The sequence below is a fragment of the Chanodichthys erythropterus genome, chromosome 3, assembly GCF_024489055.1.
Source record: "Chanodichthys erythropterus isolate Z2021 chromosome 3, ASM2448905v1, whole genome shotgun sequence".
In the NCBI taxonomy this organism is placed as follows: domain Eukaryota; kingdom Metazoa; phylum Chordata; class Actinopteri; order Cypriniformes; family Xenocyprididae; genus Chanodichthys; species Chanodichthys erythropterus.
Window position 1 is genome coordinate 45,880,653 of NC_090223.1, and position 144,179 is coordinate 46,024,831.

Sequence of the window (144,179 nt, forward strand, 5' to 3'; positions counted from 1 at the left end):
ACAAAATAGTGGATTACTCAGTAAATATACATCTGTCACATTTAATATTTTGCTTTCATCACTATTTATGTTAGTCTTTCTACAGAAAAAAAAATATTAACAAAATCAAAAATTTGAGCTGAGGACCTGGTTGAGTTGACGGAATGACCCAATAAACATGTGCAATACACAACTTATTTATACATTTATTATAATACATTTATTTAACGCACCACACTTCTTATTTACATTTCCTTGCGTTTGTACATAACATACCTGTACACATGTACCATCTACTGTTTTGTATATTGCATTTTTTTTTTTTTTTGTATAATGTTATTTCCTATTTACTTATTCTATTTTTATTCTTTATATTATCTGTGTCTTGTCACTGTCAGTCTTTGCCTGTGGAAGCTTCTTTCACTAAAACAAATTCCTCGTTCATGTAAAAATACCTGGCAATAAAGCTCTTTCTGATTCTGAATTCATAATGCAGATTCAATGATAAATCATACAAAATTCATTCACTCTTTACATATTGCGATTCGTTGATATGCAAAAAGTAAAAACAGGTGGCTATTTACAATTTCTTGAATTAGACTGGATTCCTGTGTGAATAGCTAAATAACATCTGCTATTCTTCTAGGTGAAAATATTTTCAATTTGAGTGTGGCTTTAACAAGCTTTTCCACATGAAATACACACTATTTTAATTTTCTTCTCAGTAAAAATAGAAATATAATGATGTTACTTGATGAAAAACAGAATCTGGAGAATCAGTTCACTGCACACAAACTGTCAGCATTAATGGCTACTTTAACACCGTGTAGCCTAGACAACTTGTTTCAATGAAGAATAGGATTCCTTGTTAACATTATTCGCATTTTGTTGTAAATTATATACAATCATACATCAAAATGTGAATAAATGATATATGTCAGTTCATAATGTCCACATGTCTACTGCAGATATCTTACATTTAATCACTAAAAGGTGTTTTCGTCCAGCTCTATATCTCTGGTGAAGGTGGGGACAGGGCCTGTGGGAGTGTTGGTGAGAGTGCAGTAGTCTTGTTTGAAACACACAGGCACTGGGTTAATGATAACTGGTGCTTCAGATTCCTCACAGTCCTCAAGACTCTCAAGACTAAGAGCAGAGTCCTTTAGAGACAGAACATCCCCACTCAGACACGCCACAGTGAGAGACTGCATGATGTCGTCCACTTTAACTGGCAACTCTTCACAGAACAAAGAAAATTCCTCACACGGGATACTCGTCTCACTGCACGTATCGGGCATTTGGCGTGGGGCCCAGACCTCAGCTGTGGGGCCCACATAGGGTTGATGGTATTGTGCTGCGGGATACATGCCCGTTTTCTCTACCTCATCCTGTAGTGTTGTCATCATGACCTCGGAAATCTTGTCGATTGTTGAAAAGTCTTCCATGATATGAACGTTTTGTAAAGGACTTTTTGCCAAAACCCAACACTTAAGAAAAAAAAGAGGACATATATTAATCTGATATGAATATGAGGATATATCTTACATAATTATATGTATATTAATGTTTGTGTGTGTGTGTGTTAAAAATACAGTATAAATTTATACAGTATTATACTGTAAATAGAAGTATACTGTTAATTAATATTAATATTATATATATATATATATATATATATATATATATATATATATATATATATATATATATATATATATATATAACAATCATTAATGTATATTATATTTCAGAAGTTTTTTTCCCATTTTTTATTTTACACATTGTTTATGTTAATTTACATTTTTTGACTACAGATGACAACATTGTCCAAACGATTCTCCTCCACATGGATCAACGAAAATGACTAAAAACACTGTATTATTCTGCCAGTAGTTGGCGTAAAGAAACACTATGCACCAATAGACTAAACACAAATGCATGAGCATTACGTCACTGTTTTCACAAGTTCACATTTCTGTAGTTTACACAGCGACGATAACAGTATCTTTTCAAAAACTTGCACTTTGAAACCCGTTTTCAAAAACTTTTCAGGCCCCCAAAATGCTGTTGTTGTGTTAATGAACAACACACATTAAAAGTTTTCACCGAAATGGTGTTGTGTAAACAAATACATATTAAGATATAATATTACATTATATTATGTTATAAGTATCATATTATAAGTATACACTCACCGGACACTTTAGTAGGTACACCTGTTCAACTGCTCGTTAATGCAAATATCTAATCAGCCAATCACATGGCAGCAATTCAATGCATTTAGGCATGTAGAGACATGGTCAAGACGATCCGCTGTTCAAACTGAGCATCAGAATGGGGAAGAAAGGTGATTTAAGGGTGCTTTCACACCTGCCTCATTTAGTTCAGTTGAATCGCACTGGAGTTCTTTGTCCACCTTGGTGCAGTTCGTTTGGGCAGGTGTGAATGCAGTAATTGCACTTGGGTGCGGACCAGAAGTGGACCAATCAAGCCTCTTCAAGGAGGTCTCGGTACGCTTTCAAACGAACGAGGAGGGAGGGTCTAGCTAGCCTCTGTTTTGTTTGACAACACTTCGAACGTCAACAGGAAGTTACTCCACCCAGGATCACTTAGAGCACCTTTAATTACCATAGTTGAAAACCAAAGAGCACATCTTAAAATGTTGTGTAATTGTGCAATACCTAAGTATTGTTGCTGACCATGTCCAGCTCTTTATGACCACAGTGTACTCATCTTCTCATGGCTTCCAGCAGGATAATGCACCATGTCACAAAGCCCAAATCATCTCAAACTGGTTTCTTGATCAGGATAATAAGTTTACTATACTTAAATGTCCTCCACAATCACCAGATCTCAGTCCAGTAGAGCACCTTTGGGATGTGGTGGAACGGGATGAGCAGCTTGACAAATCTGCAGCAGCTGCGTGTCAATATGGACCAAAATCTCTGAGGAATTTTTCCAGCACTTTGTTGAATCAATGCCAAAAAGAATTAAGGTAGTTCTGAAGGCAAAAGGGCGTCCAACGCGGTACTAGCAAGGTGTACCTAATAAAGTGGCTGGTGAGTTTAAATTAGTGTTGTCAGAAGTACCTACTGCGATATCAAGTTGGTACTGACATTTTTAAAATGTGACGCTTTGAGCGGATTCATAAACACCTCTGGCAATTGTGTTCCTACCCTCATCAGATATGTCTGTGATTGGATACAATGATAAACACATGGAAGGGTTTGAACTTGAAAGCATTTTGAAAGTATCTTTGCAGTTTTGCTCACAAGACCCTTGTAAGTCATTTCATGAACCACAAAAGGGTTCAAAACTCTCTCCTTGTCTATTTGAAGTCTGAAATCGTACCTGAAAATTGCCCTGGTAATTTTGATAAAGGGGCTGGAAATATGTTGCTGGTGTCGGCACCCATGAAATGTCTTTCATCTTAAATCTGTAATGCATAAATATTACAATTTATATAAATATAACAGATAACTTTGTCACCTGTTGGTGTTGGTGCATCATTTTGCAGTAAATATATGGCAATAGCACGTGTATGATAAACAATTACCTTGCAGCAGGAACAAATATGAGCAGAATTAAAAGTCCAACCGTTAAAAACGTTCCAATGACAATTTTGCCAACTTGATTGGAGTCATCTTCTAAATAAATGAATAAAAACAGAAAAAAGAATCAAAGCAAACATGGAATGGATTGACTTTAAGTTGCAGTAAGTGATTTCTGAGAAACACTGTCCATATTTGAAATCAACCCAAACAAACACAGTCCTCCCTTCATTGCTCCACCCCCAAAATGCACTAACATGCAATGCAAGAGTAGATGTCTCTTTATCATTGCTGAAGCTAAATAATGTTTCAACGACACTCAAAACTGTCCTGTTACTAAAGCTAATTTTACAACAACAACATCATATCTTAGCTCTGTGACACAGCAAAGCAAATGTTGCTCACGTATGGAAAAACGATGCAACCTCAGCACCTTTTTCAGGACTTCCTGCTTAGTCTCCCCAGTGCTGGAACGCTTTTATATTATTAACGTGGGTCTTAAAGCTCCTGCCTGATCATAACTATTCTTTTCCCAAGGAAATTCCTATGATGTTTTATCTCAGCCAACTCTCTTTCTACAGTCTTTCTTCAAATCTCATTCTTGCTCACTCTGTCTCCTCCCCCATCATGAATGGACACTCCACCTACTGCTGATTGGCTCACTATGTCTCCTCCCCCATCATGAGTGGACACGCCCCCTACTTCTGATTGGCTCACTCTGTCTCCTCCCTCATCATGAGTGGACACTCCCCCTACTGCTGATTGGCTCACTCTGTATCCTCCCCCATCATGAATGGGCACGCCCCCTACTACTGATTGGCTCACTCTGTCTCCTCCCCCATCATGAGTGGACACTCCCCCTACTGCTGATTGGGTGTGTTGAGTTTGTTGTGCTGCTCGGTCTGACCAACTTTGAACAACACTTCTCAGAAAAAGCTTACTGCACCTTTAATCTCACATCAGCAACAGATAGATTAGAAATCAAGTGCATGAGAGTGTAAATGTAAATCAGTACCACGGTATTCACCTCTGTATGTTGTTTTCCATTTTACTGCGCTGCTCCACTCGCTCCACGTTCCTCTGTATTCTTTTTCTTCACGTATCCCAGACCTCACCATAGCAGTGTATGTAGTGACCGGATCAAGATTCATTTCATCAATCTGAATCCATTTATTTTCTGGATGAACAATGACCTCCTTTAAAAAGTAACAATGTGAAACCATTATAGAAAACATACATTTTTTCAAAGCTAGAACACACATATAGATGGCGTTTTGATGTGGGTTTCAGAGGATGTGCTCTGAGAACATGCACTATGAATGGTGGACATTTACAGATGAATCATCACTGTAATTACTCTTACGCTGTCATTATCTCCATCTTTGTAGTACAGGAAGTTGTACTCAATGGGTAGATCACGTCCATAACGTTCATCTTCATATCCATTAGTCCAAGAGAAATTATACGTCCCATTTGTATATTGTAATGTTAGATTAAATGGAGCTTTTGGCTTAACTGGGAAAAGAGAGAAGCTTCATGTAAATATAATACTAATAATAAAAAATATTTCTTTGATTACATAAAGATCTACTCACTGTTTTCTGCTGGCACCCAACAATCGTTCAACTGAGACGAATTCTTATTGCCGTTTTCCAAATAATGAAGAATCACAGCAACTTTATCAAAATCAGCCATTGTTCCATTCACAGTGAAGGTGCAGGTGTGATCTTCGCTCGCTCTCTGGAGTGGGCATCTATACGGCCCGTGTTTGAAGCCATATTCATCTGAACTATTAATGCACACTTAAATTGGCATACAAATTCAACTGAAAAATAGTATATGAATTTCTAAACAGACAATGGTAACGAATAACGGCTTACATGTGATTGTTCCATTGAAATTCCAGCCAGTGCGAAATGTTTCTAGTGGAGGTGACTGGTAGCTTTAAAGAGCAGCTGACAGTTTTGCAGTAATCTGTCTCACAGATGAGCCCTTCTTTCAGAGCTGAAACATAAAACAGGAAAATGGTCACATATTTTTGGAAGTACTGTACATGTAAAATCCATTGTGACTGAAAGTGCAGATTTGAGAAGCACGTTTTACCCTGTGAACTGGCGTTAAGTTCCACTGAAAAAGCCAAGAAAATGCAGATCATTCCAGTGCGGATCATCATTCTTGTACAGGACTGTATGTACACACTTCCAGATTTCAATGCATAATTCAGCAACTTAAAAGACCCTGAAAAGTTAGCCATAAATGGAACAATTATTAAACTGATATAGAAATAGGCCAACTTTAAATAAAAGTCCCTCAGATTTCACTGACTTAAATTCTAGGCAGAGATTTACAAATTAGGTGTTTATTCTGAACATGTATTTAATAAAAAATAAACATTAAAAGTCAAAACATGATGCTTAAAAATCACCAAATACACATGTATCACACATTAGGCTCAAAGACATTAGAACAGACACAATTATCTCAACTCACCAAATTCATTCTGAAGCATTAGAGAAATATTAGTTTAGTCTGTAGCAGTGAAGGGCATCAAGATGGTTTTATATACAGAGAAGTTCCTGTTTATGTAGGAGGTCTTAACCTCAAAGTTATCTGAAATCTCTGATTAGTCGTTTCAGATGGCATCACACGCTTCTCATTTCACATGCCAAACTTCACATATGAAATCACATCAGTTAAATTCTCACATTAAATTTAATTGTTCAGGTGAACATGCCATCTTAAGAGTATATATAACAATATAAACAACATAACATAACAATGTAGTGAAGAAAAAGTTTCCTCATTATGAAATACAGTAAGTACATAGAAAGTTTACAAGCGTTAAACCAAAGGGAGGATCTGAATGCATTTTGAATAGCCCTAAAATAATTATTTTGTGTCTTAGAATTAATAATAGGCCTATACATTTCCAGGCAGAAAAATGTTGATGTGACTTTCCCATGACTGATTCTATAAATGACGGCAGCTGACATTTAGCGCAGTCACTTTAAAGATAAAAAGGTACAAATGGCTTCCTACTGTATGTCACTGTGCCTTTTCATCTTCCAGTTTCAGATGTTGCAGAGAACTTTTAAAGTGCTCCTGCGTGTACAAATCGAGAAAAATAAGGCCACAAATGTTGCTATACAAGTTTCTATGTCTTACACAATGTGTAGACTACTTGTTAATACTTGTCTATATCGCTTTTAAACCAAGTTAATGGTAAAATAATAAGGCTAAAGGCCTGTTCACACCAAGAACGATAACTATAAAGATAACTAATCCACACGCCAAGTAGTATCGCAAGATTCGTCGTTAACATAGTTCAACGATTTGGTGTTTCCCGAAAAAACATTTTCAAACAAACATTCGCAGATTGCATCGCAAACTTAGTGGATGGAAGGACAGCTCTCGAGGTTTGGTTAGAATAAGAGTTTCTTGTTTTTATGACATGTGGACTTAATAAATCGTTATCTTTATCTAAAATAAGCAAAATGAAAGTTAAGTACAATTTATATATTTTATTTCGAATATATACAAATGTCATTTAAATATTTTAGTTTGTCAAAATCATTTTAAGCACCGTTTTTTAAGAGTGCGTAGTGTTCTGGTAACGAGCCTGAATCTGGAAATAAAGCAAATAACTGAGAAAAATTAGAGCTCACATGCCATGTAGGCCTACATAATTTATAGCAAAAATATAGCATTAATTCGATCTCAAACGGATTCATTTAAAGTTATTACTCCACTAGCCTACCTGCGTGACATCATTCACCAAGGTGTTTGAACGACAGGTTTGCGCCAATAAGGTAAATAGTCGTGACCATAGACATCACAAATACATAGACGCCCATTTGGACTGTAGCCACTGCGATACGTCAACCAGTCCGCCATTGTGCGGGGCAAGACTCCTCTTTAAACAAATGCAAGTAAACGTGGAGCTGCGGCTTTTCTGGACAAAAAGTGCAATAACATTTACATTTCTCAACCGTTTTCAATGGTTTATGATCTGCGTGAAGTACGAAAAAGGTTTTGTCTCCCAATTACTCAGAATCTCGCAGGTTTGAACTTGAAAGATATTAATTGTCATAAGGAATTGTGAAAACTCACGCTTCTCAAGCATCGATTTGGTTTATTTTTCAAGGTTAATAATTGAGGAGTCGTTCCTAATGTAAATTCATTTAAAGTAGGCTACATGAAATGTGCACATGGAAATGTTTCTTTTTTTTTTTTTTTTTTCTGCCTTCAACAACCGCATTTTATCTTTTTTCTGTTGAATCACATCACAGGACGTCACAGGACAATTTCAAATCTATAAAGATAATTCGAATCTCAAAACCTTATTAATCTGAAGCATTCTTAAGGCGCTTTTAATTTGTATAATTTATTTCTATATGTGTTCCCTACGAACGTTATGCTTGCAGTTTAACACACAAATGTTTGCTTTATTATTCATAAACAAACAATAAACATCTTTAGACATTTTATAGCCTATAGTAAAAAAAAATACAAAATTGTCTCCATTTTAAATTGGTCTGGCAACTTTATTAGTAGTAATAATAACTGAATAAAATAGCAGATAGTATAGGCCTATCATAAATTGTAAAATAATATAGTCAATAAAATAAAATTAGCAAATAAAACAGTGAGTAGAAAATAGTACAACCATAATACAAGTCGTATAATAATATCATAATAATAGGCAGACTTCATAAAAATCATGTAAACTTTTTTTTGTGATAAAATCTCAGTTTTCATAGATAACTAGCGTTGTCTAGCTTTTAATAGAGGGTATGCATAGACGTCACCTTCCCGCCGGAACGCGCTCCCTCGGCTGGACTGAGTGGCAAAATAACCTGCTGCATGACTGGATTTAATAGGAGAAACTGTGAAAACGCGAGTAAGACAAACGATTACACTAAAGGCTGGGCTTGAAAGTATTCCTTCACATGTCAAAGAAACCTAATCCATGGATATTGGCATGCAGCTAGGAATCGTGTTTCCTGATATTTATATGTGCCTGATTTCGACACCGGGGGAAATACATAAAGCAAATCTGCATGTGAACGCTTTAGGTAGGTCTTGATTTTACCCCAAAATCCAACATTTTGGAATTTGGACGTCACGTGCATACCCTCTATAGTCCAACTTTGCTGGTCAACTAGCTGTCAAAATTATGTTATAGCCTAATGATCAAATAAAACCAGAAACAATTGTTCGGACTTGCATGTGAAATGTAATTCCCAATATGTGGTTTGGATTGTACGACGGTTTGTAAAATCTCAAAATAGTAAGGCATCTTTTCTTCAGTACACTTATGAGAGTTAGGACATGTTGCCCTGCACAATATGGCGGCGCCATTGACGTGTGATCCAGCGGGAAATAGGGTGTCTATGTAGCCTATATCATTATGCCTATGGACATGACTATCTAGCTGATTTTTTCAAAACTTTAGGTACTTCTCAATCAGCTCCCTAGTTCAGTAGTCAGGGCACTGATCAGGGAATCAGCCATATTCATTTAGATACTGATTCACGACCTAGGGACCTGACTTAGACACAGGGTTTGTTGTGTAACTTGTAACAGCGGGTTTTGTAGTTGTACAGTAAATGCCCCCCAGAGCGATTATTTTCTAAAATCTTTTTGACAGCAATTCATTGTGCTTCAACGAGTTCGAGCATATAAAGCGACAGAAGACAGACAGAAGACAAACAGAAAATCATCTGCTGGTTGGAAGCTAATATAGCTGTTGCTAACGTTATATTTAAAGTTATCATTCTTGGTGTAAACAGCCTTTATCATTATAGTTGTGGTGTGACTGCTATTATTTTATATTTAGAATGATTTTAGAACTATATCTTTAACATTATCATTATAGTTATAGTCCTTGGTGTGAACTGGCCTTAAAGGGTTAGTTCACCCAAAAATGAAAATTCTGTCATTTATTTCTCACCCTCATGTCGTTTCACACCCTTAAGACCTTCGTTAATCTTAGGAACACAAATTAAGATATTTTAGTTGAAATCCGATGGCTCCGTGAGGCCTCCATAGGAAGCAATGACATTTCCTCTGTCAAGATCCATTAATGTACTAAAAACATATTTAAATCAGTTCATGTGAGTACAGTGGTTAAATATCGAATCTGCTGTTCGGAGCACCAAAGTCACGTGATTTCAGCCGTTGGCAGTTTGACACGTGATCCGAATCATGATTCGACACACTGATTCATTATGCTCCGAATCTTCCTGAAGCAGTGTTTTGAAATCGACCATCACTATAGAAGTCGTTATTTTGTTTTTTTGGTGCTCCAAAAATATTCTCGTCGCTTTATAATATTAATATTGAACCACTGTACTCACATCGACTGATTTAAATATGTTTTTAGTACATTAATGGATCTTGAGAGAGGAAATGTCATTGCTCCCTATGGAAGCCTCACTGAGTCATCGGATTTCGACTAAAATATCTTAATTTGTGTGCTGAAGATTAACAAAGGTCTCATGGGTGTGGAACGGCATGAGGGTGAGTAATTAATGACAGAATTTTCATTTTTGGGTGAACTAACCCAAGGTACCATAAAGTTTGCTTTTAAACCTTCCATTCTAGTTGCAAACTAAGTCTGTTATCACCTCCAACCATCAAAGCGTCTACTCCATTATGTGAAATAAATAATGTGATCATTAAAATAAAGTGCATTTAATAATTTCATGAAAATCAAGAGATGTGTCTTGCATTAATGGGAAAATAAAAGGGTCAAAAAGCACTTAACAAAAAAAAAAAAAAAAAAAAAAAAAAAAAAAGAGATTCTGACTGCTGAGCTAATCGTTTGTTCAAAGATCTGATATGTAGAAATACCCATAGTATTATCAGCTGTCTGGCTTTTTGTAGATCCGTCCATGACTCATACCTTATCTTGCTCTGTGCAGCAAACACTGATAACTCCAACATTGTGTGCAATAACAGAAGAACTGCACAGCTCACGTATTTCTAATGAAAAAATTTGCAAAGTGCTTAATTTCTCAGTATTACCTCAACAGATAATCAGTACCTAGACATTGGTCGCACCTCACTTCCCTTAGTACATCTGTTATACATGCTAGATGTACTTGACGCAGAGTATGTAGTTAGATGCTGTGTCAGTATTGACAATAAAATAAAATTATTAAAATCACCACAGTCCACCGTCATGTAGCCATACTCCTTATGTTAGCATGTAAACATTAGCATGTTCATTACTCTTCTTAGATTCAAATATTTGTACATGTCCCCCAAATATTAAGATTGATCAATTCTTAAACTTTTAACTTGAATATTTGCATACCCTGTCAGCTCAAAAAGATTAATGGTTTTTGGACACATCACCTGACATCCCGGCTAACAGGGAATGTTCCCAGAACTTTAGCTAACGTTCTATCAGGGTTCTCTCAAAGTTATGAGCAAGTGCTCTTCCAGTAACATTAATAGAAAGTCATCTGCTCTTTTAATAATGTTCTCAAAATGTTAGCAAAAAATTGTTATTTTAACATCATTCGTATAACTTTTTTTCCCTGAAATGTTTTAGTTGGACGTTCATCTAACATTTTTTAAATGCTACTTGTTTTAGAATGTTCAGAGAACATTCAAAAGTAACATTCATATAATGTTTTATGAATGATGAAACGGAACGTTTCTTTAACATTTTGAACGTTCAGAGAACCGAAAAAAAAAAAAAAAAAAAAAAATTTTCATAACTTAATGGGAATGTTAGCAAAATGTTCTTGGAACATATTTTTGTTAGCTGGGCTAGTAAACCAACCAGGCGTTTTTGGAAATTCCAAGTAAAGCTCAGTGGAATAATTACTGGGATTCTGTCCATTATCATTGCCACAGAAGTTCTTGTGATATCAATGTCACATTAAAAATGCCAAGCATTACAATATTTTACTGAGATAAAAATAGAGCATGACAGAAAATGTACAATTAGAGTGATGGATATGATTGTTAGTTGCGCAAACCCTGACCCACAGGATTGAAAGTATGCAGGCTGAGATGCATCCATAGATACTGTCCTGCAGCCTAATGTAAACCAATGTCCTGTGAACAATCATACAACTGACCAACATTTAGTCTATTTTGTGGCATTATGCCACAAATACAGTTCAGTGTAAGAAGAAACTGCTCACATAAACGCATTGTGTGCAAATTAGGTCCAAACAGTGATGTCTTCAAATATTTTGTAGACGCTTCCACCATCACCTGTTTATTATTCAGTTCATTGTAGTAATAGAAACTCCCATGATCAGCTACTTTCCAGTGCTGTGGGCATCAACTTGAACTGCTGTAAAAGCCACCCACTGTTTGACATAATTCGAATGGGAGCCTCCCACGCCATCCAGTGATTCAGTCTCTATCTGCTCGTTCCCATCAAAAGCCGACGGGCTTGAACAGTCCGACTCCAGAAATCCACTGTCTATGGTGTCTAAATCCAATCCCATTTGTGGGTAACCATCGTCGGACTGCTCGTTGGAATTGTAAGAGTCCAGCGAGACCTGTTCAATGTTCTCCAAGTCGTGCTCCTGTAGATGCCAGTCATCGCAGTCTAAACCCCGTAAACTACCGCTGCCTTCAGGTACAAGAGGCTGTCTGTCTGCGATCTCAGCCGCTCTCTGATTGCCGTCTTTGTCATTGAGGAAGTCCTCTAGGCTCTGTCTATGATTGTCACCGGACCAGTCGGCCATGATGCCCTCCTGACCAGAAACTGTAACGGTGTCCATCGATATGTGGCCACCGGAGTGTGCGACATTGTGACTGTTGCTTCCGAGGAAGTAGAGTTTCGATGAGTTTTGACCCGACAGACCAATGTCCCGATCACCGCTCCTACCGTTGCCAGGTTCCCCAGAGCTTTCGTTCTGCTGCTTCTCACAAAGCACCTGCAAAGTGGTGCTCTTCTCTTGGAAATCGAAGTTATTGAAGGTCAGGACTGGTCCGACCCATCTCTGAAATAAAACACAAGTAGATCATTTTATATATTGTCATGAACATAAATAACATTAACTTTAAGACTGCATGTGAGAAGTGTGAAAGTTTTCTGGCCAGCTGATGGAAGTCACTAAATGGTCAATGACAAATAACAGTTGCTAACATAAACAAACATCATTACTCCAGTCTTCAGTGTCACATGATCATTCAGAAATCATTGTAATATGCTGATTTGCTGCTTAAGAAATATTCGTATTATCAATATTGAAAAACTTTTTAATATTTTAGTGTAAACCATAATACAGTTTCAGGATTTGTTGATGAATCGGTTGTTAAAAGAATCTCGTTTTGAACAATTTAAGGAGTACTTGCTGAATAAAAGCATTATATATATATATATATATATATTATATATTATATATATATATATATATATATATATATATATATATATATATATAATATATATATATATATATATATATTATATATAATATATATATATATATATATATATTAAAAAAAACAATATATTCAGCTGTATGACGTTCTTATCAACTAAATGAACTCGATAAAAAAAACCCACTGTGATAATGTCTCCTTCAAAACAACGCCTACCTGCAGATAAGTCAATAACATCCGCACTTATCGCAATCATCATTTCCTGACATTAAAAATGTGTTAATTAAAAAGAAAAAGAAAAAATCATTCATTAAAAGCTTTCATCTTTATGAATGGTTAGTAAATGCTTTAGATGCATGAAGTCAAAATGATTTAAAGCATTTGTCAGGTATTTTGCACAACGAATAAAAACTGACATTATGAACGCTAAATAGCACAACTACAAAATAAAAGAAATAACATACAGTTAAAACCCCCAATGTTCAATCATTTAAATTTTTGATTTTGTAGCATTTTATGAGAAATCTATTTTAGGATTAAGAGGGGTTGGAAAATTACAGAGGAGATCAGTATCACGGAGCAATTTACACCTAAACGGAGCAGATCAACACAATTACATCACTACACCTCTACTATTTTCACACTGTACGGAAAAATACTTTGATAAATATATCCTTTTATGGCCGGTTTCACAGGCAGGGCTTAGGCTAAAACAGGATTAGGCCTCAGTTCAATTAGGGTATTTAAGTAGCTTTTATAAAAAAAACATTACTGGTGTGCATGTTGAGACAAAACAATGGCTCTGACCTATTTTAAGAAATGTCAGTACAAGTTACTTTCAGTTAAAAAAGCTCAAACAGTCTGGGACTAGCTTAAGCCTTGTCTATGAAACCGGGGGCAAATGTTTTAAAAAGTTTTTTTTTTTTTTTTTTTTTAACATGACGCTTGACGTATACTTTACATTGGATGACGCACAGCTCTCGCTGTTGCTAATGCAGCATATTACTGACCTCTACTGGAATATGTGTTCCTTTACAGTTTGAAAATAAAGATCACACATCTGCCACCATTTCCTCAATTGCTTTCCTTAAAGCTAGTGCCTCAAGTCTTGAAAGTTCACGACACCGACACATTTTATAACGCTAATGTTTCAGAGAAAGCTGCGACTTTTAATATATTTACCAAGTAAATGAAGTGCTAGTGTTACTGAAGTGCTCTGAGGAACAACAACAACAACAACTCAAGAAAGATCTTTTGATAAAGGGTAGTATTTTCAACTCTACCCAGTGGAATATTCACTAAATTCCCCTTTAGTTAAAAACAACTATTTATAACTACCCACCTTATCAGAGTTTAGGTTTGAACTCATAGTACTTTCCATTAGAGGGGAAAACTGATACTTTCGGTTTTCACATTTAACGCAATCTCTACCAAATGTTAAGTGAGCCCTCCTGTTCCTTTGAAGCCCCTACAGAGTGACTCATTTGAAAAATGTCACATTCCCCGTTTACAAGTGAGGTTAAGTTAGTCGCATGTATGAAAGTCCCCTAATGTTATCTCACTCACACGCACACAGAGACTTCTGCTTATGCACAAGAGATTTAGAAACACAACATACCTTAAAGTCTCCTTGATATGTATGGTAGAGCGGTGTAAAGTACTCATGGGGGCTTGGGATGTGCTGCCATAAGGTGGGCTTTTTAAAGCTCCCTCTGTACATGCAAAAAGACAAAGTGTTAAAGGAGTGACATTATTTCTGGACATATGATAATTATGTGCTGAATAAGAAATGAAAACAGCAGCTGTCATGGAAACTGTCTAGTTTATGCACTTGCAGAGCTTGTAGCTCTGACTTCCTCCGTTTTTTTGACCTACTTGAAAATAGACCGTCTGCACAAACATATCTGCTGCTGTTGTGGTTTTTGTGAACGTGGGAGGTGAGAAAGGACTATTCATATACGGTAAGTGCTGTCATATCGATTACTGGAAAACTCATTTAGAGGAGGCGCTATCGAAATTGAAGATCACACTTGTCTGTAGTCTTTCATTAAGCCCGCCACTGTGAGGGATATCAGGCAAAATTCTCAGTACATAATCTTTAAGATTTGTAAGGAGTGAACCCATCTAGATGTTCTGAAAGGTTAATATAGACCTCAAAGACATATGACTTACAGATAATAAAGACGCTCATGTGACTCATAAATGAAGTATCAGTCATAATGAGAGAGGTTTGAGTTGGCTTCACTTCTCTATATCCCACAAAGTGACTTCTGTACAAGCTTGTACAATTCCCTAAAGTCTTAAAATGTACCTCATGGCCTCCATGAGGAGCAACTTTATCTTTGACAAGCAAACAGTTATTAGTACCATTTTTTTTTTTTTTTTTTTTGACCAACGGACAATTTGAACTGAAACATGCCTGGTTTCACAGACAAGGCATAAGTCTATGAAAATGCATCTTTTTCAGATCTTAAAATATGTCAGCGCCATTGTTTTTTTTTTTTTTTTTTGGTCTGAAGATGCGCACCAGTTATTTTCTAAGGCATGTTTATAAAAGCTACTTAAATGTCTCTAAGGTCTACTTCCTGGCTTAATCTAAGCTTTGTCTGTGAAACCGGGCCAAGATGAAATTCTGGACAAATAAAAACAAGTAAAAGTGATACTCACAGTTTCCCACTGTACACAAGCAGCACCACTGCCACAACAGGAAGTGCCAGCAGCAGAAAATAGTACTGCTCTGTCTCCGGAGAGTCAGTTGTCCATTCAACGCTGTTGCTCCATTCACTCCACTTGGATATAAATGACCTCGGGTGTATGGCGACCTGAATGTCTGCCACATACTGCCTCCCTGGCAGGAGATTTTCACTGAGGAAAACCATGAATTGTTGGTTTTGCTCCAGGATGTAAATTTGCTCCTTCTGTGGAATAATCAGCATTTCACATTGTTGTTCAGAAAAATCTGCAAAACGTATGTCATTTTCTCTCCATATAGATAGAGAAATTGATCTTTTACCTTATCAGTTTTATTTTGTAATCGTACTCTGTAGTAGAAGTCGTCATACAGTTCATGCTCTTTATCCACATCCCAAGTGAGATTGAAACCCCTGTCAACTTTTGCAATGTTTAGGTTGAAAGGTTGATTTAGCTTAACTATAAAAAAGAAAAGAAAACAAATGTTAGTGAATGCTGTCCGTGAGTAAACAAGACAAAAAACGTCCAAAAAGTCTGAGATCACATGGAATTAAAATAGAATGTTTATGGGATTTTGAGTAAGGTTATGATGTAAAATGAACCATACACAGCAAAATCCTCAGAGTTAAATCAACACTGCTTAGAGTACATATGGTCCCTCTCTAAATAGTGTTAAAGTAACACTGAAGTAGAGTTAAAGTCAGTTGTAGTTTTTGTTTCTCTCTTTTCTTCAGTGATTCTGCTTGTTAACAGCAGGTGTTCATCACTAATGCTCAATCATCACCTAATTAATTGCTTAATTATCTCCTTAACTTTAACTCTGCTTCAGTGTTACTTTAACATTATTTAGAGAGGGACCATATGTACTTTAAGCAGAGCATTGTGCTGTGTACTAATCAGTGAAGTACATATTTAGCAATGATCATGTGACTCTTTGTACAGATGGGGTCAGACGTTCTTCTTCCATTGAAGCTCAAGATGTTTTTGGATCATCTCAAATCATGCTTGATTTGAGGTTTGACACAAACTTTAAACCAAAAACTACAAGATTTTGAAAATCCTCATACACTCTTAAAAAAACAAAAAGCCCCATAAGGGGGTTTTTGCAGCCATGCCACAGAAGTACCATTTTGGGATCCCCAAACACCTTGTTTGACAGCATTTTAATAATCTAAAAAATGTTTTTCCATTATAAAGAACCTTTTGTGCAATGAAAAGGTTCTTCATGGAACTATAGATGCCAATAAAGAATCTGTCATTTTAATGACAGATTCTAAGCATTTTCACTGACGCTTTACACTGCCGATGAAGTGGGTTGAGGAACGTACTATATCTGTATAAAGTGATTGTTTCAGAGTAACTCGTTGCTGGGATCTCCGTATTGCCTTGTTTGTCCATTTGCGTTACTGTGATAGAACAGCTGGTATCAAAGGACATTATCGTATTCAGCTCCTCTTGTTCTATTGTGCACCAGGATTGTGGCGATATGATCCTGCAGCTCCCATTTGCATCAGAAGATTCACTTCTGGAAGACATGAAATGTACTAATTAAACAATATGTTGACCAATGGTAATAACAGGTTAAAAAAAAACAAAAAAAAACAATGAGCAGTAAGAACACACTGTGCTAGATCTGTACCTGCAATCTGCCGCAACATCACATGAAGCTGATCCTGCCAAGTCAGAATTAGAGCAGTTCAGCTTGGAGATGAAGTCTGTGGTGCAGGTCACATTGCAAACACCGTCATCTGCAAACAGTGATGTGAAAGGAAATGTGGTCAATCGAGCTACAAAAACGGTAGCGTTTCTTCTCAAATCAACACCTGCATAGGTTAGAGGACATCCTTCTGAGGACGTTCTGCTGTATCTACACTTATTTTACAAGACGTTCAGAATGACTTTATGAGAATGGTTATATTGCAATAAATGCAAACTTACTGCACTCAATATGTCCACAAACAACAAGCAAGAATATGGCTTGCCATAGAGCCATCGTGGAGAAACAATGACAGAAACTGTGGTCAAGCCTGCTCAAATGCATTGTACAGAGCCCACATGCAAACTGCAATGAGAGTAAACATGTTATTTTACTGCTTGAAATGCCATGTTTTAATGTATAACCAAATTTTAAATTATACATTCATTTAATTCATGTTAAATAAAAAATTAAAATGTAACAACAACATATTAAAGAAAAATAAATAATAATGATTATATTAAAACATACAGTTACACGTTTTATAAAATATAGAAAACCATCACAAATGTTTACGATGTTTATCATCATATTAGTCTATAATCAACATATGTTGATTAAACAAATTAAAAAATAAAAAATAAAAAAACAGGGTAAAGTAGCTGTAAAAGAAGTAGAAGTATTATAAAAAACTTACCTAGATAATATTCCCATTGACCCCGTTTACAAAAACATAAAATGTTGGTGAAAATATAAAAATCTGCAGTTCTCAATCAAACACCATTTATACATTGCATAAATCCTCCTGACATTTACGTTATGCCAATCTTCTACTGATCTACATGCACAGTCAGAGTGCTTGTGACGAAAGTATGACATGAAGGATGTGGTTGTGGTTATAAAACAAGCCTATTTGCAGATGTTCCGCCCCGAATGAAGCCAATTAAGGATAGTTCCTGTTGTGTAGGTGTTGCCATCAGGGGCCGGATAAATGTGCAGTGTCATCAGAATCTCTTTTTCTGGTGGGTCAATATAGCAGAAAACAAATAAATCATAGTTTGGTATGAGTAAAAAAGAAAGAAAGCAAGAAAGAAAGAAAGAAAGAAAAAGCAGTGATATGTGACATTTTATATTTTGGTCTGAGTGCTGTGAAATATGAAAAAAAAAAAAATGCAATACAACTGCATTAAAAAAAATAAATAGCTTTTATAAATGTAGCCTACCCTAGAAAAAAACTGGTGTGCATCTTGAGACAAAACAATAACACGCATTTTTAAGATATGTCAGTGCAAGTTGCTCTCAAACAGCTCAAACATGCAGTTTAGTCTGGGACTAGCTTAAGCCTTGTCTGTGAAACCAGGGGTATAATATTAATCAGTGGTGTAGGCTAAAGTAATGAAGTAATAATACTTTGTTACAGTACTTAAGTATTTTTTGGGAGAATCTGTACTTTACTTGAGTTTTTATATTTCTGTCAACTTTTACTTTTACTCCACTACATTTCCTAAATAAAATGTATGATTTTACTCCGATACATTTTCCCAAAGCATTTTCGTTACTTACTACAAAATAAAGGCGGTAGAACACAGACTGCAAGCAAGCATGTGCAAACAAGTGTTCGCATAACTGCGGTTGATTTCATTTTCCGATTTGCATCCGTTGCTGGAGCGACTGAGAAGAGTGCGCTGTCATTGTACAGTACGAGAGCGGCCTCTAGAGGCAAAATAAAAACTAACACTGATACCTCGTTGTTATGATATAGACACGGAGGCAGAGATAAAAGCAATCCAGGTGAGTTTATTGGAACAATATGTGGAACACAGAGTGGTAATGGCTGTTATCAGGTTCTTGAGAGATGAATATAAAGTAATACTGTCCTTGTGTGGTTTGTGGATCCAGGAGTTGAGCTGAGATGGAGGGAGACGTTGGAGACACTCACACACACAGATGGGTAAGCACACGAAGGGACCAGGAGACGAAGGAGATGAAGGAGATCGCTGGAGCAGGTAAGTATGTTGAAGGGGAGTCCTTAAGGTAAGCATATACATGGCGTAGTGCAAACGAGACCGGACAGTGAGTGTGTGTGAGAGTGGTGGCTTTGTAGTGCTGGTGATTGCAGAGTGAATGAGGTGCAGGTGGCGGTGATTAATAAGCTGGTGATTGAGTGCGTGGGTACTGTGGTGAGGTGGAGCCTGGCGTGTCTGTGACAGTACCCCCTCTCCACGGCCCGCTCCTGAGGGCCGCGGACCCCGACGTCGTGGTGGTCTTCCCCTGGGTCGTGGGGCAGGTCTGTCTGGATGGTTGGTATGGAAGTTCTGTAACAGAAGAGGATCAAGGATATCGTTCCTGGGAATCCATGAGCGTTCCTCGGGACCATAGTCCTCCCAGTCCACGAGGTATTCGAGTTTACCACCACGGCGCCGGGAATCCAAGATCTCGTGGACCACGTAGGCTGTGCCGTCCTCTAGGAGAAGTGGACGGGGGGCTCGGCGGCTGCCACGTCAGGCTCTGTGGAGGGAACAACAGAAGGGTGGTGAGGTTTAAGTAGAGACACGTGAAATGTAGGATGGATTCTACTATACTGTGCCGGGAGTTGGAGACGATAGGTGACGGGGTTGATCTGCCGAAGGATGGTGAACGGGCCAATGAAGCGGGGACTCAGCTTTTTGCAGGGCAGACGCATCCTGATGTCCCGGGTGGACAGCCAGACCTTCTGCCCCGGCTGGTAGACAGGAGCCTCGGAGCGTCGAAGGTCGGCTGCCATCTTGCGTCTGCGCAGGGCCCTCTGCAGCTGGTGGTGAGCTGAGTCCCACACCCTCTCGCTCTCCCGGAACCAGTAGTCGACTGCCGGAACGTTGGAGGGTTCCCCGTCCCAGGGGAACATCGGGGGTTGGTAGCCGAGTACGCACTGGAAGGGTGTTAGTCCCGTTGAGGCTTGGCGGAGAGAGTTTTGTGCGTACTCGGCCCAACCCAGGTACTGGTTCCAGGAGTTCTGGTGGCCGTGACAGAAGGTACGCAGGAAGCGGCCGATCTCCTGGATCTTCCGTTCCGTCTGCCCGTTCGACTGAGGATGGTATCCAGACGATAGGCTGACGGTCACACCCAGGAGGGAGAAGAAGGCTTTCCAGACGTGTGAGACAAACTGGGGTCCTCTGTCGGAGACGATGTCTTCAGGTAATCCATAATAGCGAAAAACATGATTAAACATTAGTTCTGCGGTGGCCATGGCGGTAGGTAGACCCTCCAGGGGTATCAGACGGCAGGACTTTGAGAAGCGGTCCACCACCACCAGGATGCATGTGTGACCGTCAGACTCGGGGAGATCGGTGACGAAGTCCACTCCCAGGTGTGACCAGGGTCTCTCAGGAACGGGCAGAGGAAAGAGCTAGCCGGTGTGGAGAAGATGGCGTGGGCTCTTGGAGATGGCACACTCCCTGCAGCCCTGCACGTACCTCCTGACGTCGTTGGCCATGTTGGGCCACCAGAAGCGTTGTTTGAGCAACGAGAGGGTCTCCTTGACCCCCGGGTGACCAGTGCCAAGTGAAGAGTGAACGTTGTGCAGGAGTGGAGTGCGACGTGTCCGTGTGATGTACTGCAAGCCCGGTGGGCAACCCGGCGGAGTGCGTGTGGAGGCATTGGCGGAGGGAATGGTTTCTTCGGACCACTGGATGGGGCTCATGAAGATGGACTCCGGCAGAATAGTATCAGGTTTTTCGGGCTTTTCCTCAGGAGCATAGAGGCGAGATAAGGCGTCAGCCTTCGTATTCTTTGAACCAGGACGGTAGGAGATGGAGAAGTTGAATCTAGAGAAGAACATAGCCCAGCGAGCTTGGCGAGGATTGAGTCTCTTTGCGGCCTTCAGATATTCGAGATTCTTGTGATCAGTGAGGACTTGAAATGGGTGAGTAGCTCCCTCCAACCAATGCCTCCACTCCTCAAGGGCAAGCTTGACGGCCAGGAGTTCGCGGTCACCGATGTCGTAGTTGACCTCCGCCGGGTTGAGCTTGCGGGAGAAGAAGGCGCATGGATGGAGTCTACTTGGTGTCCCCTGCTGCTGTGAAAGGACCGCTCCCACTCCGGTGGTAGATGCGTCCACCTCTACTATGAACGGGAGGTCCGGGTTAGGGGTGGACGAGGAGGGGAGCGGTGGTGAAGGCCTTCTTCAGGGTCTCAAAGGCGTCGGTGGCTAATGGAGACCAGGACAGAGACTTGGGCTGGTGACGGAGGAGGTTGGTGAGTGGACTGACGATTGTGCTGTAGTTTTTGATGAACCGGCGATAGAAATTGGAGAAACCTAGGAATCTTTGGAGTTCTTTGATGGTGGTAGGAGTGGGCCAGGACTGTATGGCGGAGACCTTCCCCTCGTCCATCCGGATGCCACTGTGATCAATCACGTACCCCAGGAACTGGACGGAGGGTTGGTGGAATGAGCATTTTTCAGCCTTGAGGAAGAGATGGAACTGCCGTAAGCGCTGGAGGACCTCCGCAACGTGGTGGCGATGTTCGGCCAAGCTCCGGGAGTAGATGAGGATGTCATCTATATAAACCAGAACGGACTTATGGAGAAACTCCCGGAGCACCTCGTGGATGAAATCCTGGAATACGGAGGGGGCGTTGACCAGGCCATACGGCATCACGAGGTACTCGTAGTGTCCAGTGGGCGTGACGAAGGCGGTCTTCCACTCGTCCCCCTCACGTATCCGGATGAGGTTATACGCGCTGCGGAGGTCCAACTTGGTGAACACAGTGGCACCGCGGAGATGTTCCAGGGCCGCTGGGACGAGGGGAAGTGGGTATCGGAACTTGATGGTGATCTTGTTGAGTGCACGGTAATCGATGCATGGCCTCAAGCCTCCGTCCTTCTTTGCCACGAAGAAGAAGCTTGAAGCAGCAGGGGAAGTAGACGGGCGGATGTAACCTTGTTCGAGTGCCTCCTTGATGTATTCCTCCATGGCCTTCTCCTCCGGTATGGACAGGGGGTATATGCGTCCCCTGGGCACTGGTTCACCCGGCAGCAGATCGATGGCGCAGTCCCATGGCCGGTGTGGAGGAAGCTTGGAGGCGCGTTGCGGGCAGAAGACGTCGCTGAAGGGGGCGTAGTCAGGGGGAACATCCACGGAGCGCTTCTCAACAGGGCTCTCGATGGACGTGGCATTCACGAGAAGAGACTTGGAGAGTGGAGGTTTTGGAACAGGAAGCGCTGGGAAGCAGTCTGGGAAGCAGTGATCGCCCCACTTCAGGACTTCGCCCGTGCGCCAGGAGATGTTGGGGTTGTGTTGTTCCAGCCACGGGCGCCCTAGAACCACGTCAGCGGTGGATTCCTCCAGAACCAGCAAATGGATGTGTTCAGTGTGCAGGATACCGATGCTGAGTTGTAGTGGGCCCACGCAGTGACGGATGTGTCTGCGGCTTAGGGGTTTGCCCGTGATGGAGTGGATTTGATAGCTCGTCGGTGAAGGAGAGATCTTAAGGTTGAGTTGTCTACAGAGGGTGCCTGAGATGAAGTTTCCGGCTGACCCTGAATCAAGGAGCGCCACCACTGGAACAGAGATGTTAGCCGCAGTAAGAGTTACAGTTGTAGTGAGTGGTTTCATTTTCTGAATGGAGGGAAATATTGCACTCACCACGGGTCGAGGAGGACGGATGGGGCATGTGGAGAGATTATGCCCCATTGTTCCGCAATAGAGACAGAGATTCAGGGCCAGCCTTCTTTGTCTTTCGTTAGGGGTGAGACGTGAGTGATCAATCTGCATGGGTTCGTTGGCTGGTTCTGGGGAGCTGACGGGTTCGGACCGACGGAGGAGGTTAGTGGTGGATGACTGGCCCTGGTGTTCTTGAATGCACGACTGCATACGGGACCCCACGCGGATGGCGAGTTGGATGAAGCGTTCTAATCCCATGGAGTCCTCGTATGCAGCGAGATGCAGCCGCACGGAGGGTTCCAGCCCCTGACGGAACGTGGTGATGAGGGCTTGCTCGTTCCATCCGCTGGTGGCGGCTAGCGTTCGAAACTGCAAGGCATATTCGTTAACAGATAGGTTTCTTTGCTTTAGATTATAAAGTTTCTCACCAGTCGAGGAATCAGTCAGAGGTTTCCCGAATACTTCCCGGAAGTGGGAGACGAACGCCGAATAGGATTGGACGACTGGGCCTTTCTGGGTCCACAACGAATCTGCCCATTGCAGAGCCTTCCCTTGCAGTTGTGAAATAATGAACGCTATTTTAGCCGTGTCTGTGGTGTAGAGGTGCGGCTGCATCTCCAGGACCAGCTCACATTGGAGAAGAAACTGCTGCATTCCTCCGCCGATCCAGAGTAGGGCGCCGGTTTGGCCATGGGACTGGCGGTGAATGCAGGTGAAGGAGTGGTGCTGGTGGGTGCGGAGACAGCCGTGTTGTGGGATGACGATGTTGAGGGCTGTGGTGTGAGTGCTCGACGCAGCACGTCCACGAGTTCCTGGAATGGATCGTTTATACTCATGCCGTTAGTTGTTATGGTCCGGTCTTCTGTTATGATATAGACACGGAGGCAGAGATAAAAGCAATCCAGGTGAGTTTATTGGAACAATATGTGGAACACAGAGTGGTAATGGCTGTTATCAGGTTCTTGAGAGATGAATATAAAGTAATACTGTCCTTGTGTGGTTTGTGGATCCAGGAGTTGAGCTGAGATGGAGGGAGACGTTGGAGACACTCACACACACAGATGGGTAAGCACACGAAGGGACCAGGAGACGAAGGAGATGAAGGAGATCGCTGGAGCAGGTAAGTATGTTGAAGGGGAGTCCTTAAGGTAAGCATATACATGGCGTAGTGCAAACGAGACCGGACAGTGAGTGTGTGTGAGAGTGGTGGCTTTGTAGTGCTGGTGATTGCAGAGTGAATGAGGTGCAGGTGGCGGTGATTAATAAGCTGGTGATTGAGTGCGTGGGTACTGTGGTGAGGTGGAGCCTGGCGTGTCTGTGACACTCGTAGAGTTTGTTTTGACACGTGCCGTGAGGTTAAAACAATGAGACAAAAACACCAACTGTTTAATGTCATGATTGTTACCATTCATTTGCATTAGTTTATATTCATTTGTTCGCTGTTATGCATTCATTATCGAGCAAAGTTTTATATTTAAACTGTATTCTCATCATGCAGCGACAGAAACATTTATCAGAAATGTGTCAGATTTCAGTTCTTTTTTTATTGGCACTGTAACACATTTTTTGATTAGATAATCATCAAGTTTTCTAAAAAAGAGGCAATTAATGTGTGAATGTATATATAAAATAGACCCATGCTATGCCTTTGTGTGTAAAAGTGGCAAATTTTAAGCATGACTGTTTGGATTTATACAATAAGAGTAACAAGTTACATTTGTAACATTAAATAAGGTTAATAAAAGTATTGTTCATTTTTAATTTCAGCTTTTACATTTTAACATTTTACATTTAACATAAAGTAGTCTCTTATTAGTTATAATGCACTTCGTATTAATATGAACGATCAATGTATAAATAATATATTTGTATTTTTTATATTTAAAAATTACAATAAACATTTAGCCATTTTTTAATTCAAAGAAACAAAATGTAAGAAAGAGTTAAAACTGAACACAATCTTGTTGCTCAAACTGTGCATAGAACAGTTTTTAATAAACTTTACTTAAGTAGTACTTAAGTAGAAAAAAATATCACATTCTTTAAAACTTTTACTCAAGTAACATTCTAAACAGTGACTTTAACTTCTACCAAAGTCATTTTCTGGAAAGATATTTATACTTTTACTCAAGTATGGCTTTCGAGTATTTTACATACCGTGCGCTTGACATCCTATAGGTGTCCAAGAAATGCCTGGCCAAAATGTTAAAATCTTATGGGTTTCTCTGACTCGGTTAGTAAAAACAAGCAGTAAATAGGTTAAAACGTAGTATTATTGCACTAATCACAAAACAATATAAATCAGGATGTTTTAATCAGTTGCTTTGTCTCATTAATTAATTAATTGTTCGTGTTTTGCTTTCAATTGGACGTTCAGGTGATATCCATCAGCTTGCGTTTATAGAGAATACCTTGCAATTCATCAGCCTGTAATTATAGGAAACAATCCATTCAATTTTCCTCATTATATATGGATATTGTTGAAAGTTTCATGCAGGCATCTGCGCGTGCGCTCACGGGTCCTAATTATCTTGGGTAAATGTCTGTGTTTTCTTTTTCTCCAGGAGGGAAACTTCGCTAGATTTTTGCTTTGAGTTTGACGCGAATTTCACATTAAACTGCTCTTGGTCTAGAGTACGGTACTCATCTTCACTGAAAAGGTATGTCTGATGTAAAAAAAACGGGTTAATTTGTGAACGTTTACTGTAGTTTGCGGTGTTTTTGTTTGCGGGTCTTGTTAGCTAGCCAGCTATGCTAGGCTAACCGCCTATCCAGACCGCACGCGACGCGACAAATTACAGATCGCGCATGTATTATAAACATGTAATTGCACACGTGCATAATAAACAGCTCCTTCCGTGTAGTTTGACGCGAGCAGTTATTCGCAACAAAGCGTGATTTGGTTGAGTCCGCCGCTGCTGTGCGGCATCGCGCAAAAAAATGCGCATCTGACAGGTAGATTAATTCAGTGCGGGTTATTTGTTCTTTACTCTAATCAAACATAGGCGGACAGCATATTCAGTATAGTCAGTTGCTTCGATTGAGCTAACTATGGAAACCCTGGGAGTAATGTGCACTGTTATTCTCTTTTTTTTTTTCTTTTTCTTTTGCGTTCTCGCTTCTCCATTCATGCATTCTTCTCTCACCCAATATCTACAATACACTTTAATTATGGATTTGAACTTTCTGCAAATTATTTTCAGCGATTTAATATACATGTTTGTATGATAATGGTTATCAACTCCTCTTATTAGAGTTAACGGCATCTTAATTTGACACAATGTTGGGTCGGATTAAACTATCATTTTCACATGCGTTGATTTATGAAAACATTACACCATATATATATATATATATATATTTCTCCATTTTATATATTGTCTCACTGTCGTCTATTATACATTTTCTGATAATAATCGACCTACACTGTTTGATTAACGGTTATCAGATCATCTTAAAGGGATAGTTCACCCAAAAATGAAAATTATCCCATGATTTACTCACACTCAAGCCATCCTAGGTGTATTTGACTATCTTCTTTCAGATGAACACAGAGACATATTTAAAAAAATATCCTTAGTCCTCCAAGGTTTATAATGGTTGTGAATGGGGGGCCAAATTTTGAATACAAAAAAAGTGCATCCATCCATTTAAAAAAAAAAAAAAGTAATCCATACAACTCCAGTGGATTAATAAGAGCCTTCTGGGAAAAAAAAAAAAGTTTATCGTTTCAAATAACTAGTTTCCAGCGGACGACCGTACGCAGAATGCACAAGTCGATTTGCGTCAAATGAGTAACCTCTGATGCGATGTATGACTGAGGACATATGAGTATCGTAAGCTTGGACGCCTCTCGCGATTCAAACAAATAGGACTGTGCAACAAATTTAAGCTCCTCTTATATTGAAATCCTCAAATTTTGCTTTAAAAGTTATCATTTTAGACTTATCAGTGACTGGTGTTTTGTTTTGCTCTCCCCTCTGCGCCTCAGTGTTCGTCATTACGTTGTGCGTCAGGTCAAAGAATACTCTTCTGCCGCAAATCGACTTGCACATTTTGCGTACGGTCGTCTGCCGGAAGCTAGTTATCTGAATGTATAAAGTTTAAATGTGGATATTTTTCTTACAAAAATGCCTCTCTTCTCTTCAGAAGGCCTTTATTAACCCACTAGAGTTGTATGGATTACTTTTTTTTTAATGGATGGATTCATTGTTTTTGACTTCAAAATGTGCCCCCCCCCCCCATTCACAACTATTATAAACCTAGGAGGACTAACGTTAAGGATATTTTTAAATGCATCTCTGATTGTGTTCGTCTGAAAGAAGATAGTCATAAACACCTAGAATGGCTTGAGGGTGAGTAAATCATGGGATAATTTTCATTTTTGGGTGAACTATCCTTTTAAAGTTGACATGAAGTGAAAATACACCTTATACCACAATATATCTTTTGTATTTTCTAAATGTGTATTCTGCGTCTCAAAAACCAACAACTGATACATGGAACCAAATCTCAACCCTACACAAAGCTCCTATTTGATCACCCAAATTACATATTTAAACTTTTTTTTTTTTATTTCTTTTATTTAAAATAGTAACTCTACACCCTTGCTTCATTTAGTATATGCTGATTTATGAATATGCAAATTAGCCCCGCCTCCACTCACTCGCACGAGCTCAGAGATCCACTCGGTCAACTTACTGAGGTAAACGCTGCACGATTGGTATCGCTCTTTACAACATGCGTAGTGGTAATTAATATGATTGCTTTACCACATTATCAAACTGCTAATGCCATGTTCCAGTTCACGAGTCAGACAGCTGCCTTCTAACAATCAGTACCCTTAGAAACGCTTCGAACAGCTCAGAATGACAGTGGAGAAAGACATATAGGTCATCATAACATCGTTATATACATCATACACCTGCAATATTGCTAAATTTACATGACTTTTCATATTAACAGAAGAATATACCGGGATAAACTTGCCTAGTCTTGAGACTCCCTTGCACGGTCAGTTAGTGTTATGTTAAAGTCCGGCGGCACGTTGACGGGATTGGTTACAAGGTAGTTTGTGACGTCAGAAACACCAGCGGTTTTTGAAACCGTCTGTAGTAGGGATGGGCATTTTTCCAAAATACTGTATTCGAATATTTGGGCTCGTAAAAAACGAATATTCGAATATTCGTTTATTTAAATGAGGTTAAACGAGAAAGACGTTGTTTTATATTCATCAATATTTTGTAACCATTTCTGAACAAGCTTACGATTAGGCAATATACACAACAAGTTTACATTTATATCTTAAGGGTTTCTTTTAGTTCAAAGCATTAAACAATATGTGAAAAATATTAAGAACAAAAGCATTTAATCTCAAGCAGCGCAAGCGGCAAAAATACTAATAAAGCAGACAGCGCCAGTTATTGTACAAAACGTACATAATACACTCGAGTCAGTATTTGGTTATCGTGTTTATATTGTTTCACATGTTCATGTTGAGAAAAACAATAATATCCACATGCTCGGGTGAGAAAACGAGCCGTGCTGACAGACGTTGCAGAAACACGATAATAATAATATATAACAGTGTGCTAAGCTAAGTTTCTAACAGTAGCACTGTGTTTTCTGTTCGTAAATATATCTCCCTCGACGAAACTTAAAGGAAACGTGTCTCAAAATCATTTTGCTATCAGATAAGTTATCATCTTGGCTCACTAGGGGATAACTTACAGCTGCACTTACCTGACGTGAATGCAGTGATGGACAGCTGTCTTTCCTCACTCGACGCCGGGTAACGTTATTTAGATGAAAATGATCTTACAAAATGGAATTACTTTTGATCAAATGAATGAATGAAAAGGAGTTATCATAATATCAACACCATAATGAGAAAGCACATGAAATCTAAGTAATTCCAAACTTTGCAAGGCAGACGCCAACATTATGTGACTATCAAATAAAATAAACTTGTTAAACACGCTCCACAGCGCCACCCGGTGCATTTAGTTATAACTCTGAGTTTTAGTGCTTAGGATTTATCATGGATTCACAGCATTTACGGCCAGCAAAGCAACATAGTAAAATTCGAATAGTATTTTTATTTTTCGAATATTCGACTATTTGTGCACATCCGTAGTCTGTAGATCACTACTGCGGAGTACTTTCCCTTTAAAACTGCAGTGTTGACCCATGAATTTGCACATGGTTTGTCTTAAAGCTTATTAAAAACACTACATAGACATATAAACATTAATAACTTCACCACAGGGTGTCTTTAATAAAGTTAACAGCCTCTGAATTTATCAAAAAAAAAAAAAAGAAAGAAAAAAAGAAATTGCGTTGTAGTGGTTTGGTAACATTGAAAAGATGTAAACACTGTGACGCACGCTCATTTTGACTCATGATGATCAAACCCTCAGTGTCGTCAATCATGAAACCATTTTGTTTGTCTATTTTGAACTTCATTGAATTGAAGGGAGAGCTGCAATATTTCTTATAACTAGAAACCCCAGAGCAAATGACAACAGGTTTTTACAAATGTATTAAATAGGAAAACATGTTTAAGCAAATGGTTAATAGCCTTATCACTGCTGATACAATTAGCACACGCTTCATTTATACTGTACATAGTCACACATGCTAGGGGACTTCAGGACCTTTTAATTTTTGTATTTGTAAAAAGATTTGTATGATTCAGTTAGATTTTGCAATGATGGAGATTGTGAAATGTACACACATTCTGCAATAGAGCCATAATCAAGTGTGTATCGCCACTGCTACACTTTCACTGCTGTATGTTTTTAGGAAATAAAAATCGAAACGCTCCTTAGATCTGTTTCAGACTTTAAAATGACATTTCCTCTTTGGTATGAACCCAATGTAGTTTTAAGGTTTACCTTTGTTCTCAACCATTGTGATTGCAATTAATGTAATATAAAAAAAAAAGGTCCAAATGGAAGTATTTATTTTTTTTATTTTTCATATATATATATATAATATATTGTCTGTCTTTTGCAGGTTTTCAATCATTTAGCAGGCCACAAGTCATGTCTGGTATAGCATTAAGTCGTCTCGCACAAGAACGAAAGGCTTGGCGGAAAGACCATCCTTTTGTAAGTATGATGTTTCCGATCACGGATGTAAGGCTGTTATACAGAAATTAAGAGGGTGAAATGAGGTTTTGTTTGACTTAATGTTTTAGAAGCAACAGGCTTTGTGTAGACCTGTGGAGGGTCTTTTTATCATTCCAATCAACAACATTTTTAGAAACGTGTCTTATTAATTTATTTAGAGCTGAAGTATTAACCTTCGGCGGAAAATCAACGAAGGGGTTACTGAAGGGTGATGCTTTCCATTTGCGTTGGAGAAGTTATTTGAACATGTCGCTTTTATTTAATTTTTTTTTTTTCTTTTTTTTTTTCTTCTTTCAGCTGAGAAGTCACTATTGAAACTGCTGGGGTGTATGTGCTCACACAAACGAGACCATAGATTAAATAGTCTGACATTTTGAAACTTGAAGCCACCTACATGATTTCCACAAAAAGAGAAAAAAATTTCTCTTTTTTTTTTTTTTTTTTTTTTTCAGGGTTTTGTAGCCGTACCAACAAAAAACCCTGATGGAACTATGAACTTGATGAACTGGGAGTGTGCCATCCCAGGGAAAAAAGGGGTAAGTGCCATTTTGATGTTTACAGTACAGGTGTGCATAACCGCTGTGGTGGGTTTTTTTTTTTTTTTCTTCCTTTCTCAGTGACTACTGAATGCCATTTGTATGTTAAACAAAATGTTAAGTAAATGAGTACCTTTTTATTTTTCTTCTCAGACACCATGGGAGGGAGGCTTGTTCAAACTTCGGATGCTGTTCAAGGATGACTATCCTTCCTCTCCACCAAAGTGTAAATCAGATGTCCAGTGGGGCTAATCTATTATTTGTACTCTGTATGCACATTGTGGTGTTATTAATTGTGCCAGATTTTTATCATGTGACTTCTTCTACAGGTAAATTTGAGCCTCCTTTATTCCATCCGAATGTATATCCGTCTGGTACCGTATGCTTGTCTATTTTAGAGGAAGACAAAGACTGGAGGCCTGCCATTACAATCAAGCAGGTAAGCTGTAAAGGCTGCACCCCTATTAAAAAAAAAAAAAAAAAAAACCTTTGTAAATTGACTAGGGGATGCTCATTAACTGGTTAATTTTGACTGATTTAATATTATCAGTTCAATGGTTTAAAAATAATCTTCAAGGGTTAGTTTACCCAAAAATTATCCCCCTGGTGTCATTCCACATCCAGAAGACCTTCATTCATCTTTGGAACACAAATTAAGATAATTTTGATAAAGTCTGGGAGATTTCCGTCCCTCTATAGACATACAACACAACTACCACTCCAAGGTCCGGAAAGGTAGGAAAAACATCAAAGTACTTCATGTGACTCCAGTGGCTTAAACTCAATTTTTATGAAGCAATGTGAGTGCTTTGTTTGTGCAAAAAAATCATAATTTACCACTTTATTTACAAAATAACATTATCCAAACCATGTTCATGCAACAATGTCAGCTCTCGCACGAACACAAAATGCATGTGTCGTGATGCTCTGGTGAACACACGCGTGTGCGTTGAGTTGATGCGCAAAACTTATGGATGTGGAACGATATGAGGATGATTAATTCATGACAGAAACTTCACTTTTGGGTGAACTAACCCTTTAAGTAACTTTTGAAAGCATTTTGCTGCATGGTTAATCTTTTTTTTTTTTTTTAAAGAGGGGGGGGTATCATTTACAAATCAATTATGTAAATGATACCAGTAAATAAAGCAAAATGTTAGCAATCATTACAAACACTATAAACATGGCTGTAGGCTATTTTTAGTTTCCTTAACAACACAAGTCCTTTTAAATTTAATGTTATTCAGAACAAAACAAGAATGAGAAATAAAAGTAGCAATATAAACGTCAAACTTATTGAAAGCAAAACTGAAACAGAAACTGGTGTTGAGCTTTGAGCTGTTGGTTTTTACCAAGTACAACATGTTCTTGGAACAACATTCCAATCAGATTTTAGGGAAAAGTTTAGTTTGTCAAGTTTAGACTTAGAACCAGGGTTAGGTGCTTCTGTATCGTTATTCACCTATCATTTCCCTCTGATTTTAGGGATGAATTATGGGTAGGGATAAGTTTAGGGGAAGGAATGGGGTTAGGACTAAATTTTCAGACAAGAATGTTTCAGATATAAATATGTTGATCCAGGAACATGTCTTGCTTGGCAAAATCACGGTGACCACAGTGGGACGGTGCTCATGCTGAATTGCACATACTGTACCATGGACTATTACAATTGAGCAGTATCAGGTGTTTTTTTTTTTTTTTTTAAATGTTTGGTTGACGACTTTTTTTTTTTTTTTTTTTTTCATGTTGACCAGGCCGCGACGTTAGGTCAGCAATTTTAGTGTAGCCCTGTCCAAATGCCTTCACTTGCAGTCTTTGCACTTGACTGCTTAGCTACTTACATGATGTATTTCCTGTATTTGGCTCAAGTGTTCAAGTGGGTGTGAAGACTGCAAGTGTGTGTAGAACTTTTGATTACCCAATGGGACACTTACAGTCTTGCAAAAAAACTCCAGTGTTTACAGAGCTTTATTTTCAATGCTTTGCATTTTAAAATACTTCTAAATGTCTGGTCAGTGGTCGCTATTTAACTAACAGAAGACACAGTATTAAAATTGTGGTACCTCTTTAAGTGATAAAAAGCAGATGCAAATTATGTACAAAATACACATGGCACCGGTGCGATCACTTGAATTGTATTTTTGTAACTGTGGAAACTAGGGCTTGGAGAATAAATTGATTGAGATTTTCTGAATGCATCACAAGTCTCTCAAATCGATTCTGAACCTTGTTTTTAAGAGCAGATGGTGCTCTAGATAAGCTTTTAACCGCACACTCAAACGCTTACGAAGAAGAGTGCTCATGCTATGTACTTGCACCTCAGAATGCTTTTATGACATGAGATTAATGTAAACAGCCCACTGCAAACACCCCTGTAATTCGCTTCAACCTTTTCGAACTTTGACTCATTATCTCATAGAAGGTTTAATGGTGCCCTAGAATTAAGAATGGCATAGTTGAATAACAAGAGTTCAGTACATGGAAATGACATACAGCGAATCTCAAACTCCATTGTTTCCTCCTCCTTATATAAATCTAATTTGTTTAAAAGACCTCAGAAAAACAGGCGAATCTCAACATAACACCGACTGTTACGTAACAGTCGGGGTCATTAATATATGTACGCCCCCAATATTTGCATATGCCAACCCATGTTAAAGCATTAGACAAGGGCAGGACATCTGGATGTGCACAGCTGAATCATCAGACTAGGTAAGCAAGCAAGAACAATAGTGAAAAATGGCAGATGGAGCAATAATAACTCACATGATCCATGATATCATGATATTTTTAGTGATATTTGTGAATTGTCTTTCTAAATGTTTCGTTAGCATGTTGCTAATGTACTGTTAAATGTGGTTAAAGTTAACATCGTTTGTTTCTTTTTCTACTTTCATTTTTTAAACACTTGCAGTCTGTATAATTCATAAACACAACTTCATTCTTTATAAATCTCTCCAACAGTGTGTAATGTTAGCTTTAGCCACAGAGCATTATCAAACTAATTCAGAATCAAATGTAAACATCCAAATAAATACCATACTTATGCGATTAGACATGTTGCATGATGAACACACTGTAAAGATCCATTTTGAGGATTATATTAGATGTGTAAACTTTGTTTATACACTGTTTAAAGCAAGCGCCAGCTCCGTGGGTGGGGAGAGTGAGTATTTAAAGGGGCCGCAGCCTAAATCTGCTCATATTTAATGATGCCCCAAAATAGGCAGTTAAAAAAATTAAAATAACTTGTATTACATCTTTTAAAAAGATGTTCTACAGCACCTTTTAAGTGGTGTGTCTGCCTGCTTCCAATTCCTTACACACACACAGAGTACAGCTATTTCTAAAGCACTTGGTGCCATCTGCTGTTAGAAACGAAGCTTCGTATCGATTTGAGAGAAAATCGTGATGTGTTCAGAAAATCTCAGAATCGATCCAGAATCATTACTCGATTCATGAGTCCACGATTTATTGTTTCAGCCCGAGTGGAAATGGGTTAGAATACTCCATTTATGGTCCTTCAGATAAGAGTAAGATACGTGCACATAAGATACATAATCACTTGAAACTGTAAAGGGTTTACTTTTGTGTACTTTCACAATACAAACAAAACCTTGTGCGTTTGTAAAATAAAGAAAACAAACAAGATGTGCTTACTACAGTCTTGGTTTCCGTTCCGTGTTCTTGTTTGTGGAGTGCGTCAAAATAACGAACTGAAAGTCGGCATATAGAACAATGGGGATTTACTTTATTTAAATGCATCAACAAATGTTATTGTAGGAAATAAACATTTGCTAATAAGCTATTCTATTGTTTTGACAATCTAGTTTTGTGATCAAATAACCAATGACCGCAGAATCCCAGTAAAAGATATATCTGAAAGGAAAAATTATTCATTGACCTATGTGCAGCCATATGAATATTTACATATTTAATTGCCCTTACTTTAATTGAAGAGATGTCATAATAGAAACGCTGTGAAATCAAATTGAATGATTTCCCTCAACCTGTAGATTTTAATGAAAGCAAAGATGTCTGAAATGTAGCTTAATGGGGTTATTTAATAATTACATAAATTACAATAATTATTAAAGAAAATGACACGTGTAACAACATGCCACTTGGGGCCTCCTTTGGGGGCCTTAGTTTTTAAGTAAAAAAATCACTTACTCCACAAATCCAAAATCTCACGTTATTCAAATGAAATTACAAAATTAAAAAGCGGGTGCGTGATTTGACGATATGTGAATCCTCGTTCTGTTTTTTTATTTTATTTATTTTTTTTGTGTGTGTCACAGACACTTATTATATTCTAATTTAATTCAGATTTAACAATCTTGTCGGTTAATGATTGGTTAACGAGCGTCTTGTCGTTCAGTAAAAAATACGAACATGGAAAAATTAACACCCCTAAAATTGACACATTTGTTAAAGGTCCATTCAAATGGTATATCCAATAACAAAGTGTAATTCAAGATATTTAAGGACTAATTGTTTCATTGGACTTCCTATTTAAGTGGTTTTTTTTTTTTTGGTTTTGTTTTTGAAGATTTGAACTACAAATGTTGCATGGATTTGTGGTGTGTGGTGTGTTTTTTTGTTTTTTAAATCTCCATAAGCCAATTTGTTCCTGAAGAGGGCAGTATTATCTCATGAAGCACCACATCTTCTTTATATTTTTAGATCTTGCTAGGAATCCAAGAACTCCTTAATGAACCAAATATTCAGGACCCCGCACAGGCTGAGGCATACACAATTTACTGGTACGCACCTCCCAGTTCAAATATAGTCTTGCCTGTTGTGACTGAAATGCTTATTTCCTTTGTTATGAATCTTGTGTTTGCATTTCTGTTTCAGCCAAAACAGAGTGGAGTATGAAAAAAGGGTCAGAGCACAAGCCAAAAAGTTCTCGCCGTAAACCTCAAGATTTCGCACTGTAATGGAAATGGGTTTTGACCAGGTCTCCTCACCCCTGTTACTCCCCCTTTACAAATCATATCCACTTCATACTGATTTACTGCTGGGCTTAAAGAAATGAATGTGTTGTGCCATTGTTGATCCACTGATGCTCGTCCTAACAAACTCTTCCTGGAGGTTTTAAATTTGGCCTTTTGTATAGTATATTTATATATGTATAATTTTTTTTTTTTTTTTCTTCCCAGTTGGGCAAATCCACAGCAGAGGAGCTCACACTAAGTTGTGTGAGGTGTGGCTTTTTTTTTTTTTTTTTTTTTTTGGGGGTGGGGTTACTTGGTAACAGTGCTACATATTTACAAAAAGGCACAATAAACATCAACATGCAGAAGAAATGATATTCCACAGATGCAGAGGCATGAGCCTAAAACTGCTTTTTGTTTCGCTTAATCTTTGTTTTCTTTCAGACTGGCCTCTTTAGTCTCTTTCATGGTTTTAATGATTTAAAACTTGCTATTAATGTCAGTATTTCAACTGCTGTAAAATGATACTTTTATACTTTCTTTACTTTGAATTAGTGTCTATAGAGAGATTTCCATTCCTGATGCAGGCAGTGTACTAAGCATGTACCGTTCAGTATCATAGCATTGTGCTGCCTCGGCCGTCTGTGTTTCGCAAAAAAAAGGAAAAAGAAAAAAAAGACTTAAGTAAAAGGCCTCTGAATCAAATGGTTAGTTAACCGCTGCATCAGTCTCTTTGTGTTTATATGGTGTTTTGTTCATGTAAGTGTATAGAGTAAATAAAAATGTTTATACAAAGCCAGTCCTGACTGCAGGTACATTCTTCACACGGTTCACAACATGAATGGATTGATTCCAACCATGCTGGAAAGGTGAGTCTTCTCATGGTTCTTGGTCATGGTCACTCTTTATGTTTGAAGACTTCTATGCAACTGGAATGGATTGATTCAAGAGGTTGATTTTGTCTGGGTTTTCTGTGTATGTAGTGAGTGGAAGCCAACAGATGTCGACTAACTTTTTGGTTTGGAATTGAATGTCAACGGTAAAGAACTTAACTTGTACATGTGGTATGTGCAGGGTTCCTATGCTGTTTGGAAAAGTATAGAATTTGATTTCCAGGTCAGGAAAAGTATGGAAAATATTTGTTTCCAGACTATTGGCTCCATTCAGTTTTCTAATTGATCATACCTGCAAACTAGTCACTTTTTGGCGAAATTAATGTTTTGAAGCAAAATGAGTCATTTATGTGAATCGTTTAGATCCGAAGAGGGGTGTGTGGGTTTTATTGAGTGTCACAAGATTCTCATAAGAATTGAAAATGGGCTACTTTCCCATAGACTGGAGTGAGTCGCGGTCTTTCTTGGGGCTCTGTGGCATGACGGATCACTGTAGCGCTCGTGAACCAACCATTTCTTCTGCTTTACTTGTTACAACACAAACATGATTAAACATCCAAAGGTATGTTGAAAGATACAGTACAACTTACCGAAATCTGTATCATGTCACACGCAATGTTTCAACGGCAGCAGGGCATCAAAAGCTTGTAAAAAATGTCACATTTAGCCTACCTCAGAAAAGCTGTTCAATGTCCAAAGACTCCTTATTTAGGTACAAAAATGAACTTTGAGAGGAGCATTTTGCTAAATATATGCACTATAGGCTATTGCATATTCATTGTATTTGTACTTGTGTTTCAATATTGAATGTATAAATCCATTTTATGACAGCCACCATTTACATGTTTAGGCCTACATTTATTAAAAAATGAAATAATTGTGATTAAAAATGTATCAATGTTATTATAAACTTCCTCATGTGTACTTTAGCCTATATGTAAGTAGCTTACAAATCAATTTTAACCTAATATTATAAAGATGTACCAGCTGTGTTTCCCTGTATAGTTTACAGTATTAGTTGAGGATTTTATTTTATTTTTTCTTTGAGGAATTTTGCCATGTACTGCACCTGATAGGCCCCAAATTAATCAATACTGAATCAAAGGTAATCAAATCACAATTAAGTCACAAGTTTCTGAAACAATCGCTTTCAGTCGTGAAATTGGTCAGTACCGAACTGACGCAGATATCTATGGACATTTGATGTAATCAGCTAACCTAGCTCTTCTTTATTTTTTGCTGCTTCATTCAATTTAAATATCTAAATATTAGTGAGAAGGAAAATTAACTTTTAGATATCATTCTGAATATGCGATGGACATTGCTTTGCTAATATGCTCGCTCCTTTGAAGGTATCTTTGAGTAAAACGGCTTTAAATGTAACTAAACATAAATACCCAAACCGGAAGCGATGCGACCTGTTTTCACAGAATATGGAAGTTAGCAGCGTATAACTTCCAGTTGCAGTTGTCTTATGCGAAAGAGTCCCAGGACTTTAATATAAATAAGATATTATCACTAACATGCAGACAGAATTGGTAAAAACATTTATAGGAATGATAAAACGGCTTTTCAACACAGTCTACGTTTGAATTCGACCAATACCCCTCTTTCTTTGGAGTTTCAGAATGATCATAGCATCATTTCAGATGCGAGTCCGAAGATTATTCCAGTTATGAATGAATTATTCTGTCTTTTTTTAATGCACATGTTTTATTCCTAATAAATTTACTATAAGTTTCTTCTCTAAATATTTTTCCATCACGTTTTATGTGCATTTTATTTCGTTGAATATCTACCCCAATGAGTGTATGAGTTACTGCAGATGTGAATAAATGTATCTTCAAATGTGCAGTCGTAGTCGTTTTTCCAGAAAACCAATATGACTCATTTAAAATTCTGTACTACTTACATTACTGCATGCATAAGTTTTCAGAAAGCGAATACTGGTCAAATACAATAGATCATCGCTAAGACATGGCATTGACCATTTATGGTCCATTTATTAAGATTCTTAATGATTTTCAGTACATTCAACATAGACTATAGAAAGTTATTGACAACATTATTTCTATTATACTTAATTTTTCTGAACATGTACACAGGTTCTCTCTCGAGCACAGACGCGCGTGCGAGCCTTTGAAAGTATTTAATTGCAGAAATCTATTGGACTTCTGTTTTCAAGCACTCAATTCACTCTATTGTACAGCATGGGCTGTTTTACAGACACACACATTGTCCACATTGCCATCACAAAAATTGGGCTGCACGTGAATGGGTAGTGCAGTCGTCCGTGAACACTCCTAATGACGAAAATTTCACGATGCGGACGCCCTAAGTATAGCCTACTTTAGGGTAGGCCGTATCGGGCCCCCAATCCGCCTGGGCCCATATGCACGTGCATACCTTGCATGCCCAGACGCTACGCCACTGGGTCAGTTGCATAAACATAGTCATTATGTTAAGGCTGTGACTAGCTGTTAGTTAGGGGTTAATAACTCTAAATTTTGGGTATTAAATTAGACCAGTCAATGTTTTTATGTAACTGGCTTAAAAAGTTACGAACAGTCTTAAAGAAAAAAATGGCTAACTAACTTTACAAGCAGTTTATGCAACCGACCCCTGTTTGAAAATACTTCTGTGTGATGGTGCTAATTTATTAGTCCTATCAGATAAGCACTCCAAGGTAGATGCTGCCTAGCAGTTACAGACCAGGACCCCTACTTTGAAAATCCGTGTTTTGTTGGGTTGCTTAGAGGAATATAACAGAGAGTCAGAGAGCTATTATTATGTCCATGGGAAAATGCCCCACATTGCATGTTAAAGGTGAAGCACTAGCTGGCCCTGAATTTGATAAGCCTTCTCTCATTGAAATGAGATGTTAAAGCTGGAGAATTTCCATGCTAATTATGCATTCTTCCTAACAAAGGTAATGTTTAATCACGCCGACATTAACTTGGTAAGGTGTTCTCACTGTGCTCCTGTGAGAATTGTAGCATTGAATTCTGTGGGCTTGTCAAGGCTGTTCTGATAGAATGGGGGAAACACCGCTTGCGGAGGTCAGCACAATTATGAATATTTTCAGCATGATTTATACAGCCTGAGCTGTAAGGAAACTGGCTAGAAACTATTAGTGGGAAACCCTGTCAGTGGAGAGACAGTTAATTGCAGGAAGAGATTTCTAAAGTGTAACTTCATGGTAATTACTGGTTTTATTTAATTCTTTCTGAAAGAGTATTTTGATATTTTATAACTTTTTATAACAGAAACTCAGCATTACTAAAGCTATCACTATATAATTGGTGTTGGTTGCTAAGGCAAACATCACCATTACTATTGCTCATATTTGTGAGATTTTTCAAAAAGCTTACAATATGCAACTCCTCCTGTTTGTGCTATAGGTATGCTTAAATTTTGCACATTGTTATCAAAGGTGTGCTATACCTTTCCACATGATCTAAGTTAAGAGTTTGACCAGCAGATGATAAATGAGTGGAAAATTCCCATTGAATTATAGCCTACAATGAATGAAGTCCTTACCCATCTATAGGGTTTTAAATATAGAAGCTTGGAAATGGGCTCTTTGACTTGGGCTAGTGACTAGTCATCTAGCAACCAACCAGCACACCACAGCAACCACAAAAATGGCATAACAACCACTCAGAACACCTTAGCAACCGCATAGCAATGCACTAGCATTGTGCTGGCTTTATTTAATGGAAAAATGGCTCATGTTTTCTTGAGATCTAATTGGAGAGTAATATTCTCCATCCATTCATGACACAATGGGCTTTTGGAACAATCTGCATTTTGCTAATAATGTCGAATATATAAGAATGTCCTCAGAAGCTTTTAGAGTAATTTGTGTGTCTTGAGGGGTTTTCTTACAGTAACCTTTTTGATTGCCATCTTTGATTAGCTGGATAAATAAGATTAACAGACAATGCAAATGACAGTTTTGCAATGCAAATTAAATCATTAACACTGCTCTACACATCCTCGACACTGATGCAACTCATGCCTTTCCGAGTCTCTGAAAACGGTGGCGTTGATTATTTTTCTCAGTCACGTTTCATAAATGCTGATTGCCATTTAGACCTTTTACTCCTGACATCTATTTCAATTTTAAATGACTAGAATCGTTGCATATAATATCGATTTAGGAATCACTGAATGAGAAATTACACATTTTCAGGTGTCCGAGACCAGGAAGAGGAATTCCTTTGACGCATCCTTGTGTTTTATATATTGTCCTTTTCTTTGTATTTTATATCAATATGGTTCAAGATTATCCTTTTCAAATCAATGTGATAATTGAGTTTGGTCAAAAGTAATCTAAAAGTAATCAGATTACATTACCTTAAAAAGATTACATTACCTTAAATGTGTAATGTGATGTATTATGTTACTAATTACAATTTTTGCCATGTAATTTGGAATCAGTAACTGATTACAATTTGTAAGTAATCTACCCAGCACTGTCTGTTCCCATGCCCTTCTTTAAAGTGAAGCTGTATTATATTATGCTGTTGTTTTATTCTGTGCCAGCCGGGGCGGTGCACTATGATGTGCCCATGGAAACAGACGGAAGGGTCATTCTGAACCTTCAACACTTATCAAAAACTAACAGAAATCTCCAGTTGTCCACTGAGGGGATCTACCACACATTATATAATGTCAAGAAGCTGTCCTTTATTAGGTGGGAATAGAAGTTCTCTGCATATATTAATGCCTTAGTTCAAATATATGAGTCATTTTAATATCAAGAAATAACTTTCCTGTATTTGCTTCGAGCTGTGTATAGACCCGAGCTTTGTTTTTCATCAACTTGATGTTTCGTGAAGCCCTTCGAATTAACTAGATTTCTGCATGAATGACTCATGAAATGTGATTTCATCTGCATTCAGGTACTAATAACAGACTTACTTAATTAGCAACATGCACAACATTTGACACTGCTGTATTTTTAATGAACACATGCTTTATACAACCAAAATAATTAATGGAAAAAGCTCTTATATTTGGTAACTGGAAGAGCTAAATTGCTATTGCCGCTGATTAGACCATGGGAGTCATTATTAACATATATTTTTATATTGTAGGTTCTTGAAACTATTTCATTAAAATCTATTTCAGCTCCTTCTGGCTTACCTTAAAGGAAACATGGAAACCTGCTTCTGCTGCAGAGTTAAAAAAGGTAATTGTAATTATTATTATTTTAACCAGCTGTGAATTAATATTTCATGATTGCAACTTTATATATTTCCCAGCTGTGAGTTTATATCTTGAAATGTGATCACTTTATTTCTTTTTGTAAACTTGAGCTCAATTTTTAACTCTAAGGTGGAAACAGCCTTCTGCAAGATCGCAACTTTCTTTCTGATGCTGTTTTTGTTGTTGTTGTTTTTAGATTATGTAACATTCGAAGAGGCTCTATCATGATCACTTGTTGTAACATCATTGAAGAACCTCCTAATAAATGAGCGCTTACAATTAAACGAAAGAGGAGACGTCTGTGTGATGACAATTCGACCCATGAAAGCATCAAGTGCGAGCGAGGAGGGAAGCTTGAAAGAAATATATTTCCATTTGATCCTTTCAAACTGTGATGTATTTTAATACAAAACAGTACGCAGCACCACAAGTGGGCTGGTGGAAGTGGAAATCTCTAGAGCTTCAAAGGAGCCATCAATTGTGATGACTGGCTATTTATAAAGTGCAGGCCCTAATTCTCCATGTTACAAGCACTCAGCATTTGCAGGAACACAACACAGTAGCATCCTGTTCAAATCTAATTCATTCTGACCCAACCACTTAGCATTCGCTCAGAAAGAAAGAAACACGAATGCTGTAGTCCAATGGAGCTCATTATATTGGCTATAATGGCTCAATAAAAGTGGCTCAAACTCTTAATTATGGTTTTTACGACTTTTAACGTTTTATTTGTTGTGAAATATGTTTCAGTGCTAATGCATCTTTAAATGACTAAATTGGATACATTAGATGTTGCCACTCAGCAGTGGAGACAAATGTATTATAATAGAATGAGCTGTAGGATGTAACTTTAGTTTTTCTGTGCTTTATAGGTGCTCCATGCTGGGGAGTAACTAACTAAAAGTAGCAATGCTACTAACAGCCATATTAGTTAAGCTGTAGTTAATTTTGTCTGTAACAAGCTATTTTGGTAACACTATTTTGATAGTCCACTTTAGACATTAACTTTGCAACATACTACCAGTCATTAGAGTATGGCTGTCTGCAGACAGTAATATCTGCTATACTTTATTTCTGCTGATAAATAACTTTGCAACCTGTCAACTTATTTTACTAACCCAAACCCTAACCCTAACCTAACCTAATGACTGGAAGTTGACATGTAGTTACTTATAGTTAGTACAATGTCTAATGTGGACTGTCGAAGTAAAGTGTAACTGCTATTTTTTTTTAAAGGTGCTGTAGAACGTCTTTTCAAAAGATGTAATATAAGTCTAAGGTGTCCCCTGAACGTGTCTGTGAAGTTTCAGCTCAAAATACCCCATAGATTTTTTTTAATTAATTTTTTAACTGCCTATTTTGGGGCATCATTAACTATGCACCGATTCAGGCTGCGGCCCCTTTAAATACTCATGCTCCCTGCCCCCGAGCTCTCGACTATAAGTGCAGTTATACAGTGCATAAACAAAGTTCACACAACTAATATAACCCTCAAATGGATCTTTACAAGATGTTCGTCATTCATGCTGCATGTATGCATCGATTCCTGTGAGTATTGTATTTATCTGGGTGTTTACGTTTGATTCTGAATGATTTTGAGGCTGTGCTCCATGACTAACGGCTAATGCTACACTGTTGGAGAGATTTATAAAGAATGAAATCGTTTACGAATTATACAGACTGCAAGTGTTTAAAAATGAAAATAGCGACGGCTCTCTTGTCTCTGTGAATACAGTAAGAAACGATGGTAACTTTAACCACATTTAACAGTACATTAGCAACATGCTAACAAAACATTTAGAAAGACAATTCACAAATATCACTAAAAATATCATGTTATCATGGATCATGACAGTTATTATTGCTCCATCTGCCATTTTTCGCTGTTGTTCTTGTTTGCTTACCAAGTCTGTTGATTCAGCTGTGCACAGATCCAGACGTTAATACTGGCTGCCCTTGTCTAATGCTTGAACATGAGCTGGCATATGCAAATATTGGGGACATACATATTAATGATCACGACTGTTACGTAACAGTCGGTGTTATGTTGAGATTCGCCTGTTCTTCAGAGGTCTTTTAAACAAATGAGATTTATATAAGAAGGAGGAAGCAATGGAGTTTGAAGCTCACTGTATGTCTTTTCCATGTACTGAACTCTTGTTATTCAACTATGCCGAGGTAAATTACATTTTTATTTTTAGGGCACCTTTACCCTCATAATGCATTTAAAATCTGCATAAGATTTGCATTCTTGGGTTTTGAAATGTAAAATTTTACATGGACTCCAAAAGAAGATAAAACACTCTTAAATATCTAAGAATTAACAGTTTCATCTTATTTAATTAATATAATTTAATTAAATCAAAATCATCTGATAAAAAAAGTCAAATTTATGAAACCTATCAAACAAAACAACATTAAAGCAACATAAATGTTACTTTATAATGTTTTGTAATGAATATAAATACATTTTACTTGCATAAATGTTCACTTTGATGAAAAAGAACATATTTCATGCTGCAATGGTCAATAAGCATGCATATTCATTTTTATCAACAAAATTCAGTTACAAAAGTGTGTGAGATATGGGAAGGAGGCTACATATATTTTACAAAAGAATTTCTGAGACTAATCTAACTCGTATATCAGAAAAAGGTCTGCATAATGTGTAAAGCCTTGTTTGATGCCCGGGTCAAAATGGACCCGAAGCGAAAAAGTGTTCATTCATCTTCAGAACACAAATTAAGATTTTTTTTTATGAAATGCGATGACTCAGTGAGGCCTTTATTGCCAGCAATGTCACCGAACTTCTCAATGATAAAAGGTACTCAAAACATATTTGAAACAGTTCATGTGAGTTCACTTGTTCTACATTAATATTAAAAAGGTTATTAGGAATACTTTTTGTGTGCCAAAAAAACAAAATAACAACTTTCAACAATATCTAGTAATGGCCGCTTTCAAAACACTGCTTTGAATCTTTTGTTTCGAATCAGTGGTTCGGAGAGCCAAAGTCATGTGATTTCAGCAGTTTGACACGCGATCCGAACCACTGATTCAAGTATTCTCATAATTTTATAATATTAATATTGAACCACTGTACTCACATGAACTGATTTAAATATGTTTTTAGTACATTAATGGATCTTGAGAGAGGAAATGTCATTGCTCCCTATGGAGGCCTCACGGAGCCATCGGATTTTAACAAAAATATCTTAATTTGTGTTCTAAAGATGAACAAAGGTCTTACGGGTGTGGAACAACATGAGGGTGAGTAATTAATGACAGAATTTTCATTTTTGGGTGAACTAACCCCTTAATGGTCACATCTCTTAATTTAAAAAAAAAAAAAAATCTTGTATATTTTGATAGACACTTTTCCAAAGATTGGTTTACATACTAAAAACATTTTTGTTTTATGTATCTCTTCAGGGTCAGGGACCCAATGACATAATGAAGGTGAGCAGTGGTGTTTTATAAATTATAAATGACCATAAAGTAAAAATTTCTTCTTAAGTAACTTCAGAGTAGTTAGCTCATTTTTGTTTGTAGCTTTTAGCGTAGCTAACTACTTGTTCAAAACAGTAACCTGACTGTACTTTAATTATGGTTATCTTGTGTCTTGAAAAGCTGCAGTTTCAAAACAGCTTCCCCAAGAATTTTTGATGGCAACAATCCGAATCCATTCCACCATTCAAGCCAGGTGCTGCGATTTCAGCGCAGCTGTGAAATCAAAGTAAATAACCGTTGGATACATCCCCCATTCCCACCTTCTTGTGTGCAGGTAAAACCGTTTAGAGCTTCTTCCAGCCATTTGGAAATCCTTGGCTGAGAAGAGATGCCTGGCTGGTGCTTTGTTTTATTGGCTCTGCTAAAGAATAATTTCAGTGTACTGAGAGGCACCTCACCCCAGCAGCTACGTAATTAATGTGTCCGAGCCTATTTATAGTCACGAGGAAAGGCAGTGGAGACGTGGGTGGTGTAGATGGGTGAGGGGTACGCATGGTGGTGGGGTGTAAGGAACGAGCCGGAGGGGGGGAAGTGACACTTTGCGTTGTCTCTTGGTCGTGAATTCTGAGGCTTCATACTTGGATGACAAATAGTGAAACGTCCTGAGACGCAGAACGTGATTTTAACAAGTAGCCTACAACATGTTCCTTGTTGATCTTGGAACAACATTCCAATGAACCAATCAGATTTGAGGGATACGTTTTCAGTTTATGTCTTTAGGCTTGCAACCAGGGTTAGGTGCTTCTACATCAGTGTTATTTATCATTTCCCTCTGATTTTATGGATAACATATGGATAGGGTTGGGTTTAGGGGTAGGGATGATAACATTTTCGTGCAGGAAAGTTATTCCAGGATCAATAAATTATGTTGACCCAGGAACACATCTAACTCGCCAAAATCAGGACTTGTGCCCTGAGACAGGGTCTGAGGTAGCAATAAAAGACACAAATTTAATCAAGTCTAGAAACATCTGATCTTCAGAGGATTTCCAAATTGTTCTACTTTTACCTCTTCTGTACAAAAAAAAAAAAAGCATGTACACAAGGTTTGAGATCAATTCAATAGAATTCAATAGAACTGCAACACTGCAACAATTAAAGATCTTTATTAGCATCTCTGATTCCACAAAGGACTTTTAACATCTATATAGCCTTTCCACTCCACAAAAGGTTATTTAAAATGTTCTTTAGATTATTAAAATGTTATCCACACAAGAAAAAAAAATGGTTATTTTAAAAATTAAAAATTGTAGTTCTGTTCTTAAAAATGAAGGTTCCAAATAAGGTTTTTACAGCAATATCATAGAGGAATGATTTTTGGTTCCCCAACTTTTCAGTGAACTTTAAAAAAAAAAAAAAAAAATTGTATATATTTATGTTGTTTGTTACAGTGTGAAGAACATTTTAAAAATCTAAAGAATCTTTTTTTTTCCACTATAAAGAAACGTTTGTGGAATGGAAAGGTTCCATTGATGCTGAAGGTTCTTCACAGAACCATCAATCCCAGTAAAGAACCTTAAGGGCACATGGCATCACTCTGAAAACTTTATTTTTAAGAGTCTAAATATCAATTTTGTGTCAAAAGTTTCTCCTAAAAAATTCATGATGAAAAATAAAAAAGACAATTGTTGACATGGAAAGAGTAAAGCACTGTAAAATGAATTTGCTAGCATAACTCAGATAATTTGGATTAGAAAGATTTGATGAAATATTTGAGTTCACTGAAATCTGACCTGTAAACACTGGCAACTTAGCAGCTTAAATCAGAGCAGAGTTTGAGACATTGTTTTTTGTGCAAAGGTCTTTTTCTGAGAGAAAAAAAAATGAGCAGAATTAATTAGACTAATGTCTTTATTCCTTCTCCATTCAATCTGATTGCTGTAGAAGCATCAATTGCAACATTAAAGGGTTAATTCACCCCAAAATGAAAATAATGTCATTTATTACTCTCCCTCATGTCGTTCTACACCCGTAAAGACCTTTGTTCATCTTCGGAACACAAATTAAGATATTTTTTATAAAATCTGATGGCTCAGTGAGTCCTGCATCGCCAGCAATGACATTTCCTCTCTCAAGATCCATAAAGGTACTAAAAACATATTTAAAACGGTTCATGCAAGTACAGTGGTTCTACCTTAATATTATAAAGCGACGAGAATATTTTTGTGCTCCGAAAAAACAAATGGACAACTTTTTAACAATATCTAGTGATGGGCGATTTGTTTTACGAATCAAATAAGTGGTTTAGATGTGCCAAAGTCACATGATTTCAGCAGTTTGATGGTTTGACAGCAGTTTGACGGGTTGTTCAGTGATCACAGTTCAGTGATCCCAATCACTGAACTGACACAAACGATTTGTAAAAAAAAATATATATATTTTTTTTTTTTGGCGCACCAAAATATTCTCGTCGCTTTATAATATTAATATTGAACCACTGTACTCACATGAACTGATTTAAATATGTTTTTAGTACCTTTATGGATCTTGAGAGAGGAAATGACATAGCTGTATATGGAGGCCTCACTGAGCCATCGGATTTCAACTAAAATATCTTAATTTGTGTTCTGAAGATTAACGAAGGTCTTACGGGTGTGGAACGACATGAAGGTGAGTAATAAATGACAGAATTTCTGTTTGGGGTGAACTAACCCTTTAAGGTAGGTCTCCAACCCCAAGTGCTCTCCACAAAAATGGCCGATGACTGAATCACCTGGGGTTTTGCTTGAGCCTAAAAACCCCTTTGTTGGACTTTAAACAAAATGAACAACTGGCATTTGGCAAAGATTGCATTTAATTTCCTGAATTGGCTTGCCAGATTTGTCTGTTGAGCTTGACGTTGGCTAGTCCAATAGCTATGTTGACACTAATCTATTTCCAATCTAGTTTCCCATGTTGAAAGACCGGTAATCAATAACCACAGCTCAATAAGATCAGCCTATATTAATCAAGAAGTGGGCCAATTTGAAAGAACACCCCCATCTAGCTATATGAACCTGTCACATGAGCACATTTAAATGAAACCTGTCTGGAGACAACACTCAAGAATAATAACAACACATATAAGAGTGAGGTAATTTTAACTCCTCAATGTTCTGTGCCTTTTTTCCTTCGCTCCGAGCACCAAAAACATCATGTTTCATCATATTCTCACACACATGTGCATGAACACAAGGTTCTCACACGTTTGGTCTGTGACAGTATGAGTCACCGCACTGTTTGGGAGCTCGGTCCACGCTTCTGTTTTACTCATACTAATAAATGTCTCAGATCTACTGTCTGCAGGGTAGCACGTCCTCCTACTGGTTTGTCTAATTGGAACAAAATAGAGGAGACCTACATAAATGCCAAGTCTTGGCTGTGGCTTTCTTTCTGTGAGCTCGGAAAACAATAGCCTAGAGGTTTTATGGAGATTTTGTGAAATTTGCCCTAGTTATGCAATGGCACAGTATGCAAAACCCACAGTTAAGGCAGAGTCAATTATTAGGCTGATTTATAAAATTGTAGGCTGTCCAAATTATGATATTCATCTGTTTGGCAGGCAACACTCATGCAACCATTATAGAGAATCTATTATTCTCTATACAAAGCAGCTGACTTGCTGTAGCTACAAATATCGACACTTTTTGCACGTTTTTACCTGCTGTTTGTGGTTTTCCATATAAGTCTGATATGTTTGTCATTTATTTAATGTTGTAGCACCTGGACTACACATAAAAAAAGAAACAGACTCTTGTTCTGTAACAGTATAAAACACGGCAAAGCCGTTTTTTCTTGGCAAAGCGGCTGACAGCCCCTCAGCAACAGCTCGAGGCATGCAAAGTAGTCTTGCACTTCCCTTTACCATATATGGATTATACCGGTGCGCACGAGAGCAGACGGAAACGTCTCGGAGAAATTAAAACGTTTTCCTGTCATCAGATGAGGACAAATTAAGGTTTACTGCTTAGTTGACATCTCCCGTCTTAAAGAGATATACCACCAACCAGTTGCGTAGATTTCGATGGGAGAAGAAAAGTCTGAGACGCACGGAAACAGTCGCGCGCGCATCGCACAGCAGTGAATGAGAAATCCACAGGTGAGACACATTTCTATGGATTTATACGTGCATTGTGCAGCGTGAATGATATTCATTAATTTAACACTGGGAATTATAGACTAATAAGCATGAGCGGGAAATATTAGGCTACTAATCTATTTTCTGAGAGTACAAGTGTATATGTTGTTTGTTTAGTCTTGCTTTATATACCTCACTCATGTTGTTACAGGATTTCTCTACTAAACTAAATATATTATTTAAATAAATATAACACAATATTTGTATTTTAGTCTGCTTAATATCTTATTGTGGTGTTAAATTGCGTTTTAGATGCATTAAAGAATTGCTTGAGATTTTTAAAGCATTTGATTTAATGTTGTTGCGTTCAGATCTCTGTTTATGTCTTATAGTTAAACACCTGTAGCTATGTCTCAACAGATGTTATGGGTGGCTCTCAGAGGGCGCTTTTTTGTCTAGATTGACTAACAATGAAAAAAAGAAGAAGAAAAATTGCCCAAAAACTGAACCATCATCTTGCTTCTGTCATATTCAAAGAGCAGTCACTAGATAAAAGTAAATGAATTATGGTTTTATGTGTTTTGTTGGTGTATTAGGTGATGCAGTGTTCCATATCATGTTCAGTTGTCCAGACTGTAAATTATAATGAATTAAATAGTATAAAACAGCCCCACAATCTAAAAATATTTTGTTTTCCAAATCAGAAATTTAAAAAAATGTGCAAGTTTCAAAAAAAATTGAAAGATGTGTGTCTGGATAACTTGGAGTAATTATAAAAATGTTCATTTAAATGCGAACACGTATTCAATTTTACCCCAGAGTGTTGATGGTGCACAAGGGAGTTAGTTTCCAAGACAACAACACATATAGACAGAAGATAAGGTAGACAATCCAAGAAGCAAATTCTAAATCAAATGTAGTATATTCACTTAAACACAGTGCAAAAACTTTTCAGTACAATGCAAAAAAAAAAATAAAAATCTCATAGAAAAAAAATGCTTTAGAATAAAATGGAAAATTGGACCTTGGCATTTATTCATAACAGTGTTTTGATGATTTTAGTGAAATGAATGTGAGTGGAAATGAATTCATAAATTTTCTATGATTGTAATAAAGGTTTATTCTTGTATTCATTGAAAAATCATTTAATAAATGGTTGAGAACTCAGAAATATCATATACAAGATTGAGGTATCAATATGAAAAATACGTCTTCTTCCATAGAGAAGCAAGCGCTCAGACATGAGCTTGTCCCAGTGTAATTGAATGTGAAAGCTCGGCAGACTTCCCTTTGGTCTATGATTGACAGTTTAAATCTGTGCTGTTCTTAATGGGGGCTCGAGCAGACGTGTGAGCAGAGCTTCCTGCCACAGGTGAAAGACAGCACTCCATTCTCTCATCTGTCTTTCTGTGAGTTGCTGTGAACGTCTCAGTACATCTATAGAAAGACAAGTGGAATTGTCTTACTTTAATACCAGCGACTATGTGTTTTAATGTGCTGCAGTCAGATGCCGTTTCGGAATTGAATAATCCTTTGATTTGAAGTTAAACTGTATTTTATTAGAGCTGTTAGATTGCAAATGTCCATCCATTTCTCATCCCTCTCTAAAATCATGATGGATCGTCATCATTTACCCTTTATTTTGGCCAATAATCAGCTGTTCCACTTTAATAGAATGACATTTACTGCTTCATTCAAAAAGGCTTCTTGAAAGTTGCTGTTGATTTGAGTACTTATAAGTATTCCACTCTTAGTCTAACAGTGGCCTGTTAAAACCATGACTGTAAATGTTAACATAAATCTGTAATGTTATTTTTTTATTCTGTCGTATGAAATAAGCATCACATGGTAAATTTCCAATGATATTATGCTATGAAGTGGACTTTTTGTAAAAGTTCAAGAGCAGTGAGTGATTTGATTAACATTAAAATTGCAGACAGTAGCAGGGTTATTAGGATGCTGTCACTTTAAGACTGTATTCACACACAGATTGTGCGTTTCGTGTTTGTGTGCCCTTAAGACATAACCGACTATTTACTAGGACTGGGACAATAAATGTTGCAATAAACTGAGAAATGATTCTGAATCAATTCTGAGATTTTCCAAATGCATCATGATTCTCTCTCGAATCAAATCTGAGCTTAGTTTTTAACAGCAGATGGCCCTCTAGGCTAGTTTTTTAACCTCACGCTCAAATGCTCATAAATAAGAGCGCTCGTGCTTTCGGCTGAGTCTAGGAATGTACTTGCACGTCAGAATGCTTTTATGACACGAGATTAATGTAAACAGCCCACTGTAATTCGCTTCAACCCTTTCAGACTTTATGAATGATTATTTTATAGGCTGTTTCTAAAGAATGCACTGCTGTTAAAAAAAAAAGCTCAGAATTGATTAGAGCGAGAATCGCGATGCATTCGGAAAATTGAATCCAAAATCATTTCTCGATTTATTGTTCAAGCCCAACTATTTACTAGGATACTCACCAAGACAGGCATTTTTTTTGTCATAATTTTGAGTGAATTTGTCTATTGAAGCACAGGAAGGCATGAAAGAGAGCTCTTAGCCATTTTTTTTGTGTTCTTTAGCTACTGCAGTTGGCAGTTCCATCAACAGCTGTTGCTTAAAGTGCCTATTTACATTGGAAAGGTTCAAACTTTCAAGATGATGCAGCACTGACTTGTCGACTGTACAGAGCGTTGTTCACATTCTTGTTCACAACATTGTTAGAGTTAAAAAATTGTTACTGGCCAGCTGGCGACTGACACAATTTCATATATTTGCCAATGCCGATTTTTACTCTCATTTGGTGAGTGTTAATTTTAGGCCCTGCATACATGACATGCTGCTGTGAGCAAGTAAGTCATGCTGCTTCTGTACAATATAGCGTACATGATTTACCCATACCAGATCTAGACAGGTGGAGCTGGGGAAGGTGGAGGGTTTCTGAAAGTGCGCTGCAACTGCAACAGCAAATTCTGACCAAGTATTTGAAGGTTGAGCAGCAAGAGATAGAGAATGATGTGATTACTTTATGTTTAAGTATATTGCAGTGTTACCTCAGCAACAATATCAAACTCTATTGAAATTAGTTGTGTGTGTCCAGTCTCCTATAGAGAGGGCTATTTACATTGCTGCCTATAGCTAAATACACAGTACAGGACTCAAACATGTTGATTGATTTAAGCTGATGACTAGTTTGCAGCAAATAGTCACAGATCACAGTGCTCGCCAGCCAATGAAGTTCATCTAACAAGCTGACTTGACATGACTGCATGATGACATGTTGTCAAGTATCAGCTGTCCCGTTTGTATGCCTTCAAGTTTGTGTGAGAATGTATTCAAGGATCAGGGAGAAGAACACACCTAGTCAGTGATCACTTGTATAGTGTGCGCACACCAGGAGACTTTTAGTGCCTGCAGGGAGATATTTTCAGTCTTGTAGTGTGTGCTTGGCTTATGTGTAGAGGTTTTAAAATCATTTGATGTGCCACGATGGTTAGGATGCTGCCTTAGAGGCAAGTTGCCTATGTAGGCAATGAAGCAGCTCACTAGGTTTTGGAACAGGGCTAATATTTCTCTTCTGTCATTGTTTAGCATCCAGTTACACAACACACTCGGAGTAAAAGTCACCGGACGTCTATCTGATTTGTTCCATCACATGGTGAGTGCAAACGTCAACGCTCAAATGCATCTTGGACAGACAGAACTATAGCTATTCTTATTTAGTTTCATTTCAGAGAGACCAATAGGTCTTCGAGTCGGATCGATCCCAATTGTGAAACGTCTCTGTGGTACTATGCTTGACATTAACGTTGATCAACACTGCAGATTGGCCCTGTGAAAATGGCCTAGTGGGGAATAAGCTGGCATAGATCCCCTGATGGCCCCATACACCTTTATCACAGGCTGAAGGATTATTGGTCTTATCGGCTCCTAGATCGTAATGATATGAGCCCAGTTCCTCCCCTGTGCTGTCTGCCCTGCATTAGTGTTTCCTAACCATTTTTTGTCTTAGGACCCCCACAGCCCAGCAGTAGTAGTAAGTACCAATTCATTCCCAATTTCCCATCAAACCAGAGATATGTTCCTTTTGACTTATATTATACTGAAATAATTTAGAAGCAATTTCAAAATCTACCTCTGTTTAAAATCTTTGTATGCAAATAATGTTCTGTTAAAAGACAATTTCACCATGTCAATTTGAAATGTTTATGATAATATATATATATATATATATATATATATATATATATATAAATATATATATATATATATATATATATATATATATACACAACACACACACCTATATTGTCACATTTTCCTGGTTAAATAAACATATTTAATCCAAAATATTAACTTAAGGCATTAACAATTTAAACAATAGGCTTATATTTTATTTGTGAACTGAACACTGAAACACTGGTAACAGACATGAAGATGTACCTTTAATTTAACCAAGCTGATTGCTCACTAAACCCCTGTTTACTTACTTTTTAGTTAGTCCTCCTATTTAGTCCTCCAATTTTAATTATTCAGACCATTTCACGAACACGCACAAAAACATGAGGCAGGATTTGTAGCACGAACCAATCATATCCAATCATAGCGCAATAGAGACATTGCCTCCTCTTACGTGACTTTCCCAAATTCATTCTCAATTACACCCCACCAAACCAACCGCATTAAACAGCAAAATCGCATACTTTCCTTATTACTATATAGGTGAAAAACAGTATGTGACAAAAGAAGTATGTCTGAATTCATAGTACAGTACTATATATGTATTTTTGATCAAATAAATACAGCCTTATTGTGAAAAATTTTGAAATTGGTGATACCGGACTAGAGAAAACAAAGAAAAGGCTGTTGTCTTCCCTTTTGCCAAATAGGTAGGTGAACTTCAACTCCCATAATGCGCTGGGAATATTGCCCTCCAAGGCCACTCCCACCAGTCTGCTGTGGATACGTTTGATCAAAATCAAAAACTGCCTTGCTTTAGTAAGAAATACTTCTTAGCAAACTTTTGGTGTCGAAATGTACAAGAATTCAAATAGGTCACATTTAGCGGGAGTGAGTTACTTTCGGGTTTCCAGTAAAGGATCCAGCCTGTTGTTGGCAGTGTCTAAAGGCTGCAAAGAATGCAAAGAACGCTGTGACGGGAAATCTGAATAACCTCAGAGTTTGTAGTCAACATTTCAAACTGGATGACTACAAACAGTGTTGGGGAAAGTTACTTTTAAAAGTAATGCCTTTCAATATTGTGTTACTCCTTAAAAAAAGTAACGTACTCGGTTACTAACGTAACCTCGGTTCCCTGAGATACGGAACGAGTACTGCGTATGGGGAAAGGTCTCCCTTTTTCCCCGCTGCTGAAGCCTTTTTCAATAACGCAGTGTAACTGCACCGTCATTGGTTCACTCATAGACAAGTTGTTGAACCAATGGCGGCGCGGCATAGCTGCGCGGCCTATGGCGACAAAGCGCGCGAATATTCCCGCCGAAATGGGCGGGGTATAGGGCTATATAAGCAGGCGTTTCGCCATAGGATTTCAGTGTCAATCGACTGAAGCGACGACCCTGAGCCGCAGCCTCGTGGCACGGCAAGTGACGCAGTACTCGTTCCGTATCTCAGGGAACCGAGGTTACGTTAGTAACCGAGTACGTTCCTTTCGATACTTCACTCGTACTGCGTATGGGGAACGAATTCAACCACGCCGTGCCACGGCTGGGAACGATATAGCTTGCATTTGGCCACCCAGAGGGGGCAAAAAGGACAAGCGGAGGCAAAGCCTAACCGAACCCATGGTTACACTGAAGGAAGATACTTCCTATGGTGGCGTGAAGCGGGACCTGTTGGAAGCCGCTAATCACACCGACAGGACCCGAGCTTGTAAGGTCGGGACATCGAGGTGATAGAACCTGACAAAGGTGGACGGCGAAGACCAGCCGGCCGCCTCACAGATGTCTTGGATGGAAACTCCGTTGGACCAAGCCCACGAGGAAGCCATTCCTCTAGTGGAGTGGGCCCTGACTCCTATGGGGCAATTAGTGCCCAGTGAGGAGTAGCACAGGTTAATAGCATCCACTATCCAACGGGAAATGCGTTGTTTCGAGACCGGAGACCCTTTGGTGCGGCCGCCAAAACAAACAAAGAGCTGATCCGACTGTCTGAAAGACTGTGATCGGTCTATGTAGGTCCTCAATGCCCTGACTGGGCAGAGTAGCTGCAGCTCTGGTTCGTCCGCCGAGGGAGGAAGAGCAGAGAGCGAGATGACCTGAGCTCTAAACGGAGTTGAGAGCACTTTAGGGACGTAGCCATGCCTAGGTTTCAGAACGACCTTAGAGTCACCAGGCCCGAATTCGAGGCACGCAGGGTTCACGGAGAGGGCCTGCAAATCGCCAACACGCTTTACCGATGCTAGTGCTAGTAGCAGAGCGGTTTTTAGCGTTAGGGGCCTGAGGTCGGCTGAACCCATTGGTTCAAATGGGGCTCCTTTCAAGGCCCTGAGGACCAACGAGAGGTCCCAGGAGGGAATAGTGAGAGGGCGAGGAGGATTCAAACGCCTAGCACCTCTCAAAAAACGGATCACGAGCCCGTTTCGTCCCACCGATTGGCCAGCAATAGGAGCGTGGAACGCTGCAATGGCTGCTACGTAAACCTTAAGCGTGGAAGGGGAGCGCCCCATTTCCAAGCGTTCTTGGAGGAAAGACAGTATGGAAGATACGTCACTCTCCACAGGGTCTATGTTGCGTGTTGAACACCAATCAACAAAGACTGACCACTTCTGGTCGTAGAGGCGCCTCGTAGATGGGGCTCTAGCCTGAGAAATGGTATTTAGGACGTCCTCGGGGAGGCTAGTCGGCTCCCATCGAGGGACCAGAGGTGCAGAGCCCAGAGCTGCGGCTGTGGGTGCCAGATTGTTCTGTTTGCCTGAGAGAGGAGGTCCCGTCTCAGGGGCACGGGGCTCAGAGAGAGAGCCTGAATAGCTCTGAGGACCAAACCTGGTTCCTCCAGAGCGGGGCCACCAGAAGGACTCTGTGCTGGTCTTCTCTGATACGCCTGATGACCTGGGGGATCAGTGCGATCGGAGGGAAAGCATAAAGGAGCGTGCTGGGCCATGTGTGGGCCAGAGCATCTACTTCCTTCGAGAAAATGTTGGGCAATGAGAGTTGTCTTCTGAGGCGAAGAGGTCTACCTCTGCCTTCCCGAAGAACTCCCAGATCGTGAGGACCACTTGGGGGTGGAGCATCCACTCGTCGGAGGGGGATGTTGCTCCGTGACAACATGTCCGCACCCAGATTGTTCCTGCCAGGAACATGAGTCGCTCTGAGCGACTGAAGCCTCGGAAGAGCCCATTCCAGCAGACGTTTCGCCAGAGCGCATAAGCGGCTGGACGAAAGACCGCCTTGGTGGTTCAGGTATGACACCACCGTCATACTGTCTGACCGAACTAGAACATGACGTCCCGTCAAGTAAGCCTGAAAGAACTGAAGGGCTTTCATCACTGCTAGCATCTCTAGACAGTTGATGTGTAGATGGCTTTCCTCGTGGCTCCACGAGCCGAAGGCCGGTCTGCCCTCGCACACAGCGCCCCAGCCCAAGTTGGAGGCGTCTGTTGAGAGCACCGTCCTCCGTGAGACCGCCTGTAAAGGGACTCCGCGTTGGAACCATACTGGATCCATCCAAGGTTTCAGGGCTAGAAGACAGGCCCGATTGACCTTGGAGACATCGGCGGCCGTGCCGCCATGCGCTGGGAGGAACCCGGAACTTCAACCAGTACTGAAGAGGCCGCATCCGAAGAAGGCCTAGCTGCAGCACCGGGGAGGCGGAAGCCATCAGCCCTAGCAGCCTCTGGAAAAACTTCAGAGGGAGATAGGCTTTGTTCGTGACAGATGCCGTGAGCTGCTGAATTGCCAGGGCGCGCTCTGGCGAGACTACTGCCGTCATACGGACCGAGTCGAAAACTGCTCCCAGAAACGAGATTCGTTGAGTGGGGCATAGCGAGCTCTTGGCTAAGTTGACCCTGAGACCCAGGCATTGTAGATGGCTGAGGAGCACGGATCTGTGGCGTTCCAGCTCGTCTCGCGAACGGGCTAAGATGAGCCAGTCGTCGAGATAATTCAGAACCCGGATTCCCATCTGTCTCAGAGGGGAAAGCGCCGCGTCCATGCACTTGGTGAAAGTGCGGGGAGCCAGAGACAGCCCGAAGGGCAGGACCGTATATTGGTATGCCACCCCTTCGTATGCGAATCTCAAGAATCGTCTGTGACGGGGGGCTATCTGGATGTGAAAATACGCATCCTTCAGGTCCAGCGAGCAGAACCAGTCCTCGGGGCAAATGTGCGCGAGGATCTGCTTCAGCGTCAGCATTTTGAACTTCCGTCTCATGAGGGAGTGATTCAAAAGCCTGAGGTCTAGGATGGGTCTGAGACCGCCATCCTTTTTGGGGACCAGAAAGTAGCGGCTGTAAAAGCCTGTCTCGCTCTCTGACGGAGGAACCATTTCCACAGCTCCTTTTTCCAGCAACGACATGACTTCCCCGGCCCGGAGGACATGAGCGTCGTCCGGATTGACCGATGTTTGAAGCACCCCGGCGAAGCGGGGGGCCGTCGTGCAAACTGGAGCGAGTAGCCCTGGTTTACGATCCCCATGACCCATTCTGACACATCGGGGATGGCCTGCCAGGCTCGGCCCGAGTGGCTAGGGGTTGAATAATGTTGGGTGACAGACCGCCGTTGAGAGGGTCGTACACCGCGAGGGGTGGAAGAGGAAATTTGCTCTTTTGTGATGAGGTAAAAATTTGTCCGCCGTGAAAACGGCGTTTGGAGTGGGCGCAACAGGTGTGGGCCCAGCTGTCACTTGGAGTATGTTTCCCACGCCCGGAAATAAACGAGGCGGAGGGGAAATTACCCGTGGGAGCTTTTGGGGTGGTCCGGTCGTAACGGGACGGTCCCCCATCCTCTTCCTGTCCGACGAATCAGGACGACTTCGGAGGCACCGGGTCCAGCACAATCCTGGGCCGGGGTCCCTGGCGCCTCGGGAAGGGAGGGCGCTTCGCAGGGCGCGAGCGCTGGCGATGCTCCTGGGGCGGCGCTGCCTGTGTTGCAGGTGGGGCTGGTTTGTTCTGCTGAGCCGGCGCAGTCCTGGGGCGGCTAGACGCAGAAGCGGAGCTGGAGCGCTTAGGCAAGAAATGCCTCATAGCCTGAGACGATTTCTGCGCGGCAGTAAAGCGCTCAGTGAAGCCATCCACTGCAGGCCCGAAGAGACCAGAAGGCGAGACCGGGGCGTCTAAGAAGGCCGTCTTGTCTAGGTCTTTGATCTCCGTTAGGTTGAGCCACAGGTGGCGCTCCAACACGACCAGGCTGGCCATGGAACGACCGATGGCCTGGGCCGTAGCCTTCGTAGCTCGCAGGGCAAGATCCGTGGCGCTGCGGAGATCTTTGAAGGCTGGCGCGTCGATTCCAGACTCATCCAGAGAGCGGAGGAGTTTGGCCTGGAATGCTTGAAATATGGCCATGGTGTGGAGCGCAGAGGCAGCTTGGCCCGCCGAGGTGTAAGCCCGTCCAGCCAGAGTAGAGGTGGTCCGACAGGGCTTGGAAGGAAGGGCCCTCTTCGTCTTCCAACCCACAGCCGCGGGAGGACAGAGGTGAGCAGCCACCGCTTCATCTAGGGGTGGCAAGCGCTCGTATCCCTTCTCCTCGGGCGCCGTCGACGGCGGTGAGGGCGGAGCGGTGCGTAGTGTGGAGGCGGGCAGAGTAAGGAGCGCGCCACGACTTCGTCAGCTCTTCGTGGACCTCAGGAAAGAAGGGCGCTGAACGCTGGCGAGGTGCTTGGCGGCGGCCTGGCAGAAACCATTCGTCCAGGCGGCTGCGAGACGGCTCCTCTGGAGGGGCCCACTCGAGGTCCAGCTCTTCAACGGCTCTAGACAGGATGCGGAAGAGCTCGGCATCCATGCCCTGGCCATGCTCGATGGGTTCCAAGGGAGGCGGTGGAGCGGGGTCTTCCGGCTCGCCAGCCCATCCTTCCGCTTCGGAAGCCGCAAGAGACATGGAGTCGTCTTGTTCGTCGTCTGTTCCCCCGAATGAGACGAGGTCACTCGCTTCTGCGGAGGGACGCTGCTCAGGGCGAGAGAACAGAACTGGAGAGAGTTCCCTGGGAGGAGAGGGCGAGGCACGCGGGGGCTGGGCCGGCGTGAGCTCGCTCAACTCCTGGCGCTGAGTCGCACAACCCCCCAGTCTTTTCCTCGCCGGACCGCGGGAGGAAGGAGACGGGAGGGCGCGAGCGGCGAGATCGCCCTCAGTGAAGAAGGCGACCCGCGAGCGCAGGGAAGCGAGACTCATACACTCGCAGTGCGGGCATGAGTCTCCAGCGAGCGCGCCGTCTGCGTGGGGCTTGCCCAGGCAAGCGACACACTCGCTGTGTCCATCGTCGTCGTGCAGGGGGCCCTGCAAGTACCACATGAGTGGCGGGGCATCGTGAGACGCCGCTGCCGTGAAAACGGCAATTGGGTGGCTCTTTTAGAGCGGCGAGGGCCGCGGAAGCTCTTAAAGCGGTGAAAACCGCTGGAAATCGCTTTTTAGAGCGGCGTTTAAGCCGCGGATGAAGCTCTCAGGCGGCGCGCCGGATGGCGGCAGGGGGACGCACAGGAAGCGGCCGGAAGCGGGAAGCGGGAGGCGGCGGCTCGGCGACGGCGCTAGAAGCTGCAGTCCGCGAGGGCGCCGGCGCTTTCTTCCACCGGCGAGTCCAGGCGAGTCCGCTGCGGGAGCCTCTTCAGACGGCGGCGAGAGCAGAAGGCGGCGAGCTTCTTCGGCTTCAGGCGGAGATCAGCGAAGAGAAGTAGATGTCGTCGCTGAAGGAGAAAACACTGAAATCCTATGGCGAAACGCCTGCTTATATAGCCCTATACCCCGCCCATTTCGGCGGGAATATTCGCGCGCTTTGTCGCCATAGGCCGCGCAGCTATGCCGCGCCGCCATTGGTTCAACAACTTGTCTATGAGTGAACCAATGACGGTGCAGTTACACTGCGTTATTGAAAAAGGCTTCAGCAGCGGGGAAAAAGGGAGACCTTTCCCCATACGCAGTACGAGTGAAGTATCGAAAGGGAACTAATTTTGTTACTTAGTTACTTTTATGCAAAGTAATGCATTACATTACTTTTGTGTTACTTTTTCTCAACTGGACTGGGCTGTTTGTTTATTTGTTTTTATAACAACAAAAAAGTTATATTTTTGGCAAATGTAAAGGCCCTTTCACACCAAAAGAGAAATGAATAAGCATCAGGCTGAAGGAAAGCAAATTCACGCCTGTACAATAGAGGGCGCAGCTCAAACAAACCCTTCAGCTGTGCTTCTATTCTGGAGCACAGAAGAATAGGATGCTGGAGAAGTAGTAAATGATTAAATGTATGCCCACATTTAGTCTAGAACTAGTCTAGAATAATCATGCCTCTGCACTTTCTCCTGATTTCTCTTAACTTGGAGACAGGAAAGTTATCAGTCAATAAATGGGAAAACAAAGTAACTTGCGTTATTTGAAAAAGTAACTCAGATATTTTGTTGTAAATGTAAAAGTAATGCGTTACATTACTAGTTACTTGAAAAAAGTAATCTGATTACGTAACTTGTTTTGCATTACCCCAACACTATATATATATATACAGTGGGTACGGAAAGTATTCCATAAGGAAAGTATTTTTCACTCTTATATTGCATCCATCTGCTAAAATCATTTGTTCATTTTTTTCCTCATTAATGTACACACAGCACCCCATTTTTGGCATTTTTGCAGATTTATTAAAAACGAAAAAATGAAATATCACATGGTCCTAAGTATTCAGACCCTTTGCTCAGTATTTAGTAGAAGCACCCTTTTGATCTAATACAGCCATGAGTCTTTTTGGGAAATATGCAACAAGTTTTTGACATCTGGATTTGGGGATCCTCTGCCATTCCTCCTTGCAGATCCTCTCCAGTTCTGTCAGGTTGGATGGTAAACGTTGGTGGACGGCCATTTTTAGGTCTCTCCAGAGATGCTCAATTGGGTTTAAGTCAGGGCTCTGGCTGGGCCATTCAAGAACAGTCACAGATTTGTTGTGAAGTCACTCCTTCGTTATTTTAGCTGTGTGCTTAGGGTCATTGTCTTGTTGGAAGGTAAACCTTCGGCCCAGTCTGAGGTCCTGAGCACCCTGGAGAAGGTTTTCATCCAGGATATCCCTGTACTTGGCCACTTTCATCTTTCCCTCGATTGCAACCAGTCGTCCTGTCCCTGCAGCTGAAAAACACCCCCACAGCATGATGCTGCCACCACCATGCTTCACTGTTGGGACTGTATTGGACAGGTGATGAGCAGTACCTGGTTTTCTCCACACATACCGCTTGGAATTAAGGCCAAAAAGTTCTATCTTGGTCTCATCAGACCAGAGAATCTTATTTCTCACCATCTTGGAGTCCTCGAGGCGGGCTTTCATGTGTCTTGCACTGAGGAGAGGCTTCCGTCGGGCCACTCTGCCATAAAGCCCCGACTGGTGGAGGGCTGCAGTGATGGTTGACTTTCTACAACTTTCTCCCATCTCCCGACTGCATCTCTGGAGCTCAGCCACAGTGATCTTTTGGTTCTTCTTTAGCTCTCTCACCAAGGCTCTTCTCCCCCGATAGCTCATTTTGGCTGGACGGCCAGCTCTAGGAAGGGTTCTGGTCATCCCAAACGTCTTCCATTTAAGGATTATGGAGGCCACTGTGCTCTTAGGAACCTTAAGTGCAGCAGAAATGTTTTTGTAACCTTGGCCAGATCTGTGCCTTGCCACAATTCTGTCTCTGAGCTCTTCAGGCAGTTCCTTTGACCTCATGATTCTCATTTGCTCTGACATGCACTGTGAGCTGTAAGGTCTTATATAGACAGGTGTGTGGCTTTCCTAATCAAGTCCAATCAGAATAATCAAACACAGCTGGACTCAAATGAAGGTGTAGAACCATCTCAAGGATGATCAGAAGAAATGGACAGCACCTGAGTTAAATATATGAGTGTCACAGCAAAGGGTCTGAATACTTAGGACCATGTGATATTTCAGTTTTTCTTTTTTAATAAATCTGCAAAAATGTCAACAATTCTGTGTTTTTCTGTCAATATGGGGTGCTGTGTGTACATTAATGAGGAAAAAAATGAAATTAAATGATTTTAGCAAATGGCTGCAATATAACAAAGAGTGAAAAATTTAAGGGGGTCTGAGTACTTTCCGTACCCACTGTACATATAATCCTATGATTATTAATGCTTTTGCTTTGTCCTTTACATAGCAGCAAACTAAACATAACTATTTACACATGTGATGATTAGTGTTGGCAGTCTAGAGATGATACTGGTTTGATCCAAAGCACTATCATGGTGGTTGCTTCATTATATAAAAGGCAATTCTTGTTAGCAGTTCCTCAACCCAAGCACAAACTCAATTACATAACATAACAAAAACTTACATATTAGAACATTAAACATTAAGTAGTCTCTCCATATCTCATCATATCTAAAAAAAAATGCATAAAATAACACTTTTTCAACATTTACTCTCCCAATTCAGCCTGGTGAAAAGCATGATGGGAAGTGAAGGTCTTGTTTGATTGGGTTACTTGACTGAAACATGTTATTTCAAAATGAAAACATCAGGTGAGTACTAGTAACCATTTCAAGTCAGTTTAACATGAAACAATCACATTTGAACCAGAAACAATGGTGTTAAATCAAAATAAATTGTTTAAATAAAGTGATCAGCATCAAAAAAACAAAAACAACAACAACAACTATTTTATGTGTATATATATATATATATATATATATATATATATATATATATATATATATATATATATATATATATATATATACAGTATATACAGTGTATATCAATATATATATATATATATATATATATATATATATATATATATATATATATATATATATATATATATATATCCAAGTAATACATGTGTCTTCTTTGAAACAACGTTAATCTGAAGTTAAACCTGCCTCATGGTAGGTTTAATTTAAGCCTCAGTTTAGTCCTGGAGCAGCTCTAGTCTTCCTCCAGGAAATCCAGTTTATTAAACTCTGGACTATACTAAGTCTAGGACTATTTTAAACCACGACAGAGAAAGCAGATTTCTTTTAATCTGGTTTAAAGGGCCATTTTATTCTAGGACTAGGCTTAATCTCTGTCCGGGAAACCGTCCCTATATGAATACATTGTTTTATGCCAAACAGAGGGAGAAAAAACTGAAAGAAACTGCCTTTGTCATGAAAACCTGGGAGCTGTCAACAGTCTTTTGCTGTCACACTTTTGATCTGGCATAACACAAGCAAACCCATGTCACATACCTGCAGCACCAGCTCTGCCCCTCTTCTGCCCTGATCAGCAGTGTCTGTCTTTTGTCAGTCAGGTTAGAAACTGCTTTGACTCATGGGTCTCACTTGGGGGGGGGAAACTCAGGGTATTCCACACCCACACAACCAATAAAGATGACACATTTTGGGAAAGAATTGTGGGTCTGATTTGATTGGATTACATTCTGGCTAGGCAGGTTAAAATATTAAATTTATGTGTATATCATTTCATTATTGAAGTGAAAAAATTGGCACCCTTACAGGCAACCTTTTACCCCACCATTCAGAGCTTCATAATGAGAAGGACACTTGACATTTCTCCAATTTATGAAATACAGGAGACACGGTTATGGGCCGTCTCTCAGTGCTTATCCAGAAAGACTTCATTGTGAGAGAAGAGAGCGGTGATTGCGTCAATGACAATCACAGGGCCCGCCATCATAAATTATTATAAAAACAGTATTCCTGTTGGATTAGTGGGTAGAGAGAATAAATAGGAAATTGGGTAAAGAGCGTTCATATGTTCCTAGCACATAAGATTTATGTTGAAATATCTCCAAAGTAATGCAATACGGAACTTTATTTGCTCTCTGATGAAGCCAGAATCATACAACATTGTCTATTTAGTGACATATGCTAGTGGAGGCTCACATCTCACATAAAACAGGTAAATACTGACCTGAAAAACCTCATTGTAGTCTGAAAGGTCTTCTTGGGATGACATATCTTGTCAGAAAGAATTTGCCACAAATAAATGAAGGTTGAGGAACAGGCACTGGTGAGGCTTGTGTGTCAGACTGGCGAAAGCATTATACAGCAGCCTTGCCTCATTTTCCTTGACAAAGATCAGAAGGTTAACTCATCTCTATGAATGAGAATGAAAATCCATATGCCAAAGCAGTCATTCAGCCTTTGTATATGAATGAGAGTGGGAATCTATGTAAAAGAAGATTATGAAATCAATAAAACAATTTGGTAGCAATTGGCGAAATTGAAATCGATAAACCTGAAGCTAAGGAGAGAAGCATATCAGCAATATTGCTTATCTGCTGGGGGCACTCTTAACTTTTACTTTCAAGTTTAGGAATAGAAGATGATGTTGAATCTTTCCCAGAATCCTCTGGTCAGTGTTGCCAGCTCAAATGCCCCAAACAAATGGTGATATAAGCAAAACAAGAGCTTGATTTGTGCAGCTTTTGTTGAATCCTGTGTACCTGCATTGGCCGTTCCTCTCGCTCAACCGTTACCATAGAGACCCCGCCGTCCCCAGCGGAGAAGCCTTTGACTGCCAGGCTTACCATCTCTATTGAGCAGCGGTGTCATTCACGTGGCCTAAGAGCCTTTGCGAGGGACAGCAACTCAGCGGGGACGACCTGGTGAGAAGGAGCTGATGTTCCTGCTCTCGGCCATGGCAACGTTCCCTTGGCAGCTGTTGTCTTGTGTTTGGTAGCATGTCAGTTCTCGCCTTTCATGGGAGCTGATGCCTGAGACAGAGTGACATTCAATTCAGGTGGCAAAGTGCGTAATTGAAATGAGTTCACCTGGGAAGCAGCTGCTCGGTGGCCTGGTGCTAATTGCCACCAGCAAGAGCTGAGAATTCAGGTGAACGCACTGTGGTGTCTTTCTATGCGCATTACGCTCGATTCCAGCACAGCGACTGGTGGAATCTGCTCTGTGGAGGGAGTCGAGAAAGATGCTGGGAGTTTGATAGACTGCTTTGCTTTGTCTCATCTTTCAACATTTCTTAAATGCACGTCTGGTCGGATTAAAGGAAGGTGAAAAGCAAACACATCCTCTTCCCATGTCTTGCAGGATTAATCAAGCTGAGAGAAACCACACATGATCATAAACCAAACCAAAGGTGGGAATACATTATACCACTTTTGCCCAGATTTTTGCCCTGATTTGCAGTCTGGAGTGGACAAGTTGATGCTAGTTTAGTATTTCAAACATGTTTGATAATTTGAGCTGATTTTATACCACATTGTTTTCATTTGTCAGGCATCATGAGTTTGTTGTGTTCAGGACAACTTTAAAGTCTAGATGGCGTGTGATCTTCAGTCATTGAGTCATTGAGCCCGACACGTGCTTGTGTACTCTTACTCATTAAAATGCTCCGATACAAAAAAAAACGAAACTATATCATGCTGCATGTGTGAAACATCTGAAGCACGCACCCAGAAAGCTGCCTCTCAGACAGCGTGCGAATAACCCATTAAATTGAGTTCTCTTTCATGTCTTCTTGTGCTTGAATGGACAAATTCACACTAAATTTAGTCGAAATGCCCATATAGGCAAGTGTCCTTGTGAAACATAGTAGTGTAGGGAGCAAAATTAAAGGTTATAAATAATGTTCTATGACTTTAAATAGTATTTGGGGGATACTATCACGAGAACAGCACCTCATGATTTAGATTGTGGGAGAGAACAGTCTTTGTGGCAGTTGTGATAGTGGAGAGAGAGATGAGATGCACTCTTTAATCGGCTGTGGCCAATTCATGATGTTCACCTCCAATAAACAAGTGTTGTGATCACCAGAGTTCCTTTTCAGTGTCCACCATATAGCGGTGATAAACTGATCAACAGAACAAAGCCAAGAACCCACAAAACAGCACTGGGTAAGAACTGTGAAGCTAGCATATAACCCACACACGCGTTACGCATTGAGAAAGAATATGCATGTGTAACAGTATGTTGGATATGTGACAGCAGCCTAATAAACCTACTGCTGTCTTTGTCCTCAATGTTAATCTAACAATAAAAGACAAAGAGAAAAATCACTCACTGCTCTTGACTGAATAACTTTTGTAACTTTAATAATGATTAATCTATATTTATTTTATACAGTGAAGACTATGCAGTGTTATTTTACATGTGTATACCTTATTCAATTTCTGTACCTGAAAATTGTCATGCTTCACTAGTATCTAAAAATATGAACAACTGGCCCAACCAGGCCAGTAGGAAAAAATAAATAAATAAAAAAAATCCTTAATGTCCTTAATCCTTAGTGTATTTACTGTGCTATTAAATTAAAGATAAAATATTTACAAGCAATAATTTAAATATAACAGCAATAATTTTAACAGTGAAAGTAACAGTAGCTCCTACAATACATTTTAACAGGCATAATTTATTAGGTGTGAAAATAATGAAGGAAATACTTATTTGCTAAGTAAAATAATTTGATTCATATTCTTTTGGTTCTCTGCCCAATATTTTTAAAAATGAAAATGCAATGAAAATACAGGTTTCGGCAAGTACTGAAAATGAAAGTATCAGTATCGGACTCATTCTGGGAAAAGTTCAGTTGTGCAACCAGCATGGGCTAAGACAGGGGAGCCTGATCCTGCTACTGGAGGGCCACTGTCCTGCAAAGTTTAGCTCCAACCCCAATTAAACTCAGCTAATTAAGGTCTTCAGGAATCTGCAGGAAGGTGGTCCTCTAGGAGCAGGATTGAATCCTTAGACTAAGATGCTTTTTTTTTTCAGGTGGGTTGGATACAAAACAACCCTGCAAATGGCCTAAACTAGCTAAACTGGTCAGTGTTGCAGTTTACCCAAGGAATTGGGCTACTTTAACACTGTTGCCGTGGGTTGTTTTTCATGTCCACGGGTTGAAGCGACCCCAAATAACATGATATTTAACCCCTGGAATGCAAATTTTAACGGGGAAGATTGGGCTTATTTTGGGTTAGTTTGGAGTAGCAATTGGGCAGGTTTTGTTGTGAAAACCTGGCAACCCTGCAACTGGTAACCAGCATGAATTACTAGTTTATTGCATCATCTTCACAAGTTCAAGGTGTTTTGAGGCACCTTCATGCTGTATCCAAGACTTAGTCAAGCTAGACTGCAATATCCAGCATAGATGTTGCAATATAAACTGGTCTAAACTGGTTTACGGTGAACTAAAATGCAAAATCTTCAGAAAAATATACCCTAACTCCAAAAACCTGACAATCCGATGTAGTATTATGACGTAATGCACCAGGGATATGCTATATCTCAGAGTAAACATAGAGTCATTGCATAGAAAACAACTGATATGACAGAGGGCTTCAGAACTCCTCCTCGTAACATTTAGAGATTTGACAAAGGCAAACTGTCATGAGCTGAAAGAACCATTTGTACATCTGCATGTGACATCTCAATCAAAATTATTCTCCTTCACTTATTCTGTCAGTCTCTTACACCCCCCCTCGCCCGCCCCCCTTGATTCTTTCTCTGAATAGAGCCGTTGCTTTTCCTGAAGATGTGAGTGAATGTGGCTCATTAGTGAATCATGTACCCAGTGAGTCCGTACCTAGAAGTGGCTGTTCTGTGCTCTCAGACTCAGGTTAAGGGCCTTGAGTTTAAGCCTGTGGTTCCAGTCATAACTGTATTAAGAGCCTTTGCTGAACTCTCACAATCTCCATCTGCACCACATCTGAGATGTCGGGGTGAAAAATTTGCTGCAGTCCTGACATTGAGAGTAATTGCATGCTTCGCTTCTCACACAGATGACCGCTTTCAGTGGCAAAAGACAAATGCGCCTGACACGTACGTCAATTAACACTGGACAGCAGCCGCATGCGCCCTATGCAAAGCGTGTTTATAACTGGATTACGAGAGGGAGGAATGATGCCTGTAATTACTCATCGTGCCTGTTGCGAGCACAGCCAATGGTCGGCCCAAGAGGTGGACGCTGGGTTAATTGTCCCCCCCCCCCCCCTTCCGAGAAGTGCTCTATGATAATGGCCCCACACGTCCCCTCATTCTGTCACCTTTCCACCTCCTATGGCGTAGCTGATGCAATGTGTGGTATTTTCTGCAGACAGTGAACAAGCATGTCGACACTGCTGGATCTGAAGAGCAGTGTGCTCAGGCAGGTGCAGAGGAGCCAGTCCCTGAGGGCCAGGAGGGAGCCACCGGCCAGCACCAGCGCTGAAGGGAGTCCCCCGACGCTCGCACGCCGCTCTGGCACCATCGTACACAGGTGAGTCTGTACCATGAGAGCACACTCTTAAAAATTAAAGCTCCCATTTAAAACTAAGGCTTGGTTTCACAGACAGGGCTTAGGATTAGGTTTCAGTTCAATTAGGACATTTAAGTAGCTTTTATAAACGTGCCTTAGAAAAAAAAAAACATTACTGGTGTGCATCTTGAGACAAAATAATGGCACCGACATAAATTACAATGGTCCCACTTTATATTAAGTGGCCTTAACTACTATGTACTTACATTTAAATTAATCATTTAATACAATGCACTTATTGTGTACATACATGTTTTTACATTGTACTTATAGTTTAAAAACACCTGCATGTAATTACATCTGTAATTAATTTCTGTAATTACATTTATAAATATAGCTGCAAGCAGCAATTACGGGGCCAAGCACAAAAATGGCACAAGAAGCAAGCCAACATGGCTGGGAGCATCAGACCAGCAGTAGTGAGCAATTAGAAAAAAAGTTATTAGCATTTTTGTCAATTTTGTTATATCTTTTGACCACAAGCTGGCGCTGGTCCGAAACTTCTCAGGCTCCTTCAGTGCATTGTCCTGATGACCCATACCAAATTTATGAATTTTGGTCAAACCCATCAGAAGTTATAAGCAAAAATGGCATTTTTAATATCTCCACTCCAGTAGGTGGCGCTGCGCTTGAAACAGAGTATGCTGCCTCAGGTCATGCTTGTGAAGACACATACCAAGTTTGGTCTGAATATGTCAAAGCACTGAAGTGATACAGCTTCTAGAGTCGTTTTTGCATCATGCCTCAAATTCTTTGCTCTGGTATACGAAAACGGTTTGACATATCGACTTGAAATCCATAACTTTTTGTCGGCATGGTCTGACGATGACACGGTTCAATTTTGGTGAAAATCGGAGCAACGGTCTAGGAGGAATTCGAAAAAGTAGGTTTTTAAAGAAAAACAATATGGCGGACAGGAAGTTTAGCTGACTATGGCAAATTTGATATCTTTGTTCTCAGCATGACCCAAGGAATCTACTGAGACCAGTTTCATTACAATTGGTGAATACAGTCAAAAGTTATTAGCATTTTTGTAAATTTTGTTATAACTTTTGACCACAAGGCGGCGCTGTGCCGAAACTTCTCAGGCTCCTTCAGGGCATTGTGCTGATGACCCATACCAAGTTTTGTAAAGATACGTTAATACGTTCGTAAAATACAGCATTTTAGCACAAAATTCAAAATGGCCGACGGACAAAATGGCTGAATTGGGAAAATTGGATATAATTCGACTCGGCATGATTCCCCGAATCCAACGAGACCAAATTTATGATTTTTGGACAAACCCATCAGAAGTTATAAGCAAAAATACCCATTTTTCATATCTCCGCACCAGTAGGTGGCGCTGCGCCGAAACACTGCATGGTACCTCAGGTCATGCTTGTGATGACATGTACCAAGTTTGGTCTGAATACAATAAAGCGTTGCGGAGATACAGCCTTACTTCTGTTTTCGCAAGCACTACGTACAATTCGTTCGTTAGTTTTTCGAAAACGGTTTGAGGAATCAACTTGAATTCCATAACTTTTTGTCAGCATGGTCTGAAGATGATCTGATTCAATTTTCATGAAAATCGGAGTAACGGCCTAGGAGGAGTTCGAAAAAGTAAGTTTTTCAGAAAATTCAAAATGGCGGAAACATTTTCATGACGGAAAATGACGTCATATGGTGCGTTCGATTCGTCTTGAGGCAAGGAATAAGAGGAAGAATTGTGTTTCTAGCCCTTATGGTTCAAAAGTTATTAACATAAATATAAGTGCAAATTTGGACAGCTGGTGGCGCTAGATGGATTGAGTTAGAGACTCCAAATTTGCTATGGACAATGGTCAGACTGTTCTCTGACTGTGTGCCAAATTTCACAACTTTCCTGCAAGCGGTTCTATGGGCTGCCATAGACTTCAATAGCGGAAAGAAGAAGAAGAAGAAGAATAAATATAGCTGCAAGCAGCAATTACGGGGCCAAGCACAAAAATGGCACAAGAAGCAAGCCAACATGGCTGGGAGCATCAGACCAGCAGTAGTGAGCAATTAGAAAAAAAAGTTATTAGCATTTTTGTCGATTTTGTTATATCTTTTGACCACAAGCTGGCGCTGGTCCGAAACTTCTCAGGCTCCTTCAGTGCATTGTCCTGATGACCCATACCAAATTTATGAATTTTGGTCAAACCCATCAGAAGTTATAAGCAAAAATGGCATTTTTAATATCTCCACTCCAGTAGGTGGCGCTGCGCCGAAACAGAGTATGCTGCCTCAGGTCATGCTTGTGAAGACACATACCAAGTTTGGTCTGAATATGTCAAAGCACTGAAGAGATACAGCTTCAAGAGTCGTGTTTTCATCATGGCGCAAATTCTTTGCTCTGGTATACGAAAACGGTTTGACTTATCGACTTGAAATCCATAACTTTTTGTCGGCATGGTCTGACGATGACACGGTTCAATTTTGGTGAAAATCGGAGCAACGGTCTAGGAGGAATTCGAAAAAGTAGGTTTTTAAAGAAAAACAATATGGCGGACAGGAAGTTCAGCTGACTATGGAAAGTTTGATATCTATGTTCTCAGCATGACCCAAGGAATCTACTGAAAACAGTTTCATTACAATCGGTTAATATAGTCAAAAGTTATTAGCATTTTTGTAAATTTTGTTATAACTTTTGACCACAAGGTGGCGCTGGTCCTAAACTTGGTATGCTCCTTCAGGGCATTGTTCTGATGACCCATACCGAGTTTCATAACGATACGCTAATGCGTTCGTAAAATACAGCATTTTAGCACCAAATTTAAAATGGCCGACGGCCAAAATGGCCAATATGGGAAAATTGGATATCATTCGACTCGGCATGATTCCCCGAATCCAACGAGACCAAATTCATGATTTTTGGCCAAACCCATCAGAAGTTATAAGTAAAAATAGCCATTTTTCATATCTCCGCACCACTAGGTGGCGCTGCGCCGAAACGCTGCATGTTGCCTCAGGTCATGCTTGTGATGACAGTTACCAAGTTTGGTCTGAATACGATAAAGCGTTGCGGAGATACAGCCTTATGTCTATTTTCGCAAGCACTACGTACAATTCGTTTGCGTGTTTTTCGAAAACGGTTTGAGAAATCAACTTGAATTCCATAACATTTTGTCGGCATGGTCTGAAGATGATCTGGTTCAATTTTCGTGAAAATTGGAGTAACGGCCTAGGAGGAGTTCGAAAAAGTATGTTTTTCAGAAAATTCAAAATGGCGGAAAAATTTTCATGACGGAAAATGACGTCATGTGGTGCAATCGATTCGTCTTGACCCAAGGAATCAGAGGAAAAAAGAATTTTGTTTCTAGCCCTTATGGTTCAAAAGTTATTAACATAAACATAAGTGCAACTTTGGACAGCTGATGGCGCTAGAGGGATTGAGTTAGAGACTCCAAATTTGCTATGGACAAAGGTCAGACTGTCCTCTAACTGTGTGCCAAATTTCACAACTTTCCCGCAAGCGGTTCTATGGGCTGCCATAGACTTCAAGAGCGGAAGAAGAAGCGGAAGAATAATAATAAGCGTACGGAACGCCAACAATAACAATAGGTGCCTAAGCACCTTCGGTGCTTGGCCCCTAATAAGCGTACGGAACGCCAACAATAACAATAGGTGCCTAAGCACCTTCGGTGCTTGGCCCCTAATAAGCGTACGGAACGCCAACAATAACAATAGGTGCCTAAGCACCTTCGGTGCTTGGCCCCTAATTACACTGTTGACCCATCCCTTAACCCTTACCTATACCCTTAAACCTACCCATACCACCAAAGCTTCCCCTAACCTTACCTGTATCCCACCTCAGTAGCTGCAAATGTGTTTTGCAATTCAATATGAACCTAATAAGTACATTGCACTTATTTTTTTGTTGTAAGTACATAGTAGTTAAGGCCACTTAATATAAAGTGGGACCATTACAATATATCAGTGCAAGTTGATTTCAGTTAAAACAGCTCAAACATGCATTTTAATCTGGGACTAGGCTTAAAGGTGCAATGTGTAAATTTTAGCTGCATCTAGCAGTGAGGTTGCGAACTACAACTAACGGCGCACACCCCTCCCTTTCGGAGAAGCTATGGTGGCCGTCTGGCTGACACAACACAAAGATGTCATCGTCTGAGACAGCAGAGTATCCTGTGTGAAGCAATGAGGTTTCTTCTAATAAACCAGACGCCTACTACTACTACTACTACTACTGCATATTCAACGTAGTGACGATGCACGCAGCCTCTAAAAACACAAACATTTTAGAAGAACAACATAGTGACTAAACACGCTCTGTAGAGCAGTTTGTCCGTTTAGGGCTGCTGTAGATACATGCCTGCACATAATGGTGACTTGACATGGAGGGGGACCCACGGTGTATGTAGATAGAAATGGCTCATTCAAGGTAATAAAAACATAACGGTTCATTATGTAAGGTCTTTATACACCACTGAAAACATAGTTATGTATATTATATTGCATTTCTGTCAATAAATCTTCCCAAATTTTACACATTGCACCTTTAAGCTGTGTCTTTGAAACCAGGGCTAAAACCTGACACCGCTTAACACTCTTCCTTATTATCATTTACTTTAGAATGTCTAAAAGCGAGGTGAAACACAGCCAAGGATTGAAAACCACTGCTTTAAAGCAACAATATATATATATATATATATATATATATATATATATATATATATATATATATATATATATATTTTTTTTTTTTTTTTTTTTTTTTTTTTTTTCTAAAGAAAAGAATAGTCATAATCTCCAAAAAAACACAAATTCATTTCAATTTGAATTTGTATGTATTGTGCTTTTTACAATACATAGTTCCAAAGCAGCTTCATAAAAAATATTGCCTTGCAAACCTCGTAGAGAAGGAAAAGGGAGGGAAAAACTGAATATGATAGTGCTGTCAAATGATTAATCGCGATTAATCGCATCCAAAATACATACATACATATATATTAAATAAATACATGTATGTGTGTGTATTTATATATACATAATAAATATAAACAATACACACACGTATATTATGTAAAGAAACGTTTATTTTGGATGCGATTAATTGCGATTAATCGTTTGACAGCACTAAGGGAACCTTCTCACACAACACTGGCAACACATTTATTCAAAGTACAGATTTATTGAAAACAGATGTAATACAGTCATAGAATAATATAGTATAATATAAAATTATACTTGTAAAAGTTGATAAAACTCACTCACAGATAACTTACCCCAGACTTTTTAACAGTTGTGTACACATTTTATAATTTACTATCTGCCTTTAACTAGAAGAAGCAGCAAATCATGTTTTTTTGATTAATTTCCTTTCCCAACCAACAATTAGTTACTGAGAAAGCGGCTGCACTTTATTCATTTTGAAAATGTGGTTTTCACCCATGATCAACCTGTCAAATGTGGATTTACCAGGTGTGTAAACTAATAGCGAGTTAAAAAGGATAAGCACTTCAATATGTCCTATCCCAACCGGTCTCAAACGATACAGGAATGAAATTGCACTCATAAAGTTCAATTTCGTGGTTGCTTTAACAACCATTATTTTTTAAGAGTGATACAGCCAAGGTTAATGCAACAAAATAAGAAACGGAGGCTATTGTTTGAATGTTCTTAATGTTTAGCGTTTTGTATTGATCTATTAACTTCCCCCAGATCTTAACAGATGGTGGGATATCTGATATCCATGAAGAGGCCAGTGACTCATTTAGCTCTTGAACGCCTGCTACATTTATTGTACATTCATGCTTTGAGAATGACTCAATCTCGACACCTTGCTCTATCACATTTCAATTTTATCTGTGTTAACAATTCAGTACAAGAAGGCCTTTGTGCGGATCATGCAACAATTACATTCTGGCTCAACGCAGTATCACAAGGCTTTTTCTTTTCCATTCAGGCCAGTTTTTTTAGACAATTTCCAGGCAGCAAAGATAAAAGTGGTTTGGTCTCTGAGGCTAGATAAGAACGATAATGCAAGGCAGTTTGATCTTTACGAAAAGGCAAAGGAAGTCCTAAAACCAGAGGCTATAAATATATCACGGCTAAAATGTTTTCCAGCACTTCTCCAGCAGTGCTACAAGAACAGAACATGTTTTTCTACCCTATCTGGACATGTTTACTGCTCTAAATACCTGTAAAGACCTCTCCCTTTGAGCATGGACACCTTTTTTTGTGTCTTGGGTTGCATGACCATTCAATGCCATAGCATCAAAGTTATGTCCACAGACATGTATGTGGTTAATGGGTTCACTGCTGTAGGTAAACAAAGTTGATTGTTTTTCATCCGTCCTCTCGGTCTGTCTTGTTTTGATTTCTTTTTTCAACTGATTTCAAAGCCAAACGTAATGATGGGCATATGAACCTTGAGGTTTCTATAGCAACCGAACATGTCTGTTTATCACAGCTGCTCCTAAAATATGAGCTGCTTTATTTTTAATGACTGCACCTCTTCTGTCTAGGAGGGGGAAAAAAAACACCTGTTACGTGCAGAACTGAACTAAATTATTGTTTTGCACTTGATTTGATGTACCCTTCTTCGCTAATGTTATTTATACGCTGCTAGTTACAGATGTAACTAGCAGCGGTCAATAACACAGTCCATTGTTTTCCTAACTAGCAGCTGGACTAGAGAGGGTTTAGTCAGCGTCCTATGAGACTCTGAGGTGCGTAGTCCATTGCCTCGGGCTGTGTGACTGCCATCATTAGGTTTTCAGGAAGCTGTTTGTCTCCTTCATTAGCGCCAAAGAGAAGTAATACCTGTAACCCAGATACTCACTCATTAATATTATGCAAATGATACAAAGCTGTGCAGAGTGTCCCTTCCTTATTCACATCACAGGTGACCCTGATTACAGCCTGTGTAAGATCTATGGAAACATTTGTAAAATGATTTTGTGGAATAATATCCAAATGTCAGGCACAGATTCTTGAGAGATCTTTTATATTACTATATTATTACTCATATATTACTGCTCATTTTAAAAATTACATCTCTGTTATAAGGTTTCAGAGATGTATTGTTACCTTCTGTCATTATTTATAGTTTTTTTAAACTAATTTAATGCAATTATGCTTATTTTTTTGTGTGTAAAAGACATGATATGCCATCTGTCATACAAATTGTAAAAGATAGATAGATAGATAGATAGATAGATAGATAGATAGATAGATAGATAGATAGATAGATAGATAGATAACTATGAATAGATAAAAACTATGGTTAAGTGCTTTACATACTATTAGCAACACCAGCAAACCAAAATGGCTGCTTAATACAATACAATTGGGGCTGAATAAAATATGGTTGTATTGGTCAGATCAGACAGTTTGTAATAGCTTTTTTGTCTTGGTAGTATCTAATCATGCACACTAATTTGAGTTGATCATTACAGCAAATAAGAAAACATTTAATTTTGCATTGTCAAGCCAACCACAGACCGCAGCTCACACTAAAACACAGAAAGGACAATTTGTCATCATTTTAAAAGGAGGAAGAGGTGGTGGAGGGGGGCGTGGGGTTCTCCACCACAACCTTTTTATTGAATCGCATCATCTCAGATGTGTATAAGCGAGTATGTTCTTCATGCTCTGAAGCAAAACCAAAATGCATTGTTTTGCTAGCTCAATAATTCAGTCCTAATTGTGTGATAGAAACCAAATAACTATTTATTTGAATATAAATATTGAATATATTACTATAAGTATTACCTTTTACATTTTGATTTAGTGTATTAGTTGTGCAGCTCTGGGTTTCGTCTGTGGCAGACGAATTTCCACATATTGCCCAATGCTAATACTGCATGCTCTGTGTGAAAGCTAATCAAATAAATTGAGAACTGACAGCCTGGAACGTGACGAACTACAAAAAACAAACAATAATGTTAAATTATTGATTAAATATTTTTCATGCTTAATCATCCAGAAGTATGAAGACTTTCACTAAGACGAGAGTGAGCTGTTATATTTCAGCTTCATGTTTACTTGATATACAGTAATCACTTTGTTGTGAGAAACACACCAGTATGGAGCCTCAATGTGTAACTTTCATATAGTTGTGACAGACATCTAAATGACCTGGTTAAGAAAAAGATCTTGTATTATGATGCGCCCACCGTACACTGAGGAAAATATGAGGAATCTGGCTGATTGGTAGCAGCATTAGAAATTAGCGTAATCACATGCAGTACGACCTGAAGGGCCCGAATGGAATCAGAGGTAATGAGCTCCATCCAGAATTTTATTTCCTGTTGTGTGGGTGAGCATTACTTTTATTTTCTGCATGATCTCTGTGAAATGATTTGTTGCTAAATGTCGTCCTAACCAAAGAATGATTATTGCATACTTAACATTTCATTTTGCCGGGCATTCATATGATTCATAAGTGCCAAGCTGTATTTTTTTTCCCCTTGGCTCTGAAGTCCAGTTGACAGGAAGCTCCTGTATTAATATGCTTGTATCTGTGTGTATGTGATATGTCAGTAAATAATTTACTTTTTCATTTTTTTTTTTTGCTCTCCAGTACAAACATTGAAGTCTGAATAATGAAAATAAATAATATTGCTAAAATAATAAAAAGCTTCATGGAAAAGTCTGTTTCCTAGCAACATGAATGTGGACAGCCAAATAAGCTTTGTGCCTATTTGTGTGTGTGTGTGTGTCATTCGTATAAATCACAGAAGTTGTAATAATCCATGCTTCCCATGCAATCACCTTTCAAGTAATAACAGCACAGGAAGGTTTAAAAGCTTTGATTGGAGATGTAAAGCCAACCACAGACACAAAAGTCTTCATGACTTTTAAGCAGCAACTTTATTGGTCTTTGACAACACCCAGAGTAAAATATAGCTCAGAGGTCACTGTTTATTAGCTCAGGAGTAGTTCTTTATGTTTCTCTTAAAATTTATCAGGAGAAATAAAAATAGAAACAGTTGAGATAATTGTTGACAAACAAAACAGTATATGTACATGTAACCCCTGAAGTTCTACTCGCACTGCTTCAAATGAACTTTTAGGATTAATACTGGCGTTTCCGGAATGGGAGGTGACCATACTAACAAGGATGCTAAAGACCCCCTTCAGGAATGTAACCCCTTCGGTTCCACTTGCGCTGCTCTGAGCAAGATTCAATTCGGCGTTTCCGGCATGGGAGGCGGGCGCATTAACAAGGAAGCTAAAGACCGCAGCCTCTAGCATCAATCACTAGTGCGCCTATTGAGGCCATGGAAATCAAGTTTACTCAAACAGCTCTCACTAGCAGGCCTCCGTTACACTCACCCTCTAAACCTCACTCCCATCCGGGTCACAGCACCAACGTAACTCCTTCAGTTCTACTCGCACCGCTCTGAGCAGGATTAGAACTGGCTTTTCTGGGATGGGAGGTGCATGAGGCCAGGGGAGTGAGGTTTACCTGCACAGCTCTCACTAGCGGGCCTCCATTACACTCACCCTCTAAACCTCACTCCCATCCGGGTCACAGCATCAATGTAACCCCTTCAGTTCTACTCGCACCGCTCTGAGCAGGATTAGAACTGGTGTTTCTGGGATGGGAGGTGGCCGCACTTACAAGGATGCTAAAGACTGCAGCTTCTAGTGTCAGTCACTAGTGCACCTCTTGAGGCCCGGGGAGTGAGGTTTACCTGCAAAGCTGTCACTAGCAGGCCTTCGGTACACTCATCCTCTAAACCTCACTCCCATCCGGGTCACGGCACCAATGTAACCCTTTCAGTTCTACTCGCACCGCTCTGAGCAGGATTAGAACTGGCTTTTCTGGGATGGGAGGTGCATGAGGCCAGGGGAGTGAGGTTTACCTGCACAGCTCTCACTAGCGGGCCTCCATTACACTCACCCTCTAAACCTCACTCCCATCCGGGTCACAGCATCAATGTAACCCCTTCAGTTCTACTCGCACCGCTCTGAGCAGGATTAGAACCGGTGTTTCTGGGATGGGAGGTGGTCGCACTAACAAGGATGCTAAAGACTGCAGCTTCTAGTGTCAGTCACTAGTGCACCTCTTGAGGCCCGGGGAGTGAGGTTTACCTGCAAAGCTGTCACTAGCAGGCCTTCGGTACACTCATCCTCTAAACCTCACTCCCATCCGGGTCACGGCACCAATGTAACCCTTTCAGTTCTACTCGCACCGCTCTGAGCAGGATTAGAACTGGCTTTTCTGGGATGGGAGGTCCATTAGGCCAGGAGAGTGAGGTTTACCTGCACAGCTCTCACTAGCGGGCCTCTAAACCTCTAAACCTCTAAACCCTCTAAACCTCACTCCCATCCGGGTCACAGCATCAATGTAACCCCTTCAGTTCTACTCGCACCGCTCTGAGCAGGATTAGAACTGGCGTTTCTGGGATGGGAGGTGGCCGCACTAAGAAGGAGGCTAAAGACTGCAGCTTCTAGTGTCAGTCACTAGTGCACCTCTTGAGGCCCGGGGAGTGAGGTTTACCTGCACAGCTGTCACTAGCAGGCCTTCGGTACACTCATCCTCTAAACCTCACTCCCATCCGGGTCACGGCACCAATGTAACCCTTTCAGTTCTACTCGCACCGCTCTGAGCAGGATTAGAACTGGCTTTTCTGGGATGGGAGGTCCATTAGGCCAGGAGAGTGAGGTTTACCTGCACAGCTCTCAATAGTGGGCCTCTAAACCTCTAAACCTCTAAACCCTCTAAACCTCACTCCCATCCGGGTCACAGCATCAATGTAACCCCTTCAGTTCTACTCGCACCGCTCTGAGCAGGATTAGAACTGGCGTTTCTGGGATGGGAGGTGGCCGCACTAAGAAGGAGGCTAAAGACTGCAGCTTCTAGTGTCAGTCACTAGTGCACCTCTTGAGGCCCGGGGAGTGAGGTTTACCTGCACAGCTGTCACTAGCAGGCCTTCGGTACACTCATCCTCTAAACCTCACTCCCATCCGGGTCACGGCACCAATGTAACCCTTTCAGTTGTACTCGCACCGCTCTGAGCAGGATTAGAACTGGCTTTTCTGGGATGGGAGGAGTGAGGTTTACCTGTACAGCTCTCACTAGCTGGCCTCCGTTACACTCATCCCCCAAACCTCATTCCGATCTGGGTTACAGCACCAATGTAACCCCTTCGGTTCTACTCGCACTGCTCCACTGCCCTGAGCAGGATTCAAGTCGGCGGCCGCACTAACAAGGACACTAAAGACCGCAGCCTCTAGCATCACTCACTAGTGTGCCTCTTGAGGCCAGGAGAGTTTTCCTACACAGCTATTACTAGCTGGCCTCCGTTACATCTAGCTACAAATTGAATCAGATAACACAGCTCAGATTTGATATTCTGAAGTGTTTAAGAGTTTATATGAGAATCTCTGACTTTTGATGGCAAACTTTGATATATTGACACAGTTTTGACACTGTGGAGATCTCTTCTGAAGCTCTAGAGGAGATGACTAAGGTCTTTTCCCAGGAGAGAAGTCTAAGAAACAGGCAATTTAAATGTGCTCTAAGCAATGTCTAAGCAAATACCACACATAAAATGTCCTCACTTCTTTACAGATTTCACTGAAATACATATCAATACCTGTTTCTACTAGGCTCTGTAAACGGCTAAAAATAGTGAAAAGAGCAGCCTCTGAAAAACTGGGATGTGATTTTTCCATGTTTACATGGATTTACGTATTTTCTGACCTGAAAAGTATGACCCACATGAACTGCTTAAATCCAAGAAAAAAAAAAGTTGTGTGTGTGGGGGGAGGGAGGGTGTTAATGCATGATGGTTATTGATTACTATATGATGATTGAAATCACGAAATTGCGGTAAACATTTACTAAATAGACTGCAAAATATTTTGTTTTCTAATGGTACTTTCATGCACTGATTGCTTCTGACAGTGCTGCACAAGCTCGCGGCACAATCTGTGGGACACTTTTAGCCTGGTTTTTAGGGTTAAAAGCGGCAAATGCGAGTAAAAATCACTGTTGAAACTGTGTTACTCGCCAGTGTAGTCTGATGCTCTGCATGTTTCAGTACTGTGCTCAATTTCAGTTTTGATTCACAGTAATTCTACTCTGTAAGTGCTGTGTTTGAGTCTCTTATAATTTGCATTTGGGAACGCAATATGCGACAACCATCTTCCCAAATTCATAATGAGAATCGTTTAAATATCTGTTGTTGTCAACTAAGAGAAGCATCTCTATGTGATTTTCCACCAACAAAAAAGTTTTTGTTCTTTTTTGTCTTTAGCCGATGCCCCTACAATAACAGACCGACATGCATCTAATAAATTATTAATTCAAGAATGATGTGCAAGTTTACTGCAACAATGGAGCTGTGAACTTCGTTTAGTTGATCCTGGTAAGCGCTCGTTCTTACAATCGTACACATGACGGCATTCTTCTTCTGCGAGGGAGTTTAGCATCACGGCATTTGTTTCCAGGCGGACCGGTAAAGAACACAACATGCGCGTCTCCCGGACATCCTGTAGAATTCAACCAACCAGATGACGACTTCGAAAATCCTGAAGTGTTTCCAGTTAAGTGTGCCATATGCATCAGACGTTCAACCAACGGTCCGTGGGTGTGACGTCTAAAGCTGAGACTAGGTCCATGCTAACCAGCCAAACTTTGTCACCTTGTGGTTTGCCAATGTGTTTTTGGAAGGTAGGGGTTTTGGAGAAAGGGTGTGGTCTTGAAATCAACAAAATTGTAGAAGTTATCAAAATGACTAAACTTGCTCACATCACCTTTGCACTTCTTTTTACCCCATTGCTGTCTATAAGGTACAATTGAGAGATTAAAACTCTAATCCCCAAATCTCATTTGCAATTTTTCTTTTCACGAGTAAGAACAAAACGGTCTAGACAGCCCTATATTTATCAGACAATGATATAATGTGTGGCCTCATTTAGTGTATATTCATATGGATGTATGCAGACTCAAAGTGTCACCCCTAATTCATCTCCTGAGGGAATCCTAGGAGCGCTCTGTTGGATATCTGGGGGCGCAGGTATCTAATGCTCACCTGCTGTGATGCCGTTGATAAAGAAATGGTCTGGAGTGCTGTGGGCTGGATAAATAATGAGAGACGGGAGGGCTGGAGCTCACCGAGGGGGTCTGACAGCTGTATGGCCATACTAATGCGTTCCCTGCTCATTCCTCCACACTCTACTGAAGTCAGGCAGGGCAGAGCAGGAGAGATGGATGATATTCCCTAGGTGCTGAGCTCTGCCAACCAATCCCGCATTGAACGGCTATCATCACCATGACGACCGTGGCTGGAAAATTAGCAAGTGGCAGGGGTCCAGGAGTTCACCCTGCTTTGCAGGAGTTGAACACTCCCTGCCCCCCTCCCAGGATTGCCTCACAATAATATAAATGAAGTTGGACAGTGTGTAAGAGTCTTGATGGGAAGCGGCAAGACGCGATTGTATATTTGTTGCATTGATGATGTTTAAGCAGTGCATGCGGCAGTGACTCTAATGAGAGTGGAAAATGTCCATCATTTTCTTATCTCCATGGAGGCCATTTCTCGGTGACGTGCTTCAAGCTGTTGATTTTCAGGCTTGTCAGAGGGATGGGGAGGCCTGTCACCTCAATCCCCAGTGAGCGGAGGCGCTCTGTAGATAAACCCGAAGCAACAAGGTCCACAACAAGTTCTGAAATCTGCTGTCAGTGTTTCTCAGCATGTTTGTTTGTTTCGCTTGGCTGAGACACATCTGGTTTCTGATCCCATTCTTTTAGATGTGTAAAGTAACAAATTACCTGCTTCACTGAAAAAAGATCAGCATTAATTTGCATTAAGCACCCGGCTGGTTTCTGTTTGGTATTGGTTGAGCATCAAAGCAATGTTCACCAGACAAATGTATCAAGAAGCTGTTTTATCCAGGTTAAGTCACCTGGTGAGAACAAGCCAGCAAAAGTATAGGACATTATTTGTGACCCTGGACCACAAAACCAGTCATAAGTCACACGGGTATATTTGTAGCAATAGCCAGCGATACATTGTATGGGTCAAAATTATTGATTTTTCTTTTATGCCAAAAATCATTAGGCTATTAAGTAAAGATCATATTCCATGAAGATATTTTGTAAATTTCCTACTGTAAATATATAAAAAATGTATTTTTGTGAGTGGATATGCATTGCTAAGGACTTCATTTGGACAACTTTAAAGGAAATTTTCTCAATATTTTGATTTTTTTTTGCACCCTCAGATTCCAGATTTTCAAATAGTTGTATCTCTGCCAAATATTGTCCTATCCTTACAAACTTCACTGGAAAGCTTATTTATTCAGCTTTCAGATGATGTATAAATCTCAATTTCAAAAAATTTCAAAAAAGACCCTATAACTGGTTTTGTGGTCCAGGGTCATATTTGTGCAAGTGTCTGTTGCAACCTGGTTTTATTAGAAAACATAACTATTTACAAGGTGGCAACTTCATATGAATTCATATAATGCTTGTGATTTTTATCAAAATAACGAATGTCCAACCCTAAACATAACTGTCATTGAGGTGTATGCAGATTGTATGAAAACATGAAAATATCATATAAATTCATACAAACTGGACACAAATTTGCCAAAATGTAAAATTTGTTATGAATTGCCATGAGAGAACAGATCATTTTGCAATGACAAAATGATCTGTTTCTATATTCAGCTTAAACAGGAAGTTCATCACCATTACTGAAATGCCTATTTTTCGATGTAACTGTATTTCATATTGCAAATATGCCTTGTAGAATTCATAAAATCCCTTTTTATAACAACCTTTAGGTAAAATAAAGCGAAAAACAGAAGCATGTTACCTTTTAAGGTTTAAAAAATTTAGGCTGTTTAGACATTTTAAACAGTAGAAAATAAGTATGATGTAGTATCATAGTTTTAATGTTGACACATTTGAATTTCTGAGATGCCCAATAACCAGAACTTGAAAATCACTTGAGATCACACCACATTAGTCCTATTAGCTTTATACCCTCACCATTGCATTGTAATGTTAAATATGTTCATTAAAAATGTATTTGTAATCATTATTTGAGGTATTCAGAAGGTATTCAGCATATTCATAGTAGCAACTTCTACTAAGTATTATTGTTCACATTAGTGTTCGCATGGAAAAGAGAAGTTAAACTTTACTGTTATAACAAAGAATAACTTTTACTTCTCTTGAAACCATGAGCATTGTCTGAAAGTAAAAGCTTCATGATAATTTGTCCTCACCCTGTCTTATGTCAGCATCTCTCTCAGTTCCAGCCCAAATTTGACAATTTGACACTTTATTACCACTTCTCCATTTATCTATATTCAAGTAATTGCATGTCAACGCAAAACAAGCATTTGCTGGATTCTTGTCAGAGATCTCAGTGTTGCTCATCTTATCTTATTAGTGTGACTGAGCAGCACTCCAGAGGTCCAGATGAGCTTTCGCATATATGTGATACTGATTACAGTGAAGCAGAGCTGAGGAAAAAATGCCCACACTCGTTTGGAAGGGAAATTCTTTTTGAAGCCACATTGTGTAATTAAATGTAAACATGGGTGAAATGTTTCACAACTGAACTGATCCGTCTCTTTTTCCAGGGTTGCCAGGGGAAACGGAGACTTCTTTGACCGCATGAATAAAATCCTCCAGAAACAGGATAGTCTGCTGTCTGCCGGCCAAACGGAGGTAACCACATTCTTCAAAAGATTGCATCCCCGCTACTTTTTTTTTTTTACCAGGACACCAGGGTGTATCCCTGTCACCACATTCCCCCGTGTGCTCAATCTGAAGAATCAGGTCATATTAAAGTAGTTCTCTCTCCTGAACATTGCTGTGGGATTCAGCGACACAGAAACTCACCCTCCCTCTTCCCCTCAAATAAAGACAGCATCAGAGTTAATGTGCTTGAATTAGATGTTTATTGAAGAGCATTCCTCTCCCATTGTTCTAAAAGGACAGCAGTCAAGGCTGGTTGACTCCAAGTGGTCCTTGGTGATAAAACAACATTATTACTTTTAATGGCTACTGTATACTCACTATTGAAATATCCTACAGAAATATGTAGTACCGATGATCTAATCGCACAATTAATGTATGAAATTATGCTTGTTCACATCTTCATTGAACACAGTGATCCAACATTCACCATCATTATGGAAACCTTGATTTATAGAAATATATATCCTCCTGTAGCCCTCGGATACATGAATTAGAAGGATTTTTTATCCGCCCTATTTTTTGTAAATCATTAATGTTTTACAGATTCTGCCAAATATTTACAAAATTTCAAAATGCATATATATATATATATATATATATATATATATATATATATATATATATATATATATATATATATATATATATATTTATATATATATATAAAATATAGATATATATATATATATAATATAGATATATATATAGATAGATAGATATGGAGGACTTGAAGAATCTGCTGCTAACATCTTGGTATCAGATATATATATTAGGGGTTGAACGACTTCAGATTTTTTAAAGTCGACATTTATGTGATTAAAGTCGAGTCGACGCACACTAGTCGATGATAACGGCATTAATGAACAAATAAGGGGCTTTTTTCAATTATAAATGCGCTACTTTTCCAATGTTTTTCTATGTAAACACGCAATAGACAGACATATGACTGTTGCGCTCATGTCTTGTGTCTTCTGCAGCATCTTTTGCAAATGACACAGCGTTCTAAAAACACGGCGCTCAAGTTCAAATCATTTGTCTCGAGGCCTGTGGGTTTCAAAGATTTCTTATCCTGCTGCGCCCTCTATAAGGACCAGTGACTAGTCGATGTCATGCTTAAAGCGTCATAGCAGAGCATTAAAGTTGACTAGTCGATTAGTTGGTGCGACCCCTAATATATATTAGAGCTGCTCAATTAATCGTTAAAATATTGCGATCTGACAAGTACGATCACAGCGAACATTCAAATCTGCATTAGTGCTGCCGCTGAGCCAGAGAGAAACAGCTTCTCAAAAAGTGTTTTCAACCACAGTCTCATTATTTCTCTGTAACAAACATTTGAATTATCACAGAAGTACTAGGATAAAAGTTTATAGTTTGGATATAATCTCTGATGTCTTCGGTAGTGAACAAAATAGAGTACATCACCTTTTCAAAGCAACTTGACACTTCAAATAGAGATAGTATTTTATTTATTTTTTATATATATTTATTTTATATTATTTTATGAAGTTGGGGAGAGAGAGGGGAATCAGGAAAGGTCCACGAGTCGGGACTCGAACTCAGTATGCCCAAAGAGCAACTGCGCAATATGTCGGCACCCTGCCCACAAGGCTATTGGTGCAAACCAAATAAAGATTGTATCAATGATACTGTTACACCAGTTGGTGGCGACAAGTGACTGTTAAAAATATATTTGTTGTTGAATCATTCATTCAAGAGATTCATTCAAAAACGCTAATTCCTAATGAAAAAAGTCTTTATGTGTGAGTCATTAAATCATCATTAATCATTTTTAAATAGACTGCGGCAATTGACCGTTCGCAAAGACCCGCCCTCTTTAGTTACTGTTGCTTTGTCCGACAAGCCACGCCGATCTCACACCGCACTTCATGTTCTCAGGCAGTGAAGAAATACATCGCGGTGCAAAGACACTGACAAAGCGTCGACAGACAAGACAGAGCAAATAACTTTTCATATTCAAATTTTGTAATTTTTAAAGAAATTTAAACAAAAAAATACCATATTGTGTCATGACAGATCGCTGTAGCGCCTCAGCTCAAGCGGCTCGTGAACCGATCATCTCTTCCTACTAGTTAATTTATAGCATCAAATAAACATCAATGAACACTAGAATGAATGTTGTTTCAACCGTGGAAACACATCAGTACACACTATATTTGAAGTTCAAGTCCACCAACGTTAATCTACTAACTCCACTGACTGCTTTGTCAGACATAACGGCGGATTCAGCATTATGATTGGTTAGATCGCCTGTCAGTCAAACTCCAGTTAAAGGGTGAATTAACATTTTGTCAGAACCTCTATTAAATTACATGTTATTTTGTTAGTTTAGTTAGTACATTTGTTATTTTTGTTAGGTGACTGTTCAGAATCGTGGGAGAATCATGATATTTATTAAAATAAAATAAAAAAATAAAAAAAAATGTGTGATTCTCAAATTATCCAGAATTGTGCAGCTCTATATAGAAAGGCTGCATGTTTTTAGGCAAACCCAGTCATTGAGATTTTTGTGCTGTCTTGCTTGAGCTGCCTACTTCAGGTCATGCCACAACATTTCATCCGACTAAAGGTCAGGTCTTTGACTTGACCATTGGAAAACAGAAAATTTCTCTGGTTGCTCCTCTCCGCTATTGATTTATTTGTGTTTAGGATCATTAGCATTGCTATGCACGACCTACACTCTGTTAACCGTGACCTCGTGGATGGATATCATGACATTCACTAGTATATTTTTTGTATAAATTTATTTAGTGCCATTCTTCTCATTAATCCAGCTTTAAGAAAAACAATAAAATGTAATCACCAGAGCCTTACAGCGACAATGACAATGATATGAGGAAATGCCATGTAATAAATGTCAGCTACCCTAATTCACAGGCGATAAATAATAAATACAAAGAGACTAAATGCAGTGCAGAATAAAATACAATGCCTATTGAGATTTAAATAGAAAGCAGACAGTCAAATTTGCTAGCATTTCTGCTGGGGAGATGCAGAATACAATTAGGATTCATTATGCCCACAAAGACCGCAAGCTATCCAGTTCTTAGGCTGTAAATCATGATACTCCCACCACCATATGGCACGTCTGCTGTGAGGGTCTGATGTCGGAATTCACCATTTTGCTGTGGACGAAAATAACTTTCTCATTTATGCTATAAAGATCAAATTTTATCCTGTAACTCTGGCACATTGTGTATGGACATTTCTTGTGATCTGTAACAAAGCTGAAATGTGCCGCACTGTTCTTTTTGGCGAGCAGTGAATCCCTCCTTAATAACTTCCCACGCGCACATCTTTTGCTCAGTGTTTTCCTTACAGTGGATTCATGAACTCTGACAGCAGTCAGTCTGCTAGGGTTATTGCTAGCAAATCATTGGCTGTTTTCCTGGGATTTTATGTTTTTTAAGTGACTGTTGCTAAAATTTTAATTGGATTGGCCACACCGACAAGAAATTGAATCAGAATTACAGGAAGTGGGATTTGCTGGATTACAATAGAATGTAACAGTCGGATTACTGAAGTAAAAATTTTTAATGAAAAAATAAAAACCATTAAAGACAGATCTACTCTAAGCTACAAGGCTTTTAATCGATATGCTTCTGTTGAAGCTGTCAGTCTACATCATTTCAAATTATTTTTTAAATAATCATGTTTAACAGCAGAATTCCTGGTGTAAAACTATATTACCTATGATTGTGCAAAGAAATTTCCACCAATCAGAGAATTGCAGTGAGAAAAAGTCAACCAAATTGAATACTCTATGCCATTTTGTTTCTATATGCATAATCAACCAATTTAAATAGATAGTTTTTTTTTTTTTTTTTTTTTAAATCCCTATGAGAAAAATGAATTGGTAAATACTTACAAGAACTGGACGCCTCTCTGTCTATTCAGAGAAATTCAACATTTGTTCAACAAATTCAACAAATTCATCAGTCATGCCATTCTGGGAAATGAAATGTTCTTCCATCCTGGTCAATATATTTGTTAAATATAAATTTAACATACTGTATCTGTTTGTCTGCAAGGCCTAAAACATTTTTACTTCTTTAAAGGTTCAGACAATCAAGGTTTGTCTTAATATACCTTTCTCTTAGGAAATTACACACTATTGCAGTTATATGAATTTCTAGGCATTTCAGTTTATTCGGCCTTAAGTTGGAATTGCAATTCTGCATCATGTTTGCTATTTTGATTCAAATTACAGGAACTGAATTCAAATGGAATGGATCTTGAATTAATTATGAATAGCAAACATGATGGCATTAGTTAAGGGGTTAGTTCACCCAAAAATATATTTTTGATGAAATCCGATGGCTCAGTGAGGCCTGCATTGAGAGCAAGATAATTAACACTTTCAGATGCCCAGAAAGCTACTAAAGACATATTTAAAACAGTGGTTCAACCTTAATGTTATGAAGAGACGAGAATACTTTTTGTGTGCCAAAAACAAAATAACGACTTTATTCAACAATATCTAGTGATGGGTGATTTCAAAACACTGCTTCATGAAGCTTTAAAACTTTATGAATCTTTTTTTTTGAATAAGTGGTTCGAAGCACCAAAATCACCTGATTTCAGCAAATGAGGCTTTCTTATGTCATAAGTGTTTAAAAATTTCAATGGTTCACGTGACTTTGGCAGTTTGATAAACGCTCTGAACCACTGATTCGAAACAAAAGATTCGTAAAGCTTCAAAGCTTCATGAAGCAGTGTTTTGAAAATCAGCCATCACTAGATATTGTTGAATAAAGTCATTATTTTGTTTTGAATACAAAAGTATTCTCATCACTTCATAACATTAAGGTTGAACCACTGTAGTCACATGAACTATTTTTAATATGTCTTTAGTAGCTTTCTGGGCATTGAAAGTGTTAATTAACTTGCTGGAAATGCAGGCCTCACTGAGCCATCGGATTTTATCAAAAATATCTTAATTTGTGTTCCGAAGATGAACGAAGGTCTTACGGGTTTGGAGCGACATGAGGGTGAGTAATTAATGACCGAATTTCGATTTTTAGGTGAACTAACCCTTTAATAACCATTTGATACTAAATGAGGGCTTTATTCATGGCCCATAATTTGTCTGGGATCTACCACAATGTATTACAATAATATCTAGTAAAGCATGGTAGAAAAAAACTTTTTTTATCTGAGTGCTTCATAAATCACTTCAAGTTCATAAGACTGTGTTGTGAATAAAACTAGTCATATTTTCTGTTTTATTTTTGTTTCAGATTCTCCATGAAACTCCTGATAGCTGACTGTGAAGTCATTGATTAGACTCAAATCACTCCCCTCGGAGAAATGATTGTGTTGTAGATTCACCAACTAAAAAGTAAATGAGGTTCATCGACAAAAGTTTATCGCTGTGCTATTGTCAAGATCCCCTTCATCTATTAACGTAACCCAGATAAAAGCTCATATTTTGGATCAAATTATCCATTTCTCACAGATGATAGTTCTGAAGAGCTCATAAACTCTCCTTTCGGCAGCTCATTTCTCTCAGCCGGTGAAGCCCTTGAATATACATGGTTACAGAACTGCTTTGAGCTCATTGTTACGCACAATTAATGATCTCCTCACTCTTCATTGATCACCTCACCTGTCATCTTTCTTTCTATTGGTTCTCCATCCTCATGCATTTACAGGAGGAGAACAGCTGTGCTCCTCCACCCCCCGAGTGCAAAGACCAGGCTTTTGCTCCTGAAAGAGCCACCAGGGATGAGGTGAGACTCCTGGTCATTCTTTTCAATCCTTTAATTCCTTCTTGTGGTACATTGCTGTTTTTAAATTTGTATTATTTGTTAAATAAATCATTCTGCTTTAGCTGGATTTGTTGTATGAGGAGGCTATCTACACTGTGGTCAATCGGGTTGGGGTGCCGTCGCCAGAATATGTTACCAGCGAAGGGGACATTTTCAACTACTTGCAGAAGGTGCGACACTGTTATTTTCTTAATAAATCGCATGATTCAAACACTCCCACATCCTTGCATAACAACACAAATATCACAATGCGTGTTGTGCCTCTGGCGCTCCAAATCCACCAAGACCTAAATAAATATCATGCTCTGATTGATTTCTAAATAGAAATGAAATGGACAGAAATATTTGTTTTGTCTTTTGTTTTCAAAGTGCTTGCGTTCCTGAAGAAAAGCTAGTCATTGAAGGGATGGGGGAATGAAGGGTTGTGTTTGGGTGGTGGTGGGGGGTTTGTTTACTTTGACGTGGTTTTATGAGTTGGAGCAGATGCTCTTGTCTCAGACATGATTAAACATCAAAGCCTGTGCCCAATGGGGATTGATGTTTGGTGCTTATATTACACCTATGAAACCCTGTCACTCCAGAGGAGCCTGATTCCATTCTGAGACCTCTAACACCGAAGTGCAGCAGGTCTTACGTTTGAAGTGTCAGATCTATAATGTTTTTCCTTCAAAAAAAAACCTGACATAGCCTGAGCTTTGATTACCATCACTTCTGTAAAAGGCAAAAACCCCTTTCCCAAGAATGATGGTCGTCAGCATTGATAAGCTTTAGAAGCTGTAAACAGTTTCCTATGCTAAGTTTTCGAAAGTTGAAAGCTGAGATAGAAACTCTAATCAGAACTTCTGAATCAAGCTTAATAAGCAATTGCTTGATACTTCACTTGGACTCCAAATTAAAGACCCGTGACCAACACAACTCTTTGGGCCCTATTTTAACGATCTAAACGCAAAGTGTAAAGCGCACGGCGCAGGTGCACTCAGGGCGTGTCCAAATCCACTTTTGCTATTTTAACAACGGAAAAACGGTCCGTGCGCCGGGGCGCATTTTTGAAATGGGTTGTCCCTATTCTCTTAATGAGTAATGGGCGTAACGTTCAATAAACCAATCAGAGTGTCATCTCCCATTCCCTTTAAAAATGAGATGCGCTCGCGCCATGGCGGATTGCTAATTACATGGCGGAATTTGTTGGCGGAAAAGCTGAACGTTTTTCAAGCGTAGAAACCGATCTGCTCGTGCGCGAAGTTAAAGCGGGCTTGCAAATGCAGGCTTTCAAATAGCTCCGCGCGATCAGTCAGTTAATATATATATATATATATGTGTGTGTATTGGCACGATTGTTCAATTAATTAGCCAGTTTCGTTCATCATTATAAGTAGTACTGGGCTGAATTGAAAATAGGTAGCCTAATTCTAATACACGCAATGACTATTCATCATTACATTTTTATATTTATGTAGCCTACACAATAATATTCTTTTACACTGTAATCCTTTTGTTTTTAATATTAGGCATGTTTGTGTGATGCGTATCCCTGTGTGTAATAAGCAAAGTCAACGCGCACTGTGGACGCGCCCAGAGGCGCAGTTTCTACCAATGCGCTCTAACAAAAAATTAGATCAGGTTTGAGTTGGTCTGTGGCGCAGTTTATTTTCAGCTCCTTAAAATAGCAATGCGCCGGCAATGAGCCTGAACACACCTCTTTTTTAGACCAGCACGCCCATGGGCGCACTAACTGGCGCAAATTTACTAATTTAAGGACGTGGCGCTGAACGGGAAAACGCGAACGGCGCCGGACGCAAACTAGCAAACACAATTGCGCTGCGCCTTGCGTCGCATTGCGCCGGGTGTATTATAGGGCCCTTAATGTCTACAAGGAAAAACATTTTCTCCAAATATCACAACATTTCATACACTCTTCATAAGTGAGTCTTTTATAAACAAAATTCCAATTGAATAGCCTTTAAAGAACAAACTTGTCTAAAAGTTCATTCTTTTCTCAAAGTTGGATGATTTCTTTCAAACAACTTTGTCATTTTTATATATATTTTGAAATAATAATTAAACTATTATAAATTTGTATTATTATCATTATTATTCATTATATTATTATCTCATATACTCATACTTTTTTCTCATATACAGTTTAGAAAAGTTCAATAAGCCTATTGATATGTTATGTTATCCAAGCGTGGTGTAGGTAGAAAGGTAGGATGAAAAAGATAGATTCAAATAGACTTTAATAACAGAAAGTAAACCTTAACCGAACTCAGTGAAGATGTTAACGAGAACCGACAATGAACAGAGAACAATCAGGAACTCAAATACACAGAGATGATGAGCATAAAGATTAACAGCTGTGGTGGTTAACGAGTGTCCATGGTATGGCGGGAAAACTAGAACGAACGGAACAGAAAGACTAAACAATGAAAGCAAAACCAAAACTAAGCATAATGGTTACAAAATGTTTGTTTATGATAAAATTTCCTTAAGGTAAAACATGTATTTACATACAGTACACCATCCATACATGCACTTCCAAAGTCAGAAATCTTATGCTCACCAAAGCGGCATTTATTTGATCAAAAATACAGTAAATACAGTAATATTGTGAAATTGTTTTCGATTGTAATATATTTTTGAATGTAATTTATTCCTGTGATGCAAAGCTGAATTTTCAGCAGTCTTCAGTGTCACATGATCCATCAGAAAGCATTCTAATATGACGATTTACTGCTCAAGAAACATTTCTGATTATTATCAAAAAACAGAAAACAGTTGTGCTGCTTAATATTTTTGTTAACACCATGATATTTCAGGATCAGGATTAATTGATGACTATAAAGTTCAAAAGAACAGCATTTATTTGAACTTTTGTAACAATGTATAAGAACTAAACCATCACAAACTGACTCTGAGACTTGTGTCATTGTATTTCTTAACCTATTGAAGTCATGCATTTTTCTAGAAACAAATCTTTTCCCTGATCGCTCTCTCACTCAGGTCTTTGATATGGGTCAAGAGGAGCATGACATTATCCTCCAGAGAGTCAGAGAATCAAAGGTGAGGTTTTGTCTGATAGTTCATACATGATTCTCTTCTTGTTCTGCCAATAACAGCATATACTGCTGCTTATTTCTTATAAGAGGAATTCTTCAGAAGTGGAGGAATTCTTCAACAAGTGGAAAATATTGATATCTAAAGAGAGCCTCTCTTACTAAACAGGTGTAAAGAATATAAAAGAAACTATTTAAGCAATTTTTATCTTTTGCAAAACTAAACTTTGAAATGTCACAGTGAAAGAAGCCCAAGATACCATTTGTAACCTTGCAAAAGGTCTTTGAAAAGAAGGAAAGAATGTTTCAATGTGCATCACACTGATCCAAGCCTTCATTTGCACAGCAGTCTCCCACTGCCTGTGTCATACATAATATACTCACATCTAACATCTGAAAAAGAAAACCTCTATTGATTTCTTTGCTCTCGACAAGCCTTGGCACTAAAGCACGGCATGCTTGCATTTATTTTACTGCGCACTCTCTCAAGGTGCCGCCACCATGTCGAACAGTAAATGAAACATGTTCAGTTTTTATTACTGCCGCTGTGTGTTCTAATCCATGTCTGAAATGTTCTTTTGTAGAAAGCCAGCTTTTCTCTCAGGGTCTCTGTAATGAAAGGCAAAAATCTCATGGCGAAAGATGCCAATGGTAAGATGTTTTAGCCTTTCGTGTGTTATTTGTTTGTTTTACCTCTAATATCATGTCCTTTTGATGTAGTCTGTGGCATTGATTTTTGCTTTGGAGTCAACAAAAAAGAACAGCAAGACAAAACATTCACATCTAGACATAATACCTACATCCCTTAGAAAATCTTCAAAGGATATTTTATTTATTTTACTTAATGCATTAGAAAATTGTATTAGTTTTAGACTTTATTTTGTATGCAAAGTTTTTTGTTCTCTTTAGAAGAGCCAGAATTCACATTACATAAATTATCTAATCTTTGAAACCATTTATTCTGACCTTTATTGAATTAAACAAACATGTTTTGCCTGTGTCACACCGGGCAGGCTACAGTGACCCCTACTGCATGCTGGGAATTCTCTTGGGACAATCACCCAAAGACACAGAGGAGAAGAAAGAGAGGAAGTTCAGTTTTCGCAAGAGACGGGAGAAGTTAGAGAAGCGCTCCAGTGTTAAGGAGGTGTTGGCGGGCAGGGATATCCAAGTGACCGAAGTCAAACCAGAGACTCTTAACCCAGTGTGGAATGAACACTTCGTTTTGTGAGCATCTTACTGTTAGAATTGAAATTATATTATCATTTGATGATCTGTAATTACCAGTTGTAAAGTAAGTGGGACAGAGTTTTTTAAAAAGTGTTTGTTTTCCACAGTGACATTGATGACGTTCACAATGACCTTCTCCATCTGGACATCTGGTAAGATGTATCAACAGATGTCCTTCAGAACAGGAACAGTCATCTCTGTTTTTCTCACCTGTTATTTTCCACCCTAGGGATCACGATGACGATGTTTCTGTTGCGGAAGCCTGTAAGAAGCTGAATGAAATCAGTGGATTCAGAGGAATGGGAAGGTAGATCGTCTGTTGTCTTAAAGCTAATGAGCCTGAGACACATCTGACAGATTCTCTGAAAATACTAGTTTAAATGCATGCTGAATGTATGACTCAAACTGTTGCATCATGATATTAGATATTTCAAGCAAATTGCCAAATCCGTGAGGGCAAATGGGGCCGCTGCATCAGGAAGTGAGGAGAATGCAGATGATTTCCTTGGTTGCATCAACATCCCGTTGAACGTGAGCTCTAATTCTGCACACTTCAGTTATTGCAACAGCAAGGCAACTCATTGAGTTTGTCACTTTTGCGCCACTTTTTGTCTCTCACTAGGAGATCCCAGTCGTTGGTTATGATAAATGGTTTAAGTTGGAGCCCAGATCCAGTGCCTCTAAAGTTCAGGGAGAATGTCACCTGATTCTTCGCCTCTTCACCACTCAGGTACTGCTGCTCTTCTGAGATATAGCAGCACTCATTAAAGGGATAGTTTACCCTGAAAAATACAAATGTTATGATAATTTATTCACCCTCATGTATTTCAAATACTGCATGAATTTTATTCTTCTGTGGGGCACAAAAATAGAATGTTAAAGAATACAGGCTTCGCTTTTCCATCTACCTATTCAAAAGGAATCCGTACTATTGAGCTTCAGTTATAATTTTTGGAAATCAAAAACCCAGATCCCCATTTAACTTTATTATATAAACAATAGTGCTACAACACTACTGTTCTAAAGTTTGGTGTCAGTACAATGTTTAAAAAGAAATGAATGCCTTTATTCAACAAGAATGCATTAAAATTGATCAAAAGTGACAATAAATTCTGTTCTAAAGTTACAGAAGATTTCCATTTCAAACAAATGCTGTTCTTTTGAACTTTCTATTCATCAAAGAATACTGAAAAAATGTATCTCACGGTTTCCAAAAAATAGAAGGCAGCACAACTGTTTTCAACAATATTGATAATAATAAATAAATGTTTCTTGAGCAGCAAATCTGCATATTTCTGAAGGATCATGTGACACTGAAGACTGGAGTGATGATGCTGAAAATTCATTTTAAAGGTGCCGTAGAACGTCTTTTCAAAAGATGTAATGTAAGTCTAAGGTGTCCCCTGAATGTGTCTGTGAAGTTTCAGCTCAAAATACCCCATAGATTTTTTTAAATACATTTTTTTAACTGCCTATTTTGGGGCATCATTAAATATGAGCCAATTTAGGCCGCGGCCCCTTTAAATGCTCACACTCCCCGCCCACGGAGCTTGCGCTTGCCTTAAACAGTGCATAAACAAAGTTCACACAGCTAATATAACCCTAAAAATTGTTCTTTACAAAGTGTTCGTCATTCAACATGTCTAATCGCGTAAGTATGGTGTTTATTTGGATGTATTACATTTGATTCTGAATGAGTTTGAGGCTGTGCTCCGTGGCTAAAGCTAACATTACACACTGTTGGAGAGATTTATAAAGAATAAAGTTGTGTTTATGAATTATACAGACTGTAAGTGTTTAAAAATGAAAATAGCGACAGTCTTGTCTCCGTGAATACAGTAAGAAACGATGGTAACTTTAACCACATTTAACAGTACATTAGCAACATGCTAACGAAACATTTAGAAAGACAATTCATAAATATCACTAAAAATATCATGTTATCATGGATAATGTCAGTTATTATTGCTCCATCTGCCATTTTTCGCTTTTGTTCTTGCTTGCTTACCTAGTCTGATGATTCAGCTGTGCACAGATCCAGACGTTAATACTGGCTGCCCTTGTGTAATGCCTTGAACATGAGCTGGCATATGCAAATATTGTTACACCCCGACTGCTCGCCGGTTCGTCGGAGGTCTTGTAAACAAATGAGATTTATATAAGAAAGAAAAAAACAATGGAGTTTGAGACTCACTGTTTGTCATTGTATGCCAAGATAAATTTAATTTTTAATTCTAGGGCACCTTTAAAATATATTCAGATAGAAAAGAGTTATTTTAAATTGTAATAATATTTCACAACATTGCTGTATCACATAAATGCAACCTTGGTGAGCAGAAGAGAGAATCACACCAAGGATGATAACTATAATGCTATAGTTGTAAAAATCGTTTTGAAAATAAAAGAGTAGCACCACAGCTATAACGATAATAACACAGAGAAACAATATCATTTGGAATCACTTTCAGAACGATTTTTTTTTCAGCTGATGAACAATAACAAACATTGACAGCCAATCAGAATCCATCCTGCTTTAACAAGCTTGAGCATTTAAAGTCAACAGACTGTGATCAACCGCTGGTGTGGATGCTAATACAGTTATCGTTATAGTTATCTTTACAGTAATCGTTCTTGGTGTGAACGGGCCTTTGCCGACCCCAAACTTTTGAATGGTAGTATACAATCTAATGCATGTGGGTTTGGAATGACAGGATGGTGAATAAATGGCTATTCATCTTTATAACATGTATTCATCACTCTTCGTTCTGTTCAATAGAGAGACACAGCACTGAGTAAAATGGCCTCCAATGTAACCATTCACAAAAAGATGTTGAGTCAGATTCTGGACTATGAACACAATCAAATTCAGGTTGAACTTTTTTAATATTTTAAATTGCCAAGCATTCGTCTGCATTAAGCTTAGAGCTTTGTCATAAATAATTCATTTTAATTGCAGAAAGAGCCTTACAATTGGAATGGACAAGTGTGTGCTGCTGCATGGACTGTGCTGTCCCATCATGCAGTGCAGGCTGACCTCTCTCCTCTGCAGCAGGCCATCATGTGCGTATTAAACATCAAACCTGTAGTGAGATCATAGCTTGGCTGTGAGACGCCACGCAGTCGGCGTGTTTATTGACAGGATGAGCACAACAGCATGAAAACAGCAAATGCTTATAACACCAAGACCCATCCTGATAATCGCTGCATGCTTCAGCTATACATGCCTGCCAACAGTGAGACTGACACTAGTGTGTAAAACGGATGTTTTTGCATGTGTTTGCAGCCGTTGGCAGTGTTACAGCAGCCATCACCGCTCTCAGAGGATGAGCTACGCTTTGCTTCTCAGGCTGCTGAAAACCGTGGAGGCAGAGTGGGAGGATACCGCTGTGCACGGGGAGCTGGTGGGTCTTAACAACAGTTCGCTGACCCGGAATGTCTGGGGGAACATCCTTGTTCCGTAACAGTGTCTGGATCATTCTAAGGCTCAGTGCTCTTTCGAGTTTTACACATTAAGGGTGAATTCAGTCCGCTGCAAAAAAGCATTTTCTTAATCAGTATTTTTGTCCACCATTTTCCAGTAAAATTCAAACATTTGTAGAACAAGACACATTTAATTGAGAAGCCAATTTGCATGATATTAGGATTTATTGTCTGAGAATATTTGGAGACAATATTGTTCCTGTTTTAAGTGTAAACCTAAAAAAAAAAATGTTTTGTTGACGCAAATATTTTATGCTTAAAAATAGTTGAAACTTTTCCCCCGGTTTCACAGACAAGACTTAAGCTAGTCCCAGACTAAAATGTATGTTTGAGTTGTTTTAATTGAAAGCAACTTGCACTGACATGTCTGAACATGTCAGTGCCATTGTTTTGTCTCGAGATGCACACCAGTAAAAATAAGTGAAAATAGCATATTTTCTTAGCGATAGATGCTATTTACTCTAAGTGAAAATAGCAATAGATGTTATTTACACTGTGTAAATAGCAATTAGATGCTATTTACACTGTTAAAATAGCGATAGATGCTATTTACACTGTTAAAAAAGCATATTTTCTTAGCGATAGATGCTATTTACACTAAGTGAAAATAGCGATAGATATTATTTACACCATGTAAATAGCAATTAGATGCTATTTACACTGTTAAAATAGTGATAGATGTTATTTACACTGTTAAAATAGCATATTTTCTTAGCGATAGATGCTATTTACACTAAGTGAAAATAGCGATAGATGCTATTTACACTAAGTGAAAATAGTGATAGAGGCTATTTACACTAAGTGAAAATAGCAATTAGATGCTATTTACACTGTTAAAATAGATATAGATGCTATTTACACTGTTAAAAAAGCAATATTCTTAGCGATAGATGCTATTTACACTAAGTGAAAATAGTGATAGATATTATTTACACCATGTAAATAGCTATTAGATGCTATTTACACTGTTAAAATAGTGATAGATGTTATTTACACTGTTAAAATAGCATATTTTCTTAGCGATAGATGCTATTTACACTAAGTGAAAATAGCAATAGATGTTATTTACACTGTGTAAATAGCAATTAGATGCTATTTACACTGTTAAAATAGCGATAGATGCTATTTACACTGTTAAAAAAGCATATTTTCTTAGCGATAGATGCTATTTACACTAAGTGAAAATAGCGATAGATATTATTTACACCATGTAAATAGCAATTAGATGCTATTTACACTGTTAAAATAGTGATAGATGTTATTTACACTGTTAAAATAGCATATTTTCTTAGCGATAGATGCTATTTACACTAAGTGAAAATAGCGATAGATGCTATTTACACTGTTAAAATAGATATAGATGCTATTTACACTGTTAAAAAAGCAATATTCTTAGCGATAGATGCTATTTACACTAAGTGAAAATAGTGATAGATATTATTTACACCAGGTAAATAGCTATTAGATGCTATTTACACTGTTAAAATAGTGATAGATGTTATTTACACTGTTAAAATAGCATATTTTCTTAGCGATAGATGCTATTTACACTAAGTGAAAATAGCGATAGATATTATTTACACCATGTAAATAGCAATTAGATGCTATTTACACTGTTAAAATAGTGATAGATGTTATTTACACTGTTAAAATAGCATATTTTCTTAGCGATAGATGCTATTTACACTAAGTGAAAATAGCGATAGATGCTATTTACACTAAGTGAAAATAGTGATAGAGGCTATTTACACTAAGTGAAAATAGCAATTAGATGCTATTTACACTGTTAAAATAGATATAGATGCTATTTACACTGTTAAAAAAGCATATTTTCTTAGCGATAGATGCTATTTACACTAAGTGAAAATAGCGATAGATGCTATTTACTCTAAGTGAAAATAGCGATAGATGTTATTTACACTGTGTAAATAGCAATTAGATGCTATTTACACTGTTAAAATAGCGATAGATGCTATTTACACTAAGTGAAAATAGTGATGGAGGCTATTTACACTAAGAGAAAATAGCAATTAGATGCTATTTACACTGTTAAAATAGCTATAGATGTTATTTACACCGTGTAAATAGCAGTTAGATGCTATTTACACTAAGTGAAAATAGTGATAGAGGCTCACACTAAGTGAAAATAGCGTTAGATGTTATTTACACCAAGAGTAAATAGAAATTAGATACTATTTACACTGTTAAAATAGTGATAGATGTTATTTACACTGATAAAATAGCATATTAGCAATAGATGCTGTTTACACTAAGTGAAAATAGTGATAGAGGCTATTTAGATGCTATTTACACTGTTAAAATAGTTATAGATGTTATTTACAGCTTGTAAATAGCAATTAGATGCTATTTACACTAAGTGAAAATAGTGGTAGAGGCTCACACTAAGTGAAAATAGCGTTAGATGTTATTAACACCAAGTGAAAATAGCAATTAGATGCTATTTACACTGTTAAAATAGCATATTTTCTTAGCGATAGATGCTATTTACACTAAGTGAAAATAGCGATATATGCTATTTACACTAAGTGAAAATGGAAAAGAGCAAACTTGGCAAAAGGCGGATTCGAACCCCCGTCAATCGAATTAAAAGCCAGGTCAGTGAACCTTACTCACTACTGCTGCACCACTGGAGACACTGAATTATGTGCATCTGTTTATAAAATTGAGTGACCCAACCAGACATTGGTGGGTGGAGCTAGTGTAAATAACGTTTGCCAACAAGGGATGCTATTTGCACTTAGTGTAAATACACACTCTGTTAAAGAAAGTGTGGGGTCACGTTTTTTTATGTTGAAAAAAAGATTAAAAGTTTTAAAATTCTTTTAACTTGAGTGTCGAGTTTTTAGAATGCTGTCACTTGAAATGCCACAAAAAATACGAGATGTCATCCAGTAAGCGCATGTTTACATAGAAAAATAATAGAAAATCAGCGCAGTAGATTCCAAAAATAACACCTGTGTGAACAGCTCCTAAGAAGAATTGTTTTTGTTGTGTAAACAGTTGCCAAACTTTTGCTCGCAGTACTTTTAATCAGGCACAATATGCCATGCTTATTTATATAAAGTCGCAATGTGACATGATTAGCAACAGATGCTTTCTTCCATGTTGTGACATACATTTGAGTGAAACGGATTATGTAAAAGAAAAAAAAAAAGTAGAGAGAGGACTATCCATCTGTTGACGATTTGATGGAGGCAGATCTGAATGTGAGCTTGCAGTCAATTGTAAGAAAGGGATGGAGTTTAAGCAGACTAAATGATTCAAGACGTCCAGCGTACATCAACAGAGAAAAGTCACATGCATTTACAAAATACATATCCATTTCAGGTCGTTTCAGTCTTTTCATAACAAACACGGCTACTTTCCATGTAAACTAGGCTGATTATACTCATTGCTATTTGTCTGGTGGATTTAACATTTTGCTAATACCATTCCATACCACCCCACAAACTTGCACTCAAAATCGAAGAGTTGCACTGTGCAAATTGCATTTAGTGGTAATTTAATGCGTCATTACTTTAGCGAATCGGATGCTAAAACAAAACAGTCAGCATGTGCAAATAAACATGAGCAGGTGTAATTAATTCTTTGTGGATTCCCACCTAAGGCTTTAGTTTGGAACTAATTCTTTTCATTTGGGTCCATTCTTTAATTATGTGTTTCTGAATGCAGGAGAGTCTTTTGGCAGAGAGCTTCAGACTTTACTGTGATTACTGCCTGTCTCAAATGAAGAGTATGCGTCAAGTATTCCCCTGCAACAATTCTGCCGCCATCATACGCTGCGAGCTTATGCTGAGGTAAACTTATACCCCCACACACGCACACAGGCTACAAAGAATCATGAACTCGTAGACTGGCATTCGTACAATCGATTTTCTGGCCGAAGGACCAAAATAAATCCATTTGAATTCAGATATTTCTGCCATCAATTGCAGCAGCTGTGTCTGCGAGCTCATGGTGATCTGCCCTTTCGGATTCCTCTGGGTAGATCTGTATTGGGTAGTGAGACACACAAAAAATGGATATCCTGTGGGGTTTTCTAGTGTTGCTACTACAATGTAGTACAGTATTCATGCACACTACATGCAGTTTGCAGATAGTGTTGTTGTTTTTTGGATATTGATCTTTGTGTATGTGTGCTTTAGGAGCATTGGTCACATGCAGGCAATGGCAGCCTTTAGAGCAGTGTGTTCAAACCGCAATGAACTGCACTTGGAAATAGCAACAGTTATAAAGGTAATAAAGTGATCCAGACCAACATCGAAACATACAGTGGTCCTGAAAGGTATTTGGACACTGAAGCCACACTTGCCAAAAATGTACACTGCTTTTCGAAGGTTTGGGGTCTGTTATATATGTTTTATTCAGCAAAGATGCAGTAAATTGACCAAAGGTGACAGAAATCTTATAAAAGTATAAAAGTCTTTACTATTTCAAATAATTTTTGTTCTTTTGAACTTTCTGTTCATCAAAGAAAACTGCATGACAACTGTTTTCAAAATTGATAATAATGAGAAATGTTTCTTGAGCATCAAATCATCGTATCAGAATGATTTCTGAAGGATCATGTGACACTGAAGACTGGAGTAATGATGCTGAAAATTCAGCTTTGCCATCACAGGAATAAATTACATTTTAAAATATATTACATTAGACAACAGTTATTTTAAATTATTATAATATTTCACAATATTATTGTACTTTTGTTTAAATAAATGCAGCCTTGGTGAGCATAAGAGACTTTTTTTGTAACTTTAAAAAAATTTGACTGACGCTAAACTTTTGAACGATAATGTATGAATGTCTTTGCATTATATTACAAAACATTAAACCAAGTTAAATTTATTTTCAAGAAATACAGCACACTTTTCAAACTAAACATTTCACAAAAAAGGAAGTTTGTTTGGTTTCCATTAAATACATTATAGGTTGAAGAAAAAAAAAAAGTGAAGACAAAAGTTTGTGGAACATAGTAAATGTGATAAAATCCACCTGTGGTTAATCTAGGACACTTTTGTGAACAGAAGAGGAACTGACTTCATACATGTTTAAAGGTCATTGCAAAAATGGCACAGAAAATGAAAAGTAGTTCTGAGAAAAGCTCAAGCAGACATTTTATATCTAATGCAGTGACATTCAGAAATTTCAACAGTAAGTGTCCATATATTTTTTGGGGCCACTGCATACACTGATTTTAAATTGTACCTTTTGAATGTGAAATAGTACCTGGAGCATATTTTATTGTATTATGGATGCATTGATATATTTTTACTATTTTTGGTTTCTGTTCTTGTTCCTGAATGTAGAAAGGCACAGTTGAGTGGTATGAAGGAATAATATCAAACATTAAACCAGACGAAGGAGTAAGTATTAATTTTATAACACTTGCAAGTTGTAATATATACCCAAATATATACTAAAATGGTCACACAGTTTCAATGGTCCTCTATATTACATTATATATTACCCAGCATGTAGTATAAAACTGGAACAAACTAAATAATTTGTTGTACACTTTGTGTACATGTACATTGTTGTACATTTTATAAGTTTATGCATTGCTGCAACCTTAGTGTTGGCACTAGCCATGCTTTACTCTTTGAGCTACAGGAATAGTTTATATAGTAGTATATTATATCTGCAAAGGCATTTAATAGAGCTCCTGCAGTTTCTCTACTGGCCATAACTGAGCAAGATAGCATTGGTCAAGTGTTTCTGTGAGCTGACGTATTTGTTTTCTGCACATCTCCGCAGACTTTAGAGGAGCAGCTGAGGCGTTTGGTTGTGGTGGTGGATGCAGTATGTGATGATGTGCAGAGAGGACAAAATGTCTATAACAAGCTTTATTACAGGTAACTTTTGTTGCACTTTGTATAAAGATGATGAGTATAATTTCAGAATTTCAAAAACAATGACTGTTTTCAAACAGGTTTTCAGAACAACCAAAGCCCCCCGCCCATCTGTTATTGGTCAGTCAAACAGATAATAACTCACGCCATTGGTTGAGTCAGTGTTGGGCTGGTTGGGATGTTCAAACAAACAGAGCAATGTTTTGATAGCCCCGCACAGCCATAGTGTTTACACTTTGCTGGAAAATCAACCTACGAATAGTTTATTTATAGCTGTCTCTGCAGATTAAGCTGAGATGGAAGAAACGATTTTAACAGCAGAAAAAAAGCCACAATTCAGCCTTAATGAGATGGGTTGGGACACATCAACAATGAAATGCAGCATTAAAAATAAAACAAAACAAAAAATCCAGAGAGTACATGTTTTTGTGTCTTATTTTTCAGCTCTGTGAAGGTTGACTTCTTCAGCATCTCCTACCGACAGTTAGAGAAGCTTGTAAGTTTGAGCACCCCTGGGAACGCTTATAGATCTCTGTTAAAAATAAGTCTTGCCTCGATAAACAGGAGCCGGGTGATAGAGAGGGAGCTTTAATGTTGTGCTGTGTCTCTAGGTGGCAGATGACGTAAATGTGGCAATGGAGCGAGTGTGTGGGAACCTGGAGCAGGAGAGTTTTCGGTTCACCCAAACCATGGGAGAGACCCTTTTTGAGCTCTACATGTCTTTGAAGTCCCTCAAACGCTTCAGGGAGTACCTGCCTCTCAAGTTAGTCATTGGGTTGCCCTTCATCCATCTGCATGAGTGTTAATTCATCAGCTAGGCAATTGTGTAAAGAGTGACTCACATGGAGAGAGAGTGAATGTACATTAGGGTTGATAGATTAATGATTTTATCCATAATTGATGAGCTTATCCACTGTTAAGTGAGTAAGATTATGGCCAAATCATAATTGGTTAATCCAATTTCTTTTCAGAGACACTAAGATGTTAGCTCTAACTGGATTTCACAACTGGTTCAAGACCTCTATTCACAAATGGCTGCAGATTGTACATGAGAGATCCACTGACAGGATCCGCAAAGCTGTAGAAATGGATCAGGTGAGTTGGGGGCCAAACCAAGGACAAAACATATTAGCATTATAGCATATATTATAGCTACCAATACAATACATGGTCAGCCAGTATAAGTTTTTCAATGTCAGAAAGAATAGCATAAGATAGCAGCAGATGAGGGCCTGCTGTCATAATCCCAGTCAACTTTTTTGGCAGGTGTATTGTGGGGCAATTTTCACATTTACGGGTTTCTCAGAAGTCATCATAGTTGGGTAAACTTTTATAGCAGTGAATGAGAGAGATTTTTTTTGTGTTTCTATTTGCACAAATAGAAAAAGAATAACTCAATAATAGTGTTTTCACAACTTTCAAAAAGAGGTAAAAAATAGAGAGAGATTGAGAAAAAAGATGTAATTTTTACCATCACTCCCACAGCTGCTGTATTAGAAACACCCTCATAGCAGCAAATACTTTTTTTAAATTTAATGCAAAGGTAGTATAATAATAAGTATAGTGTTATAAATGTACATAAAAAAAATTAAATTAAAATTAAAATATAAAAAAACTTTGCAAAATTGATGACCATTAAAACACACAGTCTTTGAAAATGGTCTGTAATGTGTTTTAGGCAGATTCATTGTATTGCGATAGCAATTCTGCAAGTGAATTGTCAGAGAGAAATAGGTTATGGAAGATGAGGCATTGGGTGACATGATGACAAGCCAAGACATGTATAATGGTTTCCATGCATGCCAGTGAGTCATTGTAAAACCCATTTTGCTTTAAAGACAGCATGTTTATTTTATTCATATTGAAACAATTTAAAATTGCTAGTAAATAGTACACTGAATTAAATTTGAAATTCTGAAGTAGACTGAAATTGTATTTCCTTGTAAAACATACTCCAATAATCATTCTTTTTACTTTTTTAACTTTGAAAAATATATATATATTTTTTTTTACAGTGTACATCTATACATATGAATATATATTATTTGTTTTTTTACATTTTTTACATTTAAATATAGATGTATTTGTTTTAATAAATTTTAATAAATTAAGAAAAAAATGTAAGAATAGTAACATCAACTGTATTAAGTTTAAATATAATTTTGTGTTTTTTATGCACTTGATGCTGCTTCTTACACCTACGGTGATTTTCAAGTACTAAAGTTACGATGCTTTTTGGATATGCTTTAACCTATAACTTTTATATGACCTACTTATAATTATTTTTTTGGAAATGTGGCTGTAGCTGATATATTAGTCTATCACTACAAAGACCTATGCAATCAGTTCATATTAGATAAAGGCACTTAAAAAATAACAGCTACTTTGATTTTAGCCTGTTTGAATAAGAAAAATTGGTTATACTGCATTTTAAGGTGTCCTTGTTACAGTATATTTATGTAGTGCGTAATATTTATTAACAACATGTATACTATAGGGTATGGTTTAGGGTTAGATGCTGTAATTCTGCATAATTAACAGTTATTAAAGGTGCCAAAGAGGATCTTTTCGCCGACTGAGAATCCAAAGACTGTTACTGTGTTTTTGAAATGAGCGCATGCATGCGTAAGAACAACCCCCCTCCTTCGAAGGAACGCCTCCCAAAACTCGTAAACACTCATATTGGAACACGAGTGTTTGTTTACCACCGGCATTCGCTGTGTAGTGTTAGTGGATTCATTATGTCGGACTCATAATCTGCAGTTGTTATTCCTGTCTCCTGACAAAAACATTGCATGCGGCGCCTGTGGAGTGTGGAAAGTTACTGGAGCGCGCAGCCGTGCACGTCTCTCACAAGGAACGTCATGACAGTGATTGACAAGCCAGAGGGCCAATCTTTTATGCGATGATTGCGTAAACGATTGGCTGATGTTTTTAAGACCCTACCTCATGCACAGATGATGTATATTAATATTATTCCTTTCAGTGCACCTAATAAATAGTCTTTTATCAGTTAGTAAAGACAGTTTCAAGTAATATTGCAAAAATGTATAAAACAAAACATCCTCTTTAGCACCTTTAATATAGTAAGTAAATTCAACATGTAACAAGGACACTGTAAAATAAAATGTAACTGAATATCAAGTTAAAGGGTTAGTTCACCCAAAAATGATTAAATTAATGAAAAAAAATAATTAATTAGTTCATCTTCAGAACACAAATTAAGATATTTTTGATGAATTCTGATGGCTCGGTGAGGCTTCCATCGCCAGCAAGATAATTAACACATTCAGATGCCCAGAAAGCTACTAAAGACATATTTAAAACAGTTCATGTGACTACAGTGGTTCAATCTTAATGTTATGAAGCGACAAAAATAGTTTTTGTGCGTGTATCAAACTGCCAAAGTCATGCCCCATAAATTGAAATTTATGGTTTACAACACTTAAGAAGTAACGAAGCCTCGTTAACTGAAATCACGTGACTTTGGCAGTTTGATACATGCTCTGAACCACTTATGCAAAACAAAAGATTCATAAAGCTTCGAAGCTTCATGAAGCAGTGTTTTGAAATCGCCCATCACTAGATGTTGTTAAATAAAGTCATTATTTTTATTTATTTTTTTGGTACTGGAAATAGAGGCCTCACTGAGCCATCAGATTTTATCAAAAATATCTTAATTTGTCTTCTGAAGATGAACGAAGGTCTTAAAGGTGTGGAACGGCATGAGGGTGAGTAATAGATGACAGAATTGTAATTTTTGGGTGAACTAACACTTTAACGTACCCTCATTGAGAGTGTGTTAGTGAGGGTGTTTTGGCTACATAGCGTGACGTGTGTATTTTAATGGTACAGCTGGAGCCGATTCAGAGTCAGACCAAACACAGCTCCTCGGCGGTGGACGTTACAACATGCTTCAGCCAGGTGCGGGAGTTCTGGACCCAGCTGGCGTGGCCTGATTCAGCAGGAGCCTTCATCTTCATCACACGCCTGACGGACGTGAGCACCACTGGTCTCTAAGCTCCACTTAATAAGCATGCAGTTTAAGCTTGCACAGCTGGGGAGCGGTGGTCAAAAACACTGAAAATAAAAAGCATGCTCGTAATGGAAAGGAGAATTGATAGTTTCACACACATAACGCAATTCTTTTTTGATGTATGGCAGAATTTCTGCAGCGAGGCGGTGTGTTACGCTGAGCTGATCAAGCGCAAGATTGAGAGGGGCCAGCTGGGACGAGACCACAACAAGAGTTTCATTGTGCAGGTAACGCTTCTGGGCGAGGGAGGGTTGGCTTTTATTACGAGCGAAGTAAATGTCAGCGTTGAGTGCTTCTCCCTGACAACACTGACGTCTCAGCGGTGCGCTTGTGTCATAGTGTGTCTGACCTTGTTAGCGCCCCCTTTTCATTTTGCACTGTATGCTTTCTCTCTCCCTCCACCCCGTTTAGAACTCCTTATTTTCTTCCTTTTTGTTCTTTCCACTTTTTACCTCTCCTTTCCTCATTTCCGATCTCCCTTCCTCCTCTTCCTGACTGCTGCTTTGGCGCAGGTCTGTATCGCTCTGAACAGCACAGAGCATGTGCGGGTGTACCTGGGAGGTCTGCCGCGGGAGCTGGACTGGCGGGGGGTAGAACAGGCCATGGAGGAGTCGTGCGGCTTGGAAGGGAAGGAGCAGGTCAACAAGTCCCTGAATGGGCAGCTCTACAACGCTGATATCGACCTGCAGAGGGAAGCCAAGCGCCTAATCACACATCTTACTGACAGGGTAATGGCATAGATTAAAGAGCACAGTTCAAGTGCTAAGAGATCTGATTATATCAACAGCTTCAGTGTTATGAGTATGGTGACATACAATACATGTTAATGCTGAAGCATGTTGAACACATTGTTCTCTGAAAATTAGATTTCTGCACAAAGGCCAATCTGGGGTGCGTTTCCCATACAATGATGTAGCTCGCTACTTAAAGGAATAGTCCCACTCCCCCACCCCCCTGTAAAAAGAAAAAGAAAGAAAATTTTCCCATGGTTTATTCACCCTCAAGCTATCCTAGGTGTATATGACTTTCTTCTTTCAGCCGAACACAATCAGAGTTATATTAAAGGCACAATATGTAAGATTTTTTGGATTAAAATATCCAAATACCATTAGAACAATGTTATATATTTTGTTGACTTGTGTACTTACATTATCCAAAATGTTTCCAAGAATGCTTAAATCCATAGAAATAAGCAATTTTAACCAGGAAATGGACCGTGTCCTTACGTCGCCTGTCAATGACATCGTACCCGTGTTACCCTCGGTTTCCGGATTTATTTTGTAGAAACCATGAAAACACCAAAGAGGCTTTAATATATTATGTATTTTATTAGACAGGTGAGCAACTGTTCTGCTGCTCTCGAGCCTTGTATCGCGCTCGTCTCTCATTAGCAGTCACTCCAACGGCTTCGTTTCTGCTCACACAGCACTCAGTCCTGCTCTGCTTCATACTACCGTAGCATTAATAATCTCATCCATGAACTTGATTTCTACCCGAGTCCAATCCTGATTCTTTTCCACCGACTATAGATGTGAAAACAACACCTTCCATGATTCTGTGAAATCATCAAGCTACGCCTTTGTTGTGAAAAAAGCCACCTCTAATGGTGAAAATTCACATAGTGTGCCTTTAAATAATATCCTGGCTCTTCCCAGCTTTGTAATGGCATTGAATAGTGCCTGAGTTTTTGAAGCTCCAAAAAGCACATCCATCCATCATAAAAGTAACCCATAAGACCCCAGTAGGTTAATAAATGCCTTCTGAAGAGAAGTGAAGTGATGAATTTTTGCAAGAACTTTGTTGCACATCCACATTTGAATTTCCTCAGAGTACTAGAGAACTCTTAATTTGTCAAGAGAATAAAAGTGCCAATTTTGAAAAGACATAGAATGAAGTTTGTGCACATGGAATGGAAGATATTGATTGTACTGCATGTTAGCTTAAAGAGCATCAAGAGCATGATTTATTTAAGGTCCCAAGTCATACTAAGAAGAAACTATGCTTCAAACCAAAGGTCAAGAGCTGTGGTTCCAACCACACAACTTTGCGATGCTGTTTGCAAATGTTTGTTGGAACTATTTCAGGTTACAGGAAACACAAGTTCATTGAACTATATTAACAACCAAACTTAGTTAGCTATCAATGCTTTTGGCAAAAGGGCCCCTGATTGGTTAATTTTGCACAATTTCTGCACAGATTGGCTGAGTAATGAGTAACACTGCAGTACATCACATAAATCTTTGTCCTACACAGATGCTTTCTGAACTCAGGAGATGCATTCAACACATCAGCCTATCTCCAGACTCTATTAACAATGATGAGGCAAGTATGAATGAACGGAGAAAGAACATTTAATTACTTCAAGTTAGCATGATTCGGCTATGGTCTAATGTGTTTTTTTAACATATGTACTCTCTGATGAACTGCTTCAGGCTGTGGCTCCTCTGATGAAGTACCTAGATGACACTCTAGTCATCCTCAATGAGTCATTGGTTAAAGAGAATCTAACGAGGTAATTACTTTCATCATTTGATGAAAGTATAAGAGCGGTCCTAAGGGGGGCATACTGTAGCGATAACAGTAATGACACATAGATTTACCATTGGAAGCATGTTTTCCAAGTAATTTGAGCACTGTAAAGTGGTAATTGGCTGCATGTGGAGGAGGTCACTGTGTCTGTGAGCATGATCTTTCTGGTTGGTGTGTACCCCAGGGTTCTGCAGAGTCTGTGGGAGCTGCTCCTACGGATGATCCTGGACACTGTGGCGGAAAACAGGGGTGTCCAGGTGGAATTCTACTCACGGTTCCAGTACACTGTAGAGGTCAGTACAGATGAGTCACAATGAGTATCACCAAAATTATACTGAGTTCAGCGGTCATATTTGCAATGCCTCAAGACAGCTATTTGCTCATGCAAAACCAACTCCTGTATAATTGAATGGGAAAATACAGAAGTATCAAAAACAACTTGCAAGCAATAAAATCTGATACAAACTGTTTAATAAATGCTATTTCTTATGCTCAAAAATGGTTTAAAAAAGCATATATTTCAAGTTAGTCCAGCCAATACACATGTGCATTCCCAAGTGCACATCTCAGGACACTGAAACTGGAACTTCTAATGGCAGCTGCAATGATGCAATTAGTTAGCCAGTTGGCCACTCACTATTTTATTTTGAAGGCAGGACATATTCTGCCATATTGCGTGAAATATGAATGAACCATTCTGGTTTGGTATCACATCCAGAGCTATTGTCAAAGCAAGGTCATTCTAGGCCAGCTAAACTGGCTACATAATAGTTCAAAAACACTGTGACCTCAAACCACCATTAACATCATAGTCCAGTTTTGGATAATGTCCCCATCATGTTTTAAGAACAGTGAGACAAAACAAATCAAAACTCTGCAAAACTAGACCCCAATATAATTGCCCAATGTCTTGAAGCAACACATTCATATATGACTACTATAAATTGCATTCATTATATATTTGCATAAAAGCAGCTCATAAAGAGTCTGAATTCACTATTTAAGATGTTAATATATGTTCACAAAACTTACTGGATTACACTACAGGACTTTTAAAATCTATTTTAAAACACTAGACATCATACACTTACCGCCTTTGTAAATGTTACAAAGTAAAACTGGGCATCATACACTAAATGACACACTACCAGTTTTTCAAGTGGTTCAAACTCGCACAGAAACGTGCCTCTGTGCTGGAATACACATGAAAAATGAAAACAAATGTGTTCTAAAATCAGCTCAAATGATTAAACATGTTTGATATCCTCCGACTGGATGGAATCACAGTCTGATGATTAAAAAGAAGTCGATTTTGAGAGGGGTTGACAGGTCCCTTGGTTGAGCACCATTTTTGTAGAAAAGGAGTACTAGGTTAGTTAGAAAAATGGTGCTGAAAGCCAACAATGTGTTTTACAAGAACTCTGTGAACTGTAAGGGTCATGTCCGGTTTCCCTCAGCCTGCACGGTCACAGTCACTTGATATATTCGCCACTGCTCTTGGCCACAGCTCAGTGGAGAATTTAGGACGTCCTCAGCAGCATGTCAATATGTGAGATCCAGTATTTCAGCAGAGAGGAACTGGCAGGAGCTCACCACAGATTTACGTGAAAACGCATGAACTGCTGAGCGTGCATGTGGGTTGAACATGATAGTTAGCATAACAAGTCTCAAAAGTGTGTTATGAGAGTCTGTGCTTGTCTGCTGGAGTCCATGCAGTCAAAAAAAGAGCACAAGAAAAATATGATGGCATAACCAGAGACTGATATGTATTGATTGTCAGACTGGTAGTGATCAGACGCCTTAATAACAAGTTCTTTTTCATGTAGACGCTGGTGCGGTTCTTCCACGCTGATGGAGAAGGACTGCTCTTGGAAGACCTTAAGAGTGGAGATTATAAGGTATTCTCACCTTTTAACCAATGTGGCTGGCCAAATGCATTAAGCATGGCTTCATCTTCCTTTCCTCTTTCTTCCCATTAGGACCTGGATGAGGAACTGCGTCTGAACAAATGCTCCTCCTTTGAGCTGATCGAACAGTATTTCCTGGAGAAAATCTCCCAGCAGGTGGGTAGAAGTCTTGCTGGGCCGCCACAGCTTTTAGTTCCAGCCCTGCAGAGAGAGGTGTTGATTAGGAGCTAAGACATCGCAAATACTATTCCTTCCTCTGATGATTAAAAGTTTGCATCAGTCATTTCCTCTTTGACTAAGCGTTCTTTGCACTGTGTAAGATTTCGCAGTCTCTGACTGTGTCTCAAATCCCGCTAAGCTGACTTGCTGTCTACTGCCTACGGGGGCAGATGTCTACATAACCAGCATGTTATAAAACCAAACCGAACCTCATAATTGTCTGATCTGAACAGACAGCATCTTCAACAGAAACATTATAAAGTTAACTTGTGCTAAATCTTTCAGTGTTGAATAAAATATAATTGTGCCAAATATTGACATGCCTGATGCGGACAAAGAAAATCCAGGCATCATTTTGGTTGTGTTCATGTGAAGTAAATATGACTTGAAGGCAGCATTATCTAATAATCTATCCATGATTACCTTATACATGAAAGATATATTCAGGGTTGCTTCAAATTTTGGCCTCAAAGAGGTGGACCAATCTCAGAAAGTAGCATAATTTCGCTACCTACAATTTAAGACAATCTTCATGCCAGGGAACTGTCTATGTTGCCCCAAAATGCTATATCACTAGCTTTTAAGATAAAACCTGTTACAAATATTTTTACTAAAATTAATTGTAGAGTCTCAACCTTGGCTAATGTGTTATTAGTACAAAACTAGATGCCTATTTTATATGTATTACTGCTGTGATGTAGACAGTATTCTTTAACAAATGCACATTTGCTTTACAGAGAATCTTAAAGCATAGTCGCTTTGGTCGTATCAGTGTGAAGTGTTACTATGATGCCCCTGAGCAAAGACTCACTGTGGAGATACTGCATGCAGCTGATCTCATTGCCCTGGATGCTAACGGTAAACCTCAGTTACACCAATTTGCAAGGTAGCACATAGACAATAGTTTTTATATTGTACAACCCTAATCAAACCCTAATCCCCCAAACCTACCCCTACCCCTAAAACTACACATGAGGGCTGCCCCCTAATAGTCAACTGAATGTTAGTTGACTAGAAGAGGCTTAGCTGACCAAGATTTTAATAGTCTGTGCTTCTACATCAGTGTTATTCACCTAATCATTTCCCTCTGATTTAGGAATGTCTTATGGGTAGGGTTAAGTTTAGGGATAGGGTTAGGACTAAGTTTTCAGACAGGAATGCTGTTCCATTATCAACAAAATATGTTGGTCCAGGAACAAATCTTGCCAAAATCACAGTAACCCTTCTTTACATCTGGTTTTCATGCATATTTTAACCATTTCACATCACAGAGACAGTGTTGCATTGAGTGTTGATTATAAAGTTTTCCTAAAACTTTAGTATTTCCTTCAAAATGTAGGTACTTGCTTAAATTGTCTGTTGTTAATTGGATTTGTCTCCTAATTCCTACATTCCTAGGCCTCAGTGACCCGTTTGTCATCGTGGAGCTGTGTCCTCACCATCTGTTCCCCATGGCTCGGAGTCAGCGAACCCAAGTGAAGCTCAAAACCCTGCACCCTGTTTTTGATGAGCTTTTTTACTTGTAAGTACCACATCAACTGCTCACCTGAACACTTGCTATTAACTTTTGTGTCTCAGCACCTCAAACAGTCCTTTGATCCCATTTGCTTCCTCACAGCCATGTCAGCCCTGAGCAGTACAGGCACAGGTGTGCCTGTCTGACCTTCACTGTGATGGACTATGATTGGTTGTCCACTAATGATTTTGCTGGCGAGGCTGTGGCCCCACTGAGTGACTTCTGCTGGCCGGGTAGGCCGAGTGCCACACCTGCTGGAAAGACCCTTCAACCCGTCATCCTGCACTTGTCCCGGCAAAAACCAAGCGGTATGCTAATCTGTCCGATTTATCCACCTACCCATGACATTTCTCCTTAAGAGTAGCAACAAAATCAGGGGTACTCAACTCTGCTTCTGGAGACCTACTGAACCCTACAGGAGAGTTTAGATCTAGCGTTGTTCTTTCCTGCCTGTAATGTTCTAGTAATCCTGAAGACCTTTATTAGCTGGATAAACTGTGTTTGATTAGGGTTGAAGGTAATGGTACTTTCAAGTGCTTCTGGTAAAATTCCCACCCATGAGTTCGCAATTACATTGTGATTACAGCAGTCAAGTGATTTTGATCTGAATAAAACAGGAGTGTTCGACAATTTCATATTTCTTTCTCATTCCTAATTCCTGACTGACACAGGAAGCTTTTCTGCTACTGCTATAAATGAAGAGCACAAAATGCTCAATTGCTGCATAATTAGCTATGTTTCCATAAAAAGCTGTGAATTTAACTGATGTGCAAATTTGGAATATCGCACAAAACATTTGCGAAAAAAGCACAGTTTCCATCCAGTGAGATGAAGAGAACTAAATCGTCACTTCTTGATAAACTGGCGTTAAATATCATTAAGAAAAGTTTCTGCAGTAGGAGAAGCTACTGTATATAATAATTTCGTATATAATAAATTACTTGTGCCTCAGAGAGCGCAGACGAGACGCAATAAAGTTATCTTGCTTTTGGAGGCGGATGGCTGCTTTTTGGTAACACAGTCGTGTAAGACAGTTCTGGGAGGCAATTAGTTAGATATATCTTGATTGGTCCGCTGATTATTTGCGTCTATTTTGATGCACATCAGTGTTTGGTTATGGAGGCCAGGGGGCTTGATCCCCTGCCCCTTTGATCGTGAAAGTTCCCTTTGTGGCTGCATCTTCCGCCCCCCGGAATGTGATTTCTACCGAGGGGAACGTGATTTCTACTGAGGAGGACCCCCTACCACGTGGAACGTGATTTCTACCGAGGGGAATGCAGTTTCTACTGAGGAGAACCCCCTCCCCCCCAGAACGCGATTTCTACCGAGGGGAACACGATTTCTACTGAGGAGAACCCCCTCCCCCCCAGAATGCAATTTCTACCAAGGAGGACCCCCTCCCCCATGGAACACAATTTCTACCGAGGAGGACGCCCTCCCTCCTGGAACGTGATTTCTACCGAGGAGGACACCCTCCCTCCTGGAACGTGATTTCTACCGAGGAGGACACCCTCCCTCCTGGAACGCGATTTCTACCGAGGGGAATGTGATTTCTACCGAGGAGGACGCCCTCCCTCCTGGAACATGATTTGTACTGAGGGGAATGTGATTTCTACCGAGGAGGACACCCTCCCTCCTGGAACACGATTTCTACCGAGGGGAATGTGATTTCTACCGAGGAAGATGCCCTCCCTCCTGGAACATGATTTGTACTGAGGGAAACGTGATTTCTACCGAGGAGGACGCCCTCCCTCCTGGAACGCGATTTCTACCGAGGGGAATGTGATTTCTACCGAGGAGGACGCCCTCCCTCCTGGAACATGATTTGTAAAGAAGGGATCGTGATTTCTACAGAGGAGGATGCCCTCCCTCCTGGAACATGATTTCTACCGAGAAGGACGCCCTCCCTCCTGGAACACTATTTGTAAAGAAGGGAACGTGATTTCTACAGAGGAGGATGCCCTCCCTCCTGGAACATGATTTCTACCGAGGAGGACGCCCTCCCTCCTGGAACACGATTTGTACTGAGGGGAATGTGATTTCTACCGAGGAGGATGCCCTCCCTCCTGGAACACGATTTGTACTGAGGGGAAGGTGATTTCTACCTAGGTGGACGCCCTCCCTCCTGGAACGCGATTTCTACCGAGGGGAATGTTATTTCTACCAAGGAGGACGCCCCCCCTCCTGGAACACGATTTGTAAAGAAGGGAACGTGATTTCTACAGAGGAGGATGCCCTCCCTCCTGGAACGTGATTTCTGCAGAGGAGGACGCCCTCCCTCCTGGAACATGATTTCTACCGAGGAGGAAGCCCTCCTTCCTGGAATGCGATTTCTACAGAGGGAAACACGATTTCTACAGAGGGGAACACAATTTCTACCGAGGAGGACGCCCTCCCTCCTGGAACGCGATTTCTACAAAGGGGAACGCGATTACTACAGTGGAGGACCCCCCGGAACGCGATTTCTACCGAGGAGGACGCCCTCCCTCCTGGAACACGATTTCTACCGAGGGGAATGTGATTTCTACCGAGGAGGACGCCCTCCCTCCTGGAACATGATTTGTACTGAGGGGAATGTGATTTCTTCCGAGGAGGACGCCCTCCCTCCTGGAGCGCGATTTCTACCGAGGGGAATGTGATTTCTACTGAGGAGGACGCCCTCCCTCCTGGAACACGATTTGTAAAGAGGGGAACGTGATTTCTACCGAGGAGGATGCCCTCCCTCCTGGAGCGCGATTTCTACCGAGGGGAATGTGATTTCTACCGAGGAGGACGCCCTCCCTCCTGGAACACGATTTGTAAAGAGGGGGACGTGATTTCTACAGAGGAGGATGCCCTCCCTCCTGGAGCGCGATTTGTAAAGAGGGGAACGTGATTTCTACAGAGGAGGATGCCCTCCCTCCTGGAACATGATTTCTACCGAGGAGGACGCCCTCCCTCCTGGAATGCGATTTCTACAGAGGGAAACGCGATTTCTACAGAGGAGGACATCCTCCATCCTGGAATGCGATTTCTACCGAGGGAAACGCTCTTTCTACCGAGGAGGACGCCCTCCCTCCTAGAACGCGATGTCTACCGAGGAGGACGCCCTCCCTCCTGGAACGCGATTTCTACCGAGGGGAACGCGATTTCTACCGAGGAGGATGCCCTCCCTCCTAGAACGCGATGTCTACCGAGGGGAATGCGATTTCTACCGAGGAGGACGCCCTCCCTCCTGGAACACGATTTGTAAAGAGGGGAACGTGATTTCTACAGAGGAGGATGCCCTCCCTCCTGGAGCGCGATTTGTAAAGAGGGGAACGTGATTTCTACAGAGGAGGATGCCCTCCCTCCTGGAACATGATTTCTACCGAGGAGGACACCCTCCCTCCTGGAACGTGATTTCTGCAGAGGAGGACGCCCTCCCTCCTGGAACATGATTTCTACCGAGGAGGACGTCCTCCCTCCTGGAATGCGATTTCTACAGAGGGAAACGCGATTTCTACAGAGGAGGACATCCTCCATCCTGGAATGCGATTTCTACCGAGGGAAACGCTCTTTCTACCGAGGAGGACGCCCTCCCTCCTAGAACGCGATGTCTACCGAGGAGGACGCCCTCCCTCCTGGAACGCGATTTCTACCGGGGGGAACGCGATTTCTACCGAGGAGGATGCCCTCCCTCCTAGAACGCGATGTCTACCGAGGGGAATGCGATTTCTACTGAGGAGGACCCCCTCCCTCCCGTAACATGATTTCTACCGAGGGTAACACAATTTCTACCGAGGAGGACCCCTTCCCCCCCGGAACGCGATTTCTACTGAGGGGAACGTGATTTCTATTGAGGAGGACCCCCTCCCCCCAGAACGAAATTTCTACAGAGGGGAACGCGATTTCTACCGAGGAGGGCGCCCTCCCTCCTAGAACGCGATTTCTACCGAGGAGGATGCCCTCCCTCCTGGAACGCGATTTCTACCGAGGGGAATGCGATTTCTACCGAGGAGGATTCCCTCCCTCCTGAAACGCGATTTCTACCGAGGAGGACCCCCTCCCTCTCGTAACATGATTTCCACCGAGGGTAACACAATTTCTACCGAGGAGGACCCCTTCCCCCCCGGAACGCGATTTCTACTGAGGGGAACGTGATTTCTACTGAGGAGGACCCCCTCCCCCCCAGAACGCAATTTCTACAGAGGAGGATCCCCTCCCCCCCCCGGAACACGATTTCTACCGAGGGGGGATTTATGCAAATTTTGGCATTTCCATTCAGCTTTTTTTTTTTTTTATGCGATATCCCAAAATGTGCATAAAAATAGGTGAATGGACACATAGCTATTGATGCTTTTCTATATCGGTTATCATTCTTGTGCCACAAACCTGTCAGTTATAAACCGGCTAAATTGGTACAGTTTTCCAGCAAACTTTAAGGCTATCGCTGTCAACATTAGTTATATCAACATAACTGTTTCTACTATTATTCTTGAACTGTCACACCATTGACTTAGAAAGTTCTCCTTGAAGAAAATCCCAAGTTTGCATAAATATCTTGTAAATACAATTGTTTTAGAACAGTATAAACCCTGCATAATAAGTGACTTTCTTGAAACAGGGTTAAGCCCAATTGAAAAATGTGGAGTTTTGCAGTAAATATGACATTTTATTGCAAGACTGATGATTATTTCAAGATTTCAGACAATAAAAGAAGTAGTGTACTGGTAAGATTTCATTGTTTTGTCAGCATTGCTTGGTGTTTAGTGTCTGTTGCAGCCTGTCCTCTTGAAAAGATTTCCAATTACATGTGTCATTCCCTATCGAGAGGTCTGCCACCTCAACATTATTGTTGCGTCTGGTCTGATGGATTCATTTCTTGTTTTGTTACAGAGAAGCCCATCATGAAGATGCTGGAGGCGAGAACGGGAGACAAAGAGGCTCAAGAGTTTGTGCGAAAGCTGAAAGAGATTGAGAAGTCGATGGAGGAAGAGTAATGTGTCCCCTGTAGTGCATGTGTTTCTGATGGTGGTCTTTTTTACCTGTTGTACTATGTTTACTCTTCAAATGCAAACTCTTTTAAATGTATTTTTCACTGTTGTCCAGAAGAAAAAAGGTGAGGTAAATGATCATGTTTAAAGATCAGTATTTTATCACTGTTCAGCACTCAATGTGTGCTGTGTTTTGATGTTGAAGCCCTCTGATGGAGCGTATTGTTCATAGAATTGTATGAATTTAGTAGTAGAAGGGTCTATTTTAAAAAAGAAACATTTCTCAGTTGAATTGAATTCAAATTCTTATCTGAGCTATAGTTTATGACTTGAACTCGGAGAACTTGAACTTTGAAATAATTAGATGTTTACTTGAGGATTTTCAAAAGTGTTACAAAAGAAACAGTATTTCTATACATGCAGCAGTTTTGCAAGGCCACGTACACACTGCAGACAAATACGCTTCACTACAGAGAAACCCTTTTCTAAATCAGTATTTTTGTCTTTTTTGATATTATGTTTTCAGGGAATATATCTCGAATTAATGTTAATTATTGGTTACACTTTATTTTACAGTGCCGTAGTTACATTATAATTACTCAAATAAGTGTGAGTAGTATTATTTAACTACATGTACATACTATAGAGTTACATTTAGGGTTAGAGTTTGGTTTAGGGTTAGTTACTTGTAATTATGCATAATTTACTGTTAGTACTATAGTAAGTACATGTAGTAATGTATAACTACGACACTGTAAAATAAAGTGTTACCTAATTATTTCTTGCCCCACAAGAAAATTTGTGACATTTACTGGAAATGTTTTTTCGCAAACACAAGATAACTTTGACACTTCTTACCAGCTACATTTTGTCAGATTTATGCTTACTAAAATTCAAATGTTTGGTGTTGGTAAGATTTTTTTTTTATGTTTTTGAAAGACATTTCTTATGCTCACTAAGATTATTTATTTGAATAACAAGTACAGTAAAAACAGTAATATTGTGAAATATTAAATATAATATAAATATAATATTAAATATATTACTGTTTTCTATTTGAATATATTTTAAAATGTAATTTATTCCTGTGATGGTAAAGCTGAATTGTCAGCACCATTACTCCAGTCTTCAGTGTCACATGATCCTTCTGAAATCATTCTAATATGAGGATTTACTGCTCAAGAAATATTTTTTTTATTAATATTTTTTATTAATCAGTGTTGAAAACAGTTGTGCTGCTTAATATTTTTGTGGAAACCATGATATATTTATATATATAAATAAAATATATATATATATATATATATATATATATATATATATATATATATATATATATATATATATATATATATATATATATATATATATATATATATATAGATCATACTGACCTTTTGATTGCCAGTTGCTAAAATTAATTACATCAAAAATCTGCTAAACAGTCAATCAGCACTAAACTGAGTGTCTCAAACACGCAAGATGGTTTAATACGGCCTCAAGTTTGTCCAAGCCCTCGATGTTATGTACATTTGCCCTTTCATATTTCCCCAAGCAATATGAGATTGAAAATGTTGGCATCTTTGTTTGTTTTACAGCCAAACCGTTGCTACGGTTATCACCATGTCAGGAGTGACTCCTGTATTCCATACACTGCCACATTTAAATGCAGTCGTCACTACCTAAACTTTGCGGTGTGTATGTGGCCTATGTGTGTAGCAAGAAAGGCAACAGAATTTTGATGACTTTTCCATGTAATCATACAGCAGAGCCGATAAGATAATGTTTACTTTATTAAGTGTTCTCTGTTCACTCTTATCAAGGAAAATACTTTCAGAAAAGTCCTTTATCTTAAACTGTGAATGTTCAGTATTTGTCCTTGAAATCACACTGGATTGTGTTAAGATTTTATCGTAGCAATTCTGTAAGATGTTGTCTTTCCTAAAGAATGTATTCGTTTATGCCAAGTGGTTCTTCAATTTACGGGTTTAGTGTTCAGATGGTTCGCTTCTCTTGTAATTTTCTCTGCCAAATTACATGTTTTTATTGCCAGTAAATGAATATTTAAAAAAAAAAACAAAAAAAAAACTAGGACTTTTTCACATCGCAAAGGCTTTTCACCACCACGTTTTGCTACTTTTATGACAGAAGCAGGTACAGTATATGGGAGTTTATTGGCTGTTCTATCACATTTTTCCCTCTTTGTACATTACGAATAGCTCTCAGCAGGCTACTTCCTCTTCAGCTATTATAATTCAGCCTGTTACTTTTCCTCAACAGCATCTCTCTTCTTCTGACCTTCACACTTCTCATGCGCTATTCACCTCCTGGTGAGCGAAAACCACCAGAAATCAGCCGCTCGCAAACAAATGAAGGCCAAAGCCTGCTGAAACATACACCCAGCGACACTGATATTACTGCTCAACTTGAATCATGCTCAAGAATGTGATACTGTCAGCAACTCTCTGTCTCCTTTGTGACTCCAGTAATGGTGTATATGGTGTGTGTGTGTGTGTGTGTGTGTATGCACGTGTGTGGCTGCGTGCACTTTGAATTCAATAAAGAGATAACGATTAGAAAAAGACGTGTTTATGATTAAAACAAGTTGAATAGGAGAGACCCTTTTTGCAGAGATGGTGTTGTGACATCTCATCTCCCAACAGAACAGATGTCTTCAGCCTCATTATCACTGCAAGCTTTCAAAGCCAAGCTGCAACTGATCCTCTCAGTTATTACTTAGCAGACGAGATCATATTGTATTATATGTTATCTGTTATCTGTATTATATGTTATCTATAACAGTTCTAGCATCTATCTATCTATCTATCTATCTATCTATCTATCTATCTATCTATCTATCTATCTATCTATCTATCTATCTATCTATCTATCTATCTATCTATCTATCTATCTATCTATCTATCTATCTATCTATCTATCTATCTATCTATCTATCTATCTATCTATCTATCTATCTATCTATCTATCTATCTATCTATCTATCTATCATTTATGAAGATGTATATGGTACCACTGTGTTGCAGCAAAACACTGCAGAACAACAGCTGAGGGAGGGAGTCACCACCAGGTGTCCCCATAGATTTCAGTATTACTGTCTTTAGTTCCTTGACCAAACGCTAGATGGCGTATTAAGAGGTGAGACGGGTCATTTAATTGTAGATGAAAAGAAAAAAGTCGGTTATTATAAAACCCCGCATCGTTACTAATAAACTGACAATGCTCTTTAAAGGACAAATAACAGTATCATAAGAGGCTAAAGGGCAAAACGCCCACTGGAAGAGGTGGGAAGCTAATCTGTGTTGCAGCATCATAACTATGAGCACAGATTAAAGCACAGTGAGTGAAGACGCCTAACGTTACTTATTAACTCCAGGTATTATTACTTACTTATTATACTTCTGAATTAGCAGTCCTAGTTCAAAACTAGCATGACAACATTGTCTCGTATTGTTTAAAATGCATCATTAGTTATTGTCTGAGTAAGCAGCCTCGTATTGTTTACAATGCATTAGTTATTATACTTATGAGTAACAGACATTGCCTCGTATTGTTTACAATGCATCGTTAGATTGCTCAAATTAAATGTCGTGTTTTAATACTGCTTTGACTTTTGAGGCGTATAGTGAAACTTCTTTGCACGTGTATTCTGATAAATATTAGCAGGCTAATGTTTAAATTAATTTGTGTTTGATGGGAGTGAACCTCACAAAGGTCAAAAACATGGCTCAGTCATGTTTTACCCTAAAAGTAGGCTATATTTGTTACTATAGTGTTTTTGAACCATACTATAGTAAATTGTAGCATACTGTATATATTATAGTATTTACAACACTTTGTTAATGAATGCTACAGCATAATATTAACTATAGTGAACTGATAGCTGGAATAAATACTGTTGTATACTTTATCTTTTACTACAGTAAACTGGAGTGTATTGTAGTATAATATACCCTATAGTTGTAGAAGACTTAGTACAGTATTGGGTAAAGTAATTTGTTTCTATTACTATAGGTGTTATATTACCACAGCAAATATAGAATTACCACAACAAATGAATAAAATTAATGTTTCTTTTATTATATATAACTGTAATGAAAAGAAAACTTAGCTTAAATTGTAAAATATTGTGTATTGGTATGTAATTCACACATTAACTGTGTATTTGAATGATATTTGTCCAGATACCACTTTTTTTACCCTTGTTTATACCTCCTCACCGGCATTGCTCCACTGAGTTGTGCTCGGATCTCAGCGTGGGCTGGAAACTGACCTGAAAGGTCTACTTTTGTAGCCTTCTTCTCCACACGTTTGTGTTCTGACAGCGTCTCATAAAGCCAGCCATGGGCTGTTAAGCTCTAAGTGGCTCCTGCTGATGGTCAGGCTCTGTGGACTGTCACACCTGTTGTGTGGGCCAGACTGAACCTAGCATGACATTTACTGACTCTTTTTACTCTACTTACTGTCACTGTCTCTGTTCTGAATGAGCCCTTTCACTGAAAGTCACCTTTATTTATTTTGCACTTTATACACGTTGTTTCAAAGCAGCTTTATAGTGATAACAGGAAAATGATTCCGTTTATTTTGGCTGTACAGCAACTCTAAAGTAAAATAGTGCCATTGTTTAGCTGAAATCAGTTCAGTGTTGATTCATTTCCGTTGTAGATCATCAGTTATTAGTTAATTTAATCTATAAAGCAGTTCTGTAGAAAACAGGCCTACATTGTTGTCTTCTAAGGCAGCATCCATAAAGAATATATGAAGACTTCAGATGCAAAAGCCTCTAAGTGCCATCTGAAATTTTCTTCTAAAATGAGCATTTTATCAAGTATGTTTACGTTCAGTAATTTCTATCAGGAATTAACTGAACATAAACATACAAGCTTGATAAAATGCTAATTTTAGAAGAAATTTTCAGATGGCACTTAGAGGCTTTTGCATCTGAAGTCTTCATATGGTACTCTACAAAAAAATATATGCAGAATGTAGCGTCATGTATAAGTCGAATATATTTTCAAATAAGTCTTATATATTTTCGATACAGCCTTCATGTAATGAACAAGACGTAATGATTCCTTTAAACGCTGCCTCTAAGATTTGGAAAAGAGCAACTAATTTCTGTTCTTGCTTACTCGCTGACTCACTCATTCCCCTAAAGCGCTTGTTCACTCACATGTTCCTTTAGATGTTCTGGGAGGATATAGATGAGATCCCCTGATGTCACGTACAGGAACTGTTATATCCTTATGACCATTACATCACATTATTAACACATAACAGGCCAAGCCGTGTCTGGTGGTGGGGGCAGGGCTAATTGCATTTCCATTCCACTTGTCACACATGTTAGTCATGATGGACATCTCCTTACACATGGTCCTCATCCAGCCTGAACTTCCTGGATGTAGTGTTGTTAAAGGAGACAGATGCAACGGGCCTTTGTAACCCCCCTCAGCACTTGCTCAGGGGCGTTGAAGACTCTGTCCTGGATGTGGATCTCTCTGTGGGGGAGTGAGGCCCTCTTCTGAGTGCATGTGTGAGGGCCACATGGTGCTTGGGACGCCTGCTGCAGAGCAGGATCTTGGTGGGGAACCGTCCCAAATCACAGGGGCCAGCTAATGAAGAACAGAGGGTAGATGAGGAGAGAAGTGCAGTCCCAGTGTCATTCCTATATTAATATTACATAGAGTGACTGATGAGAAGCAGAGAACGTGAGCGCGTTTGATAAGATGGAATGTGCTGATAGGAACGCCCACACCCCGCTGAACATCCTGAATTATTATACATGCAGTACTGCGTCTTCACAAACACGGGTTCATTCTCTAAACTACCACATTTTGGTAATCAGCACTTTCTTATTTCGTTTCGACTCATTTGGAAAGTTTGATTTCATCCCTTAAAGGACTATTCTGGGTTGAACAGCCTACAGTTTAAGCTATTGCCGCAGATGCTAATGATTAGCACAGAAAACAACTTCATCCCTCAGTTTGAAAACATTAATGAAAATGGATTTACTCCTTTTTAATGTTGTAGCAATGGAATAAATGGTATGTAACTGTTATGCAAACATTTTTCACACTGTTTCAAAATCATAACACTTAAAGATTAGTTTTAGAACGTGTTAGCATGAAAGTGTGGTCGAATCTACAAAGCACCGTCTGCACTGAGCAAACTCCATTAAAGTTACATTATGTAGTGCATAATGTAACAGCTTAACAGCTAAAAATTCATGTAAGCACTAAAAAAAAAAAAAACTTTACATTTCCCTCTCCAGAATACTTGTCTGCTATGTGCATTACTGTAAGGGCAAATAACAAACTATTTTGTGCCCCTGAGGGGCACTTCAAGAAGGGGATGCCATTTGTAGGAGCATTTTAAATTAAATTGAACAACTGAATACCTTGGCAGAGGGCCCTTCCACAAGTCCATTAGCAAAGGGTTCATGTGATGGTCACTTCAAGTATATTTAATAATAATAAAAAAACTTAATTATAAAATGTATATTTATTTGCAATAATTATATTAACAGCAATAATTAAAAATCCTGTTGACGCTGCACTGCATTGTCATGGTAAAATTCTAGGTGAAAATAATGAGGAAATTACATTCGAAATCAAATACTTCCCTATTATTTAGTATGTGAAAAACAGTAAGCTAAAAGAATAGTATGCACATTTGATGGACACATTACTATCCCACGAGGCCATGAATGAATGGAAGTGAAGTGACGCAACTGACGCTGGGAGGTCAGGTAACTGTTACAACATGGCAGATGTAGTATGCACAAATTTAATTCATACTACCAATATAGAGCATACTTTTTTAACTGTCGCAAATTAAATTCAAATGTAGTACTCAGACAGTACGCAATTCCGGACTCAGCAGTTGTCTTTCCTTTCTTCCTTTGCTAAGTGCGTTCCAAATGGATTCATTATGACACACAAGTGACCTGATCTCCACAAGTCTCCACAAATAAAAATACTAGCAAACTACTTTTAGCATACTAATAATTCCAAAGAAAAGTGTGGTTCTGACAAAACTTTGGCTAAATACCAAATACCATACTACTCTCAACATGCTACTCCATATTTCACAGAAAAGTGTAAACTGGAGCAAACAAAGATTGGCTAAGTTCAAAATAGCATACTAGCATATTCTTAATTTCATAAAAAAGTGTAAACTATAGTGCTAAAAAAACATTCGCAAATCCAAAATCGCATACTTAATTTGTAACCATTAAAAAGTATGTTCAATATAGTATGAATGTGCATAGTAGGCCTATGAAAAAAATCATGACTACACTCTAAAAAATGTTGGGTTAAAAACAACCCACGTTGGGTTGAAAATGGACAAACCCAGCGATTGGGTTGTTTTAACCCAGCAGTTGGGTTAAATGTTTGCCCAACCTGCTGGGTAGTTTTATTTAACTCAACTATTGTTTAAAAATTACAGTATTGCTTACTTGAAATGAACCCAAAATATCTTGAAAATTAACATTTATTAATATGTTTAATAAATGAACATTTTAATTTCATTTTAGATTCATTTTAAGTCAGCCATATAGTCATTTTCAAACAATAGTTGAGTTAAATAAAACTACCCAGCAGGTTGGGCAAACATTTAACCCAACTGTTGGGTTAAAACAACCCAATCGCTGGGATTGTCCATTTTCAACCCAACTTGGGTTGTTTTTAACCCAGCATTTTTTAGAGTGTACATCCATCATGTTGTCATGTGTGAACTACCAGCATCAGCAGTGTCGTTTCCCTGCCATACATAACTCCTTTCCCGTGGCCTCATGGGATAGTAAGGTGTCCATTAGATGCTCACTTCAAAATCTCACCGGAAGTAGTAGGTTATCCGGATACTTTCTTTTCGACTGAAGAAAGACAAGAACATCTTGGATGACATGGGGGTGAGTAAATTATCAGGAAATTTTATTTGAAAGTGAACTAATCCTTTAAATTAAAAGCAGCATATTAGCATACCACTCCTAGCATATTACTCATAAATTTCTGCCAAATATTAAAAATATAATTCCAGCATATGGCAGAAATATTAAGAGTTGCATTCTAGTATTGTATGTCATTCTGAAATCAGTCATGGCTTTGTTAAACAAGCCCCACACAGCAAATCGCTCAAATCTGACTCAACCAATAGTGTGAGTGCGAGTTTGGGAAACCTGTTGGAAAACAGTCTTTGTTTTTATAATTACATTTTGTGATGCTAGTAGCACAGAAATGATCAACTTCACTTGTATAAATAAGCAACAACAAAAAAAAAGTTTAATATATTGCTATTTCTGGTTTTCTTTTTAAGAGAAAGGGCCTGAGAGAAAGAGAGAGAGGAATGCTGGCAGAGATCTGTGTTCAAGGGTGGGTCTAAGTTTGGATCTGGCTCTGTCAGGTACGTTTAACAGCGTTCTGATCCCTCTCACATCCCTTATCTGTTCTCACACAGCCCTAATCCCCCCACAGAAATGTAGCAGTAAAGAGTTTCATCAATAGCAGGCCAAGTCCCTGCGGCTCCGCCACATAGCTACACCTGCACGTTCCTCTGCTTCACCTGAGCAACCCGCACCTCAGGATTAGTAATGATATCAGAGGGGATATGTTTCCATTTGAGATTTATGCACGCTGGGCTGTCATTAACAGCAGGGTTTGCTTTACTTCTCTCATGTTAAAACATGTTGTCTAGAAGCCGAGCTTCTCTCGCGGGGAACTTCCAGATTTCCAGCAAGTCAAAGCTGACTTCAAAGGCACAGAAAACTGATCCGCTCTTAAAACAAAAGGTTTTGCACAGCTCACCGAATCTATGCAGAATCAAAGAAATCAGACTATCCCATGAAAGTTATACTAACAAGCGAAAAGAAAGTTTTTGGCTAACCGTTCTACAAAAAAAAAAAAAAAAAGCTGTGTAAAATCTTTTGCTTTGTACCAGAGTACATAATAAGAATCCCACAGATAAAAGTTGCTAAGAGGCACCTGTTGAAAAGACCTTTGGCAGAAGGCCACAGGTGGGCTGCAGATTGGAAGTGGCGTCAGGGTAATTAAGCAGTTCAGAAAGGAAGGTTGGGAGAGCTGGGGTGAGGATAGACTGACACAGAGACTCCTTTGTGGCTGCCAGAGCTCCTGTCAAAGGGAGCAGAAATGATATTGGACAGCTCGCCCTTGAGGAATGCAGCTGAACCGGCAATGGTTCGCCAAACTCTCAACCCTGTTCCACCGTCCCTGTCCCTCTCGCCTTAGAGGACTTCTGAAAGCACAGAATCATCTCTGCTGAAGTGTGTGGAAAATGAAGAAGGAATATATAGGTTGCTATTTTAACTATGGCATATTAAGAGGCCAAATCAAAGAGAGTTTCATGGACAACAATGAATCAGTAACAACATAGCATTGAATGACTGGAAAATCAGAAGTAGATCATCATATACTTCTGTTTGTCCAGTTGCCCAAGTTGTAAAAACCAACCATACATTTTCCAAACCACTTGTCCTGCATGTCTTTGGATTGTGGGGGAAATTGTAACAAACCCAAGCTAATACATTGAGAACAGGGAGTAAACTCCATATAGAAAGGCTTCCTGACTTAGCTGGGACTCAAACTAGGGACTTTCTTGTTTTAAGTGTGATTGTCTGTGGGATTTTTTGCTACTGGACAAAAACTATTTAGGATTTATTTTTTCTTTTACAATTATTTTCACTGTCAGCTTGAAATTTTACAATGAGTTTTCCAAAAACGAAATTTTACTCATTTAATTTCATGGCTATTCATTATACTGGCTCATGAAACCATGGCATCCCTAGACTTTTGCAGTCATTTGCAGTGGTTTCTCATGCCGAAAATAAATAGCGGGATACTTTTTAAGACAGAAAAAAAAAAGGGCGCAAGATGAGGTGGATATACCTACAATTTATTATAGCAAAAAAATGTCTTGTGTTTGCCAATGACAAAGCAGCTCTTTATTGCACTGCAGCTTGTAAACAACACTTGCAGATTTATATCCATATATCCATATAACAGTATCAATAAAGAGCCTCTGCCCTAGTACTGATGAAAGCTATAAGTGCCTCTGCGTGAAAAAGTACGTTGAGATCTTTTTTATGGGAAGGAACTTTAATGACTAAACAACTAGGACCAATGTACAGTATGTAACATAAAGACCCATTAAACACTGTGCACTGTGCACAGTAACGTCTAGTCATAAATAGTATTTTACAGAACTCATGATAAGAATTACAAAGAGCAGCTGACTCCACGGCAGGGAACAAGTTGATCCTGAATATAAGCATTACATTGTATGCATTGAGCTAGAAGCCATTTCTATATGCGGCCTCACTAGAAGGAGTTTACATGAAGACTTGCTTTTTTGAGCATTTCTGGAACCGTTGTCCAGAAATACACTGGCATGGAATCACATGAGCCTAATTTGATTTCTTTCCCTTGTCCTTGTGCTTCTGCTGTTGATATTGTTTTCTGAAACAGAATGGCGTTAAGCCAGTGTTGTTGGAGGAGCCAAACAGTCCATACGTTTCATAGTCTCAGGGGCCTTTAGCTTGTGCAATTAATTAGCTGCAGTAAGGTTGGCTCTCTTCCTTCGGTGCAATCGAATAACATCAGATTGGTGGACTTATTTGTTTTTCCTGCCCTCAGCCAAATTTGGGCTTCGCTCGCAATTTTGTGTGTGGATAAAAGCAGAAAGGCCTTCCCAACATAAGTAGGGGACTGTCAGGGAGTGACGTCAACCCACTTTGGGAGCATTTTCTGAATCCTGAGATGTTCATTTTGGGAGCTCTCTAATGCGGTGGATGTTTGTTCTTCTGGGTGGAGCGGAGGGGGAATTGCAGAGTACCCATTATTGTGGTGAGGCTGGGCCACATCAACCCTCTGTTTATGCCTACAGCTCTGCATACTGAGACATTCTGCCTCCTTTTTCTGCAGTCTCCTCACACGCACATCACTGCTCCAGCGAGCAAACCTCACACACTCAGGCTCAAATGACGGCAAGTGGACCAGAACTTTCCTATTAACTTCCTATTGAAGGGATAGTTCACCCGAAAATCACAAAATTCTGGCATTTACTTACCCTTGTGTTCTAAACCTGTATGACTTACCTGCAGTAATAATGAATGAAGTTTTCAGACTTCAGAAATGATGCAAAAGTAGTATAAAGTAGTATTTCTACAACATTGCACATATACAGTACTCACAAGTTTCAGTTCAGTTCATTCCAATTGATGAATCCGAACGTAGCGTTTACATGAACTCATGAAGTCATCAGGTTGATGTGCACATAATATTTATCTATTTCAGGTCCTAATTAGGCCCTGACGAGCACATGAACGGTTGTGCTGTGCTGCTTATATTTATCAAGCAGTAAAAGTGGCCCTTCATGCGGCCAAAACCAGTCGTCTGTGGATGAGAGTCTGAAACAAGGGCTGGCGGGACTTTGTCCTGCCCCACTTCACAGACGATGAGTGGAAAGAGAATTTTAGATTGACAAAACACTCATTTATGACATTTTATTCCACAGGAAGAACAGCTAGTTCCACGCGTCATCCATCATTCGTTATTTCTATATTTCTATCATTGCACATACACAGTACTCTCCAGTTCAAGTTTGCAATCCACTCAAGTTTTTACATGTTCTCTCGATCAGATTAGAAAAGGAATAAACCACCCCCTACAATTCGAATGAAATTTTAATCGGATCTGGCCGATTCATTCCAATTGACGTGGTTACATGACTTTTTTTATTCCAATTTGGCTTCTAGTCCAATTACAATCAGGTTATTAGGGTCCATGTAAATAAAGCTACTGCTCATTAGAGATGTCTGATTCAAGAACAAGTAGTTCTTTTAAGTCTTTCTGATCTTTTGAATGAATTAACTGATCCAGACAAAACCAATCTGAATCATATTGTACATAAGTCATATAGACTTTTATGATTCTTTTGAGCCTATCTTGAAAGTCCTCTTTCACTACATGACAAAGATCAGCCAGTAGAATTCTTCAAAACTACTACATTTGTGTTTCTTTTTAGGTGAACTAATCCTTCTTTTCTATTGACCTCCTAATATTTTTTCATCATTTACATTCAAAGATGCTAAATTTCTCATAACAAATCTAAATCCAAAATTCATCAACAACAATAGTTAATGTAGCATAACTTGAGCATGTAATCATAGATCAAGAAGAATGGGCCATAAAAGAGACTTCAGGACATATTTGAACTTGTCAATCCTAATTTAAACTCCTCCCATTAGTTCCACTTCTATAGGCTTTCGATCTAAAGTAAGGACAAGGGTAAGCAAAGAGAAGCACAGGCTTACTCAGCACAAGGTTTAATTGAATGTGAAGGACCACCGCACTTGTGTTTGCTTATGTCTGTTCCTCTTTATGTGATGCACTAATACCATCAGAGGCTTAACTAATACAGCAGTGCCCCCCCTTCAAGATCCAGTGACACCGCACTGCAGTAATCTATACTTCATTTCCTATCATGGCTTTCAAAAGCCGGGCATTTGCCGGTCAAGTGGTCAGTCGCCGAGCCAAAGTGTCCACAGCTCCTTCCCTTTGATGTCTTTCATGATCATTGAAGTAACAAAGACCATGGTAGCCATGACCACCACTGGAGAAAGGAAAAGAATGACCCCGGTTGCCATGAATGCAGTCTCCTGGTTCATTTGAAGGTCACTGGAACTTCTCAGTGTTCTGCTAATGCACAACTTGGCACATTCAATTTATGCAATCAAGCTGTAGGAACAACTTAGACCATTTGAGTTTGAAAGCCTCTAAAGCTTCTTCAAAGCTTGATAACAAGCAAGATAAACCTTTATCATAGAATAATTCAGAAAAATAAACCAAGGGAATTAGTTTCAGGTCTCAGTGAATGAATGATTTCAATTTTTTCATTGAGCTGACAACTTACAGTTTACTCATTACAGAGACAGTTTCTCTAGTGCAAACTGAGGCTTGTTGTCTTGCTCAATGGCACAGTGGTGATAGTTCATGGATGAACCTCTGTTCAATCATTCACACTGATTGTCAGACTTGGCCTTGTGTTACTGAAAGTACAACAGCTGAATACCTATATTGATAAGTGAAGCACTGGGGCAGTGAAACAGCTGAACAAGGACTTGTGGTTCATCATGACATGTGACTCAGATGGTGCCGATATTCTGAATAATGGCCACATCCAACCTTCAGTACAATGCAATACAGTTTTTATGATCTTGTCCAGGTTCTAAAGAGACCCCAGGGTTACCAAGATTAGTATCAGATCTGATGCAATTAAACAACACAAAAGTTCCATAATGTCAATGTTCATTGCATTCATTTACACTTTTTAAAATAGAAGTAAGTCAATGCACTGAGAGGTTTGACAGGAAAAAGTGTGATTTTAATACCTGAAATCACTATTTTTGAATCTTTATTGTGTTTGCTTTGTAGACATGAAACTGTAAATATACAGTACCTCTTTTTTTTTTTCTTGATCTCAACTTCATGTTTGACATGTTGTTAAAAAGTAGCTAAAATAGGTGTATGTGAGCGATATCACATCTTATTTATTTTTCAAACAACATGCTTTTTAGGGTCACATGGATGCTTGAGCCCAGCGTCCCAGGCCAAGGGCAAGAAAACACCCTGGATGGATGTCCAGGGCTGCCACACACATTCCCAGTGATTTCACATCTCCACTAACATTACACAGTACAATGAATGGACCAGAGTAGGCAGAATTTACATGAGAGCCCTTGTAAATTAAAGTGATAAAGATGTGTTTATTAGGATATTTGTCAAGGGCAATATCAAGTCTGAATAATATCAGGTGAAACTACTATCCAGAGTGCCATAAAATGTCCCCTGGTTTGAGGCGCAGGCTCAGAAAAGGCATCATTCTTCTTTCCCTCTGACCTCTAGAGCTCCTGGTCAGCCAGTTGCTGAGGAACTGTGGGAATGTTTTCCACTTGGGATGTCATAGTGTGAGAAACACAAATTCCTCAAGGGCTGCTAGTCATGAAGGCTTGTGGGTACAGTGTTCTTGTATACTAAGGCTGGTCAGGACGTCAGCAACTCTCTCAGGCCCTGTGTGTCAAAACCGCACAGAAGTCCATGTTGCCCTCACCACTACTCAAAAACACAATGGCCCCTAAACCGCCCACTGCCATCGGCTGCAAACAGCCTGAGGCAGGCAGTGTGGCCTATACACTCCACTACAGGAGGTGAGCAAGTGGAGTGTTTTGATGAGTGCTGAGCAGCTGTTAAAATGTTATGTTAAGGTTTTTATTTTTTTTTATTTTTAAAAAATGCAGAGAAACAATGTTTCAACAACAACAGGCACTGTCTCAGCTATTACTCCTCCTCTATGAACTTGCCTGAGAACATGTTTTTCTATTTAACGCTCATGTCTTTTGTGTTTCTTCTAAAGTATGACATGTAATGGATGAAATTCATTTGTAGTGGTGTTTGTTAAAGCAAGCAATACTTTTGATATTGGATTATTCAAAACCCCAAATCCTAAGTATTAAACTTTAACCTAAGTATTAAGTATTAACCTAAGTATTAAACGGCATGTAGTTAATCCCACATCACAAATGATACCACAAGCAGTGCAGCTTCTTAAGCAGAGCTGTGCTATTATTTTTCTAAATGAGCAGACTTATAAAAAACATGTTATAGGCTTATATTGAAGGAGGGACCTGAATATCACAGAGGCTTGAGGGTAGGCTCCTTTGACTTAGGCAGTGAGAAACCTCTTAGGCTATGTCCACACAAAGCCAGAGCTTACCCTATCTGATCTTTCTTTTTTTCCTTGTCTCAAGAAATATCTGCGTACACAGTTTGAAAAGTGTTTAATTTATTTTGGTGCATGGCATCATGGCATCTAGTCATTAGTGCTGTTTCTAATGCCGAGTCTTTCTAACCGTTTCTCCTCCTAATCTCCTCCATATTGCTTTAAAATATAGACTTCTGTGTAGAATTCAAATGGGTCCGACATGTTTTGTAGTCTGCACCTACTCGCAGATATGAGCCGCTCTGTGCTTTCGTGTCTTTGGACCGGAACAGACTGTGTGACTAGGAAACCAGACTTCATTTGCCCCAACGGAAAGCATATTCACACTGTCTGAATCATTCCCTATCCCCTATATAGTGCATTATGTGTCATTCACCATATAGAACAGTAATAGTGTGAATAAATGACCAATTTTAGCCGTAGCTTCAGCGTTTTCAGCTATTTATAGTGTAGGGACGGGACGCTTTAGATTCTAGCATTTGATTGGACAGAAAATCTGATGAGAAGCTGAATTGCAGGGTCGTTGATCCATATTTGAGGAAGTAAAAGACTTTAAGTTTTGAATACTTGTATCTTTTGAATGTGAATTTTGTCATTGTTTTGGAGCACAATAGCTTAACCTTAAGGCTAGCATATTCATACTAAAAGCCAAATTTTGATTTCATGGGGGCTTTAAAGGTCAGCAAAATATTGCTTGAGCCTTCATCCTCCATTGTGCCATCGAAAAGAGTCATGTGATCACAGGAGACGTCATCCGCCACAGTCACTTTTTCAATGACGTATGACTCGCATTGACGGTAATATCCAATCTGTCCGTTTACATGTCAGACGCAAATGCACATATCCGATTAATTTCAAATTTATTTCTACATATGAATGAAGTCTGAAACCGATCTCAGAATATTGTAATGCATGTGCTTTTATCCTGTACGGCCAAAATGTTATATGACTGTCATGTGACAGATACTGAAGCCCCCTGAAATGAGCCCCTTTGCCTACACAAAGCTCACCCCTCTCTGGCACTGCTTTCGTATAGTAATGCTCTATAAAACTGGAGGGAAAATTATGACTCATTCAACTCTCAAAGCTCTGTCATTTACTTTCATTGCATGCATAAAGGGATCTTGTTTCGCTTCTGTAATGTGCCCTTGCTGACAAACAGGAGCTTTAGCAAACACTTTTCTTTAATAGACCTGTTTACACACCGCCATCTATCAAAAACAGGAGCCCTGTCAAAAAGGCAGCTCTCTGTGAAATTAACACAAGAACTTTGAGAAATCAACCATTAATAGCAAAGACAGATCAGGTACATTTCATTGGGCAAGATTATTCAAATACATTGCATCTACATTGTCACTCCATCCATCATGTTCAGACACACTCAAGGTTATACTAACAGCTCTGTTCTCATGTCCTTTTAGCCTTCAGCAACCACAGACTTGAGGTTAAACTCTAGGGCTGTGTTCGAAATCGCCCTTATACCCTTATACCCTCATACCCTCATTCACTATTCCCTACATTACTCCACTAATATACAGTAAAAACATATTTAAATCAGTTCATGTGAGTACAGTGGTTCAATATTAATATTATAAAGCGACGAGAATATTTTTGGTGTGTCAAAAAAACTAAATAACGACTTATTTAGTGATGGCCGATTTCAAAACACTGCTTCAGGAAGCTTCGGGGTGTTTGCTTTTGGCGGAACCACTTGGAAGGCGATCATTTGTTTATATAAAGCATATACATTTAAATTTTTTTCAAAAATGACCGATTGTTTCGTTAGACAAGACCCCTATTCCTCATCTGGTATCGTTTAAAGCCCTTTGAAGCTGCACTGAAACTGTCATTTTGACCATTTGGGCTCCATTGAAGTCCACTATAAGGAGAAAAATCCTGGAATGTTTTCATCAAAAACCTTAATTTCTTTTTGACTGAAGAAAGAAGGACATGAACATCTTGGAGTAAATTATCAGGAAAATTTATTTGGAAGTGAACTAATCCTTTAATCTCTGCAGCCGAAAAGACAGAAAACATTATCAATAATCATTTAGTTTGCCGGTGCGCTGTGGCAAACTTTATGCGTGCGCTTAAGCTATGTATTATATAGGTAATTAAAGGCTCATTATTATGATTTATGGCTTAATATAAACACTCGATTAGTCGACTAATGGCTTAAATGAACTACTAGTCAACTAGAAAAATCTTTAATCGAGGGCAGCCTACACTTTTCCCATTTTCCGTTGCTCATACGCAAACACATCTCTTTTAAATTTAACTGAGCAGCACAAACAAAACGCTTGATGTAGTGAAGTTTCTATGATGTGAACTTTACAAACGGTTTACTTTTTTATTCAGTATTTAGAATTCGTTGCCGCAGTTTTGTAACTTTTAAACACGGCTTTGTTTCCTGACGGACCGTTAAAGATCAGAGCAAACTAGGATACTGGAAAACCTGTAAGTCAAATCTGATTCAGACTTTTGCCTTTGTGAAAGTGTTTCAGTGAATGGAGTGTGGACCATCCGTGGCCTTGAGATCTGAGGCTGAGATGTTTCATTAAAGGAAGAAACTGCACCCACTTCAAGAGTATTCTATCAACTCCAGCTGAGGTTACTCCTGATGTAACCTTTGTTAAACCTGGGATCCTGACAAGCACACATGAAATTAGCGTGTATTTGTGCGGGTTTGGATTTAATCAAAGGGGAGATGTTTGTTTGGTGAACACAGCCTGGGGAAGACGAAGCCCAGCCGGGAGAGCAACTAGCTCCAGATGCCTGTTAATTGATAACACCAGCCTGCACTGTCCCGTTGCTCTTCTATAGCTGCCAGGAGGCACATCAGCGTCTGGATACAACACCCAAATTGTCTCTTTTGTTTCTTTCATTTTTCCCTCTCCTGTTTTTCATGTTCTGCTCCTCCTGGTTCCATTCCTCTCTTTCATTACTGCACACTTTGTAAACAGCAATTAATGATCCAGACATGCTATTCAATGCAGCTGGAGGATCAAACAATGTACTGGACTGTACAGTGGGGTAAAAATTTAGAATTTCACATTTTTATAATTTGAAACAAAATATTTTCAGTACAAATTATTAATTTATTTTATTTTATACGGAAGAGGATTAGGGCCAAGCAATGATAAAAAAATAAAACCATCTCGAGATTAAAGTTGTTAAATTTCGAGAAAAAACTATATTTGAATTTCAAGAAAAAAGTTGAAATAAAATGTTGAGAATAAACTCATTAAATAACGAGAAAAAACTTGTTAAATTACGAGAAAAAACTCGTTAAATTTCAAGAAAAAAGTCGAGATAAAATGTTGAGAATAAACTCATTAAATAATTATGAGAAAAAACTCGTAATTTAACGAATTTTTTCTCATAATTTAACGGCTTTTTTCTCGTAATTTAATGACTTTATTCTCAACATTTTATCTCAACTTTTTTCTTGAAATTTAACGACTTTTTTCTTGAAATTTAACAACTTTAATCTCGAGATGGTTTTATTTTTTTATTATTTCTTGGCCCTAATCCTCTTCCATAATTATTTTATTTTATTTTTTTAGTGTTCCCTGTTCTGCATTAATGACAGCAGCTCTAGTAAAAAATTAGAATTTTACATTTTTCTCATTCTAAACAAAATGTTTTCAGTACAAATGGATTTAATTTAATTTAATTTAGCATTTTTCAGTATTGGATATGTTTTAAAGGGGTGGTTGATTATGATTTCACTTTTTTAACTTTAGTTAGTGTGTAATGTTGCTGTTTGATCATAAACAACATCTGCAAAGTTACAACGCTCAAAGTTCAAAGCAAAAGGAGACATTTTCTTTTACAGAAATCGCTTTTTAAGGACTACAACAAACGGCTGAGAGGGATGAGCTTCTTCCCCGGTTAGTGACATCACTAACCCTAAAATTTACATAAACCCTGCCAACCGGAACACGCAAAAAGGAGGTGAGGCCGTGTTGGGCTGTTTAGAGAAGAGGAAGAGTTGTAGTAGAGTGTTGTTACCATGCCATATATATATATATATATTTATTTTTTTTATTTTTTATTTTTTTATGCCGGACTGCTTCACAAACGAGGATCAACGCTGCATTTCAACTACATAAATGTATCCACTAACCATTCAGAAACTTCCAGATTAATTCTATAAGTTGTAACTTCTTCCTGAGTCTCTCCATCAGTGTCTCCGGTTTGAACAATGTAAGGCTGTTATTGACAATCCTCATTTTGGCTGCGTGAGATTCTCCTGCTTTGTTGTTGAGCAACTGAAACACGAGCTGTTAAAGCTCCGCCCTCTTCTGGAAAGTGGTCGGGAGCAGCAGCTCATTTGCATTTAAAGGGACACACACAAAAAGTGTGTGTTTTTGCTCACACCCTAATAGAGGCAAATTTGACAAGCTATAATAAATGATCTGTGGGGTATTTTGAGCTGAAACTTCACAGACACATTCTGGGACTTATTTTACATCTTGTGTAAAGGGGCATTATAGGTCCCCTTTAATGACAGCAACAACTGAGCTGACGTGATTTTGTGATGGTAGTGTAATAATGCAAACAAAACTTTTTATCAAACAATTAAATGTAAAAATAAATGGAAAATAAAGTGTGTAATTAACTATTTTTATTTCTCAATGGGGGACTTTTACATGAGGAAGTCCCAGCAGGGCTGATTCACCTAATGGGAAATGTTACGGAAAAACACATTAGATTCTCTGGAATCACTTCATGAAAAAGCAGGCCGCAGGCTAAAAGCTTTCCAGGGAAGAAAAAAGTGCCAAGGTCTGCCTCCATGGTTTATTTGCTTTCCCTGAAGCAGAGGTGCTATGACATCTCTGACATACTTTATAGGAGATTACAACCACAAACTGTCTCATGCGCACACAAATGCACATAAGCAGATGATTTCACTGACATACAGTATTGCTTATTAATCAGTTCTGCTTTGGCAAAGTAAAACTCGCTAGCGGCTGATGTCTGCCAACAACACAAAAAGAAAGTAAAAGCAAAATAACGCTGCTTTGGCTCATTGCACGACCCCGTCTGCTTCTTTTTAATTGTCCTAAACATTAGGGGAGAGCTATTAAGGAAGATTATGAGCATAAAGATGCTGCATGCTCAGTATAAATATGACAACACTTTCCCAGCAAAACGGAGGTTTGTACTAAAACCACTTTGCTTGTAACTATATGCAGACTGGTCGTGCACGAGAAGCGGATAATATTCAATAATGGTGACTCAGAGTTGCTATAAGACTGTATTTATTACATGTAATCATGCAGTTATGTGTGCGAATTCTGGCTGTGTTCCAGCAGTAAGCGCTGCCGCATATGCTGCCAAAACATTATGCATCACTTGGCGAGGAATCTTTCAACAAAATGATTTAATTTTCCCCCCGCTTCCCATAAACAATAATGATGTCCACATTCGGATTATGTTCACAATGCAGAGACAGACAAAAAAAAAAAAACATGCTTTGGGATTCTTTCAGCACAGTGGAAAAAGATCATTTGCGGAGACTTCAAAATATCTTTGAAGGTTTGCTGTACGGCGTTCACTGTAGGAGAAATTTTGTTGACAACTTTATGTTCCACCTTGCATGAAACACTCATATGAGCGATTTCATAGGCAGAGCACAAAGCATACTGAATATGACACAAACAGAAATGAGCATGTGAGGGATGGAAATAAAGTCTGTTCGATACTTCAGTTATTGTGTATTTGGATGTCAACCATGCAGCACAAAACGTTGATATATTTTCAAGGAATTTCCAGAAGGGGAAAAATTGTATAATCAGTGTTTCATTGTTGGAATGATTAAAACTGAATAATTGAAGCAACTGTTCTTACATCCATCACAGCTTTCCTTTTGTTCACATCTAATTAAATAAGGGTGTTTACTCTGAAGGCTTATGAACTTATTCATTGTTTCTCAGAAGAAAAGTACAAATTCATGATTCAAGTACAAACACTGAGAGTGATTCAGAATGCCTTTGTGTGAACATTAACAATGAAAAGCTGACATCTGTGGTAACACTTTATTTTGATGGTTCGCTTTAGACATTAACTACACTGTTAAAAATTACTGTAAATTTTACAGTAAAATACTGGCAGCAGGGTTGCCAGCCAGTTACTGTAAATTTTACAGTAGTCTTACTGTAATCTAATTTACAGAATTTTACTGTATTCTCGATTACAGTAAAATTCTGTAAATTAAATTACAGTAAGCCATTACCGTCAGTGCATGACTATAAGTAACTTTGTAAATACATTTCAACTTATTTTACTAAACCTAAACCAAACCCTAACACTAACCTAATACTCTAATGAGAGTGTCTGAACTCTTTAAAGATGACTAAATATCACATTATTACATTTTTTTTCAGCAAAAGACTCAGATAGTCTCAAATAGTTTACCATATATCATGATTTATATTATTGAAATGTGGATATTTGTATAAATATCAGCATTAAAATACATTTTAATTAACAACTTGTATTTTCATGTCTGTGAGCACAGTGATAAATTGTAAAACACTGTAAAACAGTCAACGTTATCACTTTCGAATCTGTTATGGTTTTTTATAGTCCTCTCTATACCAACATACTTTGTTTTTTAATCTTGAGATGACATAATGCATTTTCAACACTATAAAAACAGTTTATTAATTTATTTCACCAATAATGTAATAATCCATATTATCTGGTGTATGTTTGTGCTGCTAAGCTAACAAATTGTTTGAAGACTAAACGTTTGGAAGTTTGTTAAAAATGCTTCATCATTCTGATAGAAAACAGACACAGCAGGGTGGATGCAATTGCAGTTTTGCTAACAAGTAACAATCAATGGCATAGGAATGCTGTGTAGTCACAGTTATAATATGTTTCTATGGTACTCCCTTCTGTGGACTGATACCGTAAGTATTACCAACTCTTGTGGACATCCCCATTGAGAAAACAGAGATATTGCTTCATGCTGATCAACTGAAGAAAGTCTGTAACTAATGTTTCAGTGATCATAACATTATGTATCAAAACAGAACGTGAAGGACTGGGTCGTGAACAGTCATTGACCTAGTTAAATACTAGCCCTCTTTGAGGGACAGTTTTTTATCATACAGAAGACAAAATTATTATGGTTTTAAATCCAGCAGTCAGCTTAAGAATGTTTAAAATGTTGGTGTTAAACCTGGATTAAGCCCAAAGTATACTCCGGACATCTGCGCACTGTCCGTGTGACGACACAAAAGGTGAGTTTGCCGCATAGTCCAATCAGTGCCTGACAAACACAATGCATTCCGGTTAGAAATTTTGTCAGACTTTGCTCGGCACCTATAACGTGTGACATGAAAGTACAGCAAGAGCAAGACAAGACCAGCCACATGGGTCAGGAGCTTGAAGACAAGCCTGCGAGGTTCGAAAAAAAAAAGGGAACGAAAAAAACGTAGGGAAGGAGATCAGACGTGTTTTTTTTTTTTTTTTTTTTTTTGAATGGACTTCAATGGAGGAGAGGCTTCACTACGCTGAATAAACTGCTTTTGTGGAAAACAGCTCATCATTTAATAAATCAACAGCCTATTGTTTAATTTTCAACATGTTTGCCATTAAACAATCATTTTCGATGGAATTATTTTTAGAGTACACACACACATACTTGTATATGTGGTTTACGGGGACTCTCCATAGACGTAATGGTTTATATACTGTACAAACTGTATATTCTACCCCCTATATTACCTCTACCCCTAAACCAACCCATCACAGGAAACTGTCTGCATTTTTTGAATTTCAAACATAAACAAAACACACAGTTTAGTGTTTTTTAAGCCATTTGGTTTACGATGACACAAGAAGTGTCCTCATAAACCATGTTTACATTGTAATACCCATGTCATTATACACATTTGTGTCCTCATAAATCATGTATACAAGAACACACAAAAACGCTGTTATAAGAGAAGTCACAAACTTTTTGCGACAGGTATGATTCAGTTTACAGGAGGGTTGCCAGGTCTGTGCAACAAAAGTAGCCCAATGGCCAGTCAAAAGTAGCCCAAAAATAGCCCAGTGTGATTTTCACCATCAGGGGGCTGAATTTTCCACTAAATTTATACATCTGGGGGATGTTTTGGAGGTGTTATAGTGCCGAAAACATACATACAGGGGTGGAAATCAACACTGGTTTACAGCATTCCTCAATCATTTCTGTGGTATCTGTAAACAGTGACTGACTGTCGCACAACTCTGAACAAAATTCAGTGACATTAACACTGTAATGTGATTGGTTATCAAGGCACACGTGATCCAAGTTTACAATTTCTCTAATGGTAGAACCACGGACCTTCATACAGTATCATTTATGTTGCTGCATGAAAACGTCTGAAACGTTGGTGTATTTGACAAATATTGCATCTAATCCACTTCGCCTGTGATAAAGTAAACAAACACCTTGCAAAACAACACTACGAGAAGCAGAAAGTGTTTGACTTAATGCATTTTCAACTCTTCCCCGCCTGCTGCAACCGGCAGGTCTCAACTATAGTTCATGGACGTCTGCGAAACCTCCTGATGATGAAAATTATGTCACGCGGAGAGCAGCGCTGCATGTGCGAGTGATTTGAGCTTTGAAAATGACCGTCTTCCTACGCTTATGGCCAAGGAGTATACTTTGAAAGGCTTCGTCCTTGAACTGTGTGCGAGATGGAGTGGAACACGAAAGTTTAAGTATAACTTTGCATAGTAGTATAGCTTTACACTCCACAGCTTTTTAAATCTGAACAGATTTTAAAAAACTAGGCATCATTCACTTGATGATTTTGGTTACAGAGAAAATCTGGGCGTCGTACAATAAACGACTGAGGATCACACACTACAAGACTTTAAAGTCGTTCCAAACAGAACAAACTCACGCAGAAACAAGTAACTCATTGCTCATAGACACATGACAAATGAAAACAATAGGTGTTCTAAAATCAGCTCAAATTATCAAACATGTTTAAAATCCTTTAACTGGAAACAAAGTCTGAAGCTAAAAATCAAAGTCTGTGCCCATCATACACAATGCAATTTCCGGTAAACTCAAATCTGCAGACTGGATCTGAGCTTCAGCAACTAGCATCAGCTCATCCAGACTGTAAACTGAGGCAAAAGTCTGGGCAAAACCATTTAAGTGTATTCAAGCCTTTATTTTGGACAGTGTGAGCCAGTTTTTCTCTGGCATAAACCCAAGATTCACCTGGGAAAAAAGTTCAGCTTCACTCTAGCTGTCTTAATAATTTAACCAGTAAATAATGACCATGATAATGTTTGACTCATGCGAATACTTCTCCAACCACTGGCACTGTCTTTTATGAACGCCTTTAAATTTCACTAGCGGCCTATGTAGGGATTGTGGGAAAGGCAGCTATGCCAGTGCTTGCCAGAACACCGTTCAAGTGCGTCCCGGGTGGGTGGTCCTCCCTGCCTAAGGGGAAAACTCCTATTAATGACTGAATATGTGGCCTTTAATCAAATCCCCTTCCTGAGAGGATCCAATTAGGTGCAGGAGATCACTGCCTTCTGCAATCTAATAAACAGCATGCATCCTGCACTCTGGCATCACTGCAACACTGTCCGATGTAGGCCACAAATATGGCAGGGCACACAAAGAGCTCCTTGTGTGTGGCCGAGAGGAATGCTCAACTTACTCTGTCTGTTTTCGGAGCTTGTTCTTATCTGATGCGGTGTGAGAAGAGGTTCAGGCTGTGCCATTGTTCCAGCTCTAAAACAGGCTGACGGTGCAGGGTTGAAAGGGGACAGTTTGGCTCCAGGGATGAGTGCGCACTGTTGGCTCACTGTACAGTGATACAGTCACACACAGCCAGACTGATGGCAAGTCTCAAAACACATGAGTACATCACTGAGGGGCTGTGCAAGGGAGTAAACTCTTGTATTTAAAGTGTATAAAATACACTGCACTTATATACTGTAAACAAACAAATTACTTTTTTATTAGGTATTATAAAAAAAAAGAAAGAAACTTTATTCAGCAAGGATGCATTAACTTATACACATTTATAATGTGACAAAAGATTAAATGTTTAAATGCTGTTCTTTCTATTGATCAAAGAACCATGAAATTAAAAGTATTGTTTATATATATATATATATATATATATATATATATATATATATATATATATATATTTATATATATATATATATATATATATATAAAATTTAGTGTGTGTGTGTGTGTGTGTGTAAAATATATGTACAAATGGATTCATCATGAAAAGTTCAAATGAAAGTTCATCATCCAGCACGTAAGGGTAATTTACACGGCAATGTTGTACTGAAAAACAGAAAAGTTTTTCATTTGCATTTTTCATGCCAGGCCAGTAGTTGGCGATGTCATTTTGTAAACACTATGTGTCTATAGACTGAACATGTGATACACATGACGTCACTGTTTTTGTAGTTTACACATGGACGATAACGGT

The 144,179-nt window shown here is 39.1% G+C and overlaps 4 protein-coding genes across 6 annotated transcripts; 2 read left to right on the plus strand and 2 right to left on the minus strand.

Annotated features, from left to right (window-relative positions):
• Positions 1–208: 208 nt before the first annotated feature.
• il21r.2 (interleukin 21 receptor, tandem duplicate 2) lies at positions 209–7,323 on the minus strand. Of its 2 annotated transcripts, XM_067382497.1 has the most exons (10): positions 7,288–7,309; positions 6,021–6,200; positions 5,634–5,768; positions 5,411–5,534; positions 5,126–5,319; positions 4,894–5,045; positions 4,558–4,726; positions 3,536–3,626; positions 3,331–3,415; positions 209–1,466 (listed from the first exon to the last, which is right to left on the minus strand). In XM_067382497.1, the coding sequence occupies exons 2-10, from the start codon at positions 6,037–6,039 to the stop codon at positions 966–968; spliced, it is 1,470 nt and encodes a 489-aa protein (XP_067238598.1). In that variant the 5' UTR covers positions 6,040–6,200; positions 7,288–7,309; the 3' UTR covers positions 209–965. The 2 variants fall into 2 exon arrangements, with proteins under 2 accessions (XP_067238598.1, XP_067238599.1); XM_067382498.1 differs by having other exon boundaries at positions 5,126–5,283; positions 6,021–7,323.
• A 3,911-nt stretch (positions 7,324–11,234) lies between these two features.
• Positions 11,235–18,130, minus strand: il21r.1 (interleukin 21 receptor, tandem duplicate 1). Its single transcript, XM_067382496.1, has 8 exons — positions 17,975–18,130; positions 17,520–17,643; positions 17,221–17,329; positions 16,910–17,106; positions 15,904–16,040; positions 15,558–15,808; positions 14,509–14,602; positions 11,235–12,505 (listed from the first exon to the last, which is right to left on the minus strand). Exons 2-8 carry the CDS (start codon positions 17,620–17,622, stop codon positions 11,813–11,815), a joined length of 1,584 nt encoding a protein of 527 aa, XP_067238597.1. The 5' UTR covers positions 17,623–17,643; positions 17,975–18,130; the 3' UTR covers positions 11,235–11,812.
• Positions 18,131–25,437: 7,307 nt separating this feature from the next.
• Positions 25,438–38,240, plus strand: ube2ia (ubiquitin-conjugating enzyme E2Ia). Of its 2 annotated transcripts, XM_067382500.1 has the most exons (8): positions 25,438–25,579; positions 29,937–30,031; positions 30,505–30,588; positions 30,742–30,814; positions 30,918–31,027; positions 35,275–35,354; positions 35,449–35,551; positions 35,754–35,800. In XM_067382500.1, the coding sequence occupies exons 2-7, from the start codon at positions 29,966–29,968 to the stop codon at positions 35,507–35,509; spliced, it is 474 nt and encodes a 157-aa protein (XP_067238601.1). In that variant the 5' UTR covers positions 25,438–25,579; positions 29,937–29,965; the 3' UTR covers positions 35,510–35,551; positions 35,754–35,800. The 2 variants fall into 2 exon arrangements, with proteins under 2 accessions (XP_067238601.1, XP_067238600.1); XM_067382499.1 differs by having other exon boundaries at positions 35,449–38,240.
• A 10,862-nt stretch (positions 38,241–49,102) lies between these two features.
• baiap3 (BAI1 associated protein 3) lies at positions 49,103–120,006 on the plus strand. Its single transcript, XM_067376102.1, has 34 exons — positions 49,103–49,223; positions 68,394–68,555; positions 84,174–84,261; positions 89,970–90,047; positions 90,149–90,256; positions 93,087–93,146; positions 93,724–93,790; positions 94,153–94,366; positions 94,477–94,521; positions 94,599–94,676; positions 94,795–94,900; positions 94,992–95,099; positions 97,146–97,238; positions 97,326–97,429; positions 97,653–97,770; positions 101,543–101,667; positions 102,016–102,106; positions 103,177–103,233; positions 103,625–103,722; positions 104,164–104,215; positions 104,331–104,482; positions 104,691–104,814; positions 107,575–107,718; positions 107,884–107,982; positions 108,268–108,483; positions 110,009–110,077; positions 110,188–110,267; positions 110,469–110,577; positions 112,111–112,182; positions 112,264–112,347; positions 113,148–113,268; positions 113,809–113,932; positions 114,029–114,234; positions 118,784–120,006. Exons 2-34 carry the CDS (start codon positions 68,407–68,409, stop codon positions 118,885–118,887), a joined length of 3,543 nt encoding a protein of 1,180 aa, XP_067232203.1. The 5' UTR covers positions 49,103–49,223; positions 68,394–68,406; the 3' UTR covers positions 118,888–120,006.
• Positions 120,007–144,179: the final 24,173 nt, after the last annotated feature.

What these genes read in the sequence shown, in the direction of transcription:
- il21r.2 (XM_067382497.1), bottom strand. An exon ending in AAGATGGAGATAATGACAGC is followed by an intron (nt 4,727 to 4,893) that starts GTAAGAGTAATT and finishes TACTTTTTAAAG; the next exon opens with GAGGTCATTGTTCATCCAGA. An exon ending in ATTACCAGGGCAATTTTCAG is followed by an intron (nt 1,467 to 3,330) that starts GTACGATTTCAG and finishes TTTTTTCTTAAG; the next exon opens with TGTTGGGTTTTGGCAAAAAG.
- il21r.1 (XM_067382496.1), bottom strand. Translation starts at nt 17,622, where the DNA reads ATGCATTTGAGCAGGCTTGACCACAGTTTCTGTCATTGTTTCTCCACG. An exon ending in TTGTGGACATATTGAGTGCA is followed by an intron (nt 17,330 to 17,519) that starts GTAAGTTTGCAT and finishes CACTGTTTGCAG; the next exon opens with ATGACGGTGTTTGCAATGTG. An exon ending in CATATCAAGGAGACTTTAAG is followed by an intron (nt 12,506 to 14,508) that starts GTATGTTGTGTT and finishes GTTTTATTTCAG; the next exon opens with AGATGGGTCGGACCAGTCCT.
- ube2ia (XM_067382499.1), top strand. Translation starts at nt 29,966, where the DNA reads ATGTCTGGTATAGCATTAAGTCGTCTCGCACAAGAACGAAAGGCTTGG. An exon ending in TCCTTCCTCTCCACCAAAGT is followed by an intron (nt 30,815 to 30,917) that starts GTAAATCAGATG and finishes CTTCTTCTACAG; the next exon opens with GTAAATTTGAGCCTCCTTTA. An exon ending in GAGGCATACACAATTTACTG is followed by an intron (nt 35,355 to 35,448) that starts GTACGCACCTCC and finishes TTTCTGTTTCAG; the next exon opens with CCAAAACAGAGTGGAGTATG.
- baiap3 (XM_067376102.1), top strand. Translation starts at nt 68,407, where the DNA reads ATGTCGACACTGCTGGATCTGAAGAGCAGTGTGCTCAGGCAGGTGCAG. An exon ending in AAAGAGCCACCAGGGATGAG is followed by an intron (nt 90,048 to 90,148) that starts GTGAGACTCCTG and finishes ATTCTGCTTTAG; the next exon opens with CTGGATTTGTTGTATGAGGA. An exon ending in GTCCCGGCAAAAACCAAGCG is followed by an intron (nt 114,235 to 118,783) that starts GTATGCTAATCT and finishes GTTTTGTTACAG; the next exon opens with AGAAGCCCATCATGAAGATG.